At 49.0% G+C, this 137,311-nt stretch overlaps 9 protein-coding genes across 9 annotated transcripts; 6 read left to right on the forward strand and 3 right to left on the reverse strand.

Annotated features, from left to right (window-relative positions):
* Positions 1-6,771: 6,771 nt before the first annotated feature.
* Positions 6,772-10,236, reverse strand: LOC128809028 (uncharacterized). Its single transcript, XM_053980721.1, has 6 exons — positions 9,219-10,236; positions 8,847-9,068; positions 8,644-8,747; positions 8,499-8,549; positions 7,825-8,191; positions 6,772-7,428 (listed from the first exon to the last, which is right to left on the reverse strand). Exons 1-6 carry the CDS (start codon positions 10,234-10,236, stop codon positions 6,956-6,958), a joined length of 2,235 nt encoding a protein of 744 aa, XP_053836696.1. The 3' UTR covers positions 6,772-6,955.
* Positions 10,237-12,130: 1,894 nt separating this feature from the next.
* On the reverse strand, positions 12,131-15,595 carry LOC128809029 (uncharacterized). The gene is made up of 6 exons (XM_053980722.1): positions 14,578-15,595; positions 14,206-14,427; positions 14,003-14,106; positions 13,858-13,908; positions 13,184-13,550; positions 12,131-12,787 (listed from the first exon to the last, which is right to left on the reverse strand). Exons 1-6 carry the CDS (start codon positions 15,593-15,595, stop codon positions 12,315-12,317), a joined length of 2,235 nt encoding a protein of 744 aa, XP_053836697.1. The 3' UTR covers positions 12,131-12,314.
* A 5,230-nt stretch (positions 15,596-20,825) lies between these two features.
* Positions 20,826-24,186, forward strand: LOC128809030 (uncharacterized). Its single transcript, XM_053980723.1, has 6 exons — positions 20,826-21,024; positions 21,326-21,739; positions 21,890-22,314; positions 22,409-22,459; positions 22,767-23,133; positions 23,530-24,186. The coding sequence occupies exons 1-6, from the start codon at positions 20,826-20,828 to the stop codon at positions 24,000-24,002; spliced, it is 1,929 nt and encodes a 642-aa protein (XP_053836698.1). The 3' UTR covers positions 24,003-24,186.
* Positions 24,187-31,439: 7,253 nt separating this feature from the next.
* Positions 31,440-34,904, forward strand: LOC128809031 (uncharacterized). The gene is made up of 6 exons (XM_053980724.1): positions 31,440-32,457; positions 32,608-32,829; positions 32,929-33,032; positions 33,127-33,177; positions 33,485-33,851; positions 34,248-34,904. The coding sequence occupies exons 1-6, from the start codon at positions 31,440-31,442 to the stop codon at positions 34,718-34,720; spliced, it is 2,235 nt and encodes a 744-aa protein (XP_053836699.1). The 3' UTR covers positions 34,721-34,904.
* Positions 34,905-36,798: 1,894 nt separating this feature from the next.
* Positions 36,799-40,263, forward strand: LOC128809032 (uncharacterized). The gene is made up of 6 exons (XM_053980725.1): positions 36,799-37,816; positions 37,967-38,188; positions 38,288-38,391; positions 38,486-38,536; positions 38,844-39,210; positions 39,607-40,263. Exons 1-6 carry the CDS (start codon positions 36,799-36,801, stop codon positions 40,077-40,079), a joined length of 2,235 nt encoding a protein of 744 aa, XP_053836700.1. The 3' UTR covers positions 40,080-40,263.
* A 1,894-nt stretch (positions 40,264-42,157) lies between these two features.
* Positions 42,158-45,438, forward strand: LOC128809033 (uncharacterized). The gene is made up of 6 exons (XM_053980726.1): positions 42,158-43,175; positions 43,326-43,547; positions 43,647-43,750; positions 43,845-43,895; positions 44,203-44,569; positions 44,966-45,438. The coding sequence occupies exons 1-6, from the start codon at positions 42,158-42,160 to the stop codon at positions 45,436-45,438; spliced, it is 2,235 nt and encodes a 744-aa protein (XP_053836701.1).
* Positions 45,439-54,810: 9,372 nt separating this feature from the next.
* Positions 54,811-61,967, reverse strand: DHCR7 (7-dehydrocholesterol reductase). Its single transcript, XM_053981348.1, has 8 exons — positions 61,864-61,967; positions 60,820-60,923; positions 59,751-59,973; positions 59,090-59,180; positions 58,225-58,438; positions 57,563-57,767; positions 56,898-57,029; positions 54,811-56,305 (listed from the first exon to the last, which is right to left on the reverse strand). Exons 2-8 carry the CDS (start codon positions 60,915-60,917, stop codon positions 55,841-55,843), a joined length of 1,428 nt encoding a protein of 475 aa, XP_053837323.1. The 5' UTR covers positions 60,918-60,923; positions 61,864-61,967; the 3' UTR covers positions 54,811-55,840.
* A 1,558-nt stretch (positions 61,968-63,525) lies between these two features.
* Positions 63,526-78,104, forward strand: NADSYN1 (NAD synthetase 1). The gene is made up of 21 exons (XM_053981382.1): positions 63,526-63,632; positions 63,785-63,845; positions 64,316-64,432; positions 65,290-65,343; positions 65,702-65,791; positions 66,638-66,689; positions 67,447-67,535; positions 68,379-68,496; positions 68,981-69,112; positions 69,641-69,715; positions 69,875-69,999; positions 70,186-70,234; positions 70,812-70,914; positions 71,576-71,744; positions 72,082-72,217; positions 72,970-73,076; positions 73,831-73,962; positions 74,113-74,182; positions 74,765-74,893; positions 75,362-75,538; positions 77,635-78,104. Exons 1-21 carry the CDS (start codon positions 63,548-63,550, stop codon positions 77,686-77,688), a joined length of 2,124 nt encoding a protein of 707 aa, XP_053837357.1. The 5' UTR covers positions 63,526-63,547; the 3' UTR covers positions 77,689-78,104.
* Positions 78,105-92,461: 14,357 nt separating this feature from the next.
* Positions 92,462-116,776, forward strand: TPCN2 (two pore segment channel 2). Its single transcript, XM_053981343.1, has 25 exons — positions 92,462-92,567; positions 94,570-94,634; positions 95,854-95,930; positions 96,567-96,744; positions 97,352-97,468; positions 98,771-98,877; positions 99,351-99,423; positions 101,062-101,161; positions 101,469-101,534; positions 101,895-101,959; positions 103,075-103,172; positions 103,507-103,588; positions 103,953-104,039; positions 104,853-104,972; positions 105,290-105,349; positions 105,437-105,565; positions 106,225-106,274; positions 108,062-108,161; positions 108,452-108,523; positions 110,500-110,573; positions 110,947-111,037; positions 111,162-111,244; positions 111,763-111,844; positions 113,360-113,445; positions 114,162-116,776. Exons 1-25 carry the CDS (start codon positions 92,462-92,464, stop codon positions 114,238-114,240), a joined length of 2,247 nt encoding a protein of 748 aa, XP_053837318.1. The 3' UTR covers positions 114,241-116,776.
* The last annotated feature ends 20,535 nt before the right edge of the window (positions 116,777-137,311 follow it).

The following is a 137,311-nucleotide window of genomic DNA, read 5'->3' on the forward strand; positions in this document are numbered from 1 at the left end:
AATCGGGATTCGCCGAGGAGCGCTCATTGTGCTCCCACTGCTCTGCCTTGGACTGGGATTCGCTTTCTTTCTTCCCAATAGCTGGCACGTGTTGGGTTTGGATGGGAATGCTGTGCATCAAACAGGGGTGGTTTGGTTTCTGCTGAGCAGGGCTTGCCCTCTTCAAGGACTTTGCAGTGTCCCTTGGTACGCCAGTGCAGTGTTTTCCACTGGGAAGGGAGGGATGAGCGTTGAAGACAGAGGCACCTTAAACCAAAGAATGCACCTTAAACAGCTTTGCCGCGTCTCTGTCCTTGTTTGCGAGGTGACCATCCACATCCTGGAAGGGGACAATGTTATTTCTACAATGGTTTTTCTTTCCACTAATGTATTTAAAACCCCTCTTTTTATTGTGCCCCACATTTCTGGCCACCTTCATCTCCACCACACCAGCTTTCGCCACACCAAATTTCTCCCTACAGTGGCTAGAAGCATCTGCGTATTCTTCTCCTGACCTGGATTCCACGGGGCACACAGCTTCCTTTTCCATCCTCTTTCCCAGAGAAGATGCCTGTCCAGGCAAGCCAGCCTTCTGCCTCGCCTGCTTGGCTTCCCACATTTGGGCATCGCCTGCTCCTGTGCCCTTCGGAGGTGATGTTTCCAAAGCGACCAGCACTGATGGACCCCAGTACCTTCAAAAACATTTTCCCCGGGGACCTTGCTTGCAGTTCCCTGAGCAGCCTGAAGTCTGCTCTCCTCGTGCTCCGAGCTGAGGCTTTGATGGCCCTTTTCCTCTTGTCAGAGCTTTGAGGCTCCGTTTATTTGTGGTCGCTGTGGCCAAGACGGCCGCCAATCCCAGCTTGGCCCAGGGCAGGTGGGGCTCAGACGGCGGCCTGGCTCTAGGGGGGCTCAGCCGGAGAGTCCTGAGCTGTGGGGGCCTCCTCCCTTACTGGGAGGAGGCTCCCCAGGGAGGAAGAAGGCTCTGGCATGAGCCACGAGGCCTGGTGTGGCTGCCTCGGGAAGGGAAAGAAAGAGGAAGAGCTCATCGGGGCTCAGCTTGAAAAGACGTTCTGCTGCTTCTGGTTCTTCTTGGAGAGGAGACGTCTCTGTCCCTGAAACCCGACGACCCTTGGAATGCACACACGGACCCGTGTGTCACTTCAGGAGACACCAAGAAGCCCTGCCACTTTGAAAGGGCAGCTGTTGTTTCACTGTTGCAATTCTTGGCTCGGTAAAGCGCCTCCTCCCCACACTACAGGCTGAGCTTAGAGACACAAAAGTACCACCCTGGAGGAAAGGCATGGAAAGCTTGACCAAGGCTGAAGGCAGCACTCCGATTACCCCTTTCCCCAAGAGGTTTCTTTAGCTGAAGTTGCTGACAAGGACCAGACTTGACACACCGCAATGGGTTTGTGGTTTTATTTTTTGGGTCCTCCGTCCTGCGTGGGACTCGGTAAGTGGGTGCTGCAGAGGCTCCGGCAAGGCATCAAAAACGCCTGCCCTGCACCCAAGGGTGGCGCAAGATCTCCTCCAGCTCTGGCCTGTCCTCAGGGTGCTTGGCCAAACACCACTGGATCAGATGTCGGCACTCTGGGGAGAGAAGCCAGAAAGCGCCGGTCACTGGCAGAAGTCTCCTGCCCAGCTGCCCCCGTCGCCTGCAGGGCCCGGGCCGCGCCGCGTGTGCTCAGGGCTGCGCCGGCCTCCCGACCGACTCTGCCCTGCGCGGGAGAGCGGCACGGCGGGGCACGGCCGCCTCCTTCGGCCGCCCGTGCCGCGCTGACCCCCTCGGCACGGGCCCCCTCCTGCGGCCGGCCCTTGAGGGCAGAACGACGTCCCGCGGAGCTGCGTGAGGGCCGCGCCGGGCTGCGCGCCGCCCTCTGCCAAAGCCCGCCTTCTTGAGGCCGGGTACCAACCTGGAGAGACCTGCTGCCAGAAGAAGAGCTGCCCCAGCACGATGTCATGGTCGTCCCTGAAGGGGAGGCTCCCGCAGACCATGACGTACAGCAGCACGCCCAGGGACCAGACGGTCGCCCCATGGCCGTGGTAGCAGCCAAGGCAGATCCACTCGGGCGGGCTGTACGCGTGCGTTCCTGGGGGAGACAGGCGGCGCTGTCCAGGCGCAGGCTGCAGCCTTCCAGAGCCTGGCGCCAGCCTCCTGGCTGAGGCAGGGGCTGCACCCGCGGCCACAGCTTCCCCCCCGAGGCCACCCCGCGTCCCCCAGCCAGCTGGCCAAAGGCAAGAAACCATTCTGCAAGGCAAAGAAGGCCAGCGGAGCAGCCCAGGCCCTTGTGGGCCTGCTGAGCCCAGGGGCCGGGAGCTGGCTTTTGCCGCCCCCCTCTGTCGGCAGGGCCGGCAGCCGGCTCCTGGGGCACGGCATCTGCCCCGTGCCAAAGGGCAGCCGGCTGAAGGTCGCAGCCCGCGGCCCAGGAGGGAACGGGGCCCTGCAGTGCCTGGCACCGAGAGCCGGACCCAGGCCATGGGCTCACCGGCAAACCGCGTGAAGGCCTGCTCCTGGAGGAAGGTGCCGCAACCGAAGTCGATGAGCTTCAGGTCGCCACTCTCCGGGGCCACGAGGAGGTTCTCCGGCTTGATGTCCCGGTGCAGGACGCCGCAGGCGGTGCAGTGCCGCACGGCCTCCAGCACCTGGTAGAAAAGCCAGCGCGCCATCTCCTCGCACAGGAACTCGTGCTCCTGCAGGAACTGCAGGAGATCCTGCGATGCCTCCGGACGCTCCATCACCAGCACAAAGCTGTCAGGCAGCTCAAACCAGTCGAGGAGCTGGATGATGTTGTGGCAGTCAGAGCCCACCTTCTCCATGAGCACGATCTCCATGGGCACGCAGGTGCCGTCGGGCTGTGAGGAGGAGAAAATCAGTGCCCCCAGCGGGCCTGGTGCTGCCCTGAGGCTGCGCCGCGCCCTGCCTGGGATGCCCCAGTGCCCCCTTGCGCAGCCTCCCTGGTGCTTGGGCTTCCTCCCGCCCAGGGGATGCTTGGGGGTGCCCCCTGCCCGGCCCCACCGCTGGCGTTTGGCATGCCCAGGCCCGCAATGCCGCGGCTCCCACGCTGCCCCCGCCGTCCGCCGCCTCCCACTCCCAATCGGCGCCCCGGGACTCTCCCTGCCCGCCCCGCACCGCTCTGTCCCGCTGGCCCCGCTCACTCACCAGCTCGACCCACTGCAGGACGCTCTCCCGGGCCACACGTTTGATGGCCACCTGCAAGCCATCGAGAGAGGAGGGCTGAGATCCAGCCCTGCCTCTCCCCACCGCTGCCCCTCCTCCCACGCCCGGCCATGTCGCGGCCACTCACTGGGCTCCCATCGGAGAGGCGGATGCCCGAGAAAACGGTGCCGAAGCCACCGCTGCCCAGCTGCGGGCCCAGCTGGTACAGCTCCTGCAGCTGCTTCTTTTGCCCTGCGGCCAAGAGCGAGCCATCAGCCTTGCGCCCAGGAACCCCCCGCAAGCGCCCGCCAGGGAAGCGGGCCTGGCCACCCCGGGCCACCTTGCTCTCACCTGCTTCCTGCTGCGCGCCGGGCAGTGGCCGCCGCCCGGCGGCCGACGGGCCGGCGAGCGGCAGAGCTGGGCCAGGGCCGCGCGCACAGGCGGCTGCAGGAGCCCCAGTGCAGCGGGGCAGGGCGGCACCGTCGCTGTCCCCGGCCTCATGGGCTGGACTCTGCTCTTGACGAGGGCCGGGGCTACAGCCCGAGGCTTCGCACAGGGGCGTCCCAGGAGCAGCTGCAAAGCAGACGGGCCTTTTTCAAGCCGTGCCATCAGAGGCACTGGAAACAGCCAGCGACTAGGCTGCTCTCAGGGGCCCTGGCCTGGCCTGGCCGCGCCCCTCAAGAGCCCCGGGGGAGCCTCAGACAGCTCCTCGGGAGATCTCACCTGCTATTAGAAAGCCCTTCCTGGCAGTCGAGGGCTGTCTTGGGGCAGCTTCCTGGAGATGGAGGAACCTCCTTGGTGTCTGGAGGCTCATCTCCACCACCAGGCTCGGGCTGTCGCCAGCTGGCACAACCGGCACAGCGTCCTGGCCGCTGTGGGATGACCACTGCCGGCTCCAGGACGCTTGCTGCTCCACCAGCTGCTCCTGAGACGGCTCCCCTGCATCGGGCTGGGCTCCCATTTGGACTTCTGGGCTTTCCCCTGCCACGTCAATGGTCAGGATTGGGCCCGTGTTGTTGAAGTCCGTGAGTCCAAGGGAGCTGGGAGACCTGTCCACGGGCTCTGCACCTTCTGCAGGCTGACAGGTCTCACTGAGCCTCTGCGAGGGGTGGAGGCTGTCAGAGATTGCAGAGGCTCCTGGCAGGATGCAGGGGCTCTGACAGCCTGAGGTTCCTGCATGGATGGCGGCTCCCCCCTGCTGTGCCATCCTTGCAGGCCTTGAGGCTCTCCCAGGGATGGAGAATCTTGCTGGGAGCAGCCTCTTGAAGGGATGGAGGCTTCTGGAGGAGCTGGACAAGCCACAGCAGGGCAGGTGGCCTCGCTGCAGCAGCTCCTCCAGTTCTTTCCACAACGCCTGCCACATCCCAGAGTAGAGCGGCGCCTGTGTCCCGTTGCCATCCCAGAGCAGCAGCATCAGTTCCTGCAGCTCCTGGGCCACTGCCACGCAGGGGCCGCAGCTGCAGGGGCTGCCCAGGGGGCTCGCGGGAGCACGTGGCCGCTTGCGAGGAGTCGCCCGAGGCCTGGGGAACCTGGGAGCCGCAAGGGCTCCTCGCGTCCTCCGTGAGCCTCTGGGCCGGGACCCGGGGCGCTTGCTCCTCTTCGCTGTCCTCTTCGCTGCCGCTCTCCGCCAGCTCCATGGTTGCCAGTGGCCAAAGGCCCACCAGACAGCCACAGCGGCCAGCAGCAGGACAAGCGCAGTCATCAGGACTCCACCGTCACCCATGGCTCCGGCACGTCCCATCGCGACTGCACTGGCAGCTGCGGGCGCTGGCCCGTCTTATATAGCGCCGGCCCGGTGATGTCACAGTGCTGCGGCCAGCACAGCCCTGGGACGTCACAGCCCTGCCTGACGCCAGCGCTCAGCCCCTTTGTGGCATCACAGCCCAGCCCGCCTCAGGGATCAGCAGAACCGGCAAATGGCTGAAGGTGGACATGGCCAGGGAAGGAAGAATGGGAGCTCAGCCTGTTGCAAGGAATCCTTCCCTGGAGACAGCGGCGCATCAGGAAGAGTGCTGCTGCCAGCAGCGTCAAGCCCACGGCTCCCAGGACGTTTCAGCGTTACCAGCTGGAAACACCCGTACTCTGTGCCTGAGAAGATCCTCCAGAGACAAAGGGAGCTGCAGTTCCTCTGTCTCTGGGGAGCTCTCCTGAACTGGCTGTCGAGGGCACCAAGAGTTTCTTGTTAGCAGCTCACTGACTTCTGCTGCGCCTCTGCTCGAAATAAATCGGGATTCGCCGAGGAGCGCTCATTGTGCTCCCACTGCTCTGCCTTGGACTGGGATTCGCTTTCTTTCTTCCCAATAGCTGGCACGTGTTGGGTTTGGATGGGAATGCTGTGCATCAAACAGGGGTGGTTTGGTTTCTGCTGAGCAGGGCTTGCCCTCTTCAAGGACTTTGCAGTGTCCCTTGGTACGCCAGTGCAGTGTTTTCCACTGGGAAGGGAGGGATGAGCGTTGAAGACAGAGGCACCTTAAACCAAAGAATGCACCTTAAACAGCTTTGCCGCGTCTCTGTCCTTGTTTGCGAGGTGACCATCCACATCCTGGAAGGGGACAATGTTATTTCTACAATGGTTTTTCTTTCCACTAATGTATTTAAAACCCCTCTTTTTATTGTGCCCCACATTTCTGGCCACCTTCATCTCCACCACACCAGCTTTCGCCACACCAAATTTCTCCCTACAGTGGCTAGAAGCATCTGCGTATTCTTCTCCTGACCTGGATTCCACGGGGCACACAGCTTCCTTTTCCATCCTCTTTCCCAGAGAAGATGCCTGTCCAGGCAAGCCAGCCTTCTGCCTCGCCTGCTTGGCTTCCCACATTTGGGCATCGCCTGCTCCTGTGCCCTTCGGAGGTGATGTTTCCAAAGCGACCAGCACTGATGGACCCCAGTACCTTCAAAAACATTTTCCCCGGGGACCTTGCTTGCAGTTCCCTGAGCAGCCTGAAGTCTGCTCTCCTCGTGCTCCGAGCTGAGGCTTTGATGGCCCTTTTCCTCTTGTCAGAGCTTTGAGGCTCCGTTTATTTGTGGTCGCTGTGGCCAAGACGGCCGCCAATCCCAGCTTGGCCCAGGGCAGGTGGGGCTCAGACGGCGGCCTGGCTCTAGGGGGGCTCAGCCGGAGAGTCCTGAGCTGTGGGGGCCTCCTCCCTTACTGGGAGGAGGCTCCCCAGGGAGGAAGAAGGCTCTGGCATGAGCCACGAGGCCTGGTGTGGCTGCCTCGGGAAGGGAAAGAAAGAGGAAGAGCTCATCGGGGCTCAGCTTGAAAAGACGTTCTGCTGCTTCTGGTTCTTCTTGGAGAGGAGACGTCTCTGTCCCTGAAACCCGACGACCCTTGGAATGCACACACGGACCCGTGTGTCACTTCAGGAGACACCAAGAAGCCCTGCCACTTTGAAAGGGCAGCTGTTGTTTCACTGTTGCAATTCTTGGCTCGGTAAAGCGCCTCCTCCCCACACTACAGGCTGAGCTTAGAGACACAAAAGTACCACCCTGGAGGAAAGGCATGGAAAGCTTGACCAAGGCTGAAGGCAGCACTCCGATTACCCCTTTCCCCAAGAGGTTTCTTTAGCTGAAGTTGCTGACAAGGACCAGACTTGACACACCGCAATGGGTTTGTGGTTTTATTTTTTGGGTCCTCCGTCCTGCGTGGGACTCGGTAAGTGGGTGCTGCAGAGGCTCCGGCAAGGCATCAAAAACGCCTGCCCTGCACCCAAGGGTGGCGCAAGATCTCCTCCAGCTCTGGCCTGTCCTCAGGGTGCTTGGCCAAACACCACTGGATCAGATGTCGGCACTCTGGGGAGAGAAGCCAGAAAGCGCCGGTCACTGGCAGAAGTCTCCTGCCCAGCTGCCCCCGTCGCCTGCAGGGCCCGGGCCGCGCCGCGTGTGCTCAGGGCTGCGCCGGCCTCCCGACCGACTCTGCCCTGCGCGGGAGAGCGGCACGGCGGGGCACGGCCGCCTCCTTCGGCCGCCCGTGCCGCGCTGACCCCCTCGGCACGGGCCCCCTCCTGCGGCCGGCCCTTGAGGGCAGAACGACGTCCCGCGGAGCTGCGTGAGGGCCGCGCCGGGCTGCGCGCCGCCCTCTGCCAAAGCCCGCCTTCTTGAGGCCGGGTACCAACCTGGAGAGACCTGCTGCCAGAAGAAGAGCTGCCCCAGCACGATGTCATGGTCGTCCCTGAAGGGGAGGCTCCCGCAGACCATGACGTACAGCAGCACGCCCAGGGACCAGACGGTCGCCCCATGGCCGTGGTAGCAGCCAAGGCAGATCCACTCGGGCGGGCTGTACGCGTGCGTTCCTGGGGGAGACAGGCGGCGCTGTCCAGGCGCAGGCTGCAGCCTTCCAGAGCCTGGCGCCAGCCTCCTGGCTGAGGCAGGGGCTGCACCCGCGGCCACAGCTTCCCCCCCGAGGCCACCCCGCGTCCCCCAGCCAGCTGGCCAAAGGCAAGAAACCATTCTGCAAGGCAAAGAAGGCCAGCGGAGCAGCCCAGGCCCTTGTGGGCCTGCTGAGCCCAGGGGCCGGGAGCTGGCTTTTGCCGCCCCCCTCTGTCGGCAGGGCCGGCAGCCGGCTCCTGGGGCACGGCATCTGCCCCGTGCCAAAGGGCAGCCGGCTGAAGGTCGCAGCCCGCGGCCCAGGAGGGAACGGGGCCCTGCAGTGCCTGGCACCGAGAGCCGGACCCAGGCCATGGGCTCACCGGCAAACCGCGTGAAGGCCTGCTCCTGGAGGAAGGTGCCGCAACCGAAGTCGATGAGCTTCAGGTCGCCACTCTCCGGGGCCACGAGGAGGTTCTCCGGCTTGATGTCCCGGTGCAGGACGCCGCAGGCGGTGCAGTGCCGCACGGCCTCCAGCACCTGGTAGAAAAGCCAGCGCGCCATCTCCTCGCACAGGAACTCGTGCTCCTGCAGGAACTGCAGGAGATCCTGCGATGCCTCCGGACGCTCCATCACCAGCACAAAGCTGTCAGGCAGCTCAAACCAGTCGAGGAGCTGGATGATGTTGTGGCAGTCAGAGCCCACCTTCTCCATGAGCACGATCTCCATGGGCACGCAGGTGCCGTCGGGCTGTGAGGAGGAGAAAATCAGTGCCCCCAGCGGGCCTGGTGCTGCCCTGAGGCTGCGCCGCGCCCTGCCTGGGATGCCCCAGTGCCCCCTTGCGCAGCCTCCCTGGTGCTTGGGCTTCCTCCCGCCCAGGGGATGCTTGGGGGTGCCCCCTGCCCGGCCCCACCGCTGGCGTTTGGCATGCCCAGGCCCGCGATGCCGCGGCTCCCACGCTGCCCCCGCCCTCCGCCGCCTCCCACTCCCAATCGGCGCCCCGGGACTCTCCCTGCCCGCCCCGCACCGCTCTGTCCCGCTGGCCCCGCTCACTCACCAGCTCGACCCACTGCAGGACGCTCTCCCGGGCCACACGTTTGATGGCCACCTGCAAGCCATCGAGAGAGGAGGGCTGAGATCCAGCCCTGCCTCTCCCCACCGCTGCCCCTCCTCCCACGCCCGGCCATGTCGCGGCCACTCACCGGGCTCCCATCGGAGAGGCGGATGCCCGAGAAAACGGTGCCGAAGCCACCGCTGCCCAGCTGCGGGCCCAGCTGGTACAGCTCCTGCAGCTGCTTCTTTTGCCCTGCGGCCAAGAGCGAGCCATCAGCCTTGCGCCCAGGAACCCCCCGCAAGCGCCCGCCAGGGAAGCGGGCCTGGCCACCCCGGGCCACCTTGCTCTCACCTGCTTCCTGCTGCGCGCCGGGCAGTGGCCGCCGCCCGGCGGCCGACGGGCCGGCGAGCGGCAGAGCTGGGCCAGGGCCGCGCGCACAGGCGGCTGCAGGAGCCCCAGTGCAGCGGGGCAGGGCGGCACCGTCGCTGTCCCCGGCCTCATGGGCTGGACTCTGCTCTTGACGAGGGCCGGGGCTACAGCCCGAGGCTTCGCACAGGGGCGTCCCAGGAGCAGCTGCAAAGCAGACGGGCCTTTTTCAAGCCGTGCCATCAGAGGCACTGGAAACAGCCAGCGACTAGGCTGCTCTCAGGGGCCCTGGCCTGGCCTGGCCGCGCCCCTCAAGAGCCCCGGGGGAGCCTCAGACAGCTCCTCGGGAGATCTCACCTGCTATTAGAAAGCCCTTCCTGGCAGTCGAGGGCTGTCTTGGGGCAGCTTCCTGGAGATGGAGGAACCTCCTTGGTGTCTGGAGGCTCATCTCCACCACCAGGCTCGGGCTGTCGCCAGCTGGCACAACCGGCACAGCGTCCTGGCCGCTGTGGGATGACCACTGCCGGCTCCAGGACGCTTGCTGCTCCACCAGCTGCTCCTGAGACGGCTCCCCTGCATCGGGCTGGGCTCCCATTTGGACTTCTGGGCTTTCCCCTGCCACGTCAATGGTCAGGATTGGGCCCGTGTTGTTGAAGTCCGTGAGTCCAAGGGAGCTGGGAGACCTGTCCACGGGCTCTGCACCTTCTGCAGGCTGACAGGTCTCACTGAGCCTCTGCGAGGGGTGGAGGCTGTCAGAGATTGCAGAGGCTCCTGGCAGGATGCAGGGGCTCTGACAGCCTGAGGTTCCTGCATGGATGGCGGCTCCCCCCTGCTGTGCCATCCTTGCAGGCCTTGAGGCTCTCCCAGGGATGGAGAATCTTGCTGGGAGCAGCCTCTTGAAGGGATGGAGGCTTCTGGAGGAGCTGGACAAGCCACAGCAGGGCAGGTGGCCTCGCTGCAGCAGCTCCTCCAGTTCTTTCCACAACGCCTGCCACATCCCAGAGTAGAGCGGCGCCTGTGTCCCGTTGCCATCCCAGAGCAGCAGCATCAGTTCCTGCAGCTCCTGGGCCACTGCCACGCAGGGGCCGCAGCTGCAGGGGCTGCCCAGGGGGCTCGCGGGAGCACGTGGCCGCTTGCGAGGAGTCGCCCGAGGCCTGGGGAACCTGGGAGCCGCAAGGGCTCCTCGCGTCCTCCGTGAGCCTCTGGGCCGGGACCCGGGGCGCTTGCTCCTCTTCGCTGTCCTCTTCGCTGCCGCTCTCCGCCAGCTCCATGGTTGCCAGTGGCCAAAGGCCCACCAGACAGCCACAGCGGCCAGCAGCAGGACAAGCGCAGTCATCAGGACTCCACCGTCACCCATGGCTCCGGCACGTCCCATCGCGACTGCACTGGCAGCTGCGGGCGCTGGCCCGTCTTATATAGCGCCGGCCCGGTGATGTCACAGTGCTGCGGCCAGCACAGCCCTGGGACGTCACAGCCCTGCCTGACGCCAGCGCTCAGCCCCTTTGTGGCATCACAGCCCAGCCCGCCTCAGGGATCAGCAGAACCGGCAAATGGCTGAAGGTGGACATGGCCAGGGAAGGAAGAATGGGAGCTCAGCCTGTTGCAAGGAATCCTTCCCTGGAGACAGCGGCGCATCAGGAAGAGTGCTGCTGCCAGCAGCGTCAAGCCCACGGCTCCCAGGACGTTTCAGCGTTACCAGCTGGAAACACCCGTACTCTGTGCCTGAGAAGATCCTCCAGAGACAAAGGGAGCTGCAGTTCCTCTGTCTCTGGGGAGCTCTCCTGAACTGGCTGTCGAGGGCACCAAGAGTTTCTTGTTAGCAGCTCACTGACTTCTGCTGCGCCTCTGCTCGAAATAAATTGGGATTCGCCGAGGAGCGCTCATTGTGCTCCCACTGCTCTGCCTTGGACTGGGATTCGCTTTCTTTCTTCCCAATAGCTGGCACGTGTTGGGTTTGGATGGGAATGCTGTGCATCAAACAGGGGTGGTTTGGTTTCTGCTGAGCAGGGCTTGCCCTCTTCAAGGACTTTGCAGTGTCCCTTGGTACGCCAGTGCAGTGTTTTCCACTGGGAAGGGAGGGATGAGCGTTGAAGACAGAGGCACCTTAAACCAAAGAATGCACCTTAAACAGCTTTGCCGCGTCTCTGTCCTTGTTTGCGAGGTGACCATCCACATCCTGGAAGGGGACAATGTTATTTCTACAATGGTTTTTCTTTCCACTAATGTATTTAAAACCCCTCTTTATATTGTGCCCCACATTTCTGGCCACCTTCATCTCCACCACACCAGCTTTCGCCACACCAAATTTCTCCCTACAGTGGCTAGAAGCATCTGCGTATTCTTCTCCTGACCTGGATTCCACGGGGCACACAGCTTCCTTTTCCATCCTCTTTCCCAGAGAAGATGCCTGTCCAGGCAAGCCAGCCTTCTGCCTCGCCTGCTTGGCTTCCCACATTTGGGCATCGCCTGCTCCTGTGCCCTTCGGAGGTGATGTTTCCAAAGCGACCAGCACTGATGGACCCCAGTACCTTCAAAAACATTTTCCCCGGGGACCTTGCTTGCAGTTCCCTGAGCAGCCTGAAGTCTGCTCTCCTCGTGCTCCGAGCTGAGGCTTTGATGGCCCTTTTCCTCTTGTCAGAGCTTTGAGGCTCCGTTTATTTGTGGTCGCTGTGGCCAAGACGGCCGCCAATCCCAGCTTGGCCCAGGGCAGGTGGGGCTCAGACGGCGGCCTGGCTCTAGGGGGGCTCAGCCGGAGAGTCCTGAGCTGTGGGGGCCTCCTCCCTTACTGGGAGGAGGCTCCCCAGGGAGGAAGAAGGCTCTGGCATGAGCCACGAGGCCTGGTGTGGCTGCCTCGGGAAGGGAAAGAAAGAGGAAGAGCTCATCGGGGCTCAGCTTGAAAAGACGTTCTGCTGCTTCTGGTTCTTCTTGGAGAGGAGACGTCTCTGTCCCTGAAACCCGACGACCCTTGGAATGCACACACGGACCCGTGTGTCACTTCAGGAGACACCAAGAAGCCCTGCCACTTTGAAAGGGCAGCTGTTGTTTCACTGTTGCAATTCTTGGCTCGGTAAAGCGCCTCCTCCCCACACTACAGGCTGAGCTTAGAGACACAAAAGTACCACCCTGGAGGAAAGGCATGGAAAGCTTGACCAAGGCTGAAGGCAGCACTCCGATTACCCCTTTCCCCAAGAGGTTTCTTTAGCTGAAGTTGCTGACAAGGACCAGACTTGACACACCGCAATGGGTTTGTGGTTTTATTTTTTGGGTCCTCCGTCCTGCGTGGGACTCGGTAAGTGGGTGCTGCAGAGGCTCCGGCAAGGCATCAAAAACGCCTGCCCTGCACCCAAGGGTGGCGCAAGATCTCCTCCAGCTCTGGCCTGTCCTCAGGGTGCTTGGCCAAACACCACTGGATCAGATGTCGGCACTCTGGGGAGAGAAGCCAGAAAGCGCCGGTCACTGGCAGAAGTCTCCTGCCCAGCTGCCCCCGTCGCCTGCAGGGCCCGGGCCGCGCCGCGTGTGCTCAGGGCTGCGCCGGCCTCCCGACCGACTCTGCCCTGCGCGGGAGAGCGGCACGGCGGGGCACGGCCGCCTCCTTCGGCCGCCCGTGCCGCGCTGACCCCCTCGGCACGGGCCCCCTCCTGCGGCCGGCCCTTGAGGGCAGAACGACGTCCCGCGGAGCTGCGTGAGGGCCGCGCCGGGCTGCGCGCCGCCCTCTGCCAAAGCCCGCCTTCTTGAGGCCGGGTACCAACCTGGAGAGACCTGCTGCCAGAAGAAGAGCTGCCCCAGCACGATGTCATGGTCGTCCCTGAAGGGGAGGCTCCCGCAGACCATGACGTACAGCAGCACGCCCAGGGACCAGACGGTCGCCCCATGGCCGTGGTAGCAGCCAAGGCAGATCCACTCGGGCGGGCTGTACGCGTGCGTTCCTAGGGGAGACAGGCGGCGCTGTCCAGGCGCAGGCTGCAGCCTTCCAGAGCCTGGCACCAGCCTCCTGGCTGAGGCAGGGGCTGCACCCGCAGCCACAGCTTCCCCCCCGAGGCCACCCCGCGTCCCCCAGCCAGCTGGCCAAAGGCAAGAAACCATTCTGCAAGGCAAAGAAGGCCAGCGGAGCAGCCCAGGCCCTTGTGGGCCTGCTGAGCCCAGGGGCCGGGAGCTGGCTTTTGCCGCCCCCCTCTGTCGGCAGGGCCGGCAGCCGGCTCCTGGGGCACGGCATCTGCCCCGTGCCAAAGGGCAGCCGGCTGAAGGTCGCAGCCCGCGGCCCAGGAGGGAACGGGGCCCTGCAGTGCCTGGCACCGAGAGCCGGACCCAGGCCATGGGCTCACCGGCAAACCGCGTGAAGGCCTGCTCCTGGAGGAAGGTGCCGCAACCGAAGTCGATGAGCTTCAGGTCGCCACTCTCCGGGGCCACGAGGAGGTTCTCCGGCTTGATGTCCCGGTGCAGGACGCCGCAGGCGGTGCAGTGCCGCACGGCCTCCAGCACCTGGTAGAAAAGCCAGCGCGCCATCTCCTCGCACAGGAACTCGTGCTCCTGCAGGAACTGCAGGAGATCCTGCGATGCCTCCGGACGCTCCATCACCAGCACAAAGCTGTCAGGCAGCTCAAACCAGTCGAGGAGCTGGATGATGTTGTGGCAGTCAGAGCCCACCTTCTCCATGAGCACGATCTCCATGGGCACGCAGGTGCCGTCGGGCTGTGAGGAGGAGAAAATCAGTGCCCCCAGCGGGCCTGGTGCTGCCCTGAGGCTGCGCCGCGCCCTGCCTGGGATGCCCCAGTGCCCCCTTGCGCAGCCTCCCTGGTGCTTGGGCTTCCTCCCGCCCAGGGGATGCTTGGGGGTGCCCCCTGCCCGGCCCCACCGCTGGCGTTTGGCATGCCCAGGCCCGCGATGCCGCGGCTCCCACGCTGCCCCCGCCGTCCGCCGCCTCCCACTCCCAATCGGCGCCCCGGGACTCTCCCTGCCCGCCCCGCACCGCTCTGTCCCGCTGGCCCCGCTCCCTCACCAGCTCGACCCACTGCAGGACGCTCTCCCGGGCCACACGTTTGATGGCCACCTGCAAGCCATCGAGAGAGGAGGGCTGAGATCCAGCCCTGCCTCTCCCCACCGCTGCCCCTCCTCCCACGCCCGGCCATGTCGCGGCCACTCACCGGGCTCCCATCGGAGAGGCGGATGCCCGAGAAAACGGTGCCGAAGCCACCGCTGCCCAGCTGCGGGCCCAGCTGGTACAGCTCCTGCAGCTGCTTCTTTTGCCCTGCGGCCAAGAGCGAGCCATCAGCCTTGCGCCCAGGAAGCCCCCGCAAGCGCCCGCCAGGGAAGCGGGCCTGGCCACCCCGGGCCACCTTGCTCTCACCTGCTTCCTGCTGCGCGCCGGGCAGTGGCCGCCGCCCGGCGGCCGACGGGCCGGCGAGCGGCAGAGCTGGGCCAGGGCCGCGCGCACAGGCGGCTGCAGGAGCCCCAGTGCAGCGGGGCAGGGCGGCACCGTCGCTGTCCCCGGCCTCATGGGCTGGACTCTGCTCTTGACGAGGGCCGGGGCTACAGCCCGAGGCTTCGCACAGGGGCGTCCCAGGAGCAGCTGCAAAGCAGACGGGCCTTTTTCAAGCCGTGCCATCAGAGGCACTGGAAACAGCCAGCGACTAGGCTGCTCTCAGGGGCCCTGGCCTGGCCTGGCCGCGCCCCTCAAGAGCCCCGGGGGAGCCTCAGACAGCTCCTCGGGAGATCTCACCTGCTATTAGAAAGCCCTTCCTGGCAGTCGAGGGCTGTCTTGGGGCAGCTTCCTGGAGATGGAGGAACCTCCTTGGTGTCTGGAGGCTCATCTCCACCACCAGGCTCGGGCTGTCGCCAGCTGGCACAACCGGCACAGCGTCCTGGCCGCTGTGGGATGACCACTGCCGGCTCCAGGACGCTTGCTGCTCCACCAGCTGCTCCTGAGACGGCTCCCCTGCATCGGGCTGGGCTCCCATTTGGACTTCTGGGCTTTCCCCTGCCACGTCAATGGTCAGGATTGGGCCCGTGTTGTTGAAGTCCGTGAGTCCAAGGGAGCTGGGAGACCTGTCCACGGGCTCTGCACCTTCTGCAGGCTGACAGGTCTCACTGAGCCTCTGCGAGGGGTGGAGGCTGTCAGAGATTGCAGAGGCTCCTGGCAGGATGCAGGGGCTCTGACAGCCTGAGGTTCCTGCATGGATGGCGGCTCCCCCCTGCTGTGCCATCCTTGCAGGCCTTGAGGCTCTCCCAGGGATGGAGAATCTTGCTGGGAGCAGCCTCTTGAAGGGATGGAGGCTTCTGGAGGAGCTGGACAAGCCACAGCAGGGCAGGTGGCCTCGCTGCAGCAGCTCCTCCAGTTCTTTCCACAACGCCTGCCACATCCCAGAGTAGAGCGGCGCCTGTGTCCCGTTGCCATCCCAGAGCAGCAGCATCAGTTCCTGCAGCTCCTGGGCCACTGCCACGCAGGGGCCGCAGCTGCAGGGGCTGCCCAGGGGGCTCGCGGGAGCACGTGGCCGCTTGCGAGGAGTCGCCCGAGGCCTGGGGAACCTGGGAGCCGCAAGGGCTCCTCGCGTCCTCCGTGAGCCTCTGGGCCGGGACCCGGGGCGCTTGCTCCTCTTCGCTGTCCTCTTCGCTGCCGCTCTCCGCCAGCTCCATGGTTGCCAGTGGCCAAAGGCCCACCAGACAGCCACAGCGGCCAGCAGCAGGACAAGCGCAGTCATCAGGACTCCACCGTCACCCATGGCTCCGGCACGTCCCATCGCGACTGCACTGGCAGCTGCGGGCGCTGGCCCGTCTTATATAGCGCCGGCCCGGTGATGTCACAGTGCTGCGGCCAGCACAGCCCTGGGACGTCACAGCCCTGCCTGACGCCAGCGCTCAGCCCCTTTGTGGCATCACAGCCCAGCCCGCCTCAGGGATCAGCAGAACCGGCAAATGGCTGAAGGTGGACATGGCCAGGGAAGGAAGAATGGGAGCTCAGCCTGTTGCAAGGAATCCTTCCCTGGAGACAGCGGCGCATCAGGAAGAGTGCTGCTGCCAGCAGCGTCAAGCCCACGGCTCCCAGGACGTTTCAGCGTTACCAGCTGGAAACACCCGTACTCTGTGCCTGAGAAGATCCTCCAGAGACAAAGGGAGCTGCAGTTCCTCTGTCTCTGGGGAGCTCTCCTGAACTGGCTGTCGAGGGCACCAAGAGTTTCTTGTTAGCAGCTCACTGACTTCTGCTGCGCCTCTGCTCGAAATAAATCGGGATTCGCCGAGGAGCGCTCATTGTGCTCCCACTGCTCTGCCTTGGACTGGGATTCGCTTTCTTTCTTCCCAATAGCTGGCACGTGTTGGGTTTGGATGGGAATGCTGTGCATCAAACAGGGGTGGTTTGGTTTCTGCTGAGCAGGGCTTGCCCTCTTCAAGGACTTTGCAGTGTCCCTTGGTACGCCAGTGCAGTGTTTTCCACTGGGAAGGGAGGGATGAGCGTTGAAGACAGAGGCACCTTAAACCAAAGAATGCACCTTAAACAGCTTTGCCGCGTCTCTGTCCTTGTTTGCGAGGTGACCATCCACATCCTGGAAGGGGACAATGTTATTTCTACAATGGTTTTTCTTTCCACTAATGTATTTAAAACCCCTCTTTTTATTGTGCCCCACATTTCTGGCCACCTTCATCTCCACCACACCAGCTTTCGCCACACCAAATTTCTCCCTACAGTGGCTAGAAGCATCTGCGTATTCTTCTCCTGACCTGGATTCCACGGGGCACACAGCTTCCTTTTCCATCCTCTTTCCCAGAGAAGATGCCTGTCCAGGCAAGCCAGCCTTCTGCCTCGCCTGCTTGGCTTCCCACATTTGGGCATCGCTTGCTCCTGTGCCCTTCGGAGGTGATGTTTCCAAAGCGACCAGCACTGATGGAGCCCAGTACCTTCAAAAACATTTTCCCCGGGGACCTTGCTTGCAGTTCCCTGAGCAGCCTGAAGTCTGCTCTCCTCGTGCTCCGAGCTGAGGCTTTGATGGCCCTTTTCCTCTTGTCAGAGCTTTGAGGCTCCGTTTATTTGTGGTCGCTGTGGCCAAGACGGCCGCCAATCCCAGCTTGGCCCAGGGCAGGTGGGGCTCAGACGGCGGCCTGGCTCTAGGGGGGCTCAGCCGGAGAGTCCTGAGCTGTGGGGGCCTCCTCCCTTACTGGGAGGAGGCTCCCCAGGGAGGAAGAAGGCTCTGGCATGAGCCACATGGCCCCTCACCAAGGTACAGCAGCGAGGGACGTGTCTGTGGCGGATGCTCTCTGGAACAGGCTGTGGGTGTGTAGTGTGGAGTTGAGCTCAGAGAAGGTGTTCCCCCACTCAGCAGGCAGAAAGTCCCTGGCACACAGCAGGAGCCATGTTTCAGGGCCCCAGCCACAGCCCTTCCCTCATCAGTGCCCCCAATTCAAAATGTGTGGGTTAGATGGTGGGTGCTGCTGCCTATAATCTGTTCCCAACAAGCCTCTCATGTAGAAAAAGCAGGTTGTGTTAAAATTCAGGCAACGCAGTCTGACCCTCACTCAACACTCCCTACAGCTGGCTCAGCAAGAGAGGCAAGAAAGGCTCTTTTTGCAAGTTTTTATTCCAGTGAGGTAAGTCACATGAAGCTGAAGGGAACCGGCAAGGAAGAGGACCACCCCGTTTTGCAGGCAGTTTAAGTAGGGGAAGGGGTGGGGGGTGGAGCTAAGGGCTGGGCAGACAGGATTGGTGTCCAGGGGAAAGGGCGTAATCACCAGGGGTATCCAGCCAATGAGGAGCAGGGAAAGGACAAACCAGGGGAAGTCCATGGGGGAGTCTGTCTTTTACCCCCAGAAGTACTACTCTATGGTAGTTAGTCATGGCCATTGCCAGGGCAAAGGACTTGGGAATTGGTTGAGAGCAGAGAGTTCATGGGATGCTACACCCAGCCCCCCAGAAAGGTTGGTTATTCCCATGGGTGCTGCCAAGGACCCTTCCCGTGGGAACAGGGCTGGACACTCTAAAAAGTCTCCTGGGCCGCGGGCTGCGACCTTCAGCCGGCTGCCCTTTGGCACGGGGCAGATGCCGTGCCCCAGGAGCCGGCTGCCGGCCCTGCCGACAGAGGGGGGCGGCAAAAGCCAGCTCCCGGCCCCTGGGCTCAGCAGGCCCACAAGGGCCTGGGCTGCTCCGCTGGCCTTCTTTGCCTTGCAGAATGGTTTCTTGCCTTTGGCCAGCTGGCTGGGGGACGCGGGGTGGCCTCGGGGGGGAAGCTGTGGCCGCGGGTGCAGCCCCTGCCTCAGCCAGGAGGCTGGCGCCAGGCTCTGGAAGGCTGCAGCCTGCGCCTGGACAGCGCCGCCTGTCTCCCCCAGGAACGCACGCGTACAGCCCGCCCGAGTGGATCTGCCTTGGCTGCTACCACGGCCATGGGGCGACCGTCTGGTCCCTGGGCGTGCTGCTGTACGTCATGGTCTGCGGGAGCCTCCCCTTCAGGGACGACCATGACATCGTGCTGGGGCAGCTCTTCTTCTGGCAGCAGGTCTCTCCAGGTTGGTACCCGGCCTCAAGAAGGCGGGCTTTGGCAGAGGGCGGCGCGCAGCCCGGCGCGGCCCTCACGCAGCTCCGCGGGACGTCGTTCTGCCCTCAAGGGCCGGCCGCAGGAGGGGGCCCGTGCCGAGGGGGTCAGCGCGGCACGGGCGGCCGAAGGAGGCGGCCGTGCCCCGCCGTGCCGCTCTCCCGCGCAGGGCAGAGTCGGTCGGGAGGCCGGCGCAGCCCTGAGCACACGCGGCGCGGCCCGGGCCCTGCAGGCGACGGGGGCAGCTGGGCAGGAGACTTCTGCCAGTGACCGGCGCTTTCTGGCTTCTCTCCCCAGAGTGCCGACATCTGATCCAGTGGTGTTTGGCCAAGCACCCTGAGGACAGGCCAGAGCTGGAGGAGATCTTGCGCCACCCTTGGGTGCAGGGCAGGCGTTTTTGATGCCTTGCCGGAGCCTCTGCAGCACCCACTTACCGAGTCCCACGCAGGACGGAGGACCCAAAAAATAAAACCACAAACCCATTGCGGTGTGTCAAGTCTGGTCCTTGTCAGCAACTTCAGCTAAAGAAACCTCTTGGGGAAAGGGGTAATCGGAGTGCTGCCTTCAGCCTTGGTCAAGCTTTCCATGCCTTTCCTCCAGGGTGGTACTTTTGTGTCTCTAAGCTCAGCCTGTAGTGTGGGGAGGAGGCGCTTTACCGAGCCAAGAATTGCAACAGTGAAACAACAGCTGCCCTTTCAAAGTGGCAGGGCTTCTTGGTGTCTCCTGAAGTGACACACGGGTCCGTGTGTGCATTCCAAGGGTCGTCGGGTTTCAGGGACAGAGACGTCTCCTCTCCAAGAAGAACCAGAAGCAGCAGAACGTCTTTTCAAGCTGAGCCCCGATGAGCTCTTCCTCTTTCTTTCCCTTCCCGAGGCAGCCACACCAGGCCTCGTGGCTCATGCCAGAGCCTTCTTCCTCCCTGGGGAGCCTCCTCCCAGTAAGGGAGGAGGCCCCCACAGCTCAGGACTCTCCGGCTGAGCCCCCCTAGAGCCAGGCCGCCGTCTGAGCCCCACCTGCCCTGGGCCAAGCTGGGATTGGCGGCCGTCTTGGCCACAGCGACCACAAATAAACGGAGCCTCAAAGCTCTGACAAGAGGAAAAGGGCCATCAAAGCCTCAGCTCGGAGCACGAGGAGAGCAGACTTCAGGCTGCTCAGGGAACTGCAAGCAAGGTCCCCGGGGAAAATGTTTTTGAAGGTACTGGGGTCCATCAGTGCTGGTCGCTTTGGAAACATCACCTCCGAAGGGCACAGGAGCAGGCGATGCCCAAATGTGGGAAGCCAAGCAGGCGAGGCAGAAGGCTGGCTTGCCTGGACAGGCATCTTCTCTGGGAAAGAGGATGGAAAAGGAAGCTGTGTGCCCCGTGGAATCCAGGTCAGGAGAAGAATACGCAGATGCTTCTAGCCACTGTAGGGAGAAATTTGGTGTGGCGAAAGCTGGTGTGGTGGAGATGAAGGTGGCCAGAAATGTGGGGCACAATAAAAAGAGGGGTTTTAAATACATTAGTGGAAAGAAAAACCATTGTAGAAATAACATTGTCCCCTTCCAGGATGTGGATGGTCACCTCGCAAACAAGGACAGAGACGCGGCAAAGCTGTTTAAGGTGCATTCTTTGGTTTAAGGTGCCTCTGTCTTCAACGCTCATCCCTCCCTTCCCAGTGGAAAACACTGCACTGGCGTACCAAGGGACACTGCAAAGTCCTTGAAGAGGGCAAGCCCTGCTCAGCAGAAACCAAACCACCCCTGTTTGATGCACAGCATTCCCATCCAAACCCAACACGTGCCAGCTATTGGGAAGAAAGAAAGCGAATCCCAGTCCAAGGCAGAGCAGTGGGAGCACAATGAGCGCTCCTCGGCGAATCCCGATTTATTTCGAGCAGAGGCGCAGCAGAAGTCAGTGAGCTGCTAACAAGAAACTCTTGGTGCCCTCGACAGCCAGTTCAGGAGAGCTCCCCAGAGACAGAGGAACTGCAGCTCCCTTTGTCTCTGGAGGATCTTCTCAGGCACAGAGTACGGGTGTTTCCAGCTGGTAACGCTGAAACGTCCTGGGAGCCGTGGGCTTGACGCTGCTGGCAGCAGCACTCTTCCTGATGCGCCGCTGTCTCCAGGGAAGGATTCCTTGCAACAGGCTGAGCTCCCATTCTTCCTTCCCTGGCCATGTCCACCTTCAGCCATTTGCCGGTTCTGCTGATCCCTGAGGCGGGCTGGGCTGTGATGCCACAAAGGGGCTGAGCGCTGGCGTCAGGCAGGGCTGTGACGTCCCAGGGCTGTGCTGGCCGCAGCACTGTGACATCACCGGGCCGGCGCTATATAAGACGGGCCAGCGCCCGCAGCTGCCAGTGCAGTCGCGATGGGACGTGCCGGAGCCATGGGTGACGGTGGAGTCCTGATGACTGCGCTTGTCCTGCTGCTGGCCGCTGTGGCTGTCTGGTGGGCCTTTGGCCACTGGCAACCATGGAGCTGGCGGAGAGCGGCAGCGAAGAGGACAGCGAAGAGGAGCAAGCGCCCCGGGTCCCGGCCCAGAGGCTCACGGAGGACGCGAGGAGCCCTTGCGGCTCCCAGGTTCCCCAGGCCTCGGGCGACTCCTCGCAAGCGGCCACGTGCTCCCGCGAGCCCCCTGGGCAGCCCCTGCAGCTGCGGCCCCTGCGTGGCAGTGGCCCAGGAGCTGCAGGAACTGATGCTGCTGCTCTGGGATGGCAACAGGACACAGGCGCCGCTCTACTCTGGGATGTGGCAGGCGTTGTGGAAAGAACTGGAGGAGCTGCTGCAGCGAGGCCACCTGCCCTGCTGTGGCTTGTCCAGCTCCTCCAGAAGCCTCCATCCCTTCAAGAGGCTGCTCCCAGCAAGATTCTCCATCCCTGGGAGAGCCTCAAGGCCTGCAAGGATGGCACAGCAGGGGGGAGCCGCCATCCATGCAGGAACCTCAGGCTGTCAGAGCCCCTGCATCCTGCCAGGAGCCTCTGCAATCTCTGACAGCCTCCACCCCTCGCAGAGGCTCAGTGAGACCTGTCAGCCTGCAGAAGGTGCAGAGCCCGTGGACAGGTCTCCCAGCTCCCTTGGACTCACGGACTTCAACAACACGGGCCCAATCCTGACCATTGACGTGGCAGGGGAAAGCCCAGAAGTCCAAATGGGAGCCCAGCCCGATGCAGGGGAGCCGTCTCAGGAGCAGCTGGTGGAGCAGCAAGCGTCCTGGAGCCGGCAGTGGTCATCCCACAGCGGCCAGGACGCTGTGCCGGTTGTGCCAGCTGGCGACAGCCCGAGCCTGGTGGTGGAGATGAGCCTCCAGACACCAAGGAGGTTCCTCCATCTCCAGGAAGCTGCCCCAAGACAGCCCTCGACTGCCAGGAAGGGCTTTCTAATAGCAGGTGAGATCTCCCGAGGAGCTGTCTGAGGCTCCCCCGGGGCTCTTGAGGGGCGCGGCCAGGCCAGGCCAGGGCCCCTGAGAGCAGCCTAGTCGCTGGCTGTTTCCAGTGCCTCTGATGGCACGGCTTGAAAAAGGCCCGTCTGCTTTGCAGCTGCTCCTGGGACGCCCCTGTGCGAAGCCTCGGGCTGTAGCCCCGGCCCTCGTCAAGAGCAGAGTCCAGCCCATGAGGCCGGGGACAGCGACGGTGCCGCCCTGCCCCGCTGCACTGGGGCTCCTGCAGCCGCCTGTGCGCGCGGCCCTGGCCCAGCTCTGCCGCTCGCCGGCCCGTCGGCCGCCGGGCGGCGGCCACTGCCCGGCGCGCAGCAGGAAGCAGGTGAGAGCAAGGTGGCCCGGGGTGGCCAGGCCCGCTTCCCTGGCGGGCGCTTGCGGGGGGTTCCTGGGCGCAAGGCTGATGGCTCGCTCTTGGCCGCAGGGCAAAAGAAGCAGCTGCAGGAGCTGTACCAGCTGGGCCCGCAGCTGGGCAGCGGTGGCTTCGGCACCGTTTTCTCGGGCATCCGCCTCTCCGATGGGAGCCCGGTGAGTGGCCGCGACATGGCCGGGCGTGGGAGGAGGGGCAGCGGTGGGGAGAGGCAGGGCTGGATCTCAGCCCTCCTCTCTCGATGGCTTGCAGGTGGCCATCAAACGTGTGGCCCGGGAGAGCGTCCTGCAGTGGGTCGAGCTGGTGAGTGAGCGGGGCCAGCGGGACAGAGCGGTGCGGGGCGGGCAGGGAGAGTCCCGGGGCGCCGATTGGGAGTGGGAGGCGGCGGACGGCGGGGGCAGCGTGGGAGCCGCGGCATCGCGGGCCTGGGCATGCCAAACGCCAGCGGTGGGGCCGGGCAGGGGGCACCCCCAAGCATCCCCTGGGCGGGAGGAAGCCCAAGCACCAGGGAGGCTGCGCAAGGGGGCACTGGGGCATCCCAGGCAGGGCGCGGCGCAGCCTCAGGGCAGCACCAGGCCCGCTGGGGGCACTGATTTTCTCCTCCTCACAGCCCGACGGCACCTGCGTGCCCATGGAGATCGTGCTCATGGAGAAGGTGGGCTCTGACTGCCACAACATCATCCAGCTCCTCGACTGGTTTGAGCTGCCTGACAGCTTTGTGCTGGTGATGGAGCGTCCGGAGGCATCGCAGGATCTCCTGCAGTTCCTGCAGGAGCACGAGTTCCTGTGCGAGGAGATGGCGCGCTGGCTTTTCTACCAGGTGCTGGAGGCCGTGCGGCACTGCACCGCCTGCGGCGTCCTGCACCGGGACATCAAGCCGGAGAACCTCCTCGTGGCCCCGGAGAGTGGCGACCTGAAGCTCATCGACTTCGGTTGCGGCACCTTCCTCCAGGAGCAGGCCTTCACGCGGTTTGCCGGTGAGCCCATGGCCTGGGTCCGGCTCTCGGTGCCAGGCACTGCAGGGCCCCGTTCCCTCCTGGGCCGCGGGCTGCGACCTTCAGCCGGCTGCCCTTTGGCACGGGGCAGATGCCGTGCCCCAGGAGCCGGCTGCCGGCCCTGCCGACAGAGGGGGGCGGCAAAAGCCAGCTCCCGGCCCCTGGGCTCAGCAGGCCCACAAGGGCCTGGGCTGCTCCGCTGGCCTTCTTTGCCTTGCAGAATGGTTTCTTGCCTTTGGCCAGCTGGCTGGGGGACGCGGGGTGGCCTCGGGGGGGAAGCTGTGGCTGCGGGTGCAGCCCCTGCCTCAGCCAGGAGGCTGGCGCCAGGCTCTGGAAGGCTGCAGCCTGCGCCTGGACAGCGCCGCCTGTCTCCCCTAGGAACGCACGCGTACAGCCCGCCCGAGTGGATCTGCCTTGGCTGCTACCACGGCCATGGGGCGACCGTCTGGTCCCTGGGCGTGCTGCTGTACGTCATGGTCTGCGGGAGCCTCCCCTTCAGGGACGACCATGACATCGTGCTGGGGCAGCTCTTCTTCTGGCAGCAGGTCTCTCCAGGTTGGTACCCGGCCTCAAGAAGGCGGGCTTTGGCAGAGGGCGGCGCGCAGCCCGGCGCGGCCCTCACGCAGCTCCGCGGGACGTCGTTCTGCCCTCAAGGGCCGGCCGCAGGAGGGGGCCCGTGCCGAGGGGGTCAGCGCGGCACGGGCGGCCGAAGGAGGCGGCCGTGCCCCGCCGTGCCGCTCTCCCGCGCAGGGCAGAGTCGGTCGGGAGGCCGGCGCAGCCCTGAGCACACGCGGCGCGGCCCGGGCCCTGCAGGCGACGGGGGCAGCTGGGCAGGAGACTTCTGCCAGTGACCGGCGCTTTCTGGCTTCTCTCCCCAGAGTGCCGACATCTGATCCAGTGGTGTTTGGCCAAGCACCCTGAGGACAGGCCAGAGCTGGAGGAGATCTTGCGCCACCCTTGGGTGCAGGGCAGGCGTTTTTGATGCCTTGCCGGAGCCTCTGCAGCACCCACTTACCGAGTCCCACGCAGGACGGAGGACCCAAAAAATAAAACCACAAACCCATTGCGGTGTGTCAAGTCTGGTCCTTGTCAGCAACTTCAGCTAAAGAAACCTCTTGGGGAAAGGGGTAATCGGAGTGCTGCCTTCAGCCTTGGTCAAGCTTTCCATGCCTTTCCTCCAGGGTGGTACTTTTGTGTCTCTAAGCTCAGCCTGTAGTGTGGGGAGGAGGCGCTTTACCGAGCCAAGAATTGCAACAGTGAAACAACAGCTGCCCTTTCAAAGTGGCAGGGCTTCTTGGTGTCTCCTGAAGTGACACACGGGTCCGTGTGTGCATTCCAAGGGTCGTCGGGTTTCAGGGACAGAGACGTCTCCTCTCCAAGAAGAACCAGAAGCAGCAGAACGTCTTTTCAAGCTGAGCCCCGATGAGCTCTTCCTCTTTCTTTCCCTTCCCGAGGCAGCCACACCAGGCCTCGTGGCTCATGCCAGAGCCTTCTTCCTCCCTGGGGAGCCTCCTCCCAGTAAGGGAGGAGGCCCCCACAGCTCAGGACTCTCCGGCTGAGCCCCCCTAGAGCCAGGCCGCCGTCTGAGCCCCACCTGCCCTGGGCCAAGCTGGGATTGGCGGCCGTCTTGGCCACAGCGACCACAAATAAACGGAGCCTCAAAGCTCTGACAAGAGGAAAAGGGCCATCAAAGCCTCAGCTCGGAGCACGAGGAGAGCAGACTTCAGGCTGCTCAGGGAACTGCAAGCAAGGTCCCCGGGGAAAATGTTTTTGAAGGTACTGGGGTCCATCAGTGCTGGTCGCTTTGGAAACATCACCTCCGAAGGGCACAGGAGCAGGCGATGCCCAAATGTGGGAAGCCAAGCAGGCGAGGCAGAAGGCTGGCTTGCCTGGACAGGCATCTTCTCTGGGAAAGAGGATGGAAAAGGAAGCTGTGTGCCCCGTGGAATCCAGGTCAGGAGAAGAATACGCAGATGCTTCTAGCCACTGTAGGGAGAAATTTGGTGTGGCGAAAGCTGGTGTGGTGGAGATGAAGGTGGCCAGAAATGTGGGGCACAATAAAAAGAGGGGTTTTAAATACATTAGTGGAAAGAAAAACCATTGTAGAAATAACATTGTCCCCTTCCAGGATGTGGATGGTCACCTCGCAAACAAGGACAGAGACGCGGCAAAGCTGTTTAAGGTGCATTCTTTGGTTTAAGGTGCCTCTGTCTTCAACGCTCATCCCTCCCTTCCCAGTGGAAAACACTGCACTGGCGTACCAAGGGACACTGCAAAGTCCTTGAAGAGGGCAAGCCCTGCTCAGCAGAAACCAAACCACCCCTGTTTGATGCACAGCATTCCCATCCAAACCCAACACGTGCCAGCTATTGGGAAGAAAGAAAGCGAATCCCAGTCCAAGGCAGAGCAGTGGGAGCACAATGAGCGCTCCTCGGCGAATCCCGATTTATTTCGAGCAGAGGCGCAGCAGAAGTCAGTGAGCTGCTAACAAGAAACTCTTGGTGCCCTCGACAGCCAGTTCAGGAGAGCTCCCCAGAGACAGAGGAACTGCAGCTCCCTTTGTCTCTGGAGGATCTTCTCAGGCACAGAGTACGGGTGTTTCCAGCTGGTAACGCTGAAACGTCCTGGGAGCCGTGGGCTTGACGCTGCTGGCAGCAGCACTCTTCCTGATGCGCCGCTGTCTCCAGGGAAGGATTCCTTGCAACAGGCTGAGCTCCCATTCTTCCTTCCCTGGCCATGTCCACCTTCAGCCATTTGCCGGTTCTGCTGATCCCTGAGGCGGGCTGGGCTGTGATGCCACAAAGGGGCTGAGCGCTGGCGTCAGGCAGGGCTGTGACGTCCCAGGGCTGTGCTGGCCGCAGCACTGTGACATCACCGGGCCGGCGCTATATAAGACGGGCCAGCGCCCGCAGCTGCCAGTGCAGTCGCGATGGGACGTGCCGGAGCCATGGGTGACGGTGGAGTCCTGATGACTGCGCTTGTCCTGCTGCTGGCCGCTGTGGCTGTCTGGTGGGCCTTTGGCCACTGGCAACCATGGAGCTGGCGGAGAGCGGCAGCGAAGAGGACAGCGAAGAGGAGCAAGCGCCCCGGGTCCCGGCCCAGAGGCTCACGGAGGACGCGAGGAGCCCTTGCGGCTCCCAGGTTCCCCAGGCCTCGGGCGACTCCTCGCAAGCGGCCACGTGCTCCCGCGAGCCCCCTGGGCAGCCCCTGCAGCTGCGGCCCCTGCGTGGCAGTGGCCCAGGAGCTGCAGGAACTGATGCTGCTGCTCTGGGATGGCAACGGGACACAGGCGCCGCTCTACTCTGGGATGTGGCAGGCGTTGTGGAAAGAACTGGAGGAGCTGCTGCAGCGAGGCCACCTGCCCTGCTGTGGCTTGTCCAGCTCCTCCAGAAGCCTCCATCCCTTCAAGAGGCTGCTCCCAGCAAGATTCTCCATCCCTGGGAGAGCCTCAAGGCCTGCAAGGATGGCACAGCAGGGGGGAGCCGCCATCCATGCAGGAACCTCAGGCTGTCAGAGCCCCTGCATCCTGCCAGGAGCCTCTGCAATCTCTGACAGCCTCCACCCCTCGCAGAGGCTCAGTGAGACCTGTCAGCCTGCAGAAGGTGCAGAGCCCGTGGACAGGTCTCCCAGCTCCCTTGGACTCACGGACTTCAACAACACGGGCCCAATCCTGACCATTGACGTGGCAGGGGAAAGCCCAGAAGTCCAAATGGGAGCCCAGCCCGATGCAGGGGAGCCGTCTCAGGAGCAGCTGGTGGAGCAGCAAGCGTCCTGGAGCCGGCAGTGGTCATCCCACAGCGGCCAGGACGCTGTGCCGGTTGTGCCAGCTGGCGACAGCCCGAGCCTGGTGGTGGAGATGAGCCTCCAGACACCAAGGAGGTTCCTCCATCTCCAGGAAGCTGCCCCAAGACAGCCCTCGACTGCCAGGAAGGGCTTTCTAATAGCAGGTGAGATCTCCCGAGGAGCTGTCTGAGGCTCCCCCGGGGCTCTTGAGGGGCGCGGCCAGGCCAGGCCAGGGCCCCTGAGAGCAGCCTAGTCGCTGGCTGTTTCCAGTGCCTCTGATGGCACGGCTTGAAAAAGGCCCGTCTGCTTTGCAGCTGCTCCTGGGACGCCCCTGTGCGAAGCCTCGGGCTGTAGCCCCGGCCCTCGTCAAGAGCAGAGTCCAGCCCATGAGGCCGGGGACAGCGACGGTGCCGCCCTGCCCCGCTGCACTGGGGCTCCTGCAGCCGCCTGTGCGCGCGGCCCTGGCCCAGCTCTGCCGCTCGCCGGCCCGTCGGCCGCCGGGCGGCGGCCACTGCCCGGCGCGCAGCAGGAAGCAGGTGAGAGCAAGGTGGCCCGGGGTGGCCAGGCCCGCTTCCCTGGCGGGCGCTTGCGGGGGGTTCCTGGGCGCAAGGCTGATGGCTCGCTCTTGGCCGCAGGGCAAAAGAAGCAGCTGCAGGAGCTGTACCAGCTGGGCCCGCAGCTGGGCAGCGGTGGCTTCGGCACCGTTTTCTCAGGCATCCGCCTCTCCGATGGGAGCCCGGTGAGTGGCCGCGACATGGCCGGGCGTGGGAGGAGGGGCAGCGGTGGGGAGAGGCAGGGCTGGATCTCAGCCCTCCTCTCTCGATGGCTTGCAGGTGGCCATCAAACGTGTGGCCCGGGAGAGCGTCCTGCAGTGGGTCGAGCTGGTGAGTGAGCGGGGCCAGCGGGACAGAGCGGTGCGGGGCGGGCAGGGAGAGTCCCGGGGCGCCGATTGGGAGTGGGAGGCGGCGGAGGGCGGGGGCAGCGTGGGAGCCGCGGCATCGCGGGCCTGGGCATGCCAAACGCCAGCGGTGGGGCCGGGCAGGGGGCACCCCCAAGCATCCCCTGGGCGGGAGGAAGCCCAAGCACCAGGGAGGCTGCGCAAGGGGGCACTGGGGCATCCCAGGCAGGGCGCGGCGCAGCCTCAGGGCAGCACCAGGCCCGCTGGGGGCACTGATTTTCTCCTCCTCACAGCCCGACGGCACCTGCGTGCCCATGGAGATCGTGCTCATGGAGAAGGTGGGCTCTGACTGCCACAACATCATCCAGCTCCTCGACTGGTTTGAGCTGCCTGACAGCTTTGTGCTGGTGATGGAGCGTCCGGAGGCATCGCAGGATCTCCTGCAGTTCCTGCAGGAGCACGAGTTCCTGTGCGAGGAGATGGCGCGCTGGCTTTTCTACCAGGTGCTGGAGGCCGTGCGGCACTGCACCGCCTGCGGCGTCCTGCACCGGGACATCAAGCCGGAGAACCTCCTCGTGGCCCCGGAGAGTGGCGACCTGAAGCTCATCGACTTCGGTTGCGGCACCTTCCTCCAGGAGCAGGCCTTCACGCGGTTTGCCGGTGAGCCCATGGCCTGGGTCCGGCTCTCGGTGCCAGGCACTGCAGGGCCCCGTTCCCTCCTGGGCCGCGGGCTGCGACCTTCAGCCGGCTGCCCTTTGGCACGGGGCAGATGCCGTGCCCCAGGAGCCGGCTGCCGGCCCTGCCGACAGAGGGGGGCGGCAAAAGCCAGCTCCCGGCCCCTGGGCTCAGCAGGCCCACAAGGGCCTGGGCTGCTCCGCTGGCCTTCTTTGCCTTGCAGAATGGTTTCTTGCCTTTGGCCAGCTGGCTGGGGGACGCGGGGTGGCCTCGGGGGGGAAGCTGTGGCCGCGGGTGCAGCCCCTGCCTCAGCCAGGAGGCTGGCGCCAGGCTCTGGAAGGCTGCAGCCTGCGCCTGGACAGCGCCGCCTGTCTCCCCCAGGAACGCACGCGTACAGCCCGCCCGAGTGGATCTGCCTTGGCTGCTACCACGGCCATGGGGCGACCGTCTGGTCCCTGGGCGTGCTGCTGTACGTCATGGTCTGCGGGAGCCTCCCCTTCAGGGACGACCATGACATCGTGCTGGGGCAGCTCTTCTTCTGGCAGCAGGTCTCTCCAGGTTGGTACCCGGCCTCAAGAAGGCGGGCTTTGGCAGAGGGCGGCGCGCAGCCCGGCGCGGCCCTCACGCAGCTCCGCGGGACGTCGTTCTGCCCTCAAGGGCCGGCCGCAGGAGGGGGCCCGTGCCGAGGGGGTCAGCGCGGCACGGGCGGCCGAAGGAGGCGGCCGTGCCCCGCCGTGCCGCTCTCCCGCGCAGGGCAGAGTCGGTCGGGAGGCCGGCGCAGCCCTGAGCACACGCGGCGCGGCCCGGGCCCTGCAGGCGACGGGGGCAGCTGGGCAGGAGACTTCTGCCAGTGACCGGCGCTTTCTGGCTTCTCTCCCCAGAGTGCCGACATCTGATCCAGTGGTGTTTGGCCAAGCACCCTGAGGACAGGCCAGAGCTGGAGGAGATCTTGCGCCACCCTTGGGTGCAGGGCAGGCGTTTTTGATGCCTTGCCGGAGCCTCTGCAGCACCCACTTACCGAGTCCCACGCAGGACGGAGGACCCAAAAAATAAAACCACAAACCCATTGCGGTGTGTCAAGTCTGGTCCTTGTCAGCAACTTCAGCTAAAGAAACCTCTTGGGGAAAGGGGTAATCGGAGTGCTGCCTTCAGCCTTGGTCAAGCTTTCCATGCCTTTCCTCCAGGGTGGTACTTTTGTGTCTCTAAGCTCAGCCTGTAGTGTGGGGAGGAGGCGCTTTACCGAGCCAAGAATTGCAACAGTGAAACAACAGCTGCCCTTTCAAAGTGGCAGGGCTTCTTGGCGTCTCCTGAAGTGACACACGGGTCCGTGTGTGCATTCCAAGGGTCGTCGGGTTTCAGGGACAGAGACGTCTCCTCTCCAAGAAGAACCAGAAGCAGCAGAACGTCTTTTCAAGCTGAGCCCCGATGAGCTCTTCCTCTTTCTTTCCCTTCCCGAGGCAGCCACACCAGGCCTCGTGGCTCATGCCAGAGCCTTCTTCCTCCCTGGGGAGCCTCCTCCCAGTAAGGGAGGAGGCCCCCACAGCTCAGGACTCTCCGGCTGAGCCCCCCTAGAGCCAGGCCGCCGTCTGAGCCCCACCTGCCCTGGGCCAAGCTGGGATTGGCGGCCGTCTTGGCCACAGCGACCACAAATAAACGGAGCCTCAAAGCTCTGACAAGAGGAAAAGGGCCATCAAAGCCTCAGCTCGGAGCACGAGGAGAGCAGACTTCAGGCTGCTCAGGGAACTGCAAGCAAGGTCCCCGGGGAAAATGTTTTTGAAGGTACTGGGGTCCATCAGTGCTGGTCGCTTTGGAAACATCACCTCCGAAGGGCACAGGAGCAAGCGATGCCCAAATGTGGGAAGCCAAGCAGGCGAGGCAGAAGGCTGGCTTGCCTGGACAGGCATCTTCTCTGGGAAAGAGGATGGAAAAGGAAGCTGTGTGCCCCGTGGAATCCAGGTCAGGAGAAGAATACGCAGATGCTTCTAGCCACTGTAGGGAGAAATTTGGTGTGGCGAAAGCTGGTGTGGTGGAGATGAAGGTGGCCAGAAATGTGGGGCACAATAAAAAGAGGGGTTTTAAATACATTAGTGGAAAGAAAAACCATTGTAGAAATAACATTGTCCCCTTCCAGGATGTGGATGGTCACCTCGCAAACAAGGACAGAGACGCGGCAAAGCTGTTTAAGGTGCATTCTTTGGTTTAAGGTGCCTCTGTCTTCAACGCTCATCCCTCCCTTCCCAGTGGAAAACACTGCACTGGCGTACCAAGGGACACTGCAAAGTCCTTGAAGAGGGCAAGCCCTGCTCAGCAGAAACCAAACCACCCCTGTTTGATGCACAGCATTCCCATCCAAACCCAACACGTGCCAGCTATTGGGAAGAAAGAAAGCGAATCCCAGTCCAAGGCAGAGCAGTGGGAGCACAATGAGCGCTCCTCGGCGAATCCCGATTTATTTCGAGCAGAGGCGCAGCAGAAGTCAGTGAGCTGCTAACAAGAAACTCTTGGTGCCCTCGACAGCCAGTTCAGGAGAGCTCCCCAGAGACAGAGGAACTGCAGCTCCCTTTGTCTCTGGAGGATCTTCTCAGGCACAGAGTACGGGTGTTTCCAGCTGGTAACGCTGAAACGTCCTGGGAGCCGTGGGCTTGACGCTGCTGGCAGCAGCACTCTTCCTGATGCGCCGCTGTCTCCAGGGAAGGATTCCTTGCAACAGGCTGAGCTCCCATTCTTCCTTCCCTGGCCATGTCCACCTTCAGCCATTTGCCGGTTCTGCTGATCCCTGAGGCGGGCTGGGCTGTGATGCCACAAAGGGGCTGAGCGCTGGCGTCAGGCAGGGCTGTGACGTCCCAGGGCTGTGCTGGCCGCAGCACTGTGACATCACCGGGCCGGCGCTATATAAGACGGGCCAGCGCCCGCAGCTGCCAGTGCAGTCGCGATGGGACGTGCCGGAGCCATGGGTGACGGTGGAGTCCTGATGACTGCGCTTGTCCTGCTGCTGGCCGCTGTGGCTGTCTGGTGGGCCTTTGGCCACTGGCAACCATGGAGCTGGCGGAGAGCGGCAGCGAAGAGGACAGCGAAGAGGAGCAAGCGCCCCGGGTCCCGGCCCAGAGGCTCACGGAGGACGCGAGGAGCCCTTGCGGCTCCCAGGTTCCCCAGGCCTCGGGCGACTCCTCGCAAGCGGCCACGTGCTCCCGCGAGCCCCCTGGGCAGCCCCTGCAGCTGCGGCCCCTGCGTGGCAGTGGCCCAGGAGCTGCAGGAACTGATGCTGCTGCTCTGGGATGGCAACGGGACACAGGCGCCGCTCTACTCTGGGATGTGGCAGGCGTTGTGGAAAGAACTGGAGGAGCTGCTGCAGCGAGGCCACCTGCCCTGCTGTGGCTTGTCCAGCTCCTCCAGAAGCCTCCATCCCTTCAAGAGGCTGCTCCCAGCAAGATTCTCCATCCCTGGGAGAGCCTCAAGGCCTGCAAGGATGGCACAGCAGGGGGGAGCCGCCATCCATGCAGGAACCTCAGGCTGTCAGAGCCCCTGCATCCTGCCAGGAGCCTCTGCAATCTCTGACAGCCTCCACCCCTCGCAGAGGCTCAGTGAGACCTGTCAGCCTGCAGAAGGTGCAGAGCCCGTGGACAGGTCTCCCAGCTCCCTTGGACTCACGGACTTCAACAACACGGGCCCAATCCTGACCATTGACGTGGCAGGGGAAAGCCCAGAAGTCCAAATGGGAGCCCAGCCCGATGCAGGGGAGCCGTCTCAGGAGCAGCTGGTGGAGCAGCAAGCGTCCTGGAGCCGGCAGTGGTCATCCCACAGCGGCCAGGACGCTGTGCCGGTTGTGCCAGCTGGCGACAGCCCGAGCCTGGTGGTGGAGATGAGCCTCCAGACACCAAGGAGGTTCCTCCATCTCCAGGAAGCTGCCCCAAGACAGCCCTCGACTGCCAGGAAGGGCTTTCTAATAGCAGGTGAGATCTCCCGAGGAGCTGTCTGAGGCTCCCCCGGGGCTCTTGAGGGGCGCGGCCAGGCCAGGCCAGGGCCCCTGAGAGCAGCCTAGTCGCTGGCTGTTTCCAGTGCCTCTGATGGCACGGCTTGAAAAAGGCCCGTCTGCTTTGCAGCTGCTCCTGGGACGCCCCTGTGCGAAGCCTCGGGCTGTAGCCCCGGCCCTCGTCAAGAGCAGAGTCCAGCCCATGAGGCCGGGGACAGCGACGGTGCCGCCCTGCCCCGCTGCACTGGGGCTCCTGCAGCCGCCTGTGCGCGCGGCCCTGGCCCAGCTCTGCCGCTCGCCGGCCCGTCGGCCGCCGGGCGGCGGCCACTGCCCGGCGCGCAGCAGGAAGCAGGTGAGAGCAAGGTGGCCCGGGGTGGCCAGGCCCGCTTCCCTGGCGGGCGCTTGCGGGGGCTTCCTGGGCGCAAGGCTGATGGCTCGCTCTTGGCCGCAGGGCAAAAGAAGCAGCTGCAGGAGCTGTACCAGCTGGGCCCGCAGCTGGGCAGCGGTGGCTTCGGCACCGTTTTCTCGGGCATCCGCCTCTCCGATGGGAGCCCGGTGAGTGGCCGCGACATGGCCGGGCGTGGGAGGAGGGGCAGCGGTGGGGAGAGGCAGGGCTGGATCTCAGCCCTCCTCTCTCGATGGCTTGCAGGTGGCCATCAAACGTGTGGCCCGGGAGAGCGTCCTGCAGTGGGTCGAGCTGGTGAGGGAGCGGGGCCAGCGGGACAGAGCGGTGCGGGGCGGGCAGGGAGAGTCCCGGGGCGCCGATTGGGAGTGGGAGGCGGCGGAGGGCGGGGGCAGCGTGGGAGCCGCGGCATCGCGGGCCTGGGCATGCCAAACGCCAGCGGTGGGGCCGGGCAGGGGGCACCCCCAAGCATCCCCTGGGCGGGAGGAAGCCCAAGCACCAGGGAGGCTGCGCAAGGGGGCACTGGGGCATCCCAGGCAGGGCGCGGCGCAGCCTCAGGGCAGCACCAGGCCCGCTGGGGGCACTGATTTTCTCCTCCTCACAGCCCGACGGCACCTGCGTGCCCATGGAGATCGTGCTCATGGAGAAGGTGGGCTCTGACTGCCACAACATCATCCAGCTCCTCGACTGGTTTGAGCTGCCTGACAGCTTTGTGCTGGTGATGGAGCGTCCGGAGGCATCGCAGGATCTCCTGCAGTTCCTGCAGGAGCACGAGTTCCTGTGCGAGGAGATGGCGCGCTGGCTTTTCTACCAGGTGCTGGAGGCCGTGCGGCACTGCACCGCCTGCGGCGTCCTGCACCGGGACATCAAGCCGGAGAACCTCCTCGTGGCCCCGGAGAGTGGCGACCTGAAGCTCATCGACTTCGGTTGCGGCACCTTCCTCCAGGAGCAGGCCTTCACGCGGTTTGCCGGTGAGCCCATGGCCTGGGTCCGGCTCTCGGTGCCAGGCACTGCAGGGCCCCGTTCCCTCCTGGGCCGCGGGCTGCGACCTTCAGCCGGCTGCCCTTTGGCACGGGGCAGATGCCGTGCCCCAGGAGCCGGCTGCCGGCCCTGCCGACAGAGGGGGGCGGCAAAAGCCAGCTCCCGGCCCCTGGGCTCAGCAGGCCCACAAGGGCCTGGGCTGCTCCGCTGGCCTTCTTTGCCTTGCAGAATGGTTTCTTGCCTTTGGCCAGCTGGCTGGGGGACGCGGGGTGGCCTCGGGGGGGAAGCTGTGGCTGCGGGTGCAGCCCCTGCCTCAGCCAGGAGGCTGGCGCCAGGCTCTGGAAGGCTGCAGCCTGCGCCTGGACAGCGCCGCCTGTCTCCCCTAGGAACGCACGCGTACAGCCCGCCCGAGTGGATCTGCCTTGGCTGCTACCACGGCCATGGGGCGACCGTCTGGTCCCTGGGCGTGCTGCTGTACGTCATGGTCTGCGGGAGCCTCCCCTTCAGGGACGACCATGACATCGTGCTGGGGCAGCTCTTCTTCTGGCAGCAGGTCTCTCCAGGTTGGTACCCGGCCTCAAGAAGGCGGGCTTTGGCAGAGGGCGGCGCGCAGCCCGGCGCGGCCCTCACGCAGCTCCGCGGGACGTCGTTCTGCCCTCAAGGGCCGGCCGCAGGAGGGGGCCCGTGCCGAGGGGGTCAGCGCGGCACGGGCGGCCGAAGGAGGCGGCCGTGCCCCGCCGTGCCGCTCTCCCGCGCAGGGCAGAGTCGGTCGGGAGGCCGGCGCAGCCCTGAGCACACGCGGCGCGGCCCGGGCCCTGCAGGCGACGGGGGCAGCTGGGCAGGAGACTTCTGCCAGTGACCGGCGCTTTCTGGCTTCTCTCCCCAGAGTGCCGACATCTGATCCAGTGGTGTTTGGCCAAGCACCCTGAGGACAGGCCAGAGCTGGAGGAGATCTTGCGCCACCCTTGGGTGCAGGGCAGGCGTTTTTGATGCCTTGCCGGAGCCTCTGCAGCACCCACTTACCGAGTCCCACGCAGGACGGAGGACCCAAAAAATAAAACCACAAACCCATTGCGGTGTGTCAAGTCTGGTCCTTGTCAGCAACTTCAGCTAAAGAAACCTCTTGGGGAAAGGGGTAATCGGAGTGCTGCCTTCAGCCTTGGTCAAGCTTTCCATGCCTTTCCTCCAGGGTGGTACTTTTGTGTCTCTAAGCTCAGCCTGTAGTGTGGGGAGGAGGCGCTTTACCGAGCCAAGAATTGCAACAGTGAAACAACAGCTGCCCTTTCAAAGTGGCAGGGCTTCTTGGTGTCTCCTGAAGTGACACACGGGTCCGTGTGTGCATTCCAAGGGTCGTCGGGTTTCAGGGACAGAGACGTCTCCTCTCCAAGAAGAACCAGAAGCAGCAGAACGTCTTTTCAAGCTGAGCCCCGATGAGCTCTTCCTCTTTCTTTCCCTTCCCGAGGCAGCCACACCAGGCCTCGTGGCTCATGCCAGAGCCTTCTTCCTCCCTGGGGAGCCTCCTCCCAGTAAGGGAGGAGGCCCCCACAGCTCAGGACTCTCCGGCTGAGCCCCCCTAGAGCCAGGCCGCCGTCTGAGCCCCACCTGCCCTGGGCCAAGCTGGGATTGGCGGCCGTCTTGGCCACAGCGACCACAAATAAACGGAGCCTCAAAGCTCTGACAAGAGGAAAAGGGCCATCAAAGCCTCAGCTCGGAGCACGAGGAGAGCAGACTTCAGGCTGCTCAGGGAACTGCAAGCAAGGTCCCCGGGGAAAATGTTTTTGAAGGTACTGGGGTCCATCAGTGCTGGTCGCTTTGGAAACATCACCTCCGAAGGGCACAGGAGCAGGCGATGCCCAAATGTGGGAAGCCAAGCAGGCGAGGCAGAAGGCTGGCTTGCCTGGACAGGCATCTTCTCTGGGAAAGAGGATGGAAAAGGAAGCTGTGTGCCCCGTGGAATCCAGGTCAGGAGAAGAATACGCAGATGCTTCTAGCCACTGTAGGGAGAAATTTGGTGTGGCGAAAGCTGGTGTGGTGGAGATGAAGGTGGCCAGAAATGTGGGGCACAATATAAAGAGGGGTTTTAAATACATTAGTGGAAAGAAAAACCATTGTAGAAATAACATTGTCCCCTTCCAGGATGTGGATGGTCACCTCGCAAACAAGGACAGAGACGCGGCAAAGCTGTTTAAGGTGCATTCTTTGGTTTAAGGTGCCTCTGTCTTCAACGCTCATCCCTCCCTTCCCAGTGGAAAACACTGCACTGGCGTACCAAGGGACACTGCAAAGTCCTTGAAGAGGGCAAGCCCTGCTCAGCAGAAACCAAACCACCCCTGTTTGATGCACAGCATTCCCATCCAAACCCAACACGTGCCAGCTATTGGGAAGAAAGAAAGCGAATCCCAGTCCAAGGCAGAGCAGTGGGAGCACAATGAGCGCTCCTCGGCGAATCCCGATTTATTTCGAGCAGAGGCGCAGCAGAAGTCAGTGAGCTGCTAACAAGAAACTCTTGGTGCCCTCGACAGCCAGTTCAGGAGAGCTCCCCAGAGACAGAGGAACTGCAGCTCCCTTTGTCTCTGGAGGATCTTCTCAGGCACAGAGTACGGGTGTTTCCAGCTGGTAACGCTGAAACGTCCTGGGAGCCGTGGGCTTGACGCTGCTGGCAGCAGCACTCTTCCTGATGCGCCGCTGTCTCCAGGGAAGGATTCCTTGCAACAGGCTGAGCTCCCATTCTTCCTTCCCTGGCCATGTCCACCTTCAGCCATTTGCCGGTTCTGCTGATCCCTGAGGCGGGCTGGGCTGTGATGCCACAAAGGGGCTGAGCGCTGGCGTCAGGCAGGGCTGTGACGTCCCAGGGCTGTGCTGGCCGCAGCACTGTGACATCACCGGGCCGGCGCTATATAAGACGGGCCAGCGCCCGCAGCTGCCAGTGCAGTCGCGATGGGACGTGCCGGAGCCATGGGTGACGGTGGAGTCCTGATGACTGCGCTTGTCCTGCTGCTGGCCGCTGTGGCTGTCTGGTGGGCCTTTGGCCACTGGCAACCATGGAGCTGGCGGAGAGCGGCAGCGAAGAGGACAGCGAAGAGGAGCAAGCGCCCCGGGTCCCGGCCCAGAGGCTCACGGAGGACGCGAGGAGCCCTTGCGGCTCCCAGGTTCCCCAGGCCTCGGGCGACTCCTCGCAAGCGGCCACGTGCTCCCGCGAGCCCCCTGGGCAGCCCCTGCAGCTGCGGCCCCTGCGTGGCAGTGGCCCAGGAGCTGCAGGAACTGATGCTGCTGCTCTGGGATGGCAACGGGACACAGGCGCCGCTCTACTCTGGGATGTGGCAGGCGTTGTGGAAAGAACTGGAGGAGCTGCTGCAGCGAGGCCACCTGCCCTGCTGTGGCTTGTCCAGCTCCTCCAGAAGCCTCCATCCCTTCAAGAGGCTGCTCCCAGCAAGATTCTCCATCCCTGGGAGAGCCTCAAGGCCTGCAAGGATGGCACAGCAGGGGGGAGCCGCCATCCATGCAGGAACCTCAGGCTGTCAGAGCCCCTGCATCCTGCCAGGAGCCTCTGCAATCTCTGACAGCCTCCACCCCTCGCAGAGGCTCAGTGAGACCTGTCAGCCTGCAGAAGGTGCAGAGCCCGTGGACAGGTCTCCCAGCTCCCTTGGACTCACGGACTTCAACAACACGGGCCCAATCCTGACCATTGACGTGGCAGGGGAAAGCCCAGAAGTCCAAATGGGAGCCCAGCCCGATGCAGGGGAGCCGTCTCAGGAGCAGCTGGTGGAGCAGCAAGCGTCCTGGAGCCGGCAGTGGTCATCCCACAGCGGCCAGGACGCTGTGCCGGTTGTGCCAGCTGGCGACAGCCCGAGCCTGGTGGTGGAGATGAGCCTCCAGACACCAAGGAGGTTCCTCCATCTCCAGGAAGCTGCCCCAAGACAGCCCTCGACTGCCAGGAAGGGCTTTCTAATAGCAGGTGAGATCTCCCGAGGAGCTGTCTGAGGCTCCCCCGGGGCTCTTGAGGGGCGCGGCCAGGCCAGGCCAGGGCCCCTGAGAGCAGCCTAGTCGCTGGCTGTTTCCAGTGCCTCTGATGGCACGGCTTGAAAAAGGCCCGTCTGCTTTGCAGCTGCTCCTGGGACGCCCCTGTGCGAAGCCTCGGGCTGTAGCCCCGGCCCTCGTCAAGAGCAGAGTCCAGCCCATGAGGCCGGGGACAGCGACGGTGCCGCCCTGCCCCGCTGCACTGGGGCTCCTGCAGCCGCCTGTGCGCGCGGCCCTGGCCCAGCTCTGCCGCTCGCCGGCCCGTCGGCCGCCGGGCGGCGGCCACTGCCCGGCGCGCAGCAGGAAGCAGGTGAGAGCAAGGTGGCCCGGGGTGGCCAGGCCCGCTTCCCTGGCGGGCGCTTGCGGGGGCTTCCTGGGCGCAAGGCTGATGGCTCGCTCTTGGCCGCAGGGCAAAAGAAGCAGCTGCAGGAGCTGTACCAGCTGGGCCCGCAGCTGGGCAGCGGTGGCTTCGGCACCGTTTTCTCGGGCATCCGCCTCTCCGATGGGAGCCCGGTGAGTGGCCGCGACATGGCCGGGCGTGGGAGGAGGGGCAGCGGTGGGGAGAGGCAGGGCTGGATCTCAGCCCTCCTCTCTCGATGGCTTGCAGGTGGCCATCAAACGTGTGGCCCGGGAGAGCGTCCTGCAGTGGGTCGAGCTGGTGAGTGAGCGGGGCCAGCGGGACAGAGCGGTGCGGGGCGGGCAGGGAGAGTCCCGGGGCGCCGATTGGGAGTGGGAGGCGGCGGAGGGCGGGGGCAGCGTGGGAGCCGCGGCATCGCGGGCCTGGGCATGCCAAACGCCAGCGGTGGGGCCGGGCAGGGGGCACCCCCAAGCATCCCCTGGGCGGGAGGAAGCCCAAGCACCAGGGAGGCTGCGCAAGGGGGCACTGGGGCATCCCAGGCAGGGCGCGGCGCAGCCTCAGGGCAGCACCAGGCCCGCTGGGGGCACTGATTTTCTCCTCCTCACAGCCCGACGGCACCTGCGTGCCCATGGAGATCGTGCTCATGGAGAAGGTGGGCTCTGACTGCCACAACATCATCCAGCTCCTCGACTGGTTTGAGCTGCCTGACAGCTTTGTGCTGGTGATGGAGCGTCCGGAGGCATCGCAGGATCTCCTGCAGTTCCTGCAGGAGCACGAGTTCCTGTGCGAGGAGATGGCGCGCTGGCTTTTCTACCAGGTGCTGGAGGCCGTGCGGCACTGCACCGCCTGCGGCGTCCTGCACCGGGACATCAAGCCGGAGAACCTCCTCGTGGCCCCGGAGAGTGGCGACCTGAAGCTCATCGACTTCGGTTGCGGCACCTTCCTCCAGGAGCAGGCCTTCACGCGGTTTGCCGGTGAGCCCATGGCCTGGGTCCGGCTCTCGGTGCCAGGCACTGCAGGGCCCCGTTCCCTCCTGGGCCGCGGGCTGCGACCTTCAGCCGGCTGCCCTTTGGCACGGGGCAGATGCCGTGCCCCAGGAGCCGGCTGCCGGCCCTGCCGACAGAGGGGGGCGGCAAAAGCCAGCTCCCGGCCCCTGGGCTCAGCAGGCCCACAAGGGCCTGGGCTGCTCCGCTGGCCTTCTTTGCCTTGCAGAATGGTTTCTTGCCTTTGGCCAGCTGGCTGGGGGACGCGGGGTGGCCTCGGGGGGGAAGCTGTGGCCGCGGGTGCAGCCCCTGCCTCAGCCAGGAGGCTGGCGCCAGGCTCTGGAAGGCTGCAGCCTGCGCCTGGACAGCGCCGCCTGTCTCCCCTAGGAACGCACGCGTACAGCCCGCCCGAGTGGATCTGCCTTGGCTGCTACCACGGCCATGGGGCGACCGTCTGGTCCCTGGGCGTGCTGCTGTACGTCATGGTCTGCGGGAGCCTCCCCTTCAGGGACGACCATGACATCGTGCTGGGGCAGCTCTTCTTCTGGCAGCAGGTCTCTCCAGGTTGGTACCCGGCCTCAAGAAGGCGGGCTTTGGCAGAGGGCGGCGCGCAGCCCGGCGCGGCCCTCACGCAGCTCCGCGGGACGTCGTTCTGCCCTCAAGGGCCGGCCGCAGGAGGGGGCCCGTGCCGAGGGGGTCAGCGCGGCACGGGCGGCCGAAGGAGGCGGCCGTGCCCCGCCGTGCCGCTCTCCCGCGCAGGGCAGAGTCGGTCGGGAGGCCGGCGCAGCCCTGAGCACACGCGGCGCGGCCCGGGCCCTGCAGGCGACGGGGGCAGCTGGGCAGGAGACTTCTGCCAGTGACCGGCGCTTTCTGGCTTCTCTCCCCAGAGTGCCGACATCTGATCCAGTGGTGTTTGGCCAAGCACCCTGAGGACAGGCCAGAGCTGGAGGAGATCTTGCGCCACCCTTGGGTGCAGGGCAGGCGTTTTTGATGCCTTGCCGGAGCCTCTGCAGCACCCACTTACCGAGTCCCACGCAGGACGGAGGACCCAAAAAATAAAACCACAAACCCATTGCGGTGTGTCAAGTCTGGTCCTTGTCAGCAACTTCAGCTAAAGAAACCTCTTGGGGAAAGGGGTAATCGGAGTGCTGCCTTCAGCCTTGGTCAAGCTTTCCATGCCTTTCCTCCAGGGTGGTACTTTTGTGTCTCTAAGCTCAGCCTGTAGTGTGGGGAGGAGGCGCTTTACCGAGCCAAGAATTGCAACAGTGAAACAACAGCTGCCCTTTCAAAGTGGCAGGGCTTCTTGGTGTCTCCTGAAGTGACACACGGGTCCGTGTGTGCATTCCAAGGGTCGTCGGGTTTCAGGGACAGAGACGTCTCCTCTCCAAGAAGAACCAGAAGCAGCAGAACGTCTTTTCAAGCTGAGCCCCGATGAGCTCTTCCTCTTTCTTTCCCTTCCCGAGGCAGCCACACCAGGCCTCGTGGCTCATGCCAGAGCCTTCTTCCTCCCTGGGGAGCCTCCTCCCAGTAAGGGAGGAGGCCCCCACAGCTCAGGACTCTCCGGCTGAGCCCCCCTAGAGCCAGGCCGCCGTCTGAGCCCCACCTGCCCTGGGCCAAGCTGGGATTGGCGGCCGTCTTGGCCACAGCGACCACAAATAAACGGAGCCTCAAAGCTCTGACAAGAGGAAAAGGGCCATCAAAGCCTCAGCTCGGAGCACGAGGAGAGCAGACTTCAGGCTGCTCAGGGAACTGCAAGCAAGGTCCCCGGGGAAAATGTTTTTGAAGGTACTGGGGTCCATCAGTGCTGGTCGCTTTGGAAACATCACCTCCGAAGGGCACAGGAGCAGGCGATGCCCAAATGTGGGAAGCCAAGCAGGCGAGGCAGAAGGCTGGCTTGCCTGGACAGGCATCTTCTCTGGGAAAGAGGATGGAAAAGGAAGCTGTGTGCCCCGTGGAATCCAGGTCAGGAGAAGAATACGCAGATGCTTCTAGCCACTGTAGGGAGAAATTTGGTGTGGCGAAAGCTGGTGTGGTGGAGATGAAGGTGGCCAGAAATGTGGGGCACAATAAAAAGAGGGGTTTTAAATACATTAGTGGAAAGAAAAACCATTGTAGAAATAACATTGTCCCCTTCCAGGATGTGGATGGTCACCTCGCAAACAAGGACAGAGACGCGGCAAAGCTGTTTAAGGTGCATTCTTTGGTTTAAGGTGCCTCTGTCTTCAACGCTCATCCCTCCCTTCCCAGTGGAAAACACTGCACTGGCGTACCAAGGGACACTGCAAAGTCCTTGAAGAGGGCAAGCCCTGCTCAGCAGAAACCAAACCACCCCTGTTTGATGCACAGCATTCCCATCCAAACCCAACACGTGCCAGCTATTGGGAAGAAAGAAAGCGAATCCCAGTCCAAGGCAGAGCAGTGGGAGCACAATGAGCGCTCCTCGGCGAATCCCGATTTATTTCGAGCAGAGGCGCAGCAGAAGTCAGTGAGCTGCTAACAAGAAACTCTTGGTGCCCTCGACAGCCAGTTCAGGAGAGCTCCCCAGAGACAGAGGAACTGCAGCTCCCTTTGTCTCTGGAGGATCTTCTCAGGCACAGAGTACGGGTGTTTCCAGCTGGTAACGCTGAAACGTCCTGGGAGCCGTGGGCTTGACGCTGCTGGCAGCAGCACTCTTCCTGATGCGCCGCTGTCTCCAGGGAAGGATTCCTTGCAACAGGCTGAGCTCCCATTCTTCCTTCCCTGGCCATGTCCACCTTCAGCCATTTGCCGGTTCTGCTGATCCCTGAGGCGGGCTGGGCTGTGATGCCACAAAGGGGCTGAGCGCTGGCGTCAGGCAGGGCTGTGACGTCCCAGGGCTGTGCTGGCCGCAGCACTGTGACATCACCGGGCCGGCGCTATATAAGACGGGCCAGCGCCCGCAGCTGCCAGTGCAGTCGCGATGGGACGTGCCGGAGCCATGGGTGACGGTGGAGTCCTGATGACTGCGCTTGTCCTGCTGCTGGCCGCTGTGGCTGTCTGGTGGGCCTTTGGCCACTGGCAACCATGGAGCTGGCGGAGAGCGGCAGCGAAGAGGACAGCGAAGAGGAGCAAGCGCCCCGGGTCCCGGCCCAGAGGCTCACGGAGGACGCGAGGAGCCCTTGCGGCTCCCAGGTTCCCCAGGCCTCGGGCGACTCCTCGCAAGCGGCCACGTGCTCCCGCGAGCCCCCTGGGCAGCCCCTGCAGCTGCGGCCCCTGCGTGGCAGTGGCCCAGGAGCTGCAGGAACTGATGCTGCTGCTCTGGGATGGCAACGGGACACAGGCGCCGCTCTACTCTGGGATGTGGCAGGCGTTGTGGAAAGAACTGGAGGAGCTGCTGCAGCGAGGCCACCTGCCCTGCTGTGGCTTGTCCAGCTCCTCCAGAAGCCTCCATCCCTTCAAGAGGCTGCTCCCAGCAAGATTCTCCATCCCTGGGAGAGCCTCAAGGCCTGCAAGGATGGCACAGCAGGGGGGAGCCGCCATCCATGCAGGAACCTCAGGCTGTCAGAGCCCCTGCATCCTGCCAGGAGCCTCTGCAATCTCTGACAGCCTCCACCCCTCGCAGAGGCTCAGTGAGACCTGTCAGCCTGCAGAAGGTGCAGAGCCCGTGGACAGGTCTCCCAGCTCCCTTGGACTCACGGACTTCAACAACACGGGCCCAATCCTGACCATTGACGTGGCAGGGGAAAGCCCAGAAGTCCAAATGGGAGCCCAGCCCGATGCAGGGGAGCCGTCTCAGGAGCAGCTGGTGGAGCAGCAAGCGTCCTGGAGCCGGCAGTGGTCATCCCACAGCGGCCAGGACGCTGTGCCGGTTGTGCCAGCTGGCGACAGCCCGAGCCTGGTGGTGGAGATGAGCCTCCAGACACCAAGGAGGTTCCTCCATCTCCAGGAAGCTGCCCCAAGACAGCCCTCGACTGCCAGGAAGGGCTTTCTAATAGCAGGTGAGATCTCCCGAGGAGCTGTCTGAGGCTCCCCCGGGGCTCTTGAGGGGCGCGGCCAGGCCAGGCCAGGGCCCCTGAGAGCAGCCTAGTCGCTGGCTGTTTCCAGTGCCTCTGATGGCACGGCTTGAAAAAGGCCCGTCTGCTTTGCAGCTGCTCCTGGGACGCCCCTGTGCGAAGCCTCGGGCTGTAGCCCCGGCCCTCGTCAAGAGCAGAGTCCAGCCCATGAGGCCGGGGACAGCGACGGTGCCGCCCTGCCCCGCTGCACTGGGGCTCCTGCAGCCGCCTGTGCGCGCGGCCCTGGCCCAGCTCTGCCGCTCGCCGGCCCGTCGGCCGCCGGGCGGCGGCCACTGCCCGGCGCGCAGCAGGAAGCAGGTGAGAGCAAGGTGGCCCGGGGTGGCCAGGCCCGCTTCCCTGGCGGGCGCTTGCGGGGGCTTCCTGGGCGCAAGGCTGATGGCTCGCTCTTGGCCGCAGGGCAAAAGAAGCAGCTGCAGGAGCTGTACCAGCTGGGCCCGCAGCTGGGCAGCGGTGGCTTCGGCACCGTTTTCTCGGGCATCCGCCTCTCCGATGGGAGCCCGGTGAGTGGCCGCGACATGGCCGGGCGTGGGAGGAGGGGCAGCGGTGGGGAGAGGCAGGGCTGGATCTCAGCCCTCCTCTCTCGATGGCTTGCAGGTGGCCATCAAACGTGTGGCCCGGGAGAGCGTCCTGCAGTGGGTCGAGCTGGTGAGGGAGCGGGGCCAGCGGGACAGAGCGGTGCGGGGCGGGCAGGGAGAGTCCCGGGGCGCCGATTGGGAGTGGGAGGCGGCGGAGGGCGGGGGCAGCGTGGGAGCCACGGCATCGCGGGCCTGGGCATGCCAAACGCCAGCGGTGGGGCCGGGCAGGGGGCACCCCCAAGCATCCCCTGGGCGGGAGGAAGCCCAAGCACCAGGGAGGCTGCGCAAGGGGGCACTGGGGCATCCCAGGCAGGGCGCGGCGCAGCCTCAGGGCAGCACCAGGCCCGCTGGGGGCACTGATTTTCTCCTCCTCACAGCCCGACGGCACCTGCGTGCCCATGGAGATCGTGCTCATGGAGAAGGTGGGCTCTGACTGCCACAACATCATCCAGCTCCTCGACTGGTTTGAGCTGCCTGACAGCTTTGTGCTGGTGATGGAGCGTCCGGAGGCATCGCAGGATCTCCTGCAGTTCCTGCAGGAGCACGAGTTCCTGTGCGAGGAGATGGCGCGCTGGCTTTTCTACCAGGTGCTGGAGGCCGTGCGGCACTGCACCGCCTGCGGCGTCCTGCACCGGGACATCAAGCCGGAGAACCTCCTCGTGGCCCCGGAGAGTGGCGACCTGAAGCTCATCGACTTCGGTTGCGGCACCTTCCTCCAGGAGCAGGCCTTCACGCGGTTTGCCGGTGAGCCCATGGCCTGGGTCCGGCTCTCGGTGCCAGGCACTGCAGGGCCCCGTTCCCTCCTGGGCCGCGGGCTGCGACCTTCAGCCGGCTGCCCTTTGGCACGGGGCAGATGCCGTGCCCCAGGAGCCGGCTGCCGGCCCTGCCGACAGAGGGGGGCGGCAAAAGCCAGCTCCCGGCCCCTGGGCTCAGCAGGCCCACAAGGGCCTGGGCTGCTCCGCTGGCCTTCTTTGCCTTGCAGAATGGTTTCTTGCCTTTGGCCAGCTGGCTGGGGGACGCGGGGTGGCCTCGGGGGGGAAGCTGTGGCCGCGGGTGCAGCCCCTGCCTCAGCCAGGAGGCTGGTGCCAGGCTCTGGAAGGCTGCAGCCTGCGCCTGGACAGCGCCGCCTGTCTCCCCTAGGAACGCACGCGTACAGCCCGCCCGAGTGGATCTGCCTTGGCTGCTACCACGGCCATGGGGCGACCGTCTGGTCCCTGGGCGTGCTGCTGTACGTCATGGTCTGCGGGAGCCTCCCCTTCAGGGACGACCATGACATCGTGCTGGGGCAGCTCTTCTTCTGGCAGCAGGTCTCTCCAGGTTGGTACCCGGCCTCAAGAAGGCGGGCTTTGGCAGAGGGCGGCGCGCAGCCCGGCGCGGCCCTCACGCAGCTCCGCGGGACGTCGTTCTGCCCTCAAGGGCCGGCCGCAGGAGGGGGCCCGTGCCGAGGGGGTCAGCGCGGCACGGGCGGCCGAAGGAGGCGGCCGTGCCCCGCCGTGCCGCTCTCCCGCGCAGGGCAGAGTCGGTCGGGAGGCCGGCGCAGCCCTGAGCACACGCGGCGCGGCCCGGGCCCTGCAGGCGACAGGGGCAGCTGGGCAGGAGACTTCTGCCAGTGACCGGCGCTTTCTGGCTTCTCTCCCCAGAGTGCCGACATCTGATCCAGTGGTGTTTGGCCAAGCACCCTGAGGACAGGCCAGAGCTGGAGGAGATCTTGCGCCACCCTTGGGTGCAGGGCAGGCGTTTTTGATGCCTTGCCGGAGCCTCTGCAGCACCCACTTACCGAGTCCCACGCAGGACGGAGGACCCAAAAAATAAAACCACAAACCCATTGCGGTGTGTCAAGTCTGGTCCTTGTCAGCAACTTCAGCTAAAGAAACCTCTTGGGGAAAGGGGTAATCGGAGTGCTGCCTTCAGCCTTGGTCAAGCTTTCCATGCCTTTCCTCCAGGGTGGTACTTTTGTGTCTCTAAGCTCAGCCTGTAGTGTGGGGAGGAGGCGCTTTACCGAGCCAAGAATTGCAACAGTGAAACAACAGCTGCCCTTTCAAAGTGGCAGGGCTTCTTGGTGTCTCCTGAAGTGACACACGGGTCCGTGTGTGCATTCCAAGGGTCGTCGGGTTTCAGGGACAGAGACGTTCTGCTGCTCTCTTTCCAGAGCTCTGGGGAAAACCATAAGCTACAGAATTTCATTTCTAGTTGAGCTCTGCTGACCTCTTCCTCTTCTTCCCCTGAAATGGGAGGCAGAGCTGGGCGCTTGACCAAGTGGGTCTGCACCATCCTAAGTCATGTGCGTGGAGCTCACGGGAAATGTTGAGAGGCCGGAGTCACTCCCATGGTGCTGGTCTCATTTTACCCCCTAAAAGAAAACTGGACATGGCAATTGGTGCTATAATCTAGTTGAGGTGTTAGGGCATAGGTTGGACTTGATGATCTTCGAGGTCTCTTCCAACCTCATTATTCTTTGATTCTGTGAAAAATATCTTCCACTGCCTTAAAAACACCGATGGTGATGGAAAGTGCAGTAACCAGTCATAGGAAAGCACCCAGGTGCCTGGCTGTGGGCAGGTGCTATCTACTAAACCTGTGCCACCTTCTGCCTATTGCCCTGACCTCCCAAAGCAGGGTTTGGGAAATAAATGTGGGGATTTTTTTTCATAAATTTGCCTGCTCTTTCAGTTTTCTTCCCTTTTATGAGGCCTGCTGATGCTCTTGTGCCCTGAATGTCTCTCCCAGTCTCTACCTGAAGACCTGAGCTGAGCCGTGATCCTTCCAGCCAGGACCCCACTGTGACAGGATGGCAAAAGCTCTGTGTGTCAGTCATCGTCTGGAGTCTGAGCTGGGAGTGGTAGTTATCCCCTTTCCAATGACCTGTGAGTGGTGACTGCCAATTGTCCAAGTGCTGTGACACATTTCTTCCAGGAGCTACAAGGACTATTCTCTGTTCAAGGACTAATTGCAAGCTGTAATGTGAAACTAGTAGAATGAATATTCATGAACCTATTGTGCAATTCCATGCATATGTGTTAGAAGGAAGAATAGAAAAATATGGGGAGTTCTCAGGGGTGTGCATGTCTTTTGAAGGGGAATGATCCCCACATGCGTCCAGTGCTGCAATAAACATACCAGCTTTACAACTTTTACAAGTTTTAGAGTGCAGGAATATAAAAAAGGTCAAAGTCTTTAGAAATGCAGAAAAGCCCCAGAAAGTAGACATAAATCTAAGAAAGGCTGGGAGATTTCAAAACCTTATAATGGGAAGCTAGGAAGTTAAGAACCAAATGAATACATTTATATTTATCATAAAGAAGAAGAAAGAACAAGAACTTACTGATAGTTCAAGATGTGAAAAGTCCTAGATATATGCTTTGCAAAGATAGAAAAAGTTTCAATCTTAAATAATGAATTATTGTGTATTGTTTGAGGTTCATAGATGTCCTTTTGTTAATGTTAAACCCACGTGGGTCCTTTTCTTATTGGTTAGAGTATAATGACTTCACACCTTTTCTTTTACACTATTGGTTCAAAGAATATGTAGAAAAAGGCTTTGCATAAGCTGCCATCTTGTCTCTGATCTGGATTTGCATGGATGTTGTTATTTCTCTGTGTCTCTTGCTTTTTGCTTGTATGATACGGACAGATAAAAAATCGTAAGTCTGCAACCAGTCAGGGTCCCATCCCGTCTGGGAGACACAGACTGATCCGGCAGAGTATAGTTTGAATCTTTTTATCCGCAATTCAAATGCTAGATCGATGCAAAGAACTGGTAGAAGCAGGGTATGATGTTCGACAACCAGACAAAGAAAATGTGACTCTTCTTCACTGGGCAGCAATAAACAACAGACAGGAGCTGGTAAAGTAAGCTGGGAGTCCCTGTGACAGTAATACAGTGTATTCTGCCACTGTTACCTACAATCACTTTGTTGCTTTTGTACTTGAAAACAAAGGAATGTGCTGCTTGAGAAGAAAAGGGTAGAATTCAAATTTTAATGTACTTATCTTAGTGAAAATGTCACTGAAGTGTAAAGGTAGCCCATTTCTTTCTATGTGAAATCATGTAGTATATGAAGTCATTAGATTTTCCTGGGTTTGTTTCTGTAACAAAGATGAAAGCTGATTTTAGGAATACCTTGCTAATGACTCTAGTTTTTCTTCAACATTTTCTTGAAATAGCATTATTTACTGCTAAACCACTTTTGTCCATTTGCTTCTCCAGTGAAGTTTTTATTATGAGTCATTTGCTCCTTTAGCTATATTATCTTTAGTATAATGTTTTGCTATTTTATTGTGCCTGTTATTACCTTATTGTGTTATTATTACACAGATATTACATTTCCAAAGGTGCGGTAGTGGATCAGCTCGGTGGAGATTTGAATTCTACGCCCCTGCACTGGGCCATCAGGTAGTGCTGCTTGCAAGCCCTAACTGCAAATCTGTGGGTATTTACAGCTGTGGTAGCGTTTTCTGAGGTCCAGAGAACAAAGCACTGCTTGTCTGGAGAAAACATAATAAAAAAATAATTATTCCGGGAAAACTTCTCTGAGTGGGAAGTCTCCCGTTGGAAGATGAGTGCTTTCTTCTGGACTGTCAGTCTTTTGCCAGAGTCAGAGGCTTGGATGACTGCTCACAGGAGAAGTTACTCTAGAATAACCACCGTAGTCCTAATAAATGCTTTGCCTTAGGCTCATTTATTAGGCTGTATTTATTTAATATAATTTACTGAATAATGACATGAGAATCTGAAAGAAAACTGTTTTTTGTGAGGTCTCTATGAGAAGTATAAGGGCAATACTTTCATTAAAATATCCATTTTTAAAATAATCTCTATAGTTTCATTTCACACATCATTATAGACAAGGACCTTCCGAGGGGAAGGCAGCATCCAATGGAGATGTTCAGGGATGTGCAGATGCCAAAAGGGGCTCTAGGACAGATGGACATACTCTGGTGGGCTCAGCCTCCAGCAGTGGGGCAGGGAAAAAAAGGAAAAGGAAAAAAGGAAAAAAATCCACAGGGAAAAAAAAAAAAAAAAAAAAAAAAAAAAAACCAAAGGAAAAAAAGATAAGAAAGACTGAGAAGACCTGGAGAAGAAATCCAGGAAGCTGAATACAAACAAGAAGGAGGAAGAAGAGAGGGAGAAATGAGCCAGAGGACCAAAGCCCAGGATTGAGCAGTAATGCCCAACACAAGTGCTCAGCACCCTCTGCCTCGTGCCCAGTCAATCCCACTAGCAATCAGCCTCTCCTGACCAGCTTCCTCAGCTGTTAGACTCAGCAGGACATCCTGTGGTCTGGAATATCCCTCTGTGCAGTCTGGGTTGGCTTTCCTGGACATGTTCCCTCCAGGCTCTTTGTCACCTCCTCGAGGGCAGAGCATGGGACATGGAGTGGCTTCTAGGACCCTACAGAGTCCTTGAGGTGGACAAGCTGTGCTTAGCAACAACCAAACTCTCCATCTGTGATCCACAGCATTCCCATCCAGCATCCAAACCCAGCAGTGTGCCAGTTTCTGGGAAGAAAGGAATTCCAATCAAACCCAGAACAGTGGGAACACTCAGACAGTTCTCTGGGAAAATCCTGATTTATTCAACACCAATATTCCTAAGAAGATCTAACCTCCTTCCTTAAACAAATTCCTGGTAGGCAGAGGCCATCTCAACTGAGCTTCCTTGAGAGAAGGAACGTCCTTGGTTTCACATGGATCATCTCTGCTGCCAAGCATGGGGTGTTCCCCACTGGAACAGTCACAGCATTGTGGAAGCCATGGGCTGACAAAACTGATGGCACCAAGACACTGCTGGGGCATATGCCTCTAGGAATATCTAGAAGAGGGCTGGGCTCCCCTTTTTACTTTCAGGCATTTCCTGGCCAGCTGCATCTTCAGGGATAAGCAGGTCCTGCTGATACCCACGGCTCTGAGGGAGCAGGCACACCTTTTCAAAGGGCTTCCTCCCTCTGCAGTCCGGCAGCTCTCACTGAGGCACTGGGAGGGATGGAGGCTCTTGCCAGAAATATCCCAAGTCTCGAGATCTTCCACTTTCTGCTCCTGCACTGCTGATGGCAGACAATTCTCTGGAGGTGGGAACATCTGCCTTTGCTGCTGGAGGATCTTCTCTTGCACCACTTCTCTTGCTGAGCGTCTTCTTCTCTGGCACTGCCACAGCATCTGGGAACCATGGACTGGGAACTGGCAGCTCCAGGATACTTGATGCTGGGACACTTGCCTCTGGGAAAATCTTCTTGAAGAGAACTGGACTCCCCTTTTTACTTCTGGCCATCTGCATCTTCAAGGAGGAGCAGGTTCACTGACACCTGCAGCTCTGAGGGTGCAGGCACACCTGTCCAAAGGCTTTCCTTCCTCTGTGCTCCGGCAGCTCTCACTGAGGCTCTGGGTAGGTTGAAGTCTCCTGCCAGGAATATCTGAAGTTTGGAATCCATCCTCATTCGTCTTCTCCACTGCTGATGCCTGAGAGTGCCCTGGAGGTGGAAATATCTGCCTTTGGTCCTGGAGGATCTTTGTGCAGCACCACACCAAGGGTATTCTCCTGCGGCACTGCCACATCATTTTCAGGACCATGGACAGGGAACTGGCTCCTGGAAATTGCTGCTGTGCGTCTGGCTGCCGGAAACACTTTCTGCAATGGTCTTGGCCTCCATTTTTCCTTTCTGGATTTTTCTGCCAGCTGCATCCTCAGGGATGAGCAGGTTTTGCTGATACCCATGGCTCTGAGGGAAAAGGCAGTCCTGTCCAAAGGGCTTCCTCCATCTGCAGTCTGGCAGCTCTCAAAAGGGCTCTGGGAAGAGGGATGGAGACTCGTGCCACAGGCAACCAAACTGTGGAGATCTTCCTCTTCCTGCTCATGCACTGCTAATGCCAGACAATTTCCTGGAGATGGGAAGATCTGCCTTTGCTGCTGCAGGATCTTGCGCAGCAACACACCAAGGGTCTTCTCCTGTGGCATCACCACATAATTCTTAGAGCCATGGACTGGGAACTGGCAGCTCCAGGAGAATCGCTGCTGTGCTTATGGCTTCTGGGAGTGCCCTTCTGTTGCCTTTTTTTTTTTTTCTATATCCTGCTTAAATAAGAAAGTTTCCTAACTTGACTCCTCTCTGCCATCTGTGAATACATCAACTTTTCTGTAACTCTTTTACAGTGGACAAAAAATTCGTTCAAGCTCTTTCTGAAAACCTTAATTGTGACTATGCTTCATAATTCTTGCAACTCTTATTAGTTCATATCCTAGATTATACACCATCTTAGTCCAGGTTAGAATTTTTAAATATACATTATAATTCTTAATTTCCTCTAGCTACAAGATGCAATCACACATATTGTTAATTTTTTATTTTTGCAAAAAAAATGGGTAATTTTTTGTTTCATATTTTTCCCTTCTGAACTCATCTATTTCCTATTTTCACTTTCTCCACTCAGAAGACTTTTCCTATGATTTATGCTTGTAATGATTCTCCAATCACTCCATACTACTTTATAGAGATGTAGCTGTTTTAACATATACTTATTAGACATTTTTTAATTTATTTATACTATGGTAAGATGATAAAATTTGTATTTGCCATTACCTTGGAATGCACATTTTTTTTTTACAATTTTAAGGGAAAATATATTGAAAAAGTTTGGATAGCATAATTAAAAAAAAACAGTTTCCTTACCTGTGCAGTAGCCATAAAGTAGATCTGCATCCATCATCTAAAAATAAAGCAAGCTTTTGATTTGACACATACATTTAGACTTTTTGTCACGTATAAAAGAAAGTAGAAAAAATACGCTATGACAGTTTTATCTTCAACTGCACAGCACTTTAACCTTGAGTGAACACTGCATTATTGAAGAGAACCAGTTGAGGCAGTGCAGCTCTAGGTTAACACATTATCAGAACCTTAGACTGGTAATTAAAAGCAGAAAATAGTTTGGCTGCCTCTGTGAGGCAACAGCACATTCTCCTGCTGTCATTCCCTCTGTCAGAGCAAAACTGGAACCAAGCAATCCCATTCCATCACGACCACCCTTATGCTGCAAAGGTGGAGCCCTGATCTCAGAAATGCCATTTGTGGCAGAGGTTTTCCATGTGTGAAGGCATCCTCCCTTCCCAGAGGTATTGCAAGTTCTCCTCTCCTCACTCCATTCCATCCATAAATTGAACACTGACTATCCAGAAATGTTATACACTACAACACTGGGATGTATTTTTTTTTCTTTAGGTAGATCTAAAGCAAGCTGGAAGTCGTTCAGCCTCTTGTACCCTCTTCAAGTGAGCATTTGTAACTTTTCTTCCTAGAATAATCCAACCAAACTACTTGGTTACTCCTTGTCCTAGATTGCAAGGTAATGTGTGTATTCTATTTGCCAGCTGTTAGAGGTATGGCAGTTACCTTCTGTGAACTGGGTAGTTTTCTTTATCTCTTCCACAAATAAATCCTCCCTCTGGGGAGACATCTGCTGTTAATGAGCCATTGAGTGTCACTGCATGACTGATAAAATTACATCATGCCACTGGGAGATGCTCCGCCCAGGAGGAGGAGCCAAGCATTCCTAACTGGATCTAATCTGATATTTTGGGACACCAGGGCAGCCTTTTTCCCACTGGATTCCCAGAGGAGGAGCTTTCTTCTCCACTGGATTCCCAGAGGAAGACCAGGCCCATCTACACCACTACTGGGCCTTCACAGGAAAACTCCACCCTTCTACAAGATCCCTGCTCCAACAAAATCACAGCTGTCACTGCAGGAGGACTGCAGCCACCATTGAATGGGACTGCTGCCACCACCCTGACCCACGGGGTGTCAGGTTGTATTCTGACTCTGTCAGTGTTGTTGGTTTTCTTTTTTTTTTTTTTGTTGATGTTTGTACTATTACATCTGTATTTTTTAGTTTTCCTAGTAAAGAACGGTTATTCCTATTCCCATATCTTTGCCTGAGAGCCTTGTAATTTCAAAATTATAATAATTTGGAAGGAGGGGGTTTATATTTTCCATTTCAGGGGAGGCTTCTGCCTTCTTTAGCAGACACCTGTCTTTTCAAACCAAGACACTGCTCCAAGTAGTTACTGGAAGATTTTACTGTGCTTTCCCATTATGCTTTATTTAACCCAAATTAAATAAGTACTATTTTGCAAATATTGAAACTTCTATATTTGAAGTTCCCAACATACTACAGAGATTAGATAGGTGATTTTCAAACTTTAAAGGTGATATTGACCACAGAATATCAATAAATAGGAAATATCAGGACAAAAGTTTATCCAATACACACCTTCAAAAATCCACAATTTTTTAATTTTTTTTTTTTTTTTTTCTGGAAGAAACAAATTTAACAGCACTGCCATGCATCCAACAAAGTGACCCAGGCATGAAGATGAGCAAGAAGCTGATGATCCTTTAGATTCCAGTTTTCAAGGGTGACATTAGTGGGACACTGCTCACACAGTGCTTATGTTAGGATGAAGTTTACAGAATAGATTAAAGTGTTTTATAAATTGGTCTTGAAGGGGCAATTTCTTGCACAAAACATCCAAGATTTCTCAGGGAACAGAAGGGGTCACACTGTGCTGTGCAAGGCTACCATGATTTAAGAGTCCAGATTATTTTGCAATATTTAAATAACCTTGGCATTAACAGCAAAAGAACAGAGCAATTTCCAAGGCTGCATAAGAAAAGGATGTGTGTAGATTCAACTCTGAAACAAAGCCTAGCTACAAGATACATTTGTTTTCTAGGTTTGCAGAGAGTCTTTTTCTCCTGCCCAAACCATCCTCTCCAGGATGACTGCAACAAAACCAAAATACACACTCGCCAACACAACTCAGCCAAACCTGCCAGGAAGATCAATGCATTCAGCTGCTTCTACAAAACATCAATTTACACTTTTCTACTTTAAAAACTAACCGTATATTTATATGCAATAATTTTTTTAAAAGTGGTTATATTCAATAATTAAAAAAAAAAGCTTAAACATAATACCAAGCTTGTCACAAGCTGCATAGGTCATACTATGATCCCTCTTTATTTGGTTCACCTTGGAAGACAGAATTCCAAGGAGCTCTTGAAATTCAGTTTTTTTAAGAGCTCCTTTTATACCCTTTAGTCACTCTGAAAGATAACCATGTAACAAGAAAAGAAATAGCTGAAGGAAAATTAGCAGTATTTTATTTGTCCTGAATCTAAGAATTTAGAACCTTAAATTTTTACAAACATGATTTTATACAAACTATAGGGAATTAAGTTTTCCATCCCCAGTGAAGAAATGGATGTGGCCTTATCCATGGCTGCAGTACCTCCAAGGCTGTAACTGCTCTGCCAGGGGTTCATCCATGGCCATGGCTCTGAGGTGCTCCAGCACGACCCCATGCACAGGCACTGATGTTTCAAGGGCTACCTGCTAAGCATGGCCTTATTCACAGCCACAGTAGCTTCAGGTTTATCCTTGGGCCACAATCCCTTCTTGGGCAAGGACATAACCACGGCCACAGATGCTCTGAGAGGTTCTTGCTCTGCCATGGGCTCATTCCTAGCCACTGATGCCTGCGGGTGTCCTGCTCCTGTCTGGGCTTATCCACAGGTTACAGCTCCCTTGACTGGAGCTCACACTGGAGTTCCAGCAGCACAGAAACAGCAGCGATGCCCTGGCCACCTGCCAGCCCAGGTGTGCCACCATGGCTGTCATCCATGTCCCCAGGTACAGCACAGGGAGAGGAGAAGCACTACAGCCAGCAGCAAAATCAAAATGAAACCTTTAATGAGACCCACGGCAAGCACAGGAGCCTGATGACTCAACAGCACCCACAGCTATAAATCCAATCCAGCACATTACAGCCAAAGCTGCTCTTATCTCAAACCCTTCAAGCTCCATATCAGGCACCAAAAAGGACTGTCATGGTTTAACCCCAGCTGGCAACTCAGCCCCACACAGCTGGCTTGCTCACTCCCCCACAGTGGGATGGGGGAAGGAATCAGGAAAGGGAGAGTACTCACGGGTTGAGATAAACACTGTTTAATAGGTAAAGGAAAAACTACATGCCAACAAAGCAAAATAAGGGATCTACTCCCCACCTGCCACCTGCAGGCAAATGTTCAGCCATCTCTGGGAAAGCAGGGCTCCATCACATGTAATGGTGACTTGGAATGACAAATATCATCACTCCTGACATCCCCCACTTCTTTGTTCCTCCAGCTTTATATGCTGAGCATGACGCCATATGGTCTTGGATATTCCGTGGGTCAGCTGGGATCAGCTGTCTTGCCTGTGTCCCCTCCCAGCTTCTTGTGCTCACGCAGCCCACTCCCTGGTGAGTGGGGTGAGATGCAAAAAAGGCCTTGATGCTGTCTAAACACTGCTCAGGAACAGTGAAAACATCCCTGTGTTATCTACACTGTCTCAGCTCAAATCCAAAACTATGCCCATACCAGCTACTAAGAAAAAAAGTACTCCAACCCAAGCAGCTCAGCTCAGTAGTTTCACAAAGTCTGGTTTCAGTAGCAAAATAAAACTCAGTTGGTCAAGTTCTCTATTGTCAGGTGCTGAAAATTGCACTAATTTATAAGTTTTCACTTTTGTTTTAGATTATAACAGTTATTTCAAACCAGCTTCTTCAGTTCAGTATTTCCACCGTTCATCTTTTGGCAAGCAATCAACAATCAAACCTCCTTTGCAGCTGTTCTTAATTGTAGGTTCTGATGGCCACAAGCAGCTGCAACAGAAAACTTCTTTCCTAAAGAGATGACAGAACTCTTTTCTTCTCTCCTGAAGCACTGCAAACTGCTTCTAGAACCCTGCTACCATCAAGGGTAAGGCCGCCTCCCAGCTTTGGGATTTCTCAGGAGTCTCAACACATGCATCTTTTCTTAAACTCCAAGTTATCTTGGAAATGGGGTGATTCAGAGGGGTATTCCAATTAAAAGAGTCTTCTAAAAAAAGGGGGCAGTTCAGTGTCTCACTTCAGTTACTTTAAACATGGCATGCTTGCATGTTTCTTCTTTCTTCTTTCCCCTGCATCCTGTGTTAGCCTTAAAATATCCTGGGTAGGAGCCGGTAGGGCACTGCAGCAGTGTAGCGCTTCCAGTCCTTCCCGTACTTGCTGCTGCAACGGTGCTCGTCCCTAATGCAGCGGTGGGTGAGCAGAATGGTCATGTAAACAATGTAGAAGTAAGGCAGCATGTGCTCAAAGCCACAAGCCAGGCAATAGGCCAGCGAGCCCATCAGGTCTCCTGTGTAGTTGAAATGACGTGCCCAGCCCCAAAATCCCGAGGTCATCAGCTTGCTGTAGTACTTGGTGCCATCCACAGACGTGTAGGAGCACTCGATGTACTCCGGCTTCTTCCCCCAGATCCTGCAGTTGCCATTGGTGCGACGGAACAGGTCCTTCTGGTGGTTGGTCATTCTGAAGATGTAATAACCCAGAAAGCCCAACGTCAAGACCCCTACAGCATGAGCTGTGCACAGCTGGACAGGATGGTAAACCAAGTAGAGACCCTGGGGAGCACAAAAACAATCAGCCATTTACTTCCGACAGAGGCTCAGCATGCCAGACCAATTTCTTGACTACTGTGATCCACAACAGACCAGAAGAAGGGAGTAGAACAATCTACTGCAATAGTAAAACTGCACAAAACCTTCAGAAAACTCTGCATCCTAGAGTTTCTTTTTCTCTTTCTCTCTCCAAAATTGCACTCCTTCATGAAACAAGAAGAGAGAAGTTGCAAGGATGCAAACTGGACAGAAGGAAAAACCCAAGGAACAAAATCCAAACAAAACACCGCTAACCAAAAGACCCTCAACAAGCAGGAGTAAAAAGAAAGAAAACTGAAAGGATTTAGAAAAGTATGCAGCCACAATCATCAATGACAGAAACAGGCACAAAAGAAGGGCAGGAGAGGTAAAGATGTCAAATCCATGCAGCGACAGGAAGCCTTCCTATAGGAGAATTGTTACAAAGAATGTTGCAATAATTTCTCAACAGTGGGACTACATAGAAACATTTCAGGTACAAATTAAACTGCTAGAAAGAATGTTTCTGGAAAGTTTCATTCCTGTTAGCCCAAATACACAGTGTACACATTTTTACCTGCAAAGTATAGAGGTAAGGCAACCAAACACAGTCTCCCCAGCCCAAATACCATCCAAAATGATCATGGCAGATATCAATGGTTTTCAAGTACCAGGCTTCATTCCAAAAGAAGTCCAGAACATAAATACCCTGCAACAGAATAATTTCACATTAATTACGGAGCACTGTCACCAGTTACCTGTTTAACAGCATCAGCCTAATGTCTGTGCTGCCTTGTGATATAATATCAAAATTCATTGGTGTTTTCATGTTAGCACTTCAAAACCAGACATTTCTGAACACGGTTAAGAAGAACTATGATAGAAATACAACCGAATACCTGGATACACAATATCTATCTCTCTAGACAGATAAAGCAATAGGATGACTTAAGGCAAGTGTACAACTCAAGGACAAACACCTGGGAAGTGAACTCACAACTGACCCTGATCTCTCTTCAGCTTAGAGTCACAGGGTTACAAAGAGGAGGGATAGAGCTTCTATTGAGCAGGTTTCCATTTACACAGATCAGGGAATAAATGCAAAGAAGTTCCATCACTGAATGAGCTTGTTTCAGGCCAGGAAAAAATGCTTCAGTTTCATTTCCATGGAAGGAGATTTTTTCTTACTTTCATACTAGCTTATTTCCAAACTCATTTCTTAATTTCCTTCTCAGAATTTACCTGGAGGACATTGACAAGGATCATGGAGTTTGTCACTTCACCGTACAGCTCCTGTTGTTTGGCAGCAAAGGAAAGGTTGATTAGAGTCCAGGCCACAATCCCAGGGCGCCCATTGAAGAACAGCTTGAAATCAAACCACTTCCCTATTCGAGGGTTAAATTCAATCCCCATCATGTAGTCATAAAAGAAGTTGCCAGTGAATTTGCTGTAAAAAAAAATTAGAAATGCACACATTTATATACAAATATAGGTAATTGCTACTCTGACTACACAATTCAGTTTTAATTGATGTAGTGATAATAAAAATCATAAAACCATGTAACGTTGTGCAAGGCAACACAAACTGACCCGACCAAAGTGTTACGTTAATAGACATAAACTGTAGAATTTCAGAGGTGCCTGAGTTTACTCTTGGTAACACTTCTGAACAGTCTAACTATTTTTAGGATGAGTGTATCTGTGACACTGAGGCTGCCAAACACATGGTGTGCAGCATGAAACACAGGAGATCGTGCTGGTGAAGCAAAGAATCACTGCCATACACTGGCCTAGCTCTCTGTGCCAGTGAAATATACTCTGTCATACAATTTATATATCTGATTTTTATTTAACAATTTTAATCTCTGATACCTAGTATTCTCTCACTACTAAAATCCACATACCAGTCTTTTGCATTGGTAGGGAAAAAGTAGCCTTTGATCATTGCAAAGGTGGACACTGCATATCCCAAGATATTGGCACACCACAGGAGAGGAATCCAGTTGTCAAAAATGATGCTAGGTGAGAAGAAGTGGAAGTAAGAAGCATTTGCAAACCAAAGCACATGGGTAATGATCCAGGCCTGAAGTCCATTGATTTCATATTTATTCATGACACCTAAAATGTGAAGAAAAAATTGAGTGTTAGTGACCCTGCATTAATACAGCTTTTAATTAATATGGGTATGCACAGAATACACAGAAGCTCAATCAAGTGCTCATGAAATGACCTCTCTCTCCTCATCTCCCAATTAAATACCATGAGGCAATTTTCTGAAAGTTCCATTAGATTCTGCTGTACCCATTAGGCTTTCTTAGGCTGAGTTTTTCTCCTCACAAAACTGATTTTAGGCTTTCCCCACAACTGACTAGAGTAACAAGCCACCAGTAACAGTTCACATCACACATTTTGTCCAAGTCCCTTTGGTTAATGGAGCTTGAGCAGATAAAACTATCTTGTCAAATACCAGCAATAGTCCACTGACAATTTTAAGTGCCACAACTATCAACCAGTACTTTTCCATTGCTGGTGTGGTGCCTACCAGATCAACAATTTTATTAATCATAGGAGATAGAAATGCTATAACTTATTCTAAAAGATGACCTAGATTGCTTTCTAGTTTTATTTGAACTGAACATGTAAGGAAGGCGAGAGCATTTATGTCCATGTTCCCTCTGGTTACACATGGGTTATTAAAGACTCTAAGAACAGAAATGCTATAATTTCAGAAGACTGCATGGTGTGCATGTATTCCAAGGAAGACCTTACCAGCAGGGGTGACAGCACCTTCTTGTACACCTCCCACATATCCAGGGAGAAATTTATGGCAGAAATCAGGAATGGACACGTACAAAAACACCTAAAAGGGAGAGAATGCATTCACAGTAAATACAAACAAGACAAAACCCCTCAAAACACTACCCCTTACATACATATACAAAATATAATATTTCTCTTAAGTTTCTAGTAAGTATTGGGTAGGCCAAAATGGCAATATTTAGCTGTTGTGATTTTAGTCTAGGAATACATCTAAGCTATTATGCAGCTCTAAAGATGTATTGCATGTAAGGCTGTCATCCTTTTTTGGTGGGGAGGCAGGACAGTTGGTAACTACATTCAGATCCTCGTCCTTTTATTTTGTTTTATTTCTCATGTATTAATTTAAAACAAATGGGTATTGTTATATAGGTGATTTTTCTTAAAAACCTCATTAAGGAATATGTCACACAAGAAATATTTCTGTATATTCCCATTATACTTCTTTTCCAAGTACATAGGCTTCATTTGGATTCCAAAACACCTTGGAAATTTTGACACACCAAAGAGTAAATTCCAGTGCAACATTCAACCATCCTTTGTGCAAAAGGATTCATCCAACAGCTGTGGAGGAAACCAGACACTGCATCCAGATCATAACTCAATAATGTACCTGGAAAGCGACCCAAAGGGAATAAATGGCACCAGCCCTATAGGTCAGCATGGGAGTCCTGTTCCAGATGTCAGACAGATGCTTATTCCCTGTCAGCAAGTCCAGGAGTGGATTAGTCAGAGAGCACTGGTACTGGGCACAGGACATGATGAAGTAATACACAATCAGTGGTGCAAACATCAGCAGGAAAAGGATGCTTGCCAGGGAAAACCAGTCCACCTCCCTGAAATCCAAAACAGAGCATTTTGTTTCCCCAGGTTTCAGGCAGATGAGTTATATTAGACAATTTTTTCAGTGCACCTTCTAGACTTAACTGGATGAAAACTGAAAATGCGTTCAGGGCACAGACATGTCTGGGGGTCAAACAGCCATAAAAAGCTCAGCACAGAACATACTTTGCCACAAACTGCTCTAAAACTTTGCTAGTTGATCAGAGCAAGAGATTAGGTAAAATATCCTCTCCAAAAACCAGATTATTATTACAGACTTCATGTTTTTTGATGGCTCTAACTGGTGGAGTATTCAGTTGGAAGTGATAATGGAATCCCAAGAACATTATACAAGGCTTGGAAACTTGGAAAAGACAGACCTTGGACAACCATATGTTGAATTTTCTGTGCCACTGTTGCTGTTCCCAGCTGCAGTACAATGCCCTACTAATACCTGCCCAACTCTTTGGGAACTGGGGCATGAGTCATAAGTCTTGCAACAGCAGGACTTGTCAGCTGGGAATGCCACAGATGCCAGAATGTCTGTTTTCCGAACCTCCGAAATATTTATTTCCTTGAAGGAACCAGAAATGTTACCAATTTTTATGATTTACTTTCCTTTTTTTGCAAGGAGTGTGTTTTAACCCAGAACATCTGGAAAACTCTCTGCCTTAAAAAACTTGAAGAACTCTTCTTCAGCACCTGTTATTACAGCAAATTACCCATGAGCTTTCCAGAGCAGGGCAACACAAAAATGTGTTATTAACAGAGGGAAGTTTAAAAGGAATACAGCACCTCTAAGAGTAAGAATGAATAAATTAGAAATACAAGGACTACTTAGGGTCATTGGCTTCTCTCACCATGCTCTTCCCCACTGGCCTTGAGATGCTTTAGTATCATTTTGCATGTTCTGGTGTTTTCTTTCTACAGCAAGTTTTTTCTCCTGATGGGCTACCATGATGTCCTGTAGGAAAGGAAATATGAATCCTATTACTCCGGCTAGTTCTTAATAATTCTCATGCCTCTACAAGAGAATCACAAATAAAAGTTACTAAAATCTATTATATAGACTTCAGACCACACAAAATGTAGGGGTGGAGGACAGGAAGCAAAAATTTTTCACCAATTAATTCCCTATGAACTTGCATTCAGCAAAACATAATCAAAACACTGATATCAAAGTAATCCATTAAACTTCTTGCTAACTGGAAATTTCTTTTAAGATGCATAGATAATAAATCACTCATTACTTAAATGTAGATGTAAAAGGAAAAAAAAAATGTTTCACCACGTTGTCCTAAGCCTTTGTAACTTAACAGCTTTTTTAATTTGAAAAATTGCTACTGCTGTAACATTATCAGTACGGGACCTTGTCAACTGGATACTTTTGCTCAGAGTCCTTGCTCCATATATGTCGTTTACACCATAGAAAACAAGATCTAAGTAAAAAATCAGTGGGAATGGAGAATGATTTACCCAGCACCACCTAACTCTATGGAACATGCACTGTAGCTTTCTTTCGTTCTGATCAAACACTTCTTATGCTAAAGAAAATCATCCTATAATCGGAGCTATGGACTGACGTCCCGGCTCCGTGTGCCTCACCACAGTGAACCCGATCCATTATCTGGACATGGATTGAGCCTGGCCATACCCTCTGCATCCTCCTCCTCTTGGGCAGCCTGTTCCAACGCCTGACCACACCAACAGTGAAAAAAAAAATTCTCTCGCATCTAATCCGAATCTCCACTACCTCACCTTTAGGCCTTTTCCTTTAGTCCTCCCCCCCAGGCTTCTTTTCAGAAGCGATGTGAAGGGAAGGCGGCTCGTCGTTCCCCTTTGCCCACACGGCTGGCTCCCTCCCAGGCCCGACCCCCGACACGGTAAGGAAGGAACGCACTCACCTAGGGGGCCGGGGCCGCTCTCTCACCGGGGATCACTGTCCGGGGATCACTGTCCGGGGATCACTGTCACACCGCTCCCCGCAGCCACCCCGGCCGCCGCCGCTCCGCCTCTGCCGCACCTGCGGCCCCTCAGGCGGCATCGGCCTCCCCCCCGCCCCACGGCCTCAGCCAATCCCCGCCGCGCCCCGCCCACCCCGCGGCTCCCCATTGGTGGCGCGGGCTCGTCCCATGGGCCGAGGAGCGCGAGGGGCGCGGGCTCCGCCCCCTGCCCCGGGACCTGCGCTCCGCCGGGAACGCGGGGCGGGAGGCGCTGGGGCCACCGGGCAGGCGGGAGCGCTGGATAAACCGCAGCGTACTGGTGGAGCGGGAATGGTGTCCAAGGAAATTGGTTACACCTGCACTTGGGTCGCAACATGGAGCCCCTAAGCCAAACTGGGCCGCCTTGAGTCGTTATTAAACTCTCCACGTTCCACTGTTCTGTGCAATTTCCAATGGTCCCGCAGAAAAAGACCTGGGGGTGCTAGCCGAGAGCTTCTGAACACGAGCCCAGGTATGCCCAGGTGGCCAAGAAGGACAATGGCATCCTGGCATGTGTCAGCAGTAGTGTGGCTAGCAGGACCAGGGCAGTGACCGTCCCCCTGTTCTGGGCATTGCTGAGGCCCCGCCTTGAATTGTGGGGTCAGTTTTGGGCACCTTAATCCAAGACATTAAGTTGCTGCAGTGTGTCCAGAAAAGGCAATGGATCTGGGGGGAGGAGGGGGGATGGAGGTCTCAGCCTGGAGACAAGGAGGCTCAGGGAGGGGATCTTACATTCTAAAACTCCCTGAAGGGAGGCTGTAGCCTGTGCACCCTTCTCCCAAATGACAAGTGACAAGAGAAGAGGAAACGGCCTCAAATTGCGCCAAGGCTCGACATTAAAAGGTTCCTTCATGGAAAGTGTTGGCAGGCATTGGAACAGACTGCCCAGGGTGGTGGTGGAGTCACCATTGCTGGAGGTAAAAGCCGTGTGTATGTGGCGCTTGGGGACATGCTTTAGTGGTGTGCTTGGCAGTGCTGGATTTGTGGTTGGGCTCAGTGATCTTACAGGTCTTTTCCAATTTAAATGATTCTGATTCTAGTACAGAAGGAAGTTAGAATTCCGTGTGTAAGGCGGCTCATGGCAGCCAAATATGTGACAAGGGACATAAGAGAGGAGATTGGACTTTGAAGAAGTCAGCCTCTATGGGGTCAGCACCCTGAGAGCTGTCGGGATGATGCTGAAATGAGAACAACACACAGAAGGTTGCACCCTGTTCCAGTTTATTCAGCACCTGCACTCTGAACTCGGTTTGAGGGACACTTCTTAAAAAAAGCTCAGGGCTAAGAAACGGGTTAAGGCTGACATTCCCGTTGTTCAGGCCTCTGGGAGATAAAACTGCGGGAAGTGCGTAAGGGTGTGCAGCAGCGCACGGCACCGGAGGAGCCACAGCGCGGGCGGACACCGGGTCTGGATGGAGCCGGTGCTTGAAGCACTGACGGTCCAGGTGCTGCTGCCGGGGCCACAGGAGGGACCGCGAGGAGTGGCCGGAGGAGGGGCTGGGAGGAGGGACCGAGAGGAAGGGCTGGGAGGAGCGGCCGGGAGGAGGGAACGGCAGTCCCAGCCCGGCGCCGCCCCGGAAGCAGCGGGGAAGGCGGCGGGGCCGCCATGGGCCGGGCAGTGACCGTGGCCACCTGCGCCCTTAACCAGTGGGCTCTGGACTTTGAAGGCAACCTGGAGAGGATTCTCAGAAGTGAGTGGCTGCTGCCGCCGAGACAGCTGGCTGCCCCCGGCCATCAGGAAGCCTCTTCCGCTCCCTCCTTGTCTCCCTCCTTCCCTCCTGCCGCGGGCGGGGCAGCGCAGACCGTGCCTGTTTCACGCACTGCGCTCCCAACACTCTTCCAGGTATCGACATCGCCAAGAGCAAAGGAGCCCGGTACCGCCTTGGGCCAGAGCTCGAAATCTGGTAAGGGCGCTTTGCTGACGCTGGGTTTGGTGCGATTCCAGTTAAGTGTGGAAGAGCAGTCAGGAAGAACATCAGCCCCGTGGTGCTGCAGTGCCCAGAGCCGTATTTACAGCATGCCGCCGTCGGTGCAAAGAAAAGCACTGTAGTTGCGAGCACAGGATTGGGTCTCTTGTCTTGGAAACCTGACTGGTAACGATAATTTTTAACCTATTTCAGTGAGTTTTCCTTCAGGGGAACTGTAGTGCTTTGATTTCTGCCTGGGCCCAGGCTGCTGTCCTGTAAGGAATATCATGGGGTGATACAGAATGCTGCAGAGTTTTAAATGCTGTAAATAGGGATCGTGTTGACAGCACTGCTTCTTCATTGTCTATATAAATTATCTGTGCGGGTGAAATGCCTGTGGGTCTGAAGTAGTTTTGGTTCCTTGGGTCTAGTGCTGATTTTTGATTTCTCTTTGTTTCTATACACAGTGGTTATGGCTGCTCAGATCACTATTATGAATCAGACACACTCTTGCATTCGTTTCAAGTTCTGGAAAAGCTCTTGGAGTCTCCAGCTACTCAAGATATTATCTGTGATGTGGGAATGTAAGTTTTTTTTTTTTGGTTTTTTTTTTTTTTTTTTTTTTTTTTTTGTTTTTTTTTTTTGTAAACCTGTGATAAAGGGATAAGTCCTTAGGGAATGCTGCTTGTGCCATGCTCTGGATAGCGAGGGCTCTGCACCAAACTGTCAAATGTATCTTAGGAACTGCACTGCTTTTCCCCTTTTAATTACCTTGACCAGGACTGCAACGTGCAGAATGCTTTCTGAAAGATAATCCTTCCAAAGATTGCTGATGGCTGAGCCCTTTGAGAGAGAAATAGGATAATTACAGTTATATATTGGAAACCTTAATGTCTGATACTTATTGCCACAGGTCAGACTTTGTGTGAGGTGTAACTCAAAGGGCTTTATAAATTGACTGTCTTGTGGGAATGTGAGGGCTGCTTTCACTGACAGACATCTTAAAGAACATAAGTGTATGTGAAACTCACTGAAGCCATTGTCGGATGGAAGTGTGATAAATTATATCTGTAAAATTAATGTGTTAGTATTGATATAATTGTGTAAAGCTAGTTTGATTTTGAACTGGGTTGGCTGTCAGGAGGTCACATTTGATTAAATAACCTGGCACAGCCATGGGGAATCTTCTGATGTGCTCATATTACTAAGGCTCAGGAAGTAATTGATATATCTGAGATTGACACCACAGTCAGTAACTCAGATTTTTTTAAAAATGCTACTTTAACTAAAAAATGAGAAGCTAAAACTTCATATATTGTTTTGCTTGATTTCCTCTAGTGAGGTCTTACAAATAGTTTTTGCAGTAAAGTAGATTCTGTAGCTTTTTATAATTTCGTTTAGTGACTGTAGTCACTGCAGGTATTGGTTCTTATTTTCACAGGCCTGTTCTGCACAGAAATGTTCGCTACAATTGTCGAGTGATCTTTTTAAATAAGTAAGTAGTTCTTGATGTCTTTTGTGAGATAACACATTATCTTTTCAGACACCAGTTCAGCCTTCAAGTAAGATTCTTCAGTGCTACTTAGAATGATGGATTTATCTTCCTATTTGCTAATTTTGAAAGAGACAACTAAGGTTTCTCATGATCTATTTTTTCTTTTCTGATTTGTGGAAACTAAATTCCCACTGCTTTCTGGAAGACTTCCAAAAAAACCCTTGAGTCTGCAAGAAACTTTGAAAATGTTACATTATAATAGAAAAAAAAAAGTTGTTCTTAATCAGTGTTCATGTATAGGCTTGTTTGGCTGTACATCATGTGTTAACTCAGTTTTTTCTGTTTTGTTTTATTTAAGGAAGATTCTTCTGATCAGACCAAAAATATCACTGGCAAATGCAGGAAACTACAGGGAACTTAGATGGTTCACCCCATGGAGCAAAGCAAGGTATGCTGGCAACTCTAAGAATTGTGTTAAAAAACACAGCTTGCCGTTTGCAGCCACAGCAACAGGGTTGAAATATCCAGAGCAAATCCTCATTGGCTGCTACAGGGAGAGCAGCAGGACAGAGTCAGCCAAGCTACATGGTTGTAGGAAGCTTATTGAGCAGTCAAACTGAATTGTTGAGCTGGAAGAAAAAATGGGGCTGCTTGATCCTACAGAAAGTGTAAAGTGTCATTTTCCTGGTGTGTGCTTTCTAAGAACAGTCAGCTCAGGACTGGAAGGGGCTGTGTTTATGTCTTGATTGCTGCATCCCAGTACTGCACTGGCAAACACTGAAATGGATGAGCTCTGTCAGACCTTCAACGACTGCAGTGAATGAAAGGTGCCTTCCTTATGATGCTGCAGAACACGTCTGGCACTCATGTCTGATGCTGTGCACTCATCTTGTAGTCAGGGAATGTTTCCAGCTTGAGGGCCTCAGCAAAGCACTTCTGGTCCCTCCTCTGCGCCCCAGTTGGTTCTGAGCTGCTCGTGTAGTAGCCCTGCAAAAAGAGAAACTTCCTCCTGGCATTTGTCTTGCATGGTGTGTGCTCTTTGTTAGGTCTGCTTTCTAGCCAGCATGGGGCATTGCTTACCTTGCCTTTCTGAAGCACAGATGTTGCTATCTTAAAATGTTAGCATTTCTGATTAATTCCACAGAAAATATGAATTGTTTTTTCACTTTTTAAACACATACAGCCCTGTACAACTTCATGGTTTCTTTAACCAGTGTTAGAAGGTGAGATGAGAACCAGTTTTTATGCTGTGATTTATGTAATGATGTATTCACAATCTATAAACTTGATTTAGGCATGTGGAGGAATATTTTCTGCCCAGGATTATTCAGGAAGTGACTGGACAGGTAAGCTGTTTTTTTTTTTTTTTTGTTTGTTTGTTTGTTGTTGTTTTTTTGGTTTTTTTTTGTTTGTTTTTTTTAATTTAGCATCTTCCAGCTTCAGCAATTAAAAACTGTAGTCTCCAAAATTTTGCTGCCAGCCATGATGTGGATTCATATGTTTCAGGGTGGTTCTAAGTTGCATTAAATGGGAGCATAATTTAACATTATTTAAGTTAGTATGTGGCAGCAAAGCATGTAAATTTTAAATCTGCCCCAGTTATTTGTACATATGAACCTTGATTGCCATATTTTACACAATTTTGGTACTGAGTTTATCTGTGCTTGAGACTAGAATTGAGTATGTGTTTTTAAGTTAAAAAATTAAATTAAAAATCATTTAAACCGAATTAGTTCAGAAGCATCTAAAATTTATGTTAGTTCCCACTAAAGCATGAGTGTGATTTCTAGCAACAGGCAGTCTCTGTTTTGTAGATTGTTTAATTCCTGTCCTTAAGCAAAACACTGGATCTGAATACTACTGAAATTAAAACATGAAATTTCAATCAGTCCAGAAATTTGCATTTCAGAATTTATTTATTTATTTATTTTTAGTCTGACTTGGTATAAAATGAAAGAAGGTATAATGTGATTGATATTGTGTCACTAATTTCACATAAGTAAGCATTCAATTGTTATATTTTCTTAAGATTTGTAGTTAAGTTTTTGAATTGAACAGCTTATTCTACTGCATATGTGTAAGAATGTTCTTGTTTTTCCTCAGGAAACTGTTCCTTTCGGGGATGCAGTGCTAGCAACCAAAGATACCTGCCTAGGGGCAGAAATATGTGAAGAACTCTGGGCACCAAACAGGTAAAGGAGAAGAGGAAATAAATGTAATCTAAAACATACACTGGAGCTGCCTGAAATAAATGTTTGGAGAGATCTGCTTATTATTCTTCTGTGTAATTTATCTTTCAGAAAGTGCTAGTAAGATAAAATATAATTAGGAGCAATAAATACATCATGGGAAAGACCTCATTAGGCTAGGTGCAGGATGGCAAAGAAATGTTGGTTGTTAAAATAAATCAACTTGAAACAAGAAGGAAGGGGAGAAGTACCAAAAAGAAGCAGAATGAAAAGAGTGACCTAAGGAGATAAATGACAAGTAACTCTCGTGCTCACATTCCTGATACTTTTCCAAATCTCCAAGTTACATTAAATTCCTTGTAACTGCAGAAGATTGTGGTGTGTTGAAGATGTGATTTTTTTTTTTTTTTAGTATTTCTTTCTTATGACATTGGAAAAAGGAAAAAAAAGCAGTAAAATCTTCTCCTTGTGGTTCTGTTTTTGGATTTACTAAGAGACAAGGAAAATGGGAAAATGACTTTGCAGTGTATATCCATGTTGCCCTTTCAGACCAAGATTGTTATTCTCTCTTTCTTTGAGACCTGGAATTGTATTGAGTATAAGGCATTTTATTTAGAACAGACTGAGCAAAAGCCCTCCTGACCTCTGCAGCCACTGCTGGTCTTTGACAGAAGAGTTGGGCAATGCAAGAAAAGAGATATTTTTGAAAGCCCTATCCTTGTTTGAGCTAAGACATGCAGAAAACTGACAGTGACATAGATGTTTCTGTTTGTTAGTGATTTTTAATGACATTTTCAGTTTTCACAGCACAGTAGTGATTTATTTTTGTGCCTTTTGCCTTGGCAGCCCTCACATTGAGATGGGACTTGATGGTGTGGAAATTTTCACCAACTCTTCCGGGAGTCACCACGTGCTGCGGAAGGCTCACGCCCGGGTGGATCTGGTGAATTCTGCCACAGCAAAGGTGTGGAAAGTTCTGTTTGTTTGAAAAATGAGAAGACATTTATTATTTGGTCTGTAATCCTATCTAACAGTGATGGGAACAAAAATAAAGCAATGAGTGCACATTATACTGTGAAAAAGATGCTTTGTCATTGTAATTTAACATGCTTTCTTATATTTAACAGTATCTGCTTACTCCTCTGATATCCAAACACAGCTTCTGTCATCAGCTTCCTGCTTTTCCCAACCTCAATTTGAACTCAGAATTTCAATTTAGAAGTGCAGCTCTCTCTCTTTGGGTTGAGGGAATGACTTTTGCTACTAATAGAGACTCCTGTCAAGAGAGAATCCCAGCCATAAATCATTCTCAGTGTAAAGGGAGAGGAAATTTGTAAGAAGGGCAGGAGCAGAGAAACAACATTTTGATTTTTAATATCCTGTCAGGTGCTACATTCTGAACAGCTTTTTTTTTTTTTCTCTTCCCTGCATGTTTATTTCCCTGGCAGAATGGTGGAATATATATTTTAGCAAATCAGAAAGGCTGTGATGGTGATCGTCTGTATTATGATGGCTGTGCCATGATTTCCATGAATGGAGAAACTGTTGCACAAGGATCCCAGTTCTCACTCGATGATGTGGTATGTATTCACCCCATAGCTGCTAGGACACTTATGGTCAACACTTCCCAGACATTCCAGATCTAGGTCCACACCTCTAGACTAAAAAGGGTGTATTTTAATTATGCTATTCAACTAGATCTGAGTGTTTCCCTAGTCAGATTACCTACAGGAGCTCTCCTGCTTTTGTGAGGAAGGAAGAACTGTCACAGTGGAAGAACTTCAAGAAAACATTTTTGTATACAATCACCATGAGGAGGAGAGACCCTGTTAATTGAGATTCCCTTATTTAAAGGAAGAAAGGGCAAAAACTGCAATGTTCTAATTATGACCCAATTTTGTGGACACAAGGTTTCAAGGTTTTTTTCACTTTGATTTCAGAAAATAGTAGATTTGTCATCTAGCTTTCCTCAAGTTATGTGCAAGCTCGATCTCTTTCCCCAGTAATGTTTCTTGCCTTTTCCTTTGCCACAGCTGATGCTGAATCTTTTGCCAAGCATTATTTATCTGTTGGTGTAGAGTGATCTAATGTTGAAAGCCTTTCCACAGGAGGTGCTGGTTGCCACTCTGGACCTGGAGGATGTTCGAAGTTACAGAGCAGAGATTTCATCTCGTAACTTGGCGGTAAGAACTCTTTGTGTTTGTAAACTGTGCCAAGTTCGAATAGTTATTGGATGTAAGAAGTATTTGCATGTCTTGATTTTCACAGTAGCTTAGAGAGCTGATTTTTTTTAAACTATGTTAAAATTGGTGTCTTCTGAATTCTTCTGTACTATTACTTAGGCAAGTAAAGTGAATCCTTATCCCAGGATAAAAGTGAACTTTGCTCTGAGCTGTCCTGATGATTTAGCTGTTCCTACTTGTATGCCAATCCAGTGGAGACACCACAGTCCTGAGGAGGAGATCAGGTAATCAAATGCTGAATCTGTTGCTTGAAAATTATTTTGATTGAAACTCAAAGAACAGCATAAACATAAGATGTTGTTCAGATTTAAGTAAAGGAAATCTCTCATTGGAAGACCACAGTAAATATGTTGACTTGCTTAGATGTTATTCCCTAATCTTTTTAGAACAATCATGTTCTGTAATTTCAGCCTTGGACCTGCATGTTGGCTCTGGGACTATTTAAGGCGCAGCAAACAGGTAAGAACAACTGGGTTTGTTTTTCCTTGGCATACACAGCTACTTTTGTGCCACAGGAACAATCCAAATTGTTTTCCTGTGCTGCTGGTAACACAAACTGATGTTAGTCCAAGGTGCAGAGTTTGAATTTTTCACTGGTAGCTCAGTCAGACTTAAAAACTGTATTCCAAGTGTGACTTCAGTATGCTCTGTGCACCCTTCCCTTAGGAGTTGTGCTTTCTTGAGTGCAGCAGAGCAACATGAAGTAGTCATTCAGTGTAATAGTAAAGTATATATGAAAAATGTAATCCATTTTATTAGCATTTCTGTCTTACTAGAGGGCAAAGACAACTGGAATTTTTTCTCGCCAAAGGGTTTTACACTGACTACTTGTTTGATTATCCAGTTGATGAGAGTTTCAGAGGATTTGCTCTGGGTGGTTTGTTCTGTTTTTCCCCAGTAGAACATAAACCTTGAACAATATAAAGCCTTGAACAATGCCTGTCATTCTTCTATAGGAGTGTGTTTCTGAGTGGTACAATACGTATTTTTTTTCTAATTTTGCTATGTGGAATCTCTTCCTTGCTTTGTTTTTAAGGCAGGGTTTCTCCTACCTCTGAGTGGTGGAATTGACAGCTCTGCTACAGCTTGCATAGTGTATTCCATGTGTCACCAGGTTTGCCTGGCAGTCAAGAATGGCAGTAAGTAGGTCTATGTGTCTGGCCAGCTGTGTTTACTAATGGTTATGGATAAGTTAATATTAGTGGGGTGCAGTAGCTGCAAGAGCTTATTAATGGCAGACCCTTTTTGTGTTGTTCTAATGAAGTCCTTTGTATCTCTTCAGAAATTCCAGTGAAAATGTGTGTCCAGATTCAGAATCTCTGAATTGGCATAATAGTTTCCATTTTGTGTTTAAGAATTGGATGTGGAACTCAGACTAATTTTCTGTGTAGACTATTGTTCAAATGTCGGCTGATGTAGTCTTCAGTTTATTCTGAGAATTTTTCTCTTCTATTAAAAGCAGCACTACAAAGCATAGTTAGGAATGGTTTAAGTTCTTTAAGTTCTGGCTTTAAGCAGACTTCACGCTTTTAGCTAAGTCTTTGTACATACTGGATCATGTTTTCTATGAAAATTCTTCAGTAGATCAAAAGGATTTGAAATTTCTGTGCTCAAAATCAGTAATTCTTTTATTTGATAGATGAAAATTTTTTTGGGAAGTTAGATGTAGTTGTCTTATTTGTCATGGGCACTGTAAAGCTTAATTGGAATACAAAGGATGTACAAGATATTTGCATATCCTGCAAAGGGAGGAGCACAATAATTTCCACTCCTGTTCTGTTTCTTCTGCTCTGCCCTCAGATGCAGATGTGCTGGCTGATGCACGCAGGATTGTGAATGATGAGACCTACATCCCTGAGGATCCTCGGGAATTCTGCAAGCGTGTCTTCACCACGTGCTACATGGCTAGTGAGAACTCCTCCCAGGATACCTGCAACAGGGCCAAACTGCTGGCTGAGCAAATAGGCAGGTACAAGCTCAGAAGTGGTGGGAAAAAACATCATGTTCTGGCAAAGACTTGCATCTAAAACGTTCAAACTCAAGAAGGGGAGAAAAATAAGAGAGGAATAGGAGGTGGGTTAAGTAGGAATGCTACAGATATTACTAAAGTGTTAAAGTGAGGCAAAGGACATGGCATTTTGGAAACAGACTATGAAAAGTGTTATTCTTTCCTAAGTTTCTTCCTACCAGGTCTGGGATTTTAGCAGCTTTAAAACCTCATTTGATGGGTGGGTTTTTGGTGTTTTTTTCTATTTTATATAGTCATATTGTGCTGACTGAGTCACTTGTGCTTGAATTCTTCTCAGCTACCACATCAACCTGAACATAGATGCGGCTGTGAAAGCTGTTGTGGGGGTCTTCAGTGTGGTGACAGGCCGAACTCCCCGGTTTTCTGTCTATGGAGGGAGCAGCAGAGAGAGCCTGGCACTCCAGAATGTGCAGGTGTGTGTCCTGTAGGCTGAATCAGGTCACACTCTTCTGGTTCTGTGGGTTTTGGTTTGATTTTTTTGGTTTTCCAACCTAACCAGCAACTCTGCTTTAGTTCCAAGTGTTGGTTATCCTGTTTGATAGTTTCTGTAAATGTGAGGACTTGATCTTTCTTTCTCTGTTACTGGAGAAATCCAGCTGTTTGCTCTGGAAGCAAACATTGAATTCCTTGTCAGCTTTCTGGTAACAGGAGAGGTTTAAGTCACAGGGGAGTGTGGATATTTGCTTAACATCACCCACAATTGCTGCTGGAGCTGGAGGCTGGATCCCAGGTTGGTTTGGCATTGCTGCCATCCTTAGAAAAAGCTGAGTTTCAGAATGGGGACAAAAGCAAAGTAAACTTTTTACAAATGTTTTCTATTAGTTTAGAGGGATTTATTTACACAATAAAAAGATATGGTTTATCTGCATGCTTCATCCATCATGAATCCTTGTTAGTGCTCTCAGAGGTAGCAAATGGCAACTACTCCCCAGTTTGCAGCTGGCCAGGAGAAACTTCTTCAGTCTGTGGCAGTAGCAGATACTGAACCTGGATTTCCTGAGTGTGTTCAGCAATTTCTCCAAAAGACTATCCTTCTTGTAGTCATGCTTAGCCTGCCCGCATTTTGTTCTTTGTGAGCTTGTTTAGACAATTGATTAATAGAAGTGCCTGGGGAGAAATCACTCTGCTATGTAAATTTTGCTTTCCTTTTCATTTTGCTTTGCAGGCTAGAATAAGAATGGTCCTTGCCTACCTGTTTGCTCAGCTGACGCTGTGGGCTCGTGGGATGCCAGGGGGACTGCTGGTGCTGGGATCAGCCAATGTGGATGAAAGGTTGGTGAAAATTGGGAATCCAAACCCACATGGAACAGGTCACTGTAATTTCCTGCAACTCTACCAAATATCACTGTAGATTATGACTCAGAAGAGGTAACAACCTAAGAATGCTCTGGTAACAGTGAAATAAATGAAAATAGTTAAATCAGCTTGAATGGGAAATGGTGTATTTTTCAGAGGTTTAGCCCAAAGTATTGCTATAGCTTTCCCATAAAATGCTGTTGCCAGTAGAGCTTACTTGTGCATTCACTAGGCTAACTTCCCAATTTGTTGAATTTTCAATTACTGCATTAAGAATGAAGATGTGAACTTTGAGCTGAAAAAGCAGACCTTAAAATCTGGAGTACTGTTACTAGAGCTGGTATTTGAAGATTAAAGCAATCCCTGTAAGACTGTGGGAGTGGTAACCTCTAAAGCTGTGAGCTATGTGCTGGTTGTGTGGGTGTTTTGAGATTTATTGTTTTAATTAGTCAGCACAGTATTTTAATTGTTTTGCACATATTGGCTCAGCATGGGCAGTTTTGCAGTGCTTTATGATTGCTTAAAGTATCATCTTCTGGAAATTTCAGGGCTTTAGGAGAACCCTGCTGCAGTTAAACATGTTGCCCTTTAGGTATAAATATGTTACTAATCTGCAGTCTGTTTCTCCCTTTTTCATGCTACATGTAAATTCTCTATAGTGTCAAGGACTATAATGCTGCAGTTACATTATTATTAACTATTGCTGTATAAAATTTCCTGTTTTGCACAGTCTCCGTGGTTACTTGACCAAGTACGACTGCTCCAGTGCTGATATCAACCCCATTGGTGGCATCAGCAAGACTGATTTGAAGAACTTCATTCAGTACTGCATTGAAAATTTCCAGCTCACGGCCCTCAGGAGGTGAGCAGTGATTGAGTGACTGTTTGTTCATTCCCTGGAGGAACGGTCTGAGCCAGGTACTTCATTTTTGGGATGAAGTGCTGTTTTAACAAACCAACACTAATAAGACTGCATGGTATCCATGTTCTTCCTTTTTCCTCTCCCTCACAGTATCATGTCAGCTCCACCCACTGCAGAGTTGGAGCCACTGGTGGATGGACAAGTGGCTCAAACTGATGAGGTAATAATGGGCACTGCCTTTAAAATGCTTTAAGCCTTACAAATCTGGGGTTTGTCCCATAGGTGTTGTATGTAACCATGCTTACTGACAGGCATGTTATAAACATTCTTAAAGCTGCCAACAAGGCATTAGTTCCTCACACTTGCCCTGTGTTGACAATAGTTTCCAAAACAGCAAATTAACATTTTTGAATTATTTTAGATTTTTGGACACTTAGAAGGATGGGTGTTGTAAAATGCCATTTGTTTTATGGTTTTTTTAGTATCAAAAGAAAGTCAGGGCCTTGCTGCTATGAAAATGACTGGTGGCAAAGCACTCTTCTCCCCACATCCTTTCTTTGCTATACCTTTGGAAAGGAGAGGACTGATAAAACTACCTCTGTGACCTCCAATCTCCCAATTCAGAGAGATTGCAGTGGTTTTTTTTATTTCTGCTCATAGTATTACTATGTCTTTTTGACATTGACAATTTCATTTCGGTGTTTCTTTGATTTAACTGGGTTATTTTAATTGCTCCATGAAAGTATTCATTAAAATTTGCACAGTTAAGATTTTCTTTGACGTTCTGTGTGTCTGTTTTCAGGCAGATATGGGGATGACATATGCAGAGCTCTCAGTCTATGGGAAATTAAGGAAAATTGCAAAGGCTGGACCATACAGTATGTTCTGTAAGCTGATTAATATGTGGCAGGAAATTTGTACTCCAAGAGAGGTAATATACCAAATAGAAAAAAATATCAAATAGTTCAATGCTTTTGCCAAAATAAAGTATATTTGGAGAAAGGGTCCTTTTAACTGAAAGTAATAGTTTCATTATTTTGTGTTTAGAGATTATTTTACAGGTGCAGCAGAATATGCTGGAGAAGCTGGTCTGCATCTCTTAAATGGAGCTTGCTGTCTTGTGCTGCAAATTGTTAGAACAATTGTTAATTGGGTAATTTGAAAACAATTACTTTAGAATTATACCTCAGGGAAGATTTTTCTCTAAAATACAGATGACCAACCACTCTTGAAGCCTTTTGTTATGTGTTCTGAGACAAAAAATGGCTCTTGCTTTGAAAGAATATTTAGACTGTGTCAAGGTAGAAAACAGTCTCCAAAATACTGTGCTCGTCTCAATTTTTAAATTAAAATACTAAGCAAATTCATCTGGTTAAAAGCTACGTTCTTTGTACACCAGGTGGCATTCAAGGTTAAGCATTTCTTCAGGATGTATTCAGTCAACAGGCACAAAATGACCACCCTCACTCCTTCCTACCACGCTGAAAACTACAGTCCAGATGACAACCGCTTTGACCTGAGGCCTTTCCTCTACAACACCTCATGGTCCTGGCAGTTCAGGTGCATAGACAAAGAGGTAAATGCCTTCTGCTTCTGGAATGATTTTGTATTTAAATTAATCAAAGTGGGTCAAGCCTGGTTCCAGTGAATTTCCAGTAAAAGACAACTAACATTTAGGGTAGCAGTTATTACAGAAATAACTGGGATTGTTCTTTTCACATAACTGTGAGGTTAAATCCCCTGATTTCAGTGTAGGCTGTTTAGGTTCTTTCTTTGTCATACTGCTATGAAAACAAGAACAAGAAAAAATAAAAGATTTGGTGTACTGAGGACAGAAAGTAATAGGTGTACCCAGACTCATGAAGTCCTGTGCTAATGGGAGAAACAAGCTTTTGTAATTTGGTTTCAGTTCAGGACCTGTCTGAAAGGATCTGCTTAATTGCAGATCTTTACCTACATCAGCATGGGGAAAGCCAGTGTAAGAGGCAGCAATTCACTGTGAGTGCTTCTCCCATCTGCTTCTGCAACAATTCATTTTTTGAATCTCAAGCTAGCTGACTCACAAATTCATGTTTGCTCAAACACAGCAGCAGTAATGGTACCATGCTCAGTTTGAGCACTGAGATGGAGAGGGGCCCAGGCGATTATTGGAACCATGCTTAACTTTTTATAGTTTTTAGCCAGCCCTTCAAACGTATTTTTAATGCCTCTTTTATGGCACAAATTCTGGGGTGAAGAATTTTAGCACCTTGAAGTTTTTTCTGCCAGAGATTTTTTTTTCTGCCAGTTGCTTTTAAGAATATGTTTATACATGTAATAAAATACTAATTCCTTCACCTGTGAAATGCCAGACATGTTGTAATAGTATTTTACTACCTTGAAACCTGGGATAAAAGCTACCATGTGCAGAACTTTATTGTAAAGTATGTATAGTGGGGGATTTTTTACATCATATTGGACTTTTTTCCACTGAAGTCCAGGACAAAAGTTATTTTGGTCTCAGTGGGAGTCAGGCAAAATGTTTTTGTAGGGTCTGGACCAAAATGCCAAAATGTAATTATTTTATGCTTACAGTAAATGTGATTAAGATCTTTTAATGATGCAGATATTGTTAAATTCTCTAACTAGATTTGTATGCAGTTGTGCTCTGAAAGGGTAGTGGCCATTGCAGCTTATTCCTGGAAACCAGGAGGCAAGTTTGGGGAAGTTTTTATTGTGTAGATAAGAGTAACCTAAACTGATAACTCCTGCAGCTCTTTGCAAGACTGGAAAATAATAACTTACAGTGGTTTGAGTCAAATCTGCCCTATTCAAGAAAAGGAATACAGGAAGAGTTTCCTCTTACTGCAGGTGTTCAGCACAATTGTAATTCTGAAGAGAATCACTCTAGGACAGTGTCCCACTGATGATTCTGGTCCTGGGATTCAATCTGTGCTTAAGATTTTTCTGGCATAGTAACAGGACTGTGAAAATATGGCATAAACTTGACATAAAACCCACCTTTAGTAAGGTAATGCCAGGTTTTCCTGTAGGAGAGTAATGTTACAGCTCAAGCTCATTTGTGAATGGAAACAATTTGGAGTGCTAATGATAGAGTAATCTGTTGGATTTGTAGAAAGTACTTTTCTGCTTTGGATGTTTGTAGTGTAGTCAAGTCAGTTTAGTGCAAAATTCCCTTTGCATTTGCTACAGAAGGAACAGGGGTAAAAAGAATTTAAGATCATAGCATTTGCTGGGAATTACCAAATTTGCTCTTGGAGTCTTTATGCCATTCAGCTCTACCTGGCCGAAGGGGTTTGGAACAACCCTAGGAACTCTGGCAGCACTGTAGCTTCTGCCTTGGAGCTGTGTCTGAAGTAAAGGATTTGTGGTCAGAGCACAAATGCTAGGTGCCAAAATATTCACTGTGATTTTAATAGCTGCCATAATTCGAAGGAACTGTGATGCAGCTCAGAAGAAAGCTGGCACATCTACCTGCAAGTATGAGATATCTGCAGGCCATCTTCTGTTTTTTGCAGTGTTATACCACAAGATTAGCTGCATTTGGTCAAACCAAAAGATTTATCCACTTCATAAAAACCTGATCTTTGTGTGTCTCTTTTACAACCAGTAGGAGATGTTCATGGAAGAACCTATTTTTGCTACTGAATTGGTTTATTTTTTTACTTGCAGGTATCCAAGCTAGAAAAAGAGGAAGGAATTTCTGTAGTTGAAGATGTGGACTGACTTCCTGTCTTGTTTAACTGTGGTAATTAATTTGCCAAACAGAATGTTCAAAACTGGATTATACTGTGATAATGAGCAGGGGTGACCTACTTAACAGTTCCTGAGCTGACCGTTGTAATAAATTTTTTTAATTGACTCCCTATTTTACACACAATATACTTAAACTGTAGTTTGGCTAAGAGATCATTTATTAAGGATTTTCTTCAATTTCTTGAGTTAATTACATTAATTTAAAATATTTGGATAATCGTAAATAAACCCAGGATAGTCTTTTGTTTGGTTCTGATAATTTGGATATGACTTCTGAGTAACACCCAGCTGAATGTGTAAAATTTTAACAGTTCTGGCATGTGCCATTGAGGGGGAAAAACTCACCTTACTTTGAAATAAACTTGTAATTTTGTCATGCTAATTGACTCAGTTCTTACTCTGCATGTTTTTTTATTTACCTGGCACTGGCTTTGTAGACTGGTCCAGTGTTTTGAGTGGCCACAAAGTCAAACTTGGCAAGGTATTGGAAGCACGTCTGTCTTGAAGCAGATGGGAAATCTTCATGTTAGTGGGGTCAGATTTAGAATTCAGCTTCTTGTTTCGTTGAATATTGCAGAATGAAGTATAAAACCAGTGTCCTCTGAGCTCAATTAGAGCGTTACCCACATCCCACCTACAGTTTGCAAAAACTTAATTTTTAACTTCATGGAGCAATAAAAAAGGAGCAATAAAAAAGGATAGGCTTATTTCTTTGTCTAGTTCTATATTACAAAATTGTATAAAGACATGAAAGCCAATGTTATAAAGTGTCATTACTAATATCCTTTAAAACTGATTATTCTATTCTTTTAACCACATTAGCAACATAAGCAGAATCTGTAATTAAATTAAAAAGTTGTGTAAAGAGCTGAAAAGCCCGAACCACAGCGGCAAGTTCAACAATTTGAGGAGATCCTTCTATTATTTGGACATCTGATTCCTAAGCTTTAGTTGTTTGGTTCAACCAAGTTAGACTGATTTGTGATTTTTGCCAGATCCATCAGTAAAGAGAGTTATTGCATTTAAAGGTTCTTCTCTTAGTATAGGTTTCTCTCTAAAACTTAATTTTGCCTGCAATAAATTGTGAGCTGGGTAATAAACAGACCAAATACTGCATATATATTTATATATTTTATATATTTATAATGCATATTGCAAATCATCAGAATTTTGCATTGCCCAATCAAGATAATCTTTTTTCAATGGTAAATAGATAACTGCAAATTCTTGACCTGCTAAACTTAACAATCTTGTTCTGGCCTTAATTACAATTTGTGCTATCATCTCTAAAACTGTAAAAATAGTCTTTGGAAATCTGTAGGGAAGAAAAACCCCCATTCTATTATCAACAAAGGATCTCTCTCAGAAGGGTCCCATTGAAAGATGAAACCATAAAGTCACATTTTTTAAAGAAGCAAGTCCATGACCCGAGGAGGTCATGAAGCAACCTCCAGGAGTCCGGTGTCTTCTTGTGGATGATGAATACTGGTGAATTCCAGGGACTGTTTGTGGGTGGGATGTGATCTTGCTGTAATTGTTCCTTTACCAATTTTTTAAGGATATTTAATTTTTTCTCTGTTAAAGGCCATTGATCAATCCATATAGGATAATCAGTTTCCCAGTTCAGCTTTAAAGTGGCAGGTTTTGACATGGTTCCATCACAGGGCCACTTCCAGTTTTGCTCCCCATTGGGACAGGACGTCTCTCCCCCAGATGGTGAGAGGCTTCTGAACAACAAAAGGACACACTGTCACTGTCTTTCCTTCAGGACCTGTAATGTTAATCATAGCTGCACTTTGCAGACACTCAGTAGCACCTCCAGTCCCTGTGAGGGAACCTGAAGGAGTTCCTGAAAATCTGTGAGAAATTACAGTGACATCTGCATCAGTATCTGACATACCTATAATACAAATTGTTTTACCACAATGAGTCAGGCTACAAGTCAGTTTTGGTTGGCTGTGGTCCAAACATTGCACCCAAAAGACCTCAGGACCTGAGGTACCAAATGGCACAGACACAACTGAATTCTCTGGAAAGTTGTTTTGCTTTAGTGTATTCATGGGTAAAAGAAATGCAATAGCTATAGGTGTTTTTGGTAGAATTACCATAGGAATGTTGTGCAAGAGCTAAAATTACTAGCTCTTCATTACAATTTACTGAAACAACAACTGGAAGGACTGAAAGTCCCAAAATTTTGTTGATGGCTTTGCCTAGAATAAAAAAATCTTGTCTTTGTTGAAAAAAAAATTATAATTCCGGTAGAAATGCTTTCATAACAAAAATTATTTAAAAGGTGTGTCAGTTTTGAGGAGGCCGACTCGAACCTTGTACCTGAGGGTATTGAGCTGGGACCATTTGAGGAATGGTTGACTGAGGGATAAATGACTGGGGTACCAATACCATTTGACTGTAAGGAGGTACCACTACTTGTGTCAAAGCCTGGTGGTAATCCGCGCTCTTTTTTGAGTTTAATGACAAAGGTTTGTCATTGATATCAAATTGAGAGTGACAGTACTTAGCAAGATGCTTCCCTTTCCGACATTGAGGGCAAATAGAAAGTTGTTTAGATTGGATTGTTTTTGTAGGACAATCCTTTTTCATGTGTCCTGGTTTACCACAAGCAAAGCAATAAGCCTTTTTATCAGAGTCCAACTGTACAGTACCAACAGATTTTTCAAAAATTTTTGTGTTTCTAGGGCTTTTTTGACCTTTTCCATTTGTTATCCCAAATTTTCTCCCAAAGCTTTTGCCAAATTATCTCCCAATGTTTTTCCTAACTTTTCTTGAGATTCTGCAATCTGCTTTCCAAAAGCATTAACTTGCACATTAACAAGATGTTGTGGAGAGGTGAGCTTACTGCAAGCTGTTAGCATCTGTGTTACAGTTGGAGGCTGATCAGGTAAAGTTGAAACAATTGTTTTACATTCTTCTTATAAGTTCTTTGATATCATGGTGAGAAGGAGTTTTGTATTGTGGATTTACATCATTACGACAAAGGCAAGGAAGAGTTCATTTGAATCCAAATTTTTTCTCTAAAAAAAGCAGGGGATGCCCAAAGGAGGCTGTGAACCTGTGGGAAGCCCATGCTGGAGCAGGGTCCTGTGGAGAGGGGGAGCCCATGCTGGAGCAGAGTCCTGTGGAGAGGGGGAGCCCATGCTGGAGCAGGTATCCCGGTAGGACTTGTGGCACTGCAGGAAACCCACAATCGGTTGTTCCTGAAGAACTGCAGCCCGTGGGAAGGACTTGTGTTGGAAAAGTTTGTGTTCTCTGTGGGAGGGAAACCCCATGCTGAAGGAGGGGAAGGACTCATTGCCCTGAGGAGGAAGCAGTGGCAGAAGCAACAAAAACTGACCATAACACCATGCCCTGCCTCACTACACCACTGAAGGAGAGGGGTAGAAAATCAGGAATAAATTTAGCCCAGGAAGGAGGGAGGGCTGGGTTGTCGTTAGGACTTGCTTTATTTATCATTATCCTGTTATAATTGGTAATAAATTCAAATAATTTTGCTATGTAGATTCTGTTTTGCCTATGGTGGTATTCAGTGAGTGACCTCTCCCTGCCCTTATTTCATATTTTCTCTCCATATCCAGTTCAGGAGGGGAGTGTCATGGATAGAGTTTGTTAAAGTGGTTACTTAATACTGTTCTTAATACTGTACCAATGCTAGCTCACACTTATCTGTTTTCTATACATCTCAGGAGTTGGACCAGCTGTCCCCGGGGTTTAATGTTAAAGTTGATAAGTTGATGTAAAAGTTATGACTTACCTGTTTTATCTTCCTGTATTTTGAAACCCAGATCCTTGTAACCCTCTCCCTCGCGTCGGGTACTCCTGCCGCTGCTCCCCGAGGAGATTTCCGGGTGCCCAAGATGCCTAGCAGTGAGTGCATATTAAATACCATACCGTCAGAATTGACTAAATCTGAAATATCCCTAGAGAGCGAGCCCAGAACTACAAATTACCGGTGCCCATGGGTCGGGGACAGTTCCTGGTAGAAGAAGGAGGGCATAAAAGCATTCTGAGTTAGCCACTGTAACTTAGAAGAAACCTGAAGAGGATCACCCTCTAAGACTGCGAGCCGATCGGAGAGTCTCGGACGTGTTCCGAAGAAGGCGGAGACTTCCGACCCTGCCGGTAGCCGACAGGATCGAGGCCCTTCCTCCGTTCACCAGCTCGAGGGAGCAGCGGTGGCGTCGCGAACCCCGAGCCCCCTACCCCTTAAGCTGAAATCTCTTAATAAAGGCATATTTGATTGGAGCACAAGGTCTCCTAGGCCCATTTATTCCAACTGGGGGCTCGTCCGGGATTCGCCATGCCCACGAAGGACGAAGAGGACTGGCCATCCACTCCAGACTTCGGGGGACTTGCTGGCCACGCCCGGACGACGAGATCTCCTTAAGGGAGGAGCCAGCGAGAATACGGAGCGTCGGAGCGGTAAGCCCCTCCGGCGGCGGGACACGGGAGGCGTGCGAGTGTGAGTGAGACGGGGGCCGGCAGCTCGGACCCCCGAAGCGATTGGGGACCCCCTAGTACCGCAGTTCCGGACTCCCGCGAGGGGGCCGTCCGGGAACGGGGGGAAGCGAGTGGAGGCCCGAACAGGGCCCGGTGAAGCGCAAGAGGTGTCCCCCTTCGGGGTCAAATAAGAGGGTTCCCCTGAAAAAGGTTGTGGGGTGAAGGGAGGGATGTCCTAGGCCCCTCTAGGACCGAGCCCCACAGGAGGCGCGGGGAGGGAAGAGAGAGCGTGAGGGCTCCGATAGGGACTTGACCCGTGAAGGGGTTGCAGGGAGGGAGCGAGGACGCGAGTGCTTCCGTTAGGACCCGGCCTCTAGGTAGGGACCCGGCAGTGCCGGAAGGGGTGAGCGCTGCCCCGCTGGGACCGGGAGTCGGGTTTCCTGGAGAAGGGAGAGTTGAGGACCGGGGGAGGGAGTAGCCCGCCAGGACCCCGTTTCAAGGCTTTCCCGCCCTAGGTGTGACCGCTGGGACCCAGCAGGGACGCGCTGGGAGGTACCCTAGGTTTTTCCCTTTTTTTGTTGTTGTTCTCTTAGGGCAGTTTTCTCTCACAGGGGAGGCCCACTCCCTAAGAAGGAAAACTGCTATTAGGAGAGATCTCAGGAACTTTTGTTGGCAGGTTTGTGTTTAAAAAGATTGTAAGGTTGGTGTTGCCTGTCATTAGCTTTCATTTGGGTAGAGGCAAGGTACGTTTTTTTGTGTGTGTATAAAATGGGACAGTGTACCAGCATTAGGAGCACTCGGGAGAGAAGGAGAAGGAAGGAGAAAAGCATTCCCCCAAACAGCCCCCTTGGGAGAATGTTAGATATGTGGGATGAGGATGAGTTGACCCGAGGATTGGACAAGATTAGAATGGTTCAGCTGTGTGTAGAGGTATGGCCGCGACTGGGAATAGAGTGGCCGTGGTTTGGTTCAGAGGATGAGTGGATGTGCTCCCAATTAATACAGAGTTTGTACGATCAGACAGAGCGGAACGAGGAACAGCTTACTTATGCTGCATGTTGGGGAAAAGGGAGGCTTAGGAATAAGCCGGTTAGAGTTTGTAGACTAAAGGAAAAGAAGCGGGAGACTGGGGAGGAGAAAGAGGAAAATAGTAGACCTTGGGATCCTCTTGACCATCTGCCACCTCCCCTGTATCCGGTAACTCCCCCAGAGATCCGAAACCCTATTCCTTTACCCCCTCTGCCTAACCGAAACCCTATTCCCTTACCCCCTCTGCCTAACCTTGCCCCTGAGCTTAACCCACCTCATCGGCCCCTTGACTCCCAGACTTCTGTCCCTGTACCCTCTCCTCTTCCTCCAGAACCCCTTAACCCAACTCTATTACCCCTCAATCCTGCGACCCCTATTCCCCAGGTACGTACCCCTAACACGTCTGCCACACGCCGACCCAGTAGTCTTCCACATAACCCTGTGGCTAACCTCTCCCCGAGAATTACAGAACAGGAGGAACACTTAGAACATCCCTTAGCGAATATTGCCACTCCCCTATTTAGTTCACCCGCGCCAGGAGTAGTTCCCAGGCCCCCACCTCAGTGGGAAAGAAACCCCCATCAGGTGGAAGACCAGGTTGAAGTGGAAACCCCGCAGATAGAAAGTATAGAAATGGGTGGAGAGGATGGACCATATCGGAATACACGCTCTAGGGTTGGACAGGCTAGCCGGTTGTTTCCGTTGAGGGAGGTACCCATGGGAGGAATGGCGGGCGGAGTAGGGTACATTAATGCTCCCCTCACTTCCTCGGAGGTGAGAGGATTTAAAAAGGAGATGAACAATTTGATAGAGGACCCCGTGGGAGTCTCACAGCATGTGGACCAATTTTTAGGACCTAACATCTACACTTGGGGGGAGCTCAACTCGATCTTGAAGATATTGTTTAGCCCAGAGGAGGTCCGATTGGTTCGAGCAGCAGCCATAAGGATATGGGAGAGAGAGAATCAGGCGGGGATCCCTGGGGAGCGTAAGTTACCTTTAGCGGACCCAGGATGGAACCCTAACCGGCCCCAAGGGAGAAGGGATATGGAAGAGTATAGAACCTTGATTATAAGGGGAATGAAAGAAGCGGTACCGAAGGGGACTAACTCCAAATTGGCCTTCGACTGCTGCCAAGACAAAGAGGAAACCCCTGCCGCCTGGCTGGGAAGGTTGAAAAGGAATTTTCAACAGTATTCCAACATAGACCCTGAGAGCCAGGAAGGACAGGTGTTGCTCGAAGTACAGTTTGTATCGAAAGCATGGCCGGATATCCGTAGGAAATTAGAAAAGATGGACGATTGGCAAGAGAGGGATATGAATGAATTATTGAAGGAGGCTTTAAAGGTGTATTTAAGAAGAGAGGAAGAGAAGGCAAAGAGTAAGGCAAGGGTAATGGTGGCCATTGCAAGAGAGAGCCTGGAATCGGAGAAGGGAGCAGCAGTTAGACCGAAAAATGGTGTAGTTTCTGGTTATGCGAAGGGATTGAACAGGGATATCCCAACTCCCCAAGGGAAGCAGAAAGTAAGAAGGACTGAAGGGGCGAGATGTTTCTATTGTGGCGAGGTAGGCCATTTCAAGAGGAATTGCCCGAAGGCTTCTAGGGACGAGGCCATCATGCGGGAACAAGAAGCCTTGGAGAGAATTTTGCGGGGGGAGGATTAGGGGTGTCGGGGGCTCTTTGTTTTAGGGGACTATGTATTCCATCAATTAGAGCCCTTGATAACTTTAGAGGTAGGTCCCCCAACACCAAGAATTAGATTTCTAGTAGATACTGGTGCAGATAGATCAAGCATCAATATAATTCCATCAGGCGTAGAGGCGGGAGGAAAGAAGTGCGAGATTGTGGGAGCAGAAGGGAAGCCTTTCTTTGCGGTAGTATTAGAGGGGGTGTCAGTGAGTGGAAACTCTTGGACCAGACAAGTAGATTTAGTCTACTTGCCTGACCTAGACACCAACTTACTAGGCCGAGACCTACAAGTACAGCTGGGATTGGGAGTGATACCCCAAGAGGGAAGGATGGTAGTGAAGATGTTGTGGCTGACTGAGACAGACTCAAAGGATATTGATCCCAGAGTATGGGCGGAACCAGGGAAGTACGGGAGGCTAGACATCCCCCCTTTGAAGGCAGAAATTACTGAGGGACCGCCCATACAGGTTAAGCAATACCCTTTGTCGGCAGAAAGTCGGAAGGGACTAGAACCGATCATCCAATCATTAATGAAGGAGGGAGTCCTAGAAGTATGCATGTCCCCCCACAATACTCCCGTATTGGCGGTAAAGAAGGCTGGAGGAAAGTACCGTTTAGTACAAGATCTCCAGGAAGTAAATAAGAGAACTGTGGCCAAACACCCCACAGTCCCGGATCCTTATACTTTATTAAGCCGAATTCCTCCCAACCATGCCTGGTTTACCACAATTGATCTGAAAGACGCATTCTGGGCCTGCCCTTTGGCAGAAGAGAGCCGAGATTGGTTCGCATTCCATTGGGAAAGCCCAGATGGGAATCGACGCATGCAACTAAGGTGGACCAGGCTGCCCCAAGGGTACTGCGAATCACCCAATCTATTTGGGCAGGTATTAGAAAAGGTACTAGAGACCTTCACCCCAGAGGGAGACGTACAGATATTACAGTACGTAGATGACATCTTGGTCTCGGGGAAGGACGAGGGATCTGTCCGAAGCACTAGTTTGAAATTGTTAAATTATTTAGGAACTATTGGGCTGAAAGCATCAAAGGATAAACTTCAATTCGTTGAGCAGCAGGTGACATACCTCGGACATATAATTGGACCAGGATATAAACGATTGACACCAGAAAGGATCTCGGGTATAGTTAACATTTCGGCCCCAAAGACTAAAAGAGATGTCCGTAAAATCATAGGCCTATTTGGATACTGCAAATTTTGGATAGAGAATTATACCCAGAGAGTTAAATTTCTGTATGAAAAACTAGTGCTTCCAGATCCGGTAGGATGGACACAGAGAGATGACGAGAGGCTAGTCGAGTTGAAAAACGCATTGGTCACCGCTCCTGTCTTAGGGTTACCCGATTTGGAAAAGGAATTTCACCTGTTCATCAATGCAGATGAGGGAGTCACCTATGGAGTATTAGCACAAGAGTGGGCGGGATGTAAGAAGCCTGTGGCATATCTATCAAAAATTTTAGACCCAGTAGCCAGAGGCTGGCCAACCTGCTTGCAGGCGGTAGCGGCGGCGGCTATCCTGGGGGAGGAAGCCAAGAAACTGACATTCCATGGGAAGATAAAAATGCATTCCCCTCACGATATAAAGGCGATACTCTCCCAAGGGGCACATAAATGGCTCTCGCATTCACGAATTTTGAAATACGAGATCATGCTCATGGAGGCAGATAACTTAGAATTAGTAACAGCAAAATTGGTGAATCCTGCCCAGTTTTTATCCGGGGAGCCAGCCCCAGATGTAGAACACCTGTGCGTAGAGGCCGTAAGCTTACAGACGAAGGTGAGGATAGATCTAAAGGAAACACCCTTAAGTTACGGTGATGCTTATTTCTGCGACGGGTCGTCTAGAGTAGTAGAGGGAAAAAGGAAGTCGGGGTATGCGGTGGTGAAAGTGGCAGAGAATGGGAATATGGAGGTAGTAGAGAAGAAAAAATTGCCAGCATCGTGGTCCGCCCAAGTGTGTGAACTGTACGCATTGAAACGAGGGTTAGAACTGCTCGAGCATAAGAGTGGGACAATATACACGGATTCGAGGTATGCTTTCGGGGTGGCACATACGTTTGGAAAAATCTGGGAAGAGAGAGGTTATCTAAATTCAAAAGGGAAGGATTTAGCACACCGGGAACTGATAAAGGAGATCTTAGAAGCCTTGTTACTACCAGAGGAAGTTGCCATCGTGCATGTGAGGGGTCACCAGAGGGGAGACACGTTGGTCGCTAGGGGAAATCGAGCAGCAGACACAGCAGCTAAAGAGGCTGCCCAAGCCTGAGAAGAATCAGGGGGGATCTTTACATTAAAGGGAACCTCTACGAATGAGGAGGGAAGCCCCAAAGGGGGAGGGATGGTGCTCTTGGATGACCAGGATAAAAAGGCTATCCAAGAACTAGAGCTTCAACAAAATTCTAGAGGGGAATGGGAACTCCCGGATGGGAGGAAGTTTTTATGCAAGGCTCTAGCGAGAAACATCATAACTGAATTACACCGTCTCACCCATTGGGGGGTGCAAGGGCTCTGCGACCACTTTTTAAGAGAATATGTGTGTGCAGGGGTGTATGACATCGCAAAAGCGGTGACAAAAGGGTGCGTGGTATGCCAACGAGTAGATCAAAAAGTCATGAGGAAACCTTTGCCAGGTGGGGGAAAGCTGGCAGAAAGACCGTTCCAGAGAATCCAAATTGATTTCACAGATATGCCACTGGCAAGGGGGTTCAAACACTTACTAGTAATAGTAGACCACCTGACCCACTGGCCGGAGGCATTCCCCACCCGAAATGAGACATCGGGAACAGTGGTAAAAATATTATTAGAAGAGATTATTCCCAGGTACGGGATAATAAATACCATAGACTCAGACAGAGGCCCCCATTTTACAGCCAAGGTTTTGCAGGACATCATAAGGGCCTTAGGGGTCCATTGGAGGTTGCACACCCCATGGCACCCCCAAAGTTCAGGGCGAGTCGAAAGAATGAACAGAAGTATAAAGACCACTATTACTAAGCTAATGTTAGAGACGAAGATGGATTGGGTAAAATGCCTACCCCTTGCACTGCTAAGAATAAGAACGAGACCCAGGGCGGATGTAGGAGTGTCCCCATATGAAATGCTGTTTGGTTTACCATTCCTTATTTCTCCGTATAGTACGGGGCAGTACGTAGAAGGGGAAGAGGTCACCCAACAATACCTGAGAACAATAGTGGAGACCCTTGGAAAACTCCGGAAACGGGGGTATCTTCCCCAAACTCCCCCTCTAGAGGTGAATGTGCACAACATTAACCCCGGAGATTGGGTCCTAATAAAAACTTGGACACATACTCCCCTTACACCCCGATTTGAAGGACCATATCAAGTGCTGTTAACCACCCATACAGCGGTCTGGACACAGGAAAAGGGGTGGACCCATATTAACAGAGTGAAAGGACCTGTGACACCACCAGGAGGAGACCGAGATCCCAATGTTCCCACAGACACCTCTGCAGCCTGGACAGCTACACCGATCCAGGATTTGAAGATAAAACTAAGGAAAGTTCCCAGAAACTAACCCTGGTATCAGACTGTTCCCTGGATTGTTAACCTAGCAGGAAGTTATACCAGTTCTGTAAGAGTTCTGTTAATAAGTTATAGTTACGCGGTTACGTAGTATTATTATCTTTCGTCGGGCAGAGATCCGCTTAGAGAGTAAAATTTAGGATAAAGGGAAGGAAGGGAGGGTGCAGAACGAGGCCAGGAAAATGGGCACCCTGAGACAAAGAGGAGGCGGCTCAAAGGAGGCAAGACCGGGGGAGGCCAGAAGAGAGAGAAAGGCTCCTACCGGACTCCGGAGAGCGAGAGTTCTATCTCCGAGAAAGGTTGTGGTAGCAGTCGTTATGATCTTGAGCCTTGCAGGGGGCAAAGAAGTAGACCCCTGTGTAAAATGCTATCACCCCATATACGACGGAGAGAACGTGGAATCTCTAGTTCGGGTGCATACCAACCTGAGCCCCGTATGCTATAATAGTTCCCAATTGGATGTATGCCGGGAGGGAGGAAAAACTTATTGGATGACTAGAAACATTGCCTCTTTTAGGCAGAGACTCCTAGGGAACTGCCCTATGAAAGATACTTGGTTATGCTTTGAAAAGAAAGAAGAAGGAGTATCAAGTGGAATAGATACGATAAAAGAAAAGAGAGTCGAGATGGAGACTGGAAATAAAGACTGGGGAAGCCTGGGAGGGAAGAACCTATTTATAGACCTGATGGAGAGGATTAGCAAAGAATTGAACGTAACAGACTGTTGGATTTGTGGGGGTACACTAATGACAGACGTGTGGCCATGGGAAGGGGTGAGTTTGGGACCTAAAGAAGTATTAGAGGTACAGCAAATGAAAGAAGGTCAGAGTAAGTTAGAAAAGAGAAGGAAAGAGAAGTGGGAGTTGAAAGCAGAAGTTATCGGGGAAGAATGTATCTTGAGAACTGGAGAAAAATTTCATACCCCTGTAGGAAAATTGGCTTGTAAAAGATATCTGGTTACCAAGGGGACCCCCTTCTTCACTCGGTGGGTACCCCAAGAACCAAATAGATACTGGACTAGAAACAAAAAGGAGAGGGGATGCATTTACAACGAGAGGAGCAACCTTTATGAATGCGCAGAAGAGAGAGCAAATCCTTTCAAAGAAATAAGATCTATAGCTAAATTTTGGGATCTCCCTCATGAGGTTAAGGGAGAATTTTGGGAAGCCCCAGAAGATTTATTTTGGATTTGTGGGAGGGCGGCGTATACCCACCTTCCCGGAGATTGGAAGGGGAGTTGTACAGTAGGGGCCATAAAACCTAGCTTCTTTCTACTACCCAAGGGAGCGGGCCAAAATCTGGGAGTTTCTGTTTATGACGATCTAAAGAAACTAAATCGAAAGAAAAAGAGGAGTATGATTGAAGTAGGGGGCACCCAAAAGTGGAAGGGACAAGTGTGGACCCCAGATGAGATTATAAAGACCTATGGACCGGCCACCTGGGCCCAAGACGGATCATGGGGCTACCGGACTCCAATATACATGTTAAATAGGATCATCAGGTTGCAAGCAGTCCTGGAAACAGTATCTAACAGAACAGCTTTAGCCTTCGACTATGTCAGTGAGCAGTTATCTCAGACTCGAACAGTAGTCTACCAGATAAGATTGGCAGTAGACTACCTCCTGGCAGATGAAGGAGGGATCTGTGGCAAGTTTAACACCATGGAATGCTGTTTAGAAATCAATGACCGAAGTGAGGTAATCAGGAACATATCACAAGAAATAAGGAAGATTGCACGTGTAGGAACACAGGAATGGTCCTCTCTCTTAGAAACAGACTGGTGGGATAGCTTCTGGGGATGGAAAGGTGCGTGGTGGAAGAAAGTGGTTGTTATTGGGATAATGGGACTAGCGGGACTACTGTTTCTTCCTTGTATCATCCCCTGCTTAACCCGGTTGATTATATCAATAATCCAGTCCAGTCATTCGGTTCCCACAGAGAGTGCTAAAACCATGAAATTAGAAGATGCGGAAAGAAAAGAGGCCAGGAAACTGTATGCCAAATATAAGAAATGGGGAAAGCTATACGAAAGAGAACTAGATACAGTTGGTTGATGCGGGCTGAAGCCCAGTCAAAGAGAAAGAGGGGGGAGTTGTCATGGATAGAGTTTGTTAAAGTGGTTACTTAATACTGTTCTTAATACTGTACCAATGCTAGCTCACACTTATCTGTTTTCTATACATCTCAGGAGTTGGACCAGCTGTCCCCGGGGTTTAATGTTAAAGTTGATAAGTTGATGTAAAAATTATGACTTACCTGTTTTATCTTCCTGTATTTTGAAACCCAGATCCTTGTAACCCTCTCCCTCGCGTCGGGTACTCCTGCCGCTGCTCCCCGAGGAGATTTCCGGGTGCCCAAGATGCCTAGCAGTGAGTGCATATTAAATACCATACCGTCGGAATTGACTAAATCTGAAATATCCCTAGAGAGCGAGCCCAGAACTACAAATTACCGGTGCCCATGGGTCGGGGACAGTTCCTGGTAGAAGAAGGAGGGCATAAAAGCATTCCGAGTTAGCCACTGTAACTTAGAAGAAACCTGAAGAGGATCACCCTCTAAGACTGCGAGCCGATCGGAGAGTCTCGGACGTGTTCCGAAGAAGGCGGAGACTTCCGACCCTGCCGGTAGCCGACAGGATCGAGGCCCTTCCTCCGTTCGCCGGCTCGAGGGAGCAGCGGTGGCGTCGCGAACCCCGAGCCCCCTACCCCTTAAGCTGAAATCTCTCAATAAAGGCATATTTGATTGGAGCACAAGGTCTCCTAGGCCCATTTATTCCAGGGAGTGATGGAGCAGACCAGGTCAATCCGTTGCACAACCATTATGGTAAAGATATCATCAAAGAGTTTTTGTTTTTATCTTCAGCTGGGTCTTACCCTGACTTATTTGGAAGTCAGTGTTGCAGATGAAAGCAAAAGCTACCCCATTGCTATTTATCGAACATATATAAAATTATACATGTTCCTCTCAGAGTTAAATCAAGGTGGCCCTTAGAGACCAATCAACTTTTTGTCATTTGGCTGAATTTGACACATCATGACTATGAGCTTGTTGTTATCCCTACATACCACCAGCTGCCTGAAAGAGAGCTGGCCTATCACAACACCAGTGTCCACAGTGAACATTGCTCCCTGGTCCATGATTTTATTTGCAATTCAACTAGTTCTTACAATTAAGAGTCACCTTATAACAGTCTTGACTAGTAAATGTGTAAAATATTCACTGAAGAGCACCCTGTCTGGTAAACAACATGTAGCTTTCAATTAAAGGGCAAAGGACAGGTCTACTTTTACTTCCCAAGCTGAAATACTAAAATGAGGGATTGATAGACTCTTGTGTTCATCATTATGCTGCCACAGATCCCAGTATGCAGCAGAAAAGCGTTGGCAAATTGTCCTGACACCTCTTGAAATTGCAGCTGTATGAAACTGACCAGTGGAAGGGCGTGTGAAGGGGACTGTGAGAAAAGTGGGCAAGTAGCACAAGTGAAGCATCGTTTAACAGTGAAAGCAACACGAGTAAAGTTCACGGCTCCTTATGGAATGCCTAGGTGATTAAATACAAATTAAGTACTTTCTGCGACCAGGGATGTAAATGGTTATTTAGGACTGTGATATATGTGGGAAGCTGCCCTGAGGCACCCAGCTAGGAGCCTGCAACTAGCCTGAGGCAAAAAAGATGCAACTCCTTATCAGGGATGTATTTTTTAATCCACAAATGACGCGTGGGATGTGAAAACCCGACGCTATTCTCCCACACACCCCACCCGCTCCAGCAGCCAGGGGTGGGCGGGAAATGGCGCCCAGGGGGGCGAAGGCCGGGGCAGCGCCGCGTCCGGCGGGAGGAGCCCGGCGGGGCCGCAGATCCCGCTCTCCTTCGCAGCCGGTCACATGCGGCGGGCGGAGCCGTCCGGGGCGGGCCGAGCCCCGCTCCCGCCCCACCCCCGGTCCCCTCCCTCCCGGCCCGTCCTGCCCCATCGCAGCCCGGCGGCAGCGCGGTCGGTGGTGCCGATGGAGGCCGGCACTGAGGAGGAGCCGCTGCTGCCCCCGCGGCGCTGGCGGGCGGGCCGGGGGTTGTGGCGGGAGCGCGGCGGTGCCCGCTCGGCCGGCGAGGACGGTGAGTGCCCGGGGCGGGCGGTGCCCGGGGTGCTGGAGCGGGCGGAGCTCTCGCCTTTCCCGCAGAGCTGGGGCGCTCCCGGGAGCGGGAGGAGCGGGGGGGGGGGCAGGAAGCTCCCCGGGCTGCTGCGGGGCTCGGCGGGGCTCGGCCGCCCTGCCCCGGCTGCTCCCGGCAGCTCCGGCGGGGACGGCTCTGGGGGAGCCGCTAGCGCTGGGTTCAGGGGCGAGCCTTACACTGCTGCTACAGTCTCAGGCTTCTTTAGTTCCTTATGTAATTTTAGGGTTTTCCTCTAAAGTGCTGACAAGGTTTTCTCGAACCCGGTGGCTGTCGTAGGTCTGACATCTCAATTCCCCCAGGATGGAATCCTTTAGAGATCTCAGGTTCTCTCTTTTCGGGATATTGCATCACCTAAGGGAGTCTTCGCTTTTTGTTGCTCTTTCGTGCAGTTCCAGAAGTGCAGCGGGGTCTCGGATGGATTCTGTGTGCCCAAAGCGAGCAGTGCTTTAATCATCACTTGTGACTAAGTGTCACTTGCTGTGACTAAGAGTTGCAGAATAAGTTGGATATCCATGGTAGAATGCATGGATAAATTGCTATAGTAAACATTTTTGGCTAATTTCCCTGTTTTATTTTTATACTATGAACAGTCACTTAGATTCTGCCCTTCCAAAATCCTTGGCATCAACATTAGTGGCTTGCTGTGTGCTTCAAGTACCTAAAGCTTTTGCTGTCCTTGCAATCCTTTTAGCTAATGGTTCCTTTAAGCAACTTTTTTTTTTAAGCAACTAGTGTGAGATGTCATAAAAAAAAGAATGTCTTTACTGCGTGAACCTGGCTTGTCTCCTGTTTATGCTCAGATCTTTCTTGTGCCATGGTTCGTATCAGGATCACTAAAAACTGTGTTGCTGACACTCAGATAAAGGGTGACATTTAAAAACAGTTTGCAGTCTTTGTAGGAAATTGGTGCTGCTGAATCATGTGGAACATAAAATTGTCTGCGACTCTGATCAGTGGTGTTTTTGGCATTGCTTGGTGTGTGGAGGAGGGCACTGTGCTGCTGCTGGGATGGACTCTTTCCTGTTGTATCCCGGGTCGTGATTGCTGTCTCCTGGGTGGAGATGGTATGAAGTGCTCCTTGGGACTGTTCCCCTCTATGGGAAGGCTACACTAGCATATCTTTTTCATATCTGGAGTCCCCCTCAGTTTTTTATCTCCTTTTTTATTTTTCCTTCCTTATTTTGACCTTAACTACCCTTTTTTTCTCTTTTTGGCTTAATTGCCAGGTTAGTTCCTGAAAGGTCTTACTTCAAGTAAACACGAGTGGCTGCCCTTTATTTTTTATGTGTCTATCTTCACACAGACTTCTTAATTATGGGCTTTGAAAAGTGTCATAGTAACTAATTTAGTGGTATTTTATTTCAAATTGTGTTCTTTCACCCCTTGGTGTGTCTTGAGCTCTGATCTGTTTGGTATGGTAATAGTAACTCTCAGAATGAATTTAAAAAGCACTTAATTTAGTTCTCATATGACTGGAGATTCCTGTTGGTTTTGGAACAGGAATCTTGTTGGAGGAACAAGATCACTCTAGACCGCAGTATCTTTATTAAACAAAAACAAAAATTGCTATAATAGTAGTACCTGATTTTCCTGGCTTTGCTTGTCTGTACACTCTGTCAAAGAACAATTTGAATCTCAGTTATTTTGCCTGTTAGGACTTGTCTCTGTGTAGTTTTGCGATACTTCACTACAGTGTAATCTGGCTACTTAAACCTTTAACAAAACACAGAAAGGTGCATGATGTTTTTGATATTATTATTACTTATTTAATGTAATGCACAGTGCTGCTGAGAGTAGATGTGGCAGGAACTCTTTTCGTGTGTGTACAGTGCCCTTTGCGTGAGAATCATGATTGTGCGCCTTCTGTTAACTGATAAGGGGTTTTATCCAAAGTTTATTTATCCAAAATACAGCAAGTGATTTTTATTTATTTTTTACTTCATAGGTGCTGGAGCTGATAATGACCTTTATATAAACCAAGCCATAGTATTTATTGAAGATGCAATACAAGTAAGTAACAATTTTTTTGTTAGCTGTTATGCTTCCCATGCTGGATGTTTGTGACACACTCTACCAGTTTTTAAGTTCTTCTGTGTTCAGGCAACGTTTGTAAACCACCATCTCAATTCACAAAACAAAATCAGAATTCCAAATTCCTGTGGTATGCAAGTCTCAGTGAACTTCTGCCTAGGAGAAATATATTTTTCCCCACAAAGAAGTAATCTCTTTAAGGGTTTCAGAAGGCATGCTGTTTTGTGGAGTGATTTTCGTGGTGTTTTTTTTGTTTGTATATTTGTTTGGGTTGGTTTGATTGTGGGTGTTTTGCTAGTGACTAACCTACTGCTAAGAAAAACTATTTGAGCAAACCCTGTACTTTGCCTCTCAATCTGGCTACTTGCACATCTTAAGAGCTGGTAAAAGCTCAAGAGTTTAAGGCTGGCTTCAAGTGTGAAGCTGGAACTCTTCAGCTGAACTTGGTGCCTTTGGAAGTCTTGATTCCCTCTTTGTCTCTCCTTTACTGGCCATTACTGCAGGTTCCTAGATCCTGTGTTCTCCCAGGCAGAGGGAATGCTGAAGGGTAGTTCTTGAGCTCTCTTGCTGCATCTAGATGGCTTTTGGTTGGGAGGTTTCTGGGGGACAGATGTATTTAAGGTGTGGCCACCTTTCTGGAAGCATCCACTCAGCGGGGACAGAGTGACAACAGCCCAGGAGCTGTCACAGAGGAGGGACATATTTTGGGGATTCCTTAAGAATCACAGGCACTTCCTGATCTGGAAGCATATTTTATTCATAGATAAAGGTTGCAGTCTCTTCTATTCAGAATTAATTTGTTTGCATCTTATGACCTGTTGGAAGAGAAAGACAAAAGAAGATCCATGAGTGGAATGAATGTTGGAGAGGGGAGTTCAGTGGGTGGACCATTTTGGCGAGTACATAGAATAGTCAGCGAATTATTACAAATGCTGTTATTTGAAATGATGACAGTACTTGCTTGAGATGACTGGCACACAGTTTAAGTATCTGAGCAGCTCTGTGGTCTTGAGATAGCAGAACTTCTTTACAATCTTGCCCTTTTCATATATGTAGAGTACCTCTGTGGTCATGGGTGACCAGATACTTTAATAATTAATAATATGTACTAATTTGGTTAGCTTTGGTCACTTGATCTTTGCTTTTGAGACAGACTGAATGTAATGTTTGAATTAGCCTTTTTGCTTTCTGCCTTCAGTACCGATCTATAAATCACCGTGTGGACTCCAAATCCCTGTGGCTTTATCGATGGTACTATTCCAGGACTTGCCAGTGGTAAGAGCTTGGTTATTCTCTTTGCTTTTTTGTTTAGGAGTTAGTGTTCCTGAAAAACTACTCTTCCTCTTTCTTACTTGTTAGATAATTAGGTAATTGTGTTTTTACCTTTATAAGAACTTATCCTGGGAAGCAAGTAAGTTCTTACGACCACATGTGAACACGATAGATGTGGAAAGCAGAAAATTTTATGGAAGTATGATGACGTAGATGGGTCTTTGGAAACAGCCACAGGACTGTTGCATGAGTGGACTAATTAGCATGATTTAAAGCACTGTGCCTTTAGAGTTTTCAAAGTGTCTGTTTCTAAACATGTTGGATACCAGCAAGATTGTTTGCTGCTGTTAGTTTCAAAAGGACACCACCTCAGGTTATTTGGTGGTCAGCAGTTACATCTCCAGTGCAGGCAACAACATGCTAGTCAAGTGCTGCCTTGTGGTCTAACCCATTTGAGTGAAATATGGTATCATAAAGCTTGGTTTACTTCAAAGAAAATTGCTTTACTGTAAGTATTTTGTTATTATTTTGACTCATTTAGTGTCTGTTTTATGGGGTTTGTTTTGGGGTGGTGGTTTTTTGTACATTTTTTAAATGGTTTTGTTGGTTTTATTTTTGATTTAATCTCTGTCCAAACAGGATTTTGAGCTTAACCATTACTGTAATCTTGGCTTTGGCTTTCATTGAAGAGCCTTCCTCACTCACTGTTACGTCGGATGTGCGGTACCGCCTTCCCAGCTGGAATCCTCCCTGTGGCTTCACGGAGAGCATGGAGCTGCTCTGCTTCCTGGTGTTTGTGGTTGATGTGTCTGTGAAGGTGAGCATCTCCTTCATCTGGTACTGAATGAAGCAGGAGGTGTGTGGTAGAATTGTTTTTCAAATCTTGAGTTTGCAGGATAAAATTGCCTTTCTTTATCAGAGCCTCATTTCAGGAGAAATTAGCAAGTGTATATTTAAGACATTTATTCCATTTTTTTAAACCTAATTTTCCTAATTGAGTGAAATAAATTTTGCTGAGTGTGCAAGTATTTTGGCTTAGCTGCTTGTATTAGGCTATAAAATCAGGGTATATAATAAATATGTGTCAGTTCATTTACACAAAATAAAAGTTCTCAGAAACTGGCCTTTCTTTGGATACTTATTTCTGGAAAATCCCTTTTTTTGTTTATTAAGTGGAGAATTTTCTTGCATTCAAAGGATTTCTCTCATGTGGCCTTTGTGCACCTTTTACTTTTGCTGACCTTTATTTAGTTCTTGTAGAAAAAAATATCTCAACATATTTTTGTTTGGATTTTGGGGAGCTTTTTAAGAGCACTAATGTAAAATTGCAGATACTTGGAAAAAATTGGTGCTGACTTATTAGGGTATTGGATTTTATTATTAAAGTAAGTTATGATTATTCTTTTTTTTTTTTCCTTGTCCAGAGTTACTTAATTGGATGGAAAGAATTTTGGAAAAATAAATGGCTAATGGCATATATACTGACATTAATTGTTTCCCTTGCTGATTGGATTGTGTCACTGAGTTTTTTCTGCAAAGAGGTAAGAACAGCTTTACTTTGGTCTTTCATAGCTGGATAATTCGCTGAAGCACAGAAGAAGTTTGGTGTAATGTAGCTTAGCAAGGAATGTTGTTTGATTCTTAATGTAAATTTTGTGTTTGTTGGTAAAATTAAATAGCCCTCATTGCTTTAGTTTGCCAGCAGTTGAAGAGTGCAGGGAAAACTCATTGCCTGGCACCAATTTTGTTGTGCAATTGGAGAATTATATGCTTAACTTGACTGAATGGCAAAGCCTCTGTAGTAAAGTATAAGAAAAAGGTAATCAGGTAGTTTCACACCTGCTTTCCAACCTGAAGGTGTGCTGTGTTCAAAACAGTTGTGTCCTGAGAGGAGCATCAGGTTTGGAAATGGTTCTAGAAGTGCTATCCTTGATGTAATACTGCACTTTCCCAATTGGTTTTGTCTGCCACAGATTTACATTAAATTAGTTGTTGTGCATTTGCAATCCTTGTTAAGAAAACACTAACGTGGTAAAAATACTGGGAAGTGAGTGAGACACATGATCTTAAAATGCGAAATCTTTAGGTGTGATAGTGGAGAACAGGAGTCTCCCAACACAAAGCAGAAGGAGCAGTCAAACCGCTGGGATGGATGAACAAGAGCATTGAAATAAAGAAAGTGATTTTTATGGGTTTTTTTTTGCTGCTAAATGTGGCCCACAGAAGGCTGATCCTAAAATGCATGATGCTGAAACACTTGAAGTAGCAAATAAGTGACAGGAATAACTTGAAGGCTTGCAAATGTCTTGACTAAAAGAATCAAAAAGATTATTTACTGCAGTGTTGGGGGGAAAAAAAAAGCACTTACAGCTTGAGTCTTGTCAGAGACAGAAATTGCTAAGTAATTAGCAGGCCCTTTAGTTATAAAGCAGTCTGAAAATTGAAGTTAAGCACTTATTTTTAGAATATACATTTGTTTTTATGGAAAGTAGCTCTCTATTAATCCCTTTCTTGAAACGGAGCTTGGCAGAAAATACAAAATGCCATCTCTTGCAAGACTGTTACATCTACTGAGCAGTAAAGTTAGATTGTTTCCAATTAATGGCCTGATGAGACTATTGAAATGTCAATGTGTGTTTTTAAAGCAATCTCTCCTCATTTTAATGAGGTGTGGAATCTTTTTTGGTGTTTTATGAGCTCAGAAGAACAGAGCTCAGTTCTTTTTCTGTTCCACTGTTGGCTTAGTTGATGTGTGTATCCAGTGCTTTCTGACAAACTTGTGTTCAAAGTATTTGAGCTGCCAGTCTTGCAGGACTTAGTGTCTAATCTGTTGTTTTTTGCAGAGTGTGAGAATAAGAAGAATCCTTCGCCCGTTCTTTCTCCTCCAGAATTCTTCTATGATGAAGAAAACGTTAAAAAGTATCAACAGCACATTGCCTGAAATGATGAGGTGGGTTATAGCACAGAAAACATCCTTTCACAGGATGGCTGGTAGCAGGCAGGTTGTTATCCTTTGAGTTCTGGTGTGGGGCATCTGAGCAGCTTCCTCCTGGATCAGGTAGCGAAGTGTTCAGTGAGATCAGGTCACAGAGGGTCAAGATTGTGGTAACTTTTTGATTCCCCTTAGTCTGTACAGGATCTCTAGATTTTGACGTGACTGTGTGTGTGACATAGGTTTTTTAATGCTAGTTGAATGGGAGGTTTTGATTCTGCTTTTCTAAGCCCTTTTGTAAGGGAAGAACTGAGGCACATAAGTCTGATTTTTAGTTTGTATCAAAACTCACATCTCCTCCTGTAATCTCCATATAACTTCTTAAAAACACCCCTTGTTTTCTTTATATGGCATAATTTTACATTTTCAGCAGAGGATATTAAGAATAAGAAAGTTACTGTTAATACTTTGATATATTTGCTTTCCAACAGTGTTCTTCTACTACTGGCTGTTCACCTGTCTCTCTTCACCATGTTTGCCATGCTGCTCTTTGCTCGAACAAAGGTAATCAATTCTCTGGCTGTTTTGGTAGCTCTGGGTGCCTTTTTTCTGTGCTTGCACAGCTGCTTCTTGTCTAGTTTTATATTCAGACTAGTGAAACTTGTTTTCCCTGAAAAAGGTCATGTTGTCAGACGTGCTGAGATGAGTTTGAAGTCCATTTGGAGAGCTCTAACGTGTGTAGTATCATGTATGCAGGAGACTTCCTTATACATTTACCCAGTTTGATCCCTTGAGTTACTTTCTCTGCCTTTGTTGAAACCCTCTGTGCTGTTCTGTCTCCAAATCTCTTATCACTCTTTCATTTATATTATCGCTCATTTATTTTTTTTCTCTTCTCTATCTAGCTTTTTGCTAACTTTAGTTTCTTCTGTGTTTTCTCACCTTTCAATACTGGTATTCCTACCAGGCCATGCCCTGGTAGGTTTTTGCCTGTACTAGTTTTGGTTTCTGATCCCTTCGGGTTTTCCTCTCGTTTTTCTCTTCCTGCTTCTGAAAAGTAAAATTGAAATTTTGTGGTTAAAATAATTTTTGTGTTTTGGTAACCTTGATATGTTCCTTCTCTTCTAGACTTCCTGTATCTTAATTTATCACACTCAAATTATTTGGGGTTTTTTTCATTCTTACTTTTTAAGGCCTTCTGTAAATATATTGCTGTAAACACAGAAATTTCTTGCATACTTCTCCCAGTAATTTTGGTCTTGTCCTTAATCTCAGTTTTGCAGCTTCATTTCTGCTGTAATTTGCACTTGTGCCAGCTTCTAGTCTTCCTCATGATCTGCAAATTCCCTGAATTCCCATGATACAGAACCTTTGGAATTAGAAGCAGAGGCCTGTTTTCCCACTGTTAGTTGCCTTCTGGACCTTTGTATTATCTCTGTTTGTTGCATCTAATTTCAGCTATGAGCTTTCCCAGCAGATGTATATTTATAGCTTGTATATCTAAACCAATCACTTGTGTGTACATTGAGGCAAAAAATAACAAATTAGAGAGTGGACTTTGCTATTTTGGTGTGCTGCTCTGACATCCATACAAACTAATTTTATCTAACATGGCAAAATACTGCAGGCAAATTCTAAAAGTAGGTTTATTAATTAAATTCATGACTCTTTGCATTGTCTTGTGTATGTCCTCTAGGGTTACATATTCCAGTCTTTGCAGCAGATTCAAGAGCTGTTTGTCCTGTGCTGCCTGACTCATGTTTGTGTTGTTTGCACTCCGCATCTTTTTTTATCTGTCTCTTCTTGACCTCCAGAAGAAAAATATATGTGGAGGATTCAAGGATCCAAGATCAGCCTCCCAGTGTGTTTTTGATGAAGGTTCTGAGTCCCATACTGTCAGTTTGTGGCATGATTGTTCTTCCTGGGTCTGAGGTGCTAACAAGACATAACTTCATGTAGACCTTCCTGTTCTTGTGTTTTTTAATTGCTGTTAATAAGTGATGTGATTGCTCTGTATTCATGCACATTCTCTTAATTTTTATGTTTGGCTTCTGCTTTTTCCACAGGGTAGATTTGATTAAGATTTGATTTCTTGTGTGTAAGAAATTGATTGTTTGCTGATGTTAATTGTTAAAAAAAAAAATTTAAACTTTTTTCCCCCTTCCTGGTATTTCTCTTAACAATGAACACATCTTTGCCTAGGATAACCAGCAGGATAAGGAGTGGGTGGTGTATTTCCGGAACCTGCCGGATTCCCTGACGTCACTGCTGGTCCTGCTGACTACTGCAAATAATCCTGATGGTGAGCAGTCTTTCAGAAATAGCTCTTGTCTCTCTTTTTGAAGAACAACAGAGTAAGATTGCTCTGTTCAGACTACTGTAACCATTCTTTCAGCTGCTGGTTCTTAGTACAGCCAGAGGAAGGTTGTGTAAAGGTTTTTCATGCCTTTAGTAACTTGATTCTTACCTTTCTGTGGTGTAATTATGTATGCCACTCTAAAATCCAGCTGTATGAGAGCTTTTACCAATTACCAAAAGTTCATAGAGGTCTCTACTGTGCATCTGAAGCATTAAAATATTATTTCCTATTTTTGTTAAATTTGATACAGTGATGATACCTGCATATTCTAAGAATCGAGCATATTCAATCTTCTTCATTCTCTTCACTGTATTAGGTAAGTTACCTCTTGTCTTCAATGCACTTCAACTTTGATACTTGTGCATACCATCTACTGCGTTTTATTTTTCTGGGAAAGTTTAATCATGAATTTCTCACTTTTGTGATTCTTCCAGTTATTGCAAAGTGTCTGTGAGATCATTTTCATGGAAGGTACTTATGGTTTGGAATTTCTTGGTAACTTGTCACAGAGGAATGGATACATTACAGTATATTCAAACATTAAAAACATTTTGGAAATCAAACACAAGAAAATGAACCCTCTTTAAGTTTTACATTTGATTTACTGCGTACATTGAAACATCTTTGAGAAACAGATATTTTTCAGTAAATTTTACTGCCTCTTTTTCTCCAACAGGCAACTTGTTTTTGATGAATTTGCTCACAGCAATAATATACAACCAGTTTCGAGGGTATCTTCTGGTGAGTAAAGCAATCCTAATTTCTGTGTTCTGCCATAACCTTGAACCTTTGAAGAATTAAGTTTCATCTGTGTATTAAAGGAGCCCTCCCACTCTGGTTGCAGATATAGTTTTAAGGTACTAAATGTTCTTTGATGCAGATACTTTTCCCTTTATGTGGTGTTACAGCTTGATCCTCTCTGGTCACAAAATTACCTGCTTGCATATTTCCAAGTATGCTGTGGATTTGCAATTTTGAGTATTGTAGGGGAAAAAAAAGGCACTGTTGTATGACTGAACAAGGACAAGTGGCTGAATAACTTAAACTGTGTGAAGGAAATCTGCTGTTTATATAGCTGTTGTTGCAAATCATAGAATATTAAGGGATTGGAAGGGACCTTAGAGATCATTCATGGTCAGGGACACCTCCCACTAGACCAGGCCTTACCCAGACTGGTCCAGTAGCTTTTCTAGTAGAGTTCGAGAGAGAAGGTGAAATTTGTTGGATAATAAGCCCAAGGCACTATTACTCAGAATGAATGGCCCCCACCCTCTTGTGGCAGAGGAGTGTGTAAACAGACTGGATGCAGAAAGGATTTTTGGTAATCCTTTCTTCCTCCTCTGTTTCATCTCTTCTTTCTCAATTTTCCTCTTTCTTACATGATAGCATGACATAATCTGACTACTAATAAAGTAACTGAGTTTGAAAGTGATTACTGTAATTAAAAAAAAACATGAAAAAGCATAGCTCTGGATTTGTGCTTTTAGGCAAGAAGCTGGAGTAGGACAAGCTCTCTAACTCTTCTCTTTGCATGCTAGTATGAATTTCTGTGCATGCTTGAGCTTTGCTGTTGCCAGTGTCTCTGGAAGAGGCATATGCCTGTGCGCTCCAGAATTGAAAATAAACCATAACCTGCATGTTTACTTGAATTCCAGGGACTTGTTTTCTTACTTGCTTCCTTCCTCCTTGTACACAGAGTTCTTGGAAGGAGTGAGGCCTAGGGCACTCTCCTGTTCTGATCTCTAATCACAAATCTGGGATGTGTGCCCAAGGACCAGTATATTATTTAGCCATAGGACACAGTAGTGCCTGAAGTGTGAGTAAATTGTTTCCTCTGTGGTGTTTTTACTGCTCAGAAATCAGTTCAGTCCTCCCTCCTCAGGAGGCGGCTGGGAATCCGGGCTGCGTTTGAGGTGCTGTCTTCCCTGAAAGAGACTCCTGCTAGTGCTCAACAGTAAGTGAAGGATCTTGAAACAGTAGATTATCTAGGGGAAAAAAAAAAAAAAAAAAAAAAAAGTTTTGGTCATCTTGTTTTGTTTTAATATATTTACTGAGGTTCCATTCTTGAAAATGGCAGTTTGTTGTTCATCTCATTTATTTATTTTTTCTGTAACTGGATGTTCATAACACACTGTTTGTGACTCTTACAGGGTCTGTTTCCTTTTTTCCTACTTCTAATTTCATTTGCTTTTCAAAACAAGGAAGAGGCAGGAACACATTTGGAACAGCTCATTTTGCCATCTATGAAGTTATCTGTAGCAGGGCCCATTCTGTTTTCATTTAAATAGGTCCTGTGTCAGTGTTGGGGCCTTACTACAGGTGCTGCAGAAAGCTGAGATGGATTCTCGCTGCAAGCAAGCCATCATGAGAGTAAGAACTGTATTTTCTTAGCCTTTATGTTGGTGACTATCAATCCTGATTAGCAAATCCAGAGATCTGCTCTCTGTTGCAGCATTCCTTGGATCATAACAGAATAGTGGCAATACTACATGGGACTAAAATTTAAGTTAGTCAAAAGAGCTTGTGATCCCAGAGAGGGAAAATAGAAAATGCCAGACATGTCCTCCAGTCACTTGGCAGTGTTGTGTTAAAGCAGAGCAGTATTGAACCTTACTCAAACAGCTTGAATTACGTCTTTATTCCTAGATTTCCAAGGTAGTCTGAGGGGTTTTGGCAAACTTTGCAGATGTTCTTATTGTAGATGTTGATCTGAATGTTTCTCTTTCATGTGAAGTCACTCAAAATGTGCTCCTGTGACCAGCTGTCAGCTGCCCAATTCCAGAAACTCTTTGAAGAACTAGACAAAGATGCCATTAAGCAAGTATGTATGTGATCATAATTTATAAAGCATCAGAAGTTTTCTGGCCTTGTGCAAAAAGAAGTGAGAGTAATCTAGTATAAAGTGTATAAACAAACTTTGCAACATGTGAACACAAAAGTGTGATCACATGGCATTGATTTTTAAGTTTTTTGTGAGCAGCTTTTATAGCCACAGACAAAATTGCTCTGGGGACTTTTACAGCATTAGTTTGGGATTGCTAGGTGGTGTTAAATGTACAAAATACATCTTTGTTTATTCTATCAGCATTTGAAAGTGAGTTGTTCAGGCAAAATAGCTCAAAGTCTTTTTCCTCCAATCCCTGAATGACAAACAAAATGTGGATTCTCTCAGTGTTCAGATGAAAATGGGCAGAAAGCAGTTTTCTCCACTTGGAGAGAGAGAAAGAAAAAACAAAACACTAAATTATTTGAGGGTTAGGAAATGTTGTCTTCTATATTTGCATGTATCTAAGACTTCTGAATTAAATATTGGAAAATGGGGAAGGGATGTATACAAATAGTAGCTTGGTGTTTAGTTTATCTGCTTGGGGCATGGGAGAGAGGTTGGATTATCTTCCTTCTTTGCCATTCCCTTATGTTGTGCCATAATCAGAAATGGTCTCTTGCTGTTAAATAGCCACAGCTGGAAAACATTTTCTTGATGAAATGTCAAAATTAGCCTGTGGCCCTGAAGATTTGCTTTGAAACTGTCTGGGGTTTTTTTAATTGAAATGGGGTGTGTTTTTAAAATTATTGTATTATTTTAAAAATGCTTATGCTTTGTGACTCAGCAAATCCTTTGTGTTCTTTTCAGCACCCTCCCAGTCCAGAGTACCAATTCCATTTTATGCAGAAAATGCAGTTTGCCTTTGGCCATCCCTACTTTGGCTACTTGGGGAATGTGATAGCCCTGGCAAACATTATTTCTATTTGTGTAAGTAAAGGTTTTTTTGTTGTGGGGCAGTGGTTTTCTTTCTTTTTCTTTCTGTCATTATTTTTTTGGTTTTTCTCTGCTACAAAATTAATTTCTGCCTTTGTTCTTTAATTTTCTTTAAAGAACTGCTTTTTCTAGTAGTTGGGTTTTTGGCATGTTTTAGTCATGTGAAGTGTTAAGAGGGAATACTTGCAGTTAAAATGTATTTTGAGCTGCTTGAAAAGGTCTATGCAAAACATGAAAGACTGTTCTTGTGCTTAAAAATCTGTTTAATGTAGCAGTAAAACAGTAGATTGATAAAATATTTTTTGTTTAAGGTGGTTTTGGTGATGGATGCAGATAAGCAGCCGTCTGAAAGAGATGACTTCTTCCTGGGGGTAAGATGCAACAATATTACGTGCAGTTATTGCTGTTCCCTGAGATGCCAGGAATTCTAATGGTTGTTTTTCTTTTGGGGGGTGAAGGCTATCAACTGCTTCTTCATCCTGTACTATCTGCTGGAAATGTTGCTGAAAATTTTAGCAATGGGCTTGAAAAGATACTTGTCATACCCAAGCAATAGATTTGATGGACTTCTGACTGTAATTTTGCTGGTAAGTGCTTTGTTAGATTACACATTCTTAGATTTGTTGGCTAGGGATGTTAGAGAACTACAAAGCTGGTGGGATTGCTTTTTTTCAACACTGATCTTCTGAGCTGAGCAACATGAGCCAGTGTTGTGAGTTTCTGTGGCTGGAAAGTTTATATGGTGGCACATAGTTCTCTTAGGGTCTGTGTTCTGAAGATAGGCTTATATAAATCCATGGAAAAGGTGCTTTTCTGATAAGAAACCTTTTAAATTTTATTTGGAAAAAAATTCAGCTCCTGGAAAAATTACATGAGGCATTTTGTTTCATAGTTTAAAACCACTTTTCTCTTTAAATTTAAAAAAAATTGTTGGACTATTATAATAATTATCAGGTCAAAACCTGACACCCCTGTGGCAGATGAGGTCAAATTCATGGTTAATGGTATTCACTGTATATCCTTTTATGAGTTACTATTGGATGCTCTATGTACATTTGGTCAGTTTGGAGAATAACTAAGCAAATATGACAATTCAGAGCTTTAAAGTGAATTGAATTAGTGGCTTAAAGCTCTTGAAAATGTTTCTTGTCAAGAAGCTTACATAATGTCTGGAACACAGATTTATAAAGTAAAGTTTTGACTTTTTTGTTTTGGTTTTGTTTTGTTTTTTCTTTCTTAACTGAAGATTCTGGAGATTGCAACTTTTGCTGTGTATGGATTTCCTCACCCTGGCTGGTGAGTAACCTCTGTGACCTGCTGTCCTTTGCTCAGTGGCTGGGGTGGATCAGGGGACCACACACATTGTCATGTATACATATATTGTCATGATGCTGTGATTGTCAGCCCAGTCTTTAATTTACCAAATTTGGTAGAATTTCGCACCCTTGTAGTCACTAGAGGCCATGCAATATGGATAAGTGAAATAATTTTTTTTTCCTAGTGTTTTAGAGTTCTGTGTAGCTCTTCTGAGATGGATGCATTTGTTTAAATTTTAATCTGATTTAAAATAATATCTTGGCAGGTGTGTGCTTACCAGGGGTGTAGGAGTGGGAATTTGGTACTGCATAGACAACCTAATGTTTCAGTATCAGGTTGTCCATAAATCCAGTTATATGAACTCCCAAACAGCTGATGAAACCTCTTCAACCGTGTATGTAGATTGAAGGCTGAGGTTTTTCTCATGCTATAAAATGTAGTAAGAAAATTCCCATGGACTTAACACTTTTTGTTGGTATTGTAATAGCAAGCAGGGTTTTTTTTTATTTTCTTAAGTTCAAACAGCTTTTGGATAACTATCCTGATTTCTTTTTTGTTGTTAAAAACATAAAAATCATTGCTTAAGATTTGAAAACTGTCTCCACAAGAAGAGAGGAAAGCAAAGGAATTCTGGAAGATTTCCTGAATCTTCACAAGTGATACATAACACATTCTGTTACTTTGTGTCTTCATACAAGCTCACACTTAAGACACTGGCACTCCCTGATTTTTCAGGATATTTTTTTATGTTGCCGTCAAGAAGTTCTCTTAATTTACACTAGAATATCTGAAGAGAATTAAACAAGTCAGACCTTATGGTTTTAGAAGGGGTTATATTTGAATATTATTCCTATCACCTTGAAGTGATAGTTGCCAGAAGAGTAATTGCTACAGACTAATTTTGTTAATTATTGATGTTATCATTATGTTTGTGTTTAATTCTGCCCTTTAATTCTTAAATGTAGGCAATTGCTTGCTCTATCATCTTGGAGCACCAGTAATTCTTGTTAGGTCTTTGTGTCAGTCACTGCAAGCAGGTTACAACCCAGATGAGTCACTCTGAGTCCTGATGTGTGCTGCTGTCACCTCCACAGACCAAGCAACTGCCACCTTCACAGCAGGACAATGATGTTGCTGTTGTCTAGACTGTGCCTTCTGTGCAGTGTTATCTTAAATAATTTCTTTCATTATTGGGGATGAATATATTGGAGGTACAAATCACAATTTAGCATTAGTGTTACCAAGTCATTGGCAGCTTTAGATCCCCACCACCTATCCTCTTTTCCACCCAAGAAGCATTCAGCATGCTCATGTAAAAGCCAGAATTCAGGCCTGGGTTTTGAAGTTATGCCCATGTCCCATGGAATGTTAACACATAAGGAAGAAGGTTGACAAGACAGTCCTTTAACCTAGTGCTGTTTTCAAAGCCCTTCTTCAGCCAGGCATGCCCTGAAGGATTAATGCTCATCTTTGTGCTAGTTCCTGAAGTATCTCCCTCTAGCAGTCCTTCTGATGCACTTTGTTTTCTGAAAGGACCCTCTTTGGTGCCTCCTCCCCAGCAGAAGGCACAAACGTGCACTTCAAAGAGCTCTCTGTACATATTTAAGAGCCCAGGCTAAAGGGATTCCTTCCTTCAGTTATTAGTTTACTATAGCTTAGATTCCTGCTAAGTAAATCCATGTATTTACCTGTAGCCCAGTAGATTTAACTGTATTGTTCTGTCATGGGCTGTTCCTCTGATTTGTGACTTTTTCCGCCCTTCGTAGGAGGCCTGAGTTCATGGGCTTGTTGTCCCTGTGGGATATGGTGCGGCTGGTGAACATGTTAATTGTCTTCAGGTTCCTGCGGATTATCCCCAACATGAAGGTGATTGCTCTTCCCTCCACAACTTGTGTTTCTTTGTTGGTCAAGCTATAAATTTTGTTAGAGCCTTTCAGGGTAGGTTGCAATTCTCTTGCACATGAGTGGAATAGCTCAGCTCTAACTGTCCTGACTTTTGCACAGCCCCTCACAGAATCACTTACTCTTGCCTGCTCCCTCACCAGAGAAAACCAGCTCAAATTCTCTTGATGTGATTCTTTGTCCTTGTAGTAAAAATTTGATATGGATCGGAAAGGTGATGAATGTCATTGGTACAAAATTCTGCTCTGTTTTAGTTCATGGCTTTGGTTGTTACTACGCTGCTGGATCTGGTGAAAAACTTAAGAGCCTTTGCAGGAATCCTTGTGGTAAGTAAGATGCAAGATTGTAATTTCCTTTGTTATAGTCTAATAAGTGTATGTCACCAACGAAGTTAACAGAGTTAAGGTTCTTGTACAGTCACCATGAGAAGTAACATTTCACCTTAACCTGCCAGTTCTTCTCCAGGGCCTGTCTTGGAAAGATGCAATAAACTGCTGGTTTGTGATGGCCAGCACACAGTGGCAGTGCCTCCTTTAGGAGGAGTATCTTTAAAAGATTAATTAAAACTTCCTTTGAGTGTCTGCCTCAGCTTGGGTAGTGTGGATTCAAATTAAAAATTAATCCATGCTAAAAGTAGACCAGTTTCCCTTACCCTGTTTTCCATATGTGAAATTAAATAGCAAAACAAATATAAAATTGTTTTTGGCTGAGAAGGTCTTGAGATGGCATGTTTGGACATGATTTTTTAAGAACCTCTGCCATCCTGTTTTAGGTGTGCCTGTGTAGAACATAGACTCAACAAATGCGATTAAAGGGTGGATCACTATGTATGATGTCCATTACATAAATTCTCCCAACTCTTGAGTTTCTGGCTTTGCAACCAAGTCTTCCTGGTAGGGCAAAGAAGTGCCTGGGTAGGTTTGGTTTTGCTGTTGTTCTTGAGTTTTTGTAGGGTACCTTAATTTGAATGGTTAAAGATCAATGATTTGTTGTTCTAGTCTATATACCTAGTGTGCAATTTACCCAGAATGTCTATTTTTGTCATTAATAATCTCTGCTTTTATCTGTAGAGGATAGGCCTTAAATTGGCTTGTGTTGCACTTCGAAATAAAGATATTGGTTGGGAAAAATCTAAGGTGCTAAAAATCTTGTTGTGCTGTACAAGTCACACTTCTGAGACAAGTCTGCCACAGTGTTTGCCTCTTCCATTAATTCAATTTGCTTTTACCTGAGATTACATGGAACCTCTCACTGAGCTTCTGCTGTAGTAAAATCTCCATGCCAACTGATGCAAAATATATTTCCTAATGTTAGCCTGGAACACATATGCAGATAAAATAATGTAACTGATTAGTTAATTTCTCAGGTAGTGAGTGTTTTAAATATATCTTTTTTCAAAGAATAAAATTAATTTTATTGCCAAGCCAGATACCCCGTCTTCTGGCAGGCTGTGAAATGTCAGCTTCAGCTTACTCCAGTGATGTTTAAAATTTGTAGGCCAGGGCAGCTCTTTTCTATTCCTTCCAGGTTTCCCATTCTCGGGTTTGTTTTGTAGCAAAATACAAAAAACCCCAAAAACAAACAAACAAACAAAAAAACCTCACACCAGACTTTTTGTTTGAAGACTCAGCTTGCTTCAAGCTTTCCTGGGATAAATGGCTCCTTCTCAGAGAAGCAAAGCAAAACTGTGGGTTATTTCTAAAACAATCTTTTTAGGATAAAAATTGCAATATCACCTAGGCAACTGCTAAAGACTGAAAAGTGTCTTTTTAAAAAGAAGTTTGCCTTTCTAACAATTAGAAGACAGAAGTTCCCAAATCCTTTGTGTTATTCAAAACTTTATTTTTAGACTAATTAGCATTTTTAAGGAAGTTGCTGATGGAATATAAAATAATGACATAGTTTTGTCTTTAGTAAGGTAAGCTTACTAAAAGTTTATTTTCATTGACTCTAGCAGAAAACTCCTCAGATATTTGGGTTGTTCTTTGTAAATACTGGTACTGAGCTTTGGTTTTAAGTTGCTATTCTGCTATTTTTATAGTTAAATATCAGCATTCTGCAACAGAGAAGTAAAATAGATGGTAAAATTATTTAATGCATTTTAATAACTGAAAATTAGGTAGAATATTAAAAAGTAAGAGCCAGCAGTTGAGAAGTATTTTCACTTTAAAAGCTTCAGGCACTGTTCTTGATGCAATTACCTCAACTGTGGTACTAATATAAATTCTGTGTTAATTGCATTTTGCCTTCTTATTTTGTGACAGAAATATTCAAAGCTAATAGTTGGTTGTGTTCCTTCCAGGTGGTTTTCTATGCATTTGCTATAACTGGCATAATGCTATTTAAGGGTGCTGTTGTTCCCTTGGGAAATACCAGGTAAGATTCTAAACTTCACTGCTCAGAAAGAATCTGTTTTTCAAAAGCATTTGCACCTTTTTACCTCTGAGCTGTTTGTGGTTGGTTTTGTTGGTTTTTTTTTTCCTTTCATTCTTGGAGCCACCCTACTTTTACTGTTAAATCACACAGCTTCGTTATCTGTTACTCCTGTTTCTTCTTGCTGCATTGAAATTGCAGGAATGCTTGTCTGTAGCTTGGAATTTTACCCTGCTTTATCTGAAATATGTTTTTGAACTGTTTCACTTGTTTTCTGCCTGTATGAGATAATCTAACTTTCTACAAGGGGCTCAGAAGAATTCTAAAGCAAAGTTTACAGGGAGCTGTGCTCACATCAGCCTGTAATCTCTTGCAGTGCTGTCAACACCACACATGACAATGGCACTCTGCAGTGTGGGACCTATGAACAGCTGGAATATTGGCCCAACAACTTTGATGACTTTGCTGTGAGTCTGATCATGGATTAAATCCCTCCTTCTTCCCCTCTCTCACCACAGATCTAAACCTCATTTTCTGAGGTTTAGATCTGTGGTACAGCCACTTAAATGCTGTTCTGCTCCTGTTATTTAGGCAGCAGTGGTGACCCTCTGGGATGTGATGGTGGTGAACAACTGGCAAGTCTTTTTGGATGCATTTTCAAGATATTCAAGTCCGTAAGTACTCGAATATCTGTAGTAATACTGAAGAAGTCCCATATAAATCCAGCTTATAATGTACTTGAGCAAGAAGTATACACATAGCACAGTTCCTACCATCTGCTTAGAACGGTGCTGCTTACCTTTCTTTTGGACCAATTCCAATATATAGGAAATAAATCTAATGCTTCTGTATTTTCTATGTGGATGAACAATTCTTTCTTGACTTAAAACCTTGGACATATCTTTCATTTGTATTTACTGACTTCATGGGGAATGTTTGAATGAACTGGATAGCGCCTAGGTTGAGATGTTCCAGTGACCCTTGGTTAGTTAACCCAGGGAGTGAGTCTGTTCAGCTAACTTAATGAAAAGTAAACATTTTTTATTTTTAATTTTTTTTATTCTGGCCCCCTTTTCCATTAAGAAAGTAGTAGTATTATATTTCAATAAAAAAAAGTGATTTCATGGTGCTCTGCTCAGGCTGAGGTTATTTATTGCCTCCTTTATGTATTGTCTGTTCATATGATCTGCAGGTGGGCAAAGATATATTTTGTAGCCTGGTGGTTGATCTCCTCTGTCATCTGGGTTAATCTCTTCGTGGCTTTACTTCTGGAGGTAAGGAAGTGTGTTTATTTGGTGTGAGATCCTGAAAATGGGTTCTAATTTGTGCAGAAAATGAAAAGAACCCAGAAAACTTTATGTTGGGTTTGTGTGTGTGTTTACTTTACCTTTCTTGCTGCCCTATGTCCGAGGAGCTGAGGAATTGTTTTCTTTTTCCTAGAGAATTGTATGTTTTGTTTGCAATTTTGTCACAAAACTGGTTGTGTCTCATTGGGTATGTACAATTTCATTGTAACACTCTCCTTATTATAAAGATGAGATATACTTAAAGTATTATAAAATTGCTTGTCTCTTATACATTACCATTTCAATTCAGCATTAGTTATTCAAGCTTCAGGCTTTTTTGCATTTTAATTTGTCAGCAAATGAAGTGAGCAATTTAAATTTAAGATTTTTATTTTATTTGGTTCTCCTGTGTTTCTTCCCACCCCAATTTGAATTACCACCATTGTTCAGTGCTACTCTAGAGAATTGAATTTTACGTATTTTCTAGAGATAATATTCTAGAGTTTTTCAGAGAAACTGTGGGAGTGCAGTTGCCTGAGCAATGCCATGAAGAATGTGTGGTTCTGCTAGTTACTCATGGCATTCCTGGCATACTCATGCTCATTCCTGCAAATCCAAATTTCTAATGGAGAAGGGAATGCTAATCATAACCACCTCCTCCAGGTTCACCATTGTAGACTTCTTCTGTAGATAGTGGAGGGAACTGAGAGCCTGTAGAGGGCACTTCACCCCATCTCAAACCATGTGAAAGTTTCTTTTGGAGGTGTTCTTGACATTGCTGAGTGTACTGAGAATTAAAATTTACTACAGTAGGAAGAGGGGCAAACTTTTGGTCTAGAACATCTTCTACCTGCTTGTTTCTGCAGGGCTGTGGCCAAATGTTGCTGTCAGAGCCAAGATGCAGCATTCCATAGCAGGAGAGCAGGATGACGCTATTTTTCTATTTTTCTCTTTTTTTTTTTTTTTTTTTTTTTTTTTTTGGGTGGTTTTTTTGGTCTTTTTTTTTTTTTTTTTTTTTTTTTTTTTTTTTTTTTTTTTTTTTTTTGACTGAGCTGTGTGCATACTCCCTAGATATTCAGCTGTCAGAGTTATACAAAATGGGTAAGGGAACATGGCAAAACCTGGATTAGCAGTATGTTTATATGTTGTTGGGTTTTTAAAGATTAAGAAATTCAAATCAGGTGAAATCTTCTGGGTAGTTCACATGGTTGTCTTGGGGAGGCAGTCCTAGCTAGGAGCTGAAGCAGGGCTGTCTTCTGCTCTGCTCTTCTGTCAGTTTGTGATGAGAAAGTTATTTCATTGCTGAACAAAGGCCTGAGTAAAGTAGTGACCTGCAGCAAGTAAATAAGCTGATGCCTAAATGAATCAGTTTTCTCAGTGTAAAATCAAACCTCACTGCCCCCCCCCAAACCTTATCTCCAAACATAGTGATCAGATATAACCTCTTTTCTGGTGCTATCAGAAGAAGCCTTTATATCTTTTGCTGTTCCTTTTACATTTCAGAACTTTATTCACAAGTGGGACCGTCGCTGCCAGCGAGAGTCTCTTTCAGATATTGAATACCAGAGGACAGTTGAACTCATGTTCAGGTGAGTTGGGCTGGACTTGATAATCAATGTAGGGTTTTTTTCTTTATCTGTTTTAAAGAATGTGTGCTGGCTGCAAGGTGTCTTCTGTTTCCTCCCTCTGAAGCAAACTGTTTCATCTGTTAGTTGGAGAAATACAGCAAGTGCTTTAGTTAGGCCTGCTTTAAGCTGACTTGGTAGCCTAAACTTTATATACTTTGTGCTCATGGTAGGATGGGAGACGAGGTGCTGGGGGTGAGGGGAACAACTGCAGAGGGAGGAAAAAACAAGGGAAAGAAGAAAAGGGAAGATGAGGGAAGTGATGCATGTTCTTGGCTTATTATGAAATTGTGGGTGGTGAGTTAATACTTGATGGTCGTGCATTAGTGGAGCTTGTGGTGCATGTTGGATACTCAATAGTAGCATTGGGAGCATGTTCTCATTTGGGAGTTTTGTTCAGGAAAACAAATCCACTGACCTTCAGTTGTATTGTACTGTGTGCAGGAAATTGCTTCCCTGCTTCTTATGGGAAAACAGCTGCTGGTTTCCATGACACATCTGTAGAGGATGGATCACTTGCAACTAGATGCATCTTTAGGGAGCATCAGCTTATTGTAATTTTAATTCCTTGTTTCATTCCTGAAACAAGCACACGTTTAATCTCTGTATGAGCATTGCAAAAACAAATGCTGGGAAGCTCCCTTTGGCTGCCCCTAACAACTCATGCTTTTTCTTTGTAGAGATGTTTTGGAAGAACCTACAGAGGAGGAGTTGATGGAAAAACTGCACCAGCACCCACACCTGCACTTATGTAGGTGACTGGTGGGAAGGACTGATTTATTTAGACCTCTGTTTTCTTGAGGTTGTCAGCTGGAAGAAACTGAATGGATTTTCTGTGAGATGCTGTTAGGAGAGGGACTTGTAGGACACTACGTGAGGTTTTGCTTGGGAATTCTCTGAAGAAAGGTTTTTTTATTTTGGGTTCATATCTTTTTTTGAAAAAGATTTGAATCCTGCTAACTTGATTTTAAGTTGCAATTTTAGGAGTATTGCAGCTGTTATTTTTATAGGGTGTTGATATCAGTTTTATTTACTTTTTTTAATAGGGAAAGTCTCTTTAAAATGACAGTGCACTTTAAAACATGAACTTTATAACCACTAAGCCTACTACTTTTTTCATCACAAGAAGATGAAGCTGCCTTTTTTGGCAGGCGAGTGTGGCAAGGGCTGTGCCCTGCAATTCATGAATGGATTAGGCAGGACCAGAACAAAATCCTTAATCTTCTTGTACTGAGAGCTGTATCGCTGTTTTTATTGTAATGTGACACCAGCATATCTTAGCAAATTTTCAGGAGTTAATCATGTTGGAGCACAATCAATTCCAGCTTAGTAACAGGGACTGCCTGCTTTGCACATCCTCTGTTTTTCTTTGCTTTCCATGGGGATATTCATGTTAGCTGTGCCATTCAGGTCACTGAGAGCAGTTAGAGCCTGGACTGGAGCAATTGCACTCATGGTTTTCAATGTGGTAAAACTAAGCTCTCTTTCAGAGACAATATTCTCATGTTGCTCTTTACTGAACCTCTTCCTTTTACTTTCTTCCAAGTCCTGTTCTACACTGTGTTGTATTCCATGAAAAAGCTAAGGGGAATCAGCTTTGGCTGGAATGTTGTACCATGATCACTGGAGTCGCCCACTCAAAGGGGGAAGGGGGAAAAATGTTGAATGGGATAAATAGGATAATCAAAGTGCTTAACAGTTGAAATTTTAATTTGAACCTGTGGGAATTGAAGGTGCTCAACCAGTATTGCAGGATCACATTATTTTATGGCTTAATAACCACATGCTGTGTACCACTAACTTTCACCAGGGTAAAACTTTTTGGGTAAATAAGTTTCTCAACAAATCCAAAGTGGAGGATTCACAGTAAGCTGTGTCCACATGCTTTTTTGTTATCCCTTAGTGTTCCTCTAAAAAGGGATTTGTGCTTGAATCTCTTGCCACATAACTAGTAAACTGCTATGAAGAATAGAGTCTACCACAAATACTGTTTTTATATGTAAAAATGAAACTGCCCTTATGGGCAATGCCTTCTCATTGAGACACTTTTCACCAAAATAGACATTATTGTGGTCATCTCTGTATTGACAAAAGCTTGGGGGAGGTAATTAGCTACTATTTATAAGCCTTGATTCTTTTTCTAGTTAAAAAATGTTTTACAGAAGTGCCAAGCAGTCATCCTCTGCACCTTTCCTTATCTTTTTTCATCATTTGCCATTTTTCTCTGTCCTGCATGAAAGAGAGCAAAATATCCAGGATGATGGTGCTGATTTTTTTTTTTTTTTGAGGTCAAAACCATATTTTTGCCTTGTTGTCTCGCTGCTCAGAAATTACTTAATGATCCTTGTCTGTTTCTTTACCTTTCTGCTTGTATTTCCTTTGTGCTGTGGAGCAAAATATATTGTAGCTTTCATATGTGTAGGACAAATGTGAGCTGAGTTCTGAGCTACTCCTGCAGTTTTTCTTTGCTGCTGTAATCCTGCCTCTTAAGCCATGCCCTTGTCTGTGTGCAGTCTCTTGTCTCTGTTCCAGATTAAGGCACCCAGTAACTCACTTGCACTCTTTCAGTGGCATCATCATGCTTATTTTCAGTCATGCATTTAAACCACTCAACATGGCAAGCTGATAAAGGCATCAGCACATGGTTTTCCTAGTTTTGAGTTTGTTCTGTTCAGTATGGCTTCATGTCAGGATGGTCCCATTCCTTCTAGCGTGATGTATAGTCACTGCCACCAATGTATTGGGACTTATTACACAGTAGTTAAACACTCTTATTTTACCTTTTTATTGAAAAAAACATTATTTTTGTTTTCCACTTTTCTGAATACTTGAAGTAGCTTTGCCTTGCCAAAAAGAAAGTGTCCGGTTCTTATCAGCCTACAGGTTTATTATTTTTCCTGGCCTCTTAAGGTTCTATGGGGTTTTGTGGTTGATTTTTTTTTGTTTGTTTTTTTTTGCCATTACATTGCAACATCACACTACAATCTACCAAAGCAACACAAATCGGTGTGGGATTACCATTAACATCACAACTGTCTCCATTATGCCACCTTTACATCTGGACAAATGTGGAGAATGCGTTCTGAAGGGAATAGGCTGTCTTGCTCTTGTTTCACACTTGTGTAATTGACTGAAAGTGTAACTAGAATTTAATACAAAATTGTGCTACCTAATGTCACTTCAACTGGAAGATGTAAATGACCACAAATCTTATGCAATAAATCATGGAAATTAATGTATGTCATTAGGTAAAATTTGAGGTTTGCATTATTAAAAAAAGTTTTTTCTTCTTAAACCATGAAAATAATTGGGGTGTTGAAATTATTCTTGTGGTTTGTTTTTGCCTTTCTCTTGCTACTGATTTCTGCAGTGCTGGACATTTATGTTCCCATCGTTTTTGCCTCTTAAAGGCTGGGCCCATGGAGGAGGTTATGTGCAAGTGGGATATAAGTGCTTGGTTTCAAAATGCAGACCTAAAGGACACTGCTGTGTTATTTTCCAATTCTGGAGGCACATAGCATCCTCTGTAGGTACTTGGCACACCCAGTTTTAAGGTGAAACCTCATTGGAACAGAGCGTTGATGGTTTTGAGCAGGTTGATTTTCATTTGCATTTCCATTTCTACACACCAGGTATTCCTTCTTCTCTCTTTTCCTCAAGAGACTGGTGGAAAAGCATTCTCATAGCATTTCAGCTGGGGCAGATTGCGCATGTAATTTAGCAGAGTCCATGGTATTCTTTGGTGGCATGTTCTGGTTTAGAAGATGGTGGGGTTTTATTAAGGACAGAACAAAATCTGTTCTGGAACAGGGTGATGTCTCTGGCAATGATTGTTGCAGATGCTTAGGTGGAACATGTGAAAACCAAAGCAAAGAGAAGATCATCTTGTGTTATTAAATCAGAATCAGATTTTTCTAGCTTCTGAAGGAAGACCTTAATCACCTAATTAGGGCTAATTTGAGATTCCTCATGTATTTTTTTTTCCTTCTTGATTTGCTATGAATTTTTATTGCTTAAAGATTTAGGAGTGGAGGGAGAGGAAGGATTCAACTGAAATGTTCTTGATTCTTTTAGTAATAATACAGAAATACAGTGATGAACCTTACAGGCACACTCAGCTATGAGCTTGACACATTTTGGGGAACATTGCTTTGCATCCTTCCAACACTTCTTAAAGTGCAGAAAAAAATAAAAACAAATAAAAGGACATAGCTAGAAGAAAAAAGAGGGCCTATAGGAAAATGGTGCAGGGTATAGATTAATTACCTTCACCTCGTGTTTCAGAGCTATGTCTTACCATGATAGATGGTTTATCTTTTCACCTGCATGTATAACAGGAGTAATACAGGGTGTTACCCCAGCTTTTGTAGATTAACATTGTGCTTTCATCAGATCCAGTCATTCCAGTGCTCTGTCTTGGGGTTTTATTGAAAACAAAATAAAAATAGCTGTTTGACTATATTGTCTATGTAGGTATTAATGATTTTTTCCTTCCACAAGATTTTTGTCTAATTAAAAGTGTATATAACTCTTGGGAGCTTTCCAGAAATCAGCTGGTTTTGACTTAATCTGAAGTTGTTATAAACATGCAGAACCATTTGTTTTCTGAATTCCAGGTAGGAATAAATTGCGGTTCAAGGGTGGAGGGATAAAATTGGCTTTGTAGTCCATCTCTAAGCAATACACTCTATTTGACACTGTTTCAAAATCACCTTGATAAACTGGGGGAAAGCACCAAAATTAGTGAAGTAAAATTTGAGATAAATATGCACTGTTACAATTTACCAATACATGGCAGGGAAAAAGTAGTATTAGGAGACAAATACTATGGAGCTGATTGTGTACTGCAAATTGAATGAGCTAACAGCATCTGAAAGAGATCAAAAGATAATTGCTTTGCAGTAATTTGTAATAGTACTTCCCTTTGTATCTCTCTCTGTCCATTTTGGGCCCTGCATTTTAAAATAAATAGCTGGGGGAAAGTGTTCATTACAAGACAATAACAGAGGTCTTATGACATATGAAAGGTGTGAGTTTAGAAGAACTTTAGAGTAAAGAATTTGTTCAGATCAACAAGAGACAGGCAAATACTTTTAAAAACAGTACTCAAATATGTAAATGGCTGAGAGGAGTGAAGTGTTGATGCTATGTAATCGCTGTGTGCTGGATTTGAGGCTGCTCCCTAGCTCTGAGCACTGTATCTGGGAGGGAGCAGACTCTTCTTTGTTCAAGAGCTGTTTCAGGAGGGATTTGACAGTCACCTGCTACAGCTTTGGATATTTGTGAAGCTGCCCCGTGGTGGTGGCTCAGCTGCTCCCTGAGATCCTGTCCCGCCCACCTCTCTCTGCTTTCACTGGGAAGAATTCCTGTGGCTGTAACAAACCTAGCTTTTGTTGTTACAGCGTGTTCTGCTGGATCCAGCTAATGGCTTACAAATGTTTACAGTATGCAAGTGTTGTACAAAGAGGGATAGCAAAAGCAATATTTTGCTCCTTCAGCTTCCCATTATACACAGGAAGGTGAGCTTGAGTTGTGTGTGCTGTCTTGCTGATACTTGACCTTCCACTAGCTCCCCATAGTTCTCCATGCAATTCACTCTGCTGGGTTCCCTTTAATCTCATTTCTAAATCCTTCAGCTTTTTCGGCAAGAGGGCATTTGTTGCCCTTCTCCCAGTTTGTGTTGGCTCACTGACAAGCCAAGTAGGTCGGATAGCTTCATTTTTCCCTTGATGAGGACACTTAGTTCGGGCATTCTGCTCTGCCTGCTACCACATGTCACAAAATGCATGACATTCATACCTCTCACACTTCAGCTTTTCTTTCAAACTTGGCTTGGTGAGTGAATTCAAAAGTTAATACCAGGGGACTGATGCAGCATAAATCCTAGGAACAACTAGAAAACCTTACAAAAAGCAAAGATGTAGTAATTAACCTTAATATTACAGAACCTTACCTTACCAAAGGTAATGATGATTAAAAATTAATTTTGTTAATTGAAATAGGTCTGATGTTTCCCTGGATCCAAGGCAGAGTAGAATCTGAAGCCTTTCTTGATTTCTTTTCTGCACCTTCCAGACATACAATCTCTTTTTTTAAAAGATAAAATAGATCATGAAGTATCTAAGTGATGAAGATAAGGTCCTGGGAAGTCTATTTCTTATTCAGGAATAAACACCATATCTTCAGACTTCCTTAATCTTAAAGTTCATATTTAATTATGAACTAAAAACCTCTTCTATATTTGTAGAGCTACAATTTTACCAGCATAAAGTGAAAGAAGATGGTCAGAAAAAAAAACAAACCCTCAAGACTGAGCTGGCGTTTTTCAAATACTAAATACATGGGGATATGTGCAGCAAGCCACTGGAAGAGCCACCTATCATTATGTCCCACAGAGACTATGAGAAGAACTTCAACACTGTATAAAATGGAGTCACAAGGCATAATAAATGCTTTTCAAAAGTATCTTACTTAACTAAAATTGTTGCGGTCCTCGAGGAAAAACTGTGGTGTGCATTAACCTCTGTCATCTATGAACTTGTTTGCCCAAGGAAGCAAAAGGATATTTTTGTCATAAACAATGTATGTTACCCACTATAAGAGAAAACCTAAATATTGCTTTTGATGTGGAATTCCAGCCATTGATGTTTATTTGCGTTATTTTCTTATCTAGTCCTATACTTAAATTTTTCCGCAGTAATTGTATGAAAGAATGGTTCACTGATGCTGAATTTCTTAACTGTACGCCAGAGGCAATTGTAGCTTGTCCTTTAATGCTAGAAATTCCTTGTAACAGTGTCAGTCATCTTTTTCCCATTAACCAGTGGAGCAGGTGTTGTCTTTGTTCTGTGCAGAGACTTTCATGGACCCCATCACTGCAGTGAGTGCCTCCCAAGCACTCTTCTGAAAACATCCTGCTGGGATAGGAAAATATTGCTATCCTTATTTTGTAGATGATCAGCTGAGATATTTGGTGATCTGCCCACAGCTGAGCTTGAAATCCATGGGAGAGTTAAGAATAAAACCTGCAGTCCCTCCTCACTGCCTTTGCTAACACACAATGCTGCCTTTTTTTTTTTTTTTTTTTGCACCAGCTGTGAGCTTCAGTTGCATGTTTAGAAGATGATGTTGACTTTTCCACATTAATTGGTTTATAATTTTGTTGCTGCCTATTCTTGTATATAACTTTTTTATCTTGCTTAAAAGTTAAAAAAAATCCTGGAACCTCTAAACTTCTAAATCTACTTATTTCCTATCTTATCCAAAGAGGAGGGAGGACTATTGCTGGTTTGCCATCTTATTTATAAATATTTAGTAGGGATGAGCTGAGGCTGGTACATGTGCTGGAAGTTTGGTAAGTGTAAGTGAACTGATAGATTCTAGTTATTAAGTCACTACTTCAGCTGTACAAACTAGAGGAAAAATACATGATGACCATCCTAAGCAACAGCTTCAGCCTTCTGTCAGACCTGAAACACACTTCAAAAATGCTTTTAGCCTCATCTTCCTTTGTACTTCTTCTATTTTGTTCCTGGAGGTGAGTAAACAGTCTTTTTCAGCTCTAGTGTGTGTTTGCAGCATCATACTGAATGTGGAAAACTACCCAGAAGGCCAATTGCCCTGCACAGTCTCATTGGCAAAGGATCATGAGCATTTAAGAGGGTGGAGATTCATGTCAAAATAGAAAATTGAGTGCATTTTTAAGAGCAAGTTCTGCTGTGAAGCAGGTGTGTGAAATGCGACCTCTAATACAACCACAGGTTGCTGGGCTGGATGCAGAAATTACAATTGAATTGTAAGGACTGTGTTACACATTAGGCAAGACCAGAAGGGATTTTGATTTTTATGCTTAAAATTAGGGTTATTGTGTAGGTTTCTGGCTAGAAGCAGACTGGATTTGTTAGCTCCCAGGAAAGAACTGCTGTTTTGTGTCTGCTGCAAAACTAACACTATAGCATTGAGCTGGGTGGTAGTGGTGTAACAATGGCCTTGTACAAGGAGCATCCTTCTAAGGTGAGCTGGGTAGCCAGTCTGGCCCCTACTGTGTTATTATGTTAGGTCTCCTTGCCTTTAGGAGTGAATTGGTTCCTCACATGACGTGCTGAGCTGCTGACAGTGCTTTTTTTTTTTTTTTAATAAGTACTGCTCTTAGAAAGCAAAACTTTAGTCTTCAATGTGTCTTCTCATACCTGTTTAATACCAGTGAGAATAATCTTGTATTTCACCAAAGCTACAAGTGTTCAGTTCCTGGCATCCTCGATAATTGGTGGTTTCTCTGAAAAGACTTGGACAATTGCAATAGGAAAATGCCTCCAAAGAAGTTCCCTGTGAAATCAAAGGTGAAGGTGTTAAAGCCAGACAGTAAAACTTAGATCAAAGTAGCCAGCAGAAGGGGCCACAGAGGAACAGGTTGTCCTTTAAGCTTCACTGTGTTGTGTGAGGTGTCATCCCTCTCTTTCTGTAATCAGATTTCATGAAGAAAGCAAAGCTATTCTTTCGTGATGTAATTCAATCAAAGCCCTCAGCTAGATGATTAGCAGGAAAAGCATCTATCTTCCCTGCTTTAGGTTTGAAGATAGTCCCCAGTCTTTGATAGGAGTTGGTTAATCCATAATCCAAGCATGGGCCCACAGCAACACCTGCCACGCAGGTGAGCTTTTAATCTTGTTAATATACAAATATAATACAGATTTTTGTATTAACCTCACACACATACACACCCAATAGTAAATATCATGAGTAGGAAAATTTAATAAAATGAGATTATAAATGTCTAATGGACTTTTTGTTGGACAATAAAGTTGCCCACATGTTGTAATTGAGGTCTGAAGTTAACTTGCTTGCTGAGGCCTCTTTAGGGTAGATTACACAGACTAAGAGAGCATGTGAAAAAATCTTTTTCATGCTCTGCTTTTCTTCCTGTTTAGCCTTCCCTCCTTCACTCTGTCTTGGGTTGGTGCCCACTGTAATATCTACTGCCATCAAATTCAGCTCTTTAAAATTAGACACATGTTTGAAACATCTGCTTATTTGAGACCCTCCACAGTGACTATTAACTTTTGCCTCTGACATTTTCTAAAGCCCTTGGTTCTTTTCTCATCTCCTGAGTGACCCTGATGCAGTCCTCTGGAGATCTGTAAAGCAGGATCCTCTACTTCCTAACTGTGTAGACATTGGAAAGTGAGATATGAGGAAAGTTTGGGTTCAGGCTTAAATATACTGAAGCTCACATGTATTGTATAGGTGGGCCTTGTGAACTATATGTTCATGTGTGTTGTTTCTGATCTGCACAAAGAGGCGCTACGTGGCTTTTCACCAGACACTCAGGACGAGGTGTCTGGGGGAGGACCACATCTAGCTCATTAAATGAGGAAAAGCTGAATTATATCCTAATGCCACACAGATAAGATGGAGGTTTGGATTGAAAGGTTTGTGACCTGTCAGTGCATGTCTGAATCCCACTTGTGGCGATGTTCAGACTTAAGTAGAATATGTGTTAAATATTGCCATTTGAGCTGGGCTTACCAGCGGGTTAATGGGACAGAGCCTTCTGACCAGCAAAGGCTGCTTTGCCATTTATGCTTCAGGTCATTTTACACGGTTGCTGTCACAGTCCTTCTGACTGTACAATATCTTCTTTTTCTACTTAATTGTGATGTAGGAGTGAATACTTCCATGCAAGGTAGTGGTAGGTCAGACACAATGCTCTCAAAATAATTTTGGAAGAATTTTAAAAAAAAATGGATTATCTGACCTGTCACAGAAGGCACAGAATCTGCTCTGTAGGCTCCTTGGGACAGAAATCCTCTCTCTGGAAATTGAGATAGATAAAGAGAAGAAACACTTTCCAGGGAAGAAACTGAGCCAAAATTACTTGGAGTAAAAAAAATTCTCCTAGGACTGGGGACTGAACCCCATTTGCCACTCTGTTACCTTTCTCCTCAGTAAATTTGACCTAAAGTTGTAATTTTGGTCCTTCTCAAAACACATTATAATTTGCTACTCTGATGGTGTATTTTTTTCCAGCAGTTCTCCATCTTTTTTGTACAGACTGGTTGGTGTTTCATCACAGTTGCTGTCCTCTTTGTGATCTGTTGGCAGTGCTTAAGAAGGAAATTGTGCAGGACTCATCTGCAGAGCTTCCCAGTCACAGACCAGTGTTTCATGGGAGCAACAAACAGGGGAGGTCAGGAGTTTTCCTTTCAGGTACTACAAAATCGCTTTGAGATGCCACCAACTAAAAAGATGAAAATCTCTAATGAAGAGATAAAGATTTTATTTGTTTTATTTTTTATTTTTAAGAGTTTTTTAATGTACTTTCCTTTTTTTGGACATGAGAGGTTTTTCTAACTCTTTAGCTGTGTTTTTAGCCAGCAGAGGGAGTTCAAGCCTCTATTTTACACTGACCGTGCAGGCTGGGCTGTGTGATCAGCACTTCTGGATGCACTTAATGGAACATTCTCAGCATGTTAACTAAGAGCTTAACTAAGTGCTGGGGCCTGAATCAAGGGGGTTGGGATACAATCAGATTTTGGTTTTTAAAGGCAAAACATAAGGTATGTTTTGAGGCAGTGAATTATCAGTAATACACATCTGTTTGTACCAAGATGTTTGTATCTGTAACACTTCTGCAATGTACTTGGAGTATGAAAATGTAAGGGTAAGAAAGTGGCACTTCTTATAAAGTGCCAAATCCAGGGTTTGTTTTTTTTTTGTCTCATAGATAAATACCATTAACTGTTAATGAGCCTCAAAACAATCTCTGATCTTTGAGAATCCCAGAGAGCAGCAGTAGACAGAATGTTTTGGAAAAAACTTCTATCTTTTAATGCAGTGATCAAATATTCTTGTAGATGCTTATTGGGAAAGAAGTTAGTTCTTCCTTCCTTCAGGTTTTTAATGTATCTATAGATGTTCTGGTAGGAGGAACATCCTGCTACATTTTGTGTGCCAAAACAAGAATAGTAATGAAATAGATGAAAATAAACCAAGCACTGTTGGGCTTCCTTTAAACCTGTAATTGTTGTTCCTCTGTGACAATAAATTCTTAACTGAGCATTCACCCCTGAGCAGTCAGGGTCTTTTATATCAGCTCAAGCTGATAACTGAAAATGTAAACTACATTTTAAAGTAATTCATTGTATACTCTGGGCTGACAAATGTTAAATTACTCTAATTTGAGCAGATGCACATGTTGTTGCCCTAGAATTCTGGACAGGTTCTTCAGAACTGAGCAGCTTGTTCTTGTGTGCAAATACATATTGACAAAAATTACTTGCCTAGTTTTTTGGATTTCCTTAAACTGGCACTATACAAATGTCTATTTTTACTGCACAGAAAGCTGAAGTGTTCATATTTTTGAGTACTTAATTATAGGTGGGGTGAACCTCAAGACCCACATTACAGCATTTCCCCTTTTTCACTTAAACCTGACGGGTTATCGCTTGTGTTTATACAGCATTGCAAACTAAATTTGGACATAGTAGTAAGGACTAAAACAAATTGTGCTTTGTCAGGAGGGCGAAGAAAGGAACTGAGCAGTGAAAACAGTGCGGGGAGTCGGCGTGTCTGGCATTGACACAGTGCTGCAAAATCAACGCTTTGATGGCCTATAAAGCATAATAACAGCTGTGTGAAAGGTTTGCTGTGCTTAGCTGGAATTATCTCTTGTGCACAGGAAAGTACATTGTAAACCAGTAAAAATTAACTGCCACAGCACAATGATGGTTTTGTGACTGGGAATTCAGATAAAGTTTTGCTGCTGTTGGCGGAATGATGAAAAGGACTGGGGTCATTTGTATACAGGTGAGGAGAGGTGGTGATGTCCTGTGTTCCCCAGAGGCCAAGGCACCACAGGTATGCAAAGTGCTCCAGCTCTAAGTGCTGCCTTTAATTTAACCTGATTTTTTTTAACCTGATTGTAGAGTAGGAGAAAAGGGTCTTGGGAAGGGAACAATCCCAGGAAGTGTCATTGGGTGGCAGCAGAGCATTTACCACTTGCCATGGCATCCCAGCAAAATAAAGCCGGAAAGAACTGCAGTTCTGCATGTTTGTGACAGAGGTAACTGCAGATGAGATCTCAGAATAGTATTTATGGTGAGGCAGCCTTTTGTGTTTGAGACACAAGATTTCTCTCCAAAAGTGTGTTTGCATGTGTCTATGTTTCTGTGTATATATGTAAAATATATATATTTATATATAAACATGCATATGCATGCAAACATAAAAGCTATGTCTCTGCAGGTGAGGTTTGCTCTGTGGTATTGAGTGAGGAGCTTTAATGTGATGACTGCAACTACCAGCTCCCAAATTAGATCCTATATCCCTGGCACACCGAGCTTGTTCCCAAGAGATACATCTTAGAACTGGTGTGAAAAAAAGCATGTAAAAGTTCTTAATTTTTCTACTGGAAAGAATCAAGTGGGTCTGTGAATGTTGCCAGAAAAAGTGATATTTCTGCTACAGAAAACCAAAAATTACTAATAAAAACTATGACAAACAGGACAGTATTTGTTATCCTTTTAGGAAGATGCTAACCTCTCCATATTTATTCTTCAGCTTGAGTATTTGGCCTTTTTCGATAATGTAGATAGTGCTTGAAAGGCTTTGAAAATCTGTTCTATATTTGGATCTAGGAGCGAAGAGTGTTTTGGGTTTGGTGAAGAGATAGAGCATTTCATTTTCTTTGTTTTGTGTTTTCCTTTAACACCTCACCATGTAGCTCACACAAAGGATTGTGTCATGGCCTTAAGGAGAACACAAACTACAGTAGGCATACATACAAATGTGCCTGTTTTCCTTTATAGACTTACCTCTTTGTTTGCTAGCTTTTTAAAAATTGTTTGTGAGTTTTTTTGCTATTGTAAGTAAATCTCTTACCTTCCAACTGCCCATTCTGCTGTCACCACCATGGAAATGCCATCAATCTCCTACTTTATGGGCAATGTTGCTGCAAATGTGGAAACTCAGTGACTGGAAGGAATTTAACATCTTTCTTTTGCTACTTTTCCTGGGAATAAGAAATTTAAAACTGTCCCTATGGACTTCCTTCAGGCCTCAGGGACAGGCTGGCTTTGGGAATTGTTTGTCCCTGAAATAGGGAGGGACCTCTGTGGATCACTGCTCCTACTAAGCACTGAATGTCGGGTACCAGTCCTTATAGTCTGGCCTGAAGATCTTGCCTTAGTAATGCTGAGGTTTTTCTGAACTACACTGATTTCTGTTGGGTTCAATCCTAAGGCCCACAATCCACAGAAACAAGAACAAGAGCTGCCCTGTTTTGAAGCTCTTACTGAGCTCGTGATTCAGTGCCTGGTTCTGTGTCTCCAAAAGTTATGATCTTGCATGAATAAGAGGCAGCATTTTCTGGATCCCAGCTCCCTGGGAGCCCTAAACCCCTGTTTACTGGTGACATATGGCCTCTTCAAAGAATAAAGGCTTCTGGCTCCTGCAGAGCTTAATAAAGCCTATTTTGATACCACATGTGAATACTATTGGGAACTCTCTGAAGAAAGGTATCTCTAAAATTATGTTGATATTTTGATTGTACAGATTACTGCAAGAGGTTCTCAACTGATGTGTCAACTTCTAGTGACTAAGACATCAGATGTCCCTTGTCTTGAAAAGCTTGGAAAATTAGGCAAGAATCAGTGTGAGAAAAGAAACCTGTTCTGCCATAGGAAGGTTCCTTGTATTTGGACTGAATGTCATGAGATTATTACATTAGGTCATCTTGGTTCTATCTGCAGTGATTTAACTACAGTGAATTGACTTAATTCCTGAATTTTTCTCTTTTTAGTTGAAGTAATTCCCTTGTTAGTTGTTGCACCCACACGGCTCTGGGATTGTCTTTATTTGCCTATAGATGGGTGAAATGTCCCCTTATGCAGTGTTCCATTATTTGCTTCCATGCTTTGTGTACCTTTTGCAGAACTTTAAGGTGGTAGACAGGAAATGACAGGAATTGTGGTATTGAAGGTCAAATGTACAAACTCTTAGGATACCCCAATTTGGCACTCGTATCTAACCTAGGAATGCAGTCATCAGTGACAATGTGATGGTAGAAATAACATCTGAGCTTTTTATCTGTAGGGAATTGATTAGAAGCTACTTTGGGATTATGGAGGAAAATGTTGGTGACTCATGGGAATGTTCTTATTTTTTTCATTTACAGTACATGTAGCAGAATTCTCTTACTTTCTTTTGGACAAAGACATTGCTTGAGAAAAGAGGCTTATACTGGAAAAACCTATTTTATTAGAGAAATCCATTATGCCTGTTCTAATACTGAAGTTCCATGTTCTGTTCAAGGCTCTGTGCTGCTTCTGTCTCTTTGAGGAGTCAGCTCTCTAAATCTCAGCTTTATAACCCTTAGTTAATTAATAGTTCTTTGGAACACACCGCCTCTGGCTTTCATTTTCTTCACATTCAAGGATTTGCCAACCTGACTACAGAAAAATCATGGTGCCTGTTGTCCTGTGCCTATTTTGCATGCTGACAATGGGAAAACTTGCTTTTCCCCACAAGTTTGCAATGACATCCTCATCTTCTTTAGAGAATACTTCAAGAGGATAGACACCATTTCCTCCCAGTTCAACTTCCGTGTGACAAAGATACTCAATAGTTTCCAGTGGATGGAGAAGGGCAGTTCGCAGGCTGATAATTCTGCATGTACCTGTTTCAAAGGATGTAGCTTAGGGCAAATCTCCAAGAGGCATAAAACCATCATGTTAACAAAATAACACAAGGATCTGTAAGGTCAGCTCTGACTGTAGAGCCCTTACAGCCTCAGTGACTGCAACCAAAAGCCTTTCCTGTTAGTAACACTGGCAGGAATTTCAGGAGGTGTCTTTGGATCTGCTGTGGATTTGGCAAAAGTGCATCCAAACCTCACATGTTTAAAAGGTTGAATTTTGGGCTCAATGGCTTGCCCATTTTAATGAAAGTTTGTTTTAACTAGAAAGCTTCAGACTGTGTAATTAGGAAAGACCCTACATAAATTCTTGAGCAAACAAAGAGGAGAGAAGGTACCACCATTGTGAAGGAGGGCACCTGAAATCATCAAAACCTTCAGTGCATTTTTGGGACACTTTGTTACAAATTAGGGGTTTACCCCCTTTTCCAGTGTACCACAGACCTCTGGAATTTCATGTGGCCCTATATGAAAGGAAATAATTCTGTATTTTTCATGAAATAGTGTTTCAATAATTGTCTGTTTCCCTCAATTCACCAGCAGAGGGCTGAAGGATTGATCACCTACTTAATTTAGCTTGAATTCACAGCTAAAGTACTCAAACTATGCTGCTCCTGCCACAAACCGGAGTTTGTCACTCTGTGCTATCTAAATGCATGTTATGGGCTGCAGACCTTGCTGAGCCTGGAGGTCCATCCTCTCCAGAGATGAGTAATTCACAGCAAAATTGAGTTCACAGCAAAATTGTCAGATGTCTCTTCTCAAGGAAGTGTGTCATTTTGAAGCATTACTGTTTTACTGCAGAGCTGCCAAGTGGATGCCTTTCTGGAATGTGCAGTTTTGAGCTTTTTAGATCTGCCTGATGGTTTCTGGTCTGTGTGAGGTTTCTGTCTGATGATTAGATAAGGTGGCTGTAATGGCCCATCTTGATCTGAAACTCATATCTCCACAGAAGCCTTGGCTGACTGCTCAGTACACCTTCAGGAAAGTTCTCCCACTCGCCTTGTTGCATGCCCTGCTGAGTTGGGTTTGTATTCTGAGAACATAGCCAAAGGTGGAAACCTGAGCTTCATGGGAAAGAAAATAGATCCTTTTGGCATGTCAGAATGGGTTAGTTCTTGCAATAACCCCATGCTTTCCCCTTATGGGAAGACTGAGATTCTGAATTCCCACTTCCTTAGGAGTGGTAGAAATTCAGCTCCTACTCTGCAGAATTTGTGATTAAGTTGCCTTTGCACTGTTCTGCAGAAGAGTGAATTATTTCTTCATTCTAACTCCACTTAAAGGTCTGAAAGATTTCTTCCAGTTTCAGTGGCCTTTGGTCAGGCCTGGGATGTGTTCTGTAAACAACAGGGACTGTCACCTTGGTTTAATATTTCAGAGATGCATAGAATAAATGTAATTCCATTTCATGCTATAGAAATTGTTTAAAATACATATTTTTCAAAAGAACTGGTGACTTAGGTTCTGTAATGTCTGGCATATTTCTTATGTGCTTTCTGGGATTCCTTTTGCAAAGATGGAAAAATATGATTGATATCACTCTGCAGAGCATTTACCTAGGGCAAAGGCAGTCTCTTTTTATTCTCAGTTTCTTACAGTAGTGCCTTGAGGCTGGTTAAGATCCAGCTTGTGGTATGTGAGTACACAGAAGAGTAACTAATCCCTGTCATAAAGAAACTTTAACCTAAAAAGGCAGCATGAGGAGAGGGGCATAGAGAGAAGTAAAGATATAATAAAATAACATTAATTCCAGTGTTTTGTTTTCCTGTTGAGATAAGGTGTGTTCTGGGGGAAACTAAGAGGATTGGTGGAGGAAAGGAGCTGGCTGAACTTTCACAGGAGGTAAAGGATGTTGGAAGGAAGCTGGGGTAAAAGACTGAGAAAGGTGGCTCTTAACTGGATGCACAGGGATGAGTCAGAGCCTCTGGATGAGCCATGGCTCGGGAATTATTTCCTTCCTGTTGAGAAGCATATTTTACACATATATTTATGTCGAGCGCAGACATCTGTATAAGCTTCACTTGTGGTTTCTCAGGAAGAATACCTGTTTGAATATTTAGCAACATTCTTATCACTAGGTTTTGATGCAAAGGTTATAACGCCTCTTCAGGTTTTCTCTGTTCCACAGACCATAGCAACAACTCTGGATTCTGAGATCCCCAAATCCTTTTTAAAGCTGTATGCATTTTGAGTTTCTTTTCAGACATGAGCTATTTCCTGCACAAGGGTCACCATTCAGAAATTAATTTGAGGTGGGTGAGGATTGTTGTTTTCAGTATATCAAGTGTTATCATCTAACCCCAACATTTTGATTAATCTCCTATTCATTTATTGGTGGGGAAAAAAGAACAGGAAAGTTGGGAGCTGCCCTGATTTTTAAAACCCAAAGCACACAAAAGCCTGTTCCCTTTGCAGTAGCATCTCTGCTGAAGTGCTCAGAAAAAAAGTGAGGGGTGAAACCACTAGCTTTCATTTCTTCTGTCTTGAAGCTTGGAGATGGGTTTGGAGAAGGTTTTTTTTTTTTTTTCAGTAATCTAGGAAAGTTGATTATTGTTAATAATGCTACCTCTAATGTTTCATTGTAATCTTATTTTAAGGGAATGTTCGGGCATTAAGCATTTTTCCCACAGCAATGAAACAATGTACCTTTCCCTGCCAAAGATCACATTCGCTTATATCCTCTTCATTCCTGTAGCTGGAAGGTGAAGCTTGGAATTTTTCCAGTAGCCTGGCTGCCAATTTGCCATCATTGATCATTATCAGGAGCCATTTGGCTGAGATGTCTCAGGTATAGCAAAGCATGTTCTTGCAGTGTGTGATGTATTTATTATCTGGATCAGGTCTTGTACTGATTTTTGGAAGGCTTTTCCACTCGATACCTGGCTGTAGTTTGCTAAGAGGTGGTTCCTATGAAATAATTAAGTCCTAGTGCAATGATTGGTTAGGGGGATGTGTGTGATGAAGCACAAAGAGTTTGCTGGTACCCACACCATAAGGAGACCTAATTCAATCCCTTGGCACTCTGTGGAAGTTCAGCTGTTGAATTAAATGAGAGGAGGTGCCTGCCCAGTGCTCTTCTGACTTAATAATCAGTTCTGTGCCCCCAGAATGTTGCAATGTCTGTTAAGAAAGTGATGGGATTGTGTCATTCACATAGATTTGGTATAATCCTCAGTTAAGTAGAAATAAAAAAAAAAAAGGGAGGGAGGTGAGGGTGGAAGAAAGGAAAACTTATCAGCAGCTCTAACTTCAGCTGCTGAAAGAAATCAGATTTTTGTCATGTGAAGGTACCTGACAGTATTTACTGCTTTAGGGTTTACCAGTAAGTGACACTGCAAGAGCTCATCACATTTTGATAATACACAAAATGCTGTAAGTGCTTTGCATGCTGATTTATTTCTAAACCCAAAATTTCATCCCAAGTGGGATTTAATTTTTTTTTCTGTGACAGCTAAGCACTTAGACTCTGCATCATGCTTTTCATCAGTGCCTTGTTTTAGCAGTGTAGCTATTAAGCTGAGATACAGGAACAGAAAGTTTTAAAAATTCAGTTGATCTTAGTACTTTGTGACCCATGTAGTGATGATTGTTGCATGCATTTTTGAGTTTTTCAATTCTGTGTTATTAGCATTACATATGAGAAATTGTGTAAAGATCATTTTTATTGAAAGTAAAATAAAAACTGGAAATTTTTCTGTTAGTCTAAGGTTTTATAACAAGTTGTTTATTCAAAGTATGAATTCAGAGACAGATTTGTCTTGTACTTTAATAATAGCCTCAGAATACTGCTAATAAATGCTGGAGAACTTGTCAATGCTCAAACAAGCTTGAAGGTATTTGAATTATTTGCCAGACTTGGCCTTTACACTGATGGAGTTTGGGCTAGAATGTATGTTCTAGATGGCTGATCAGTTAGTATTGGGTGCCAAGCAGCTATTCTTAGTTTTTGTAGTTGTCTATGCTTCTTTAACATTTTCATAAGCTATTAATCATTTTTAACCCTTTATAAACCATTCATAAATGTACCCTGAATAAAAAAGTGTGACCATTCAGGATTTTTTTTCTCAAGTTTAATATTAAAGGCAAGTCCAAGGTCAAGATGGGCACAGGGAGGCTTTAGGGAGCTGATGTAGTTTTTATTTTGGCCAGTCAGCTGAGGAAGCATGTGGAACTAAAATTAGTAAAGTGTGAGCAGTGAAGAAAGTTCACACGGTGTAATATGCTGTGGGCTAGGTATTAATGTTGATTTACCCAATCTGTTAATGGCATGGTCTGTCTAGACCTTTGGAACATTCCTCAGCTCCTTATTTAATGTAGGAGGAATCATTTCTGAAATTAGCATATAAATTGTCCAGAGTCAGCAGCCCTTTGAAGCAGTGCTCTACCCCTGTGTCATGGCACTGTTCTGAAAAAAAAGAAGTTTCCCAGTCAGGCACGTTCTCATGAAGAAGCTCTTGACTTTGCATTGCATGCTGAAAAAATGCATAAATCTGAGAAAGTTCATTAAGTTTAAAATGGGGAAATGGTCAGGATTTGATTTGGGTAAGTTGTATTTATTTAGTCACGTTAACAGGGGGAAGTGGATTATGATAAGGAAACACCTGGCAAGGTCTGTCCATGTAGGTTTACGTGTATGTAGTTGAAACAAGGCTTTTCTGACTTTGACATCATTTTTTTTTCCTTTCCTTGGTCTTCCACATGACTTGTATCAAGCCGTGCTATAAGGTGCACTCATCCCAGGGCTCACTCTGACTGGCACTTGGGTGAGAACAAGTCTGCTCCTGGTACCTGGCACAGGGATGCTGCCAAAATAAGGTGCCAGGAAGCTGATGGAGGCAAAGCCTCTTCCCTGGCTTTTGTTCTTTTGTTGCACCTTCTGAAATCCTGTACTTACCCCTTTCCACTTTAGTTGCCAAGAGTAACATGCAGCGCTGCCTTCTAGGTTATAATTTTCAAGGGAAGATAATAAAACATGCATTCAGCCTGGGAAATCCTGCAGGAGCTAGGAACTTGCTTTTTAGAAAGAGTAGGTGTAGCCAGAGATGAAAAATAAAATGTCAATATGACGTGGAAGGTTTATTTGGCATGAATCTGAGATGACCACACTGAGCAGTGAAGCCAATAAAATCTTTGTACTAGGAAATCATGTGTTCTGAACATGCCATGCACTTTACAGAAGAACTATTCCAGGAATGTTGCTTGAGAGTTTTATATGTTTATTTGGTACTTATTTTTCGTCTCCCTTGCTCCAAAAGCCAGGTGCTTTAATCACAATGAAATTCACTGCCCAAGTCATGGAAGAAAAAAAAATGGAAAATAGTGCAATTATAGCAAGTCCTAAAAATGATTTAAAATAACATTTTTATATGCAACTGAATAATAATTTAAAGTTGGAGTATTCCTTACCTCCCCAGGGTTAAATAGTGAATTTCTTACCAAAAATGCCTTATTAAAAAGCTTTTTTCCATTCCAGAAAAGTATGGCTTTTGGTCAGGAAAGCCTCCAAGATGCTGGATCTTAAATTTGTTATGGTCCCAGTGTCCATGCTGTATGTTGCCCTAGTATTCTGAAGGAAATGTGTATCAGAGGAGAGGGGGAGATAAGTAAGGTTTTTTTTCCTGATTGAATAGTGAAGAACTGTTCAAGAAGGTAAAAAAGTCCAACAAAACAACAAAAATCAGCTCCCTCAAAACAATTAAAAAAAATTTATTTTAAAAAAGCAGAACTCATGTGGGTAAACACAGGCCTACTGATAGATACATACTACGTGCAGCCAGCAGGGTTTGTGTTCTGTGCTAGGACAGGGAGGCCTTGGCTGGTGTCTGTGGGCCCTGAGCAGGACACAAACCAAAAATCACAGTACAAGGTGACAGGCAGAGGGCATGGCTTGAGGGGGACCACGGGGGTCGTGGCCTGTGGATGTTCCAGGTGGGGTGGGATGGGCACGTGGAGCCTTCCCTCCAGAGCGAGCGATAGCAGCTATTTTGTAGTGTGAGCTTAGCAACTCGAGGCTTGCGTGTATTTCACAAGCTTCAGGGTGTCTGACCCAAAAATAACCATGCTCAAAGGTGTCAGAATGTACCAGAAGAACCAGTGCAGGCTCGCGGGGGTAGTGCTTTGGGACAGGCAGGGATTTGGGGAGGTGCTCTGTGACATCTCAACGCACTTCTCTGCTGTAGCTCCTGGGAGCTGCCTCTGCCAAGCTTGGGGTGGTAGCTGTGCTTTTGACAGGTACCTCTGAGGGACCGGACTTGGGAGTATTTAAATAAATTTGTGCCCAAGTAAGCCCCAATTCTGTGACACAAAAATGTGGTGTTTGTTGGGCACAGTGTCACATTCTTATGGTCTGCGTTTCCTCTATGGTCCCCAGAGGAAAAAGGGTTTTGAGTTTTCTTATCTATGCTCCTCTGATATTTTGTAGCTTGTGGTAAAGGGCGTATACTTGTTTTTATGTTTTCCCCTAAAAATATTTCTGCTTCAGTGGCACTTTAAATGTTTGAAGGGTTTCTCCCTCCCTTATTACTCAATTTAATTGGAATTATGGTGCCTATCAAAAAGTATTACTGCAAGGTGACCTGGAAATAATAATTTCCTTTCATCTATACCAAACATTTGTAGATCATTAAAATGTCACAAATAAAAAGAGTCTTAGTCACAAATAAATGGTTTTATATGAGCACAGTAAAATATGAGATTTCATTATATACAAAAGGGCTATGTTTTGTATTCCTTGTTCACAGAGGAATCCTCCAACACATGTGGAATGCATGGCAGGATGTAGGACCCTCTAAGGGCTGTATGTGAAGGGAAAGAGGAGGGGAGAGAGGAAAAAAAAAAAAACCAAAAATAAAGAAGGCACGATGGTTTTGAGGAAACGACCCCTTTCAGTAACAAATGGAGCATGTGCTCTGGGTGTGCAGGAGGATTTATGCAAGGATCTCACTCTGCATGTGCGCGCATTCCTCCGAATCAGACAGGTGTTAAAGTGAAATGGTGCCCAGGGGACGCAGCACCCTCCCATGCTATCAGCAGCCCGAGCACATGACGGATCCAAAGGCAGCCAAGCACAACTGCTGAGGGCTTTGCCAAGGGGTTTAGATGCCAAATGCTGAGAGAGAGTATCCTTGCCAGCTTGGCACCTTTAGGCCATGTGGCTGCTGCTGGCATGGAGTTGTTGTTGTAATGTGCTGGGAAGACTGGAACCAGAAACTGTCTTAATAGTTCTGTGTGAATGAAGCTCTCTTATTGTTGTGAATATAAAATATTAATTACCTTACAAATGTGTTTGAGTAGCTGTACATGACTTTGGCACCTAGCCAGACTGGCAATGGTGAAATCAGAGGATTGCCTCCTGGCAGCCAAATTTATTTATCCCCCTGCCCCTCCTCAGCATCACACTGGAAATAAGAGGGGAACTATTTGAAAACAGTTGACATGTGGGGGAAGATGTTCATTGGCTCCTGGGATTTGGATCAGTCCCTGAGCTGATGCCTGAAGAGTGGATTTAACCCGTGCTATAATCTTCTGGCACCTGTTACAGTTTTTGGCAGTGGCACAGGACAGCTTTGATTGCACTGAGACTGGAGTAGTGAACATATGCCTAATGCCCATCCCAGAAAGAGTGACTTAGTGCCCTTAATGCCTTTCCTATTGTTTTGTTTTCCACTTTCTCTTCTCTTATTCATCAAGCTGCTGTTAATAGTTATCATTACATGCAGGCAAGCACCCACCAGCATCTTCAAACAAATCAAGGATAAAGCAAGAGGCAAACAGGAGCAGGGAGAGTTCTGTCTTATCAGAATCCAGCTACCTTCTGCATTTGATTTTCAGTTGTTTGTCTGGCCCTGAATCTTTTAAGAAGTATGGTATTAAGGACTCCAGGAAAAAATATACATACGACAGTGTCTGAGATGTAATCAGAAGAAGAGTATTTGGTTTTCTAAACATGTTAATTGAAATAACCACATATGTGTCTTCAGGAAGAGAATTCAGAGGACCCATGAAAGGAAGTCTCTGCCTCTGTGTCTCTGTACTGATTGTACATCTGTAAATGGCTGTCATCCAGCAAAGCTCTTAAGTGCATGCTTAGCTCCAGCACAGCTTGGCTACAGCATTGTTGCTAGCTTTGGCATGTTTGGGGCATTCACATGACTGGTGAGAGGCATGTGCTCATGTGCCCTTCTGGGTAACTAACTCTTCCTTGTGTCTGACAGGCCTGTGGCCATGAGCATGGGTCCAGTGTCCAGTTCCCGTAGAAGGTATTGAAGATGGCAATAGGGTTGCACTTCATCTGCAGCTCCATGGTTTTTATCCTTCTCTTGGACATCACTGGAATACAGAGGTACAGAGTGCTGAAAAATGGTCTGAAGCCTGCCAGCAATGCATGTAACTTTACCTTGCTTGGTGCCTGTGCAGAATTTAGTAGTGTTTGTTTAAAGTGACTCCATACAAATTTGTGGCAAAGACTGAGAGCACAGAGGAAAAATGTCACACTCAGATATCAAACAGTTAATTAAAATCCACTCTGCTGCATCACAGTTGTGGGTGTTTGTACAGAGGGATAGCTCAAGGGGTGCATGTGTTAAAATTTGTCACTGTGTTTGGTGCCTTGTGAAAAGTCAATCTTGAGAGCTGGGGTGATTGATTAGGTTTGAAGAGAAAGTCCTTGTATACTTATGGTGGTTCTCGGAATTACAACATGGCTTGTTTATCTAGGGAGCCAAGAGAAGGCCTTGGGCTTCTTATCTACCCACAGATAAACACTGGTAAAGGCTTTTGCATTATAATAAATGCAGATGATTTAATTAAATATAATCCAACCACTCACTGAGTACCTCTGAGTACATCTCATTAAGTACCTTTGTCAAGATACCTGATTTAGGGGGGAAAATATAAAGGGAAAGGAAAAATTCCATCAGTAACAAACAATTGTACCCATAACATGCAACTCATACAGTAAAGTCCAAGCAAGCAAACTCAGTGAAATATTCTTGTGTCTGCAGTTCATAGTCCACTCAGATATTTTCCAGACTATCATCTGCATCAGAAATTTGTTGGACAAATAACTCTGATTCTCTCCAGTAGCTTCTTGGTATGCCTGAGGTGGAATTTCAAAAGAGGAATAGCTGGCAAGTT

The sequence above is a fragment of the Vidua macroura genome, chromosome 6 (assembly GCF_024509145.1).
Source record: "Vidua macroura isolate BioBank_ID:100142 chromosome 6, ASM2450914v1, whole genome shotgun sequence".
Lineage (NCBI taxonomy): Eukaryota > Metazoa > Chordata > Aves > Passeriformes > Viduidae > Vidua > Vidua macroura.

Coding starts and splice junctions, on each gene's coding strand:
- LOC128809028 (XM_053980721.1), bottom strand. CDS start 10,236: ATGGGACGTGCCGGAGCCATGGGTGACGGTGGAGTCCTGATGACTGCG. Junction 8,550..8,643: donor GCCTCTCCGATGGGAGCCCG/GTGAGTGGCCGC, acceptor GATGGCTTGCAG/GTGGCCATCAAACGTGTGGC. Junction 8,192..8,498: donor TCCTGCAGTGGGTCGAGCTG/GTGAGTGAGCGG, acceptor TCCTCCTCACAG/CCCGACGGCACCTGCGTGCC.
- LOC128809029 (XM_053980722.1), bottom strand. CDS start 15,595: ATGGGACGTGCCGGAGCCATGGGTGACGGTGGAGTCCTGATGACTGCG. Junction 14,107..14,205: donor CGGCGCGCAGCAGGAAGCAG/GTGAGAGCAAGG, acceptor TCTTGGCCGCAG/GGCAAAAGAAGCAGCTGCAG. Junction 13,551..13,857: donor TCCTGCAGTGGGTCGAGCTG/GTGAGGGAGCGG, acceptor TCCTCCTCACAG/CCCGACGGCACCTGCGTGCC.
- LOC128809030 (XM_053980723.1), top strand. CDS start 20,826: ATGGAGCTGGCGGAGAGCGGCAGCGAAGAGGACAGCGAAGAGGAGCAA. Junction 21,740..21,889: donor GAAGGGCTTTCTAATAGCAG/GTGAGATCTCCC, acceptor TCTGCTTTGCAG/CTGCTCCTGGGACGCCCCTG. Junction 23,134..23,529: donor GGCCTTCACGCGGTTTGCCG/GTGAGCCCATGG, acceptor TGTCTCCCCTAG/GAACGCACGCGTACAGCCCG.
- LOC128809031 (XM_053980724.1), top strand. CDS start 31,440: ATGGGACGTGCCGGAGCCATGGGTGACGGTGGAGTCCTGATGACTGCG. Junction 32,830..32,928: donor CGGCGCGCAGCAGGAAGCAG/GTGAGAGCAAGG, acceptor TCTTGGCCGCAG/GGCAAAAGAAGCAGCTGCAG. Junction 33,033..33,126: donor GCCTCTCCGATGGGAGCCCG/GTGAGTGGCCGC, acceptor GATGGCTTGCAG/GTGGCCATCAAACGTGTGGC.
- LOC128809032 (XM_053980725.1), top strand. CDS start 36,799: ATGGGACGTGCCGGAGCCATGGGTGACGGTGGAGTCCTGATGACTGCG. Junction 38,189..38,287: donor CGGCGCGCAGCAGGAAGCAG/GTGAGAGCAAGG, acceptor TCTTGGCCGCAG/GGCAAAAGAAGCAGCTGCAG. Junction 39,211..39,606: donor GGCCTTCACGCGGTTTGCCG/GTGAGCCCATGG, acceptor TGTCTCCCCTAG/GAACGCACGCGTACAGCCCG.
- LOC128809033 (XM_053980726.1), top strand. CDS start 42,158: ATGGGACGTGCCGGAGCCATGGGTGACGGTGGAGTCCTGATGACTGCG. Junction 43,548..43,646: donor CGGCGCGCAGCAGGAAGCAG/GTGAGAGCAAGG, acceptor TCTTGGCCGCAG/GGCAAAAGAAGCAGCTGCAG. Junction 43,896..44,202: donor TCCTGCAGTGGGTCGAGCTG/GTGAGGGAGCGG, acceptor TCCTCCTCACAG/CCCGACGGCACCTGCGTGCC.
- DHCR7 (XM_053981348.1), bottom strand. CDS start 60,917: ATGGTAGCCCATCAGGAGAAAAAACTTGCTGTAGAAAGAAAACACCAG. Junction 59,181..59,750: donor CCCTTTGGGTCGCTTTCCAG/GTACATTATTGA, acceptor TCTCCCTTTTAG/GTGTTTTTGTACGTGTCCAT. Junction 57,030..57,562: donor TCCTTGTCAATGTCCTCCAG/GTAAATTCTGAG, acceptor ATTCTGTTGCAG/GGTATTTATGTTCTGGACTT.
- NADSYN1 (XM_053981382.1), top strand. CDS start 63,548: ATGGGCCGGGCAGTGACCGTGGCCACCTGCGCCCTTAACCAGTGGGCT. Junction 70,000..70,185: donor AGTCCTGAGGAGGAGATCAG/GTAATCAAATGC, acceptor CTGTAATTTCAG/CCTTGGACCTGCATGTTGGC. Junction 70,915..71,575: donor CCTGGCAGTCAAGAATGGCA/GTAAGTAGGTCT, acceptor CTCTGCCCTCAG/ATGCAGATGTGCTGGCTGAT.
- TPCN2 (XM_053981343.1), top strand. CDS start 92,462: ATGGAGGCCGGCACTGAGGAGGAGCCGCTGCTGCCCCCGCGGCGCTGG. Junction 95,931..96,566: donor TATTCCAGGACTTGCCAGTG/GTAAGAGCTTGG, acceptor CTGTCCAAACAG/GATTTTGAGCTTAACCATTA. Junction 96,745..97,351: donor TGGTTGATGTGTCTGTGAAG/GTGAGCATCTCC, acceptor TTCCTTGTCCAG/AGTTACTTAATTGGATGGAA.